This window comes from Lissotriton vulgaris, unplaced genomic scaffold (genome assembly GCF_964263255.1).
Source record: "Lissotriton vulgaris unplaced genomic scaffold, aLisVul1.2 SCAFFOLD_3613, whole genome shotgun sequence".
Lineage (NCBI taxonomy): Eukaryota > Metazoa > Chordata > Amphibia > Caudata > Salamandridae > Lissotriton > Lissotriton vulgaris.
Window position 1 is genome coordinate 82,776 of NW_028245015.1, and position 139,318 is coordinate 222,093.

A 139,318-nucleotide genomic window follows, 5' to 3' on the forward strand; every position below is an offset into this window, starting at 1 on the left:
AAACCATTGGTTTTAGGCCATGAATAACCCATATAGTTATTTATATAGCTACTGATCAACACATGCAGCAGTTTACAGAACAACAGATATAATGATACACAAATTAATACAGTTTAATCACTAACCTATGCACTCAGTGAGACACATTTAATCACTCACTCATACAGTCAGTCATGCACCTACTAAATCCTTCATCCAGACACTTATACATCCACTCATTCTTCAATATGTAAGACATATTTTAACTTTACAGAAACATACAGTCACTGGATGTTGTGATCAGTAATGTCATTTGAGTTGTCATCAGTGATGTCATCAGTGATGTCACTGACCATGTCATGAATGATGTAATATGTGACATCATCAGCAGTGGATTGCGGGTGCGCGATATATAGTTAGCGCATCTAACTATATATGGAATTTCAATGGTTTTATGCGAGTAAAATAAGGTTTTGTAAATGCAAATCCCTAACTATATATGGCCTAAAACCAATGGTTTTTTCATTGAATTTTCAAGGTTTTGTAAATGCAAATTCCTAACTATATATCCACTATAACCTATGGTTTTTTCTGTGAATGTCATTGGTTTTTTAATAGCAAATATGAAAAGCTTTAAAATGTCAAGTACGTGATAGATAAAAACATTTTCGTATTTATGCACGCTGATGTGCTTTGAACGCTGCACCCCCCCCTCCCCTCTTTTCTCTTAGTAGTACTCTCTCTTTGCAGATAGTGAACGGTAGTTAACGCAGGCCTTTGCCCCCGTTGTAATCCGTCGTGCCTGCTTGTCTCTCCATTTGATTGATTGTTATCCAAGCATTTACTGTTTTAGAATTGGTTCTCTTTGGATCATTCTCTATTTACAAACAAGCACAAAGTCGCAATACTCTGTTTAGTCTTTGCAGATAGTGAAAAATCGTGTAAAAAAATAAAAGTAATCGAGCAAAATCAGTAGGCCACTAATTGGATCTCTTTTTGACCTCGCTAAAATAGAAATATTAGGAACAACCCTTCATGAGAAATACGAAAATAGTGAGATGAACTGAGCTCCACACCATGAGGGCTGCAAGACAGCTCGACTCCGTCACCCACCCCGCCCAAAATAACGACAAACCCTAAGCAAATATTAAAAATATAGACAACACACCAGCAAAGAAACAGGGTAAAACATTTTATTAAATAACTATTTACATAACTATTTTATACTTTTTATTGCCCGATCCGGCTAGCTCAATCGATCGAGCATGAAACTCATGCACTCTGATAGCAAGCGTTGCTACTGATGCTATGCAGACCAAAACTGGTTTTCAGTTTGTACATTTTTCTAGATTTTTCAATCCAAGGTTGGTTCACTTTGTAGAACGATGGCTTCAGATTTTCAACATACGGTGTGGTGGCGCGGACTGGGAGGGGGCGCTTCGCTCCTGCCCCCTCCCCAAGTAAGATTTTCATACGTGAAAGTACGTTAATGGTTTTGGTCCCTGAGTTGCTTCAATGTCACTGCCATTCTCAAATGGCATAAGTTCTGGATGTTGGGTGCCATAGTTAAGAGTTCTGAGCAGTGCTTCTAACACTGTCTGAAGCTTATTTCCACCTACTGCAGCTTCACTATTCTCAAAGTAAGTGAGTGTCGTTTGTGGACCTGACTGCATTAGAAAACAATGTGATATGTTACCTTCCTAAAAAGCTTGACGGAGGCCCCTGAGGGGCGGTGTGATGGCCATGGACTCGGAGAAGACGCTTGGCTCCGACACCCTCCCCAAGTCTTATAGCACTGGTGTAGCCTGAGATCGCCCCCGACATAGGCGGCCGGCTCCCGGGGTCCGGCGGAACTTTTTGCCTTTTGATGACTCTTCAATTCTGGACCTTGTCCCACAATCCGTTTGACCTGAAGACACGCTGTAGTGGGGCGCCCCTTTACCCTTTCAGTTGCCATTCCGCCCGCTTTTGCTACACTGTGCCTCTTCCGCCATTCAGCTGTTTACCGCCCGCTCTTACGACTACAGCGTCTCGCTCATCATGTAGTTGAGTTGCTCCCGCTCTTGCGGTGCAGCGATAGGCGGCTGCCACAGGACTCTTCGGTTTTGGGCCTGGTCCACTAAAATGGCCCTGGGACACCTTTGAACTCGGACGCTTCCCTGATAGGGCTTGGGTCCCATTCTCGAAAGCGTCCCCTCAGCCGTGAAGATTCTACAAAAGTCTTGGGGGCCTCCGACTCCCGCAGGCTTCTGGTGGGGAGCGGCTGCCATGATTGCTCGTGGAATGTGAGAGTCATGTGGCAGGCGCCTATCGCTGCACTGCAAGAGTGGGAGCAACTCAACAACATGGTGAGCGAGACGCTGTAGCCGCAAGAGCGGGCGCAACTCAGCTGGATGGCCGCCACCTGGGGAGGCCCGTTCACGCTGCCTCCCCCACGCCCCCCCCCCCCCCGGGGCCGCCGCACGCAAATTTTCGGAGCAGCATTGTAGGATACCAAAACCAGTGCGGCAGTTTACTGGACATCACCTGGGTGCCATCAACATCTCAGCGCGTTCTGCTGCCTTGGGACTATTCGCACAACAGACCGCTACTGACGAGGCCTCCCCCCGCCCCACCCGGGACGCCCCACGCCAATTTTCGGAGCAGCATTGTAGGATCCCAAAACCAGTGCGGCACCCAGGCGACATCACCTGGGTGCCGTCCAGAACTCTGCACGTTGTGCTGCCTTGGGACTATTCGCACAAAAGACAGCTTCTGACCATTGTTGCTTTTTTGGGTGAAAAATGTTTAAATGTTTTTACAGTTTTTGTTCCGTTCATTATAGTTAAATGTTAATAAAGTTTTAAAATCTAACTTTGTTGGAGTGCTATATATGTTTAAAAAATCGGGTGAATGGGGCCTTGAATCGGGTTATTGTCATGTGTGGGCTTTGCAAGTGTACTGCTACAAGATCGGACATTTCAAACTCAAATGCACGTTCTTTTTCTTACCTTTCCGAAGCATGGAGCGCAATAGCAGGCAGAGAAAGGGTGATGCACGTGTTGAACACTGCCTGGCCTGGCAAGTTGCTGGCAGTGCCCCCCCCGCCCGCTCCTGAAAGAGGGCACACACACACCGCCGCCCCGAGTACTTCACAAATCTTTAAAAGACCATGCGCTTGTTCATGAGGCTTAAATGGTTTATCACCCCTTCTAGAACCCCTGCATCGACCCTCTGACGTTTCCTGGAAAAATTAGCACGTAACACAATACCAAGCCCTGTCAGCTGAAACCCCCGAGAAATCATGGGGCATATTATCAAGGGGGTTTATTTCCGCTTTTTGGGCTTTAAAAGCCCAAAAAAAGAGAGATAAAATGATCTCCCTATTACCAAGCTGTCGCTAACACCAGTTAGTGACAGCTAAAAGGAGATAGCGACCATCTTGGGCCCCGCTTTGCATATCAGTGATATTTATCACTAATGACATGCAAAGTGGGCGTGCCAAGATTTTAGCGACTGGAAACAGTCCCTAACCATCGCTATCTCCTATTACCAACTTTTGGAGATATTCGCGCTAAGCGCGAATATCTCCAAAACCTAACACCTGCCCTAAGCAGTTTTAGCCATGTTATCCAATGGGAAGTGGATAACATGGCTAAGAGCATTTGCTGGATAATGCATAAATATCGCTGACTTTTCAACGATATTCATGCATTGCGGACGTTTTTTATCGCATTTGCGATAAACCTTGCTAATAGCAAGGTTTATGTGCGATAAAATTCGCCGATGTGCGGCGATAATTTTTGTCTCTAAACAAGTTAGAGACAAAAATTATCGCTAGTTGTTGGTAATATGCCCCCGGGTTTTTGCTTGCAGGAATCGGGAGGCGGGAGACTAGCACTGAAATCAGTAGTCTCACGCCTGAATCGGGAGGGTTGGCATGTCTGGATACTCTACAGCTGGGGCCATAAACTACATCCGCAGGGCTAGGTGATAGCCTAGGTCCGGCCTGGACAATCGGACACAGAGGAAGAGGAGTGTCAGAGGGTGCGGTAGTGAATAGGGTGAAAGGGAGGTGTCGGGCGGGCACAGGGTGTGATTCTCAGAGAAGAGCAGCGCAGATGGGGGGAAGTATATAGCCATGTTATCCAATGGGAAGTGGATAACATGGCTAAGAGCATTTGCTGGATAATGCATGAATATCGCTGACTTTTCAACGATATTCATGCATTGCGACCGTTTTTTATCGCATTTGCGATAAACCTTGCTAATAGCAAAGTTTATGTGCGATAAAATTCGCCGATGTGCGGCGATAATTTTTGTCTCTAAACAAGTTAGAGACAAAAATTATCGCTAGTTGTTGGTAATATGCCCCCGGGTTTTTGCTTGCAGGAATCGGAAGGCGGGAGACTAGCACTGAAATCAGTAGTCTCACGCCTGAATCGGGAGGGTTGGCATGTCTGGATACTCTACAGCTGGGGCCATAAACTACATCCGCAGGGCTAGGTGATAGCCTAGGTCCGGCCTGGACAATCGGACACAGAGGAAGAGGAGTGTCAGAGGGTGCGGTAGTGAATAGGGTGAAAGGGAGGTGTCGGGCGGGCACAGGGTGTGATTCTCAGAGAAGAGCAGCGCAGATGGGGGGAAGTATATGGCCCATGCATGAGAGAAAGAGCGGGGGTGACCAGTGCGTGGGGGAGATGCTTGCGAGGGTGGGGAGCCATGCTGAGGATCGGCAGCGTGCAGAGAGTGGCCCTGGTCAAGGCATCTAAAATGGCTGCCGTGCACGACAAAATTGTGGCATTGGACAAAAACGCAAGATGTTTATCAATAAGGATTCATTTATAACAAAATATTTACTCGCAGTGACAAAATGGTGGTCAACACTTCCTGATTTCCATCGAATCGAACGTTAACACACGTCACGCAGCAAAAAAAAAAAAAAAAAAAGCTCACGCACAGAGCAGTTTTTAGCCATGTTATCCAATGGAAGGTGGATAACATGGCTAAGAGCATTTGCTGGATAATGCATGAATATCGCTGACTTTTCAGCGATATTCATGCATTGTGGCCGATGTGCAGCGATCATTTTTGTCTCTAAACAATTAAAACGAAGCACAAAATGGCGAATTCTCGTTTCGCTACCAGTTTGCAGCCCAGTTCGCGGCCCGTGAAGCGCTTCTACCGTGAAAAATCATTTTTTTTTTATTTTCCCCACGGGACCCTTTAATAACCCCAACAACATTCCTAGGGGGTCAAGAGGGGTATACCTTGCCCCCTTTCAATAAATTCCCCCTTCGTTTTTCACCTCTTCTTCTCTCTCGATCCTACCGAGAGATAAGATGGCGGCCGCTCCGGACTGTTTAGAATGTTGACAGACACCGGAGAGCCAATCAGCTTTCTGCGCGCAAAGTTCCGTTTCGCGAAAAGTAAGCGGACCGGATCGCTGCCCGGAGCGCTGTTACAGATATATATCTTGTTTTGAACGTTAATTTCTCAAAAACTACTGGAGCACATATATTGAGACCTAGCAAAGGCACATCGGGCTAACAGTCCATACAATTTTGCCAAGTTTCGTGCAAATCCATTCAGCCGTTCGAGCTAAAAGTGAGTCCAACCGCCCTATGGAAAAATGAATGGGAAAAACGCGTTTTGGGACCCCCCTTTTTTCTCGGCCCCCCCTTGACGAAACCCCACCAAATTTTTAGGGGCTGCTCAGAAACAAAATGTGCCATTTTCCTGAAAATTTCAGCCGATTCCGTCCACAAACGCCAAAGTTATTAGACATAGAATTTTCAAAAATCCCATAGGGAAAAAATCCTAACTATATATACCTACTGGCGAACGCCAGTAGGTAATATATATATATTACCTACTGGCAGTCGCCAGTAGGTAGTTATAGTTAGGACCTAGTTTCCATAGGAAATCTGCAAAATTCTTTTGGGAATAACTCTGGCGCCGGTTGAGGAATTTGTGTGTAATTTTCCTTAAATTTTCATTTTTGCGCTCCGCTCCTTCCCTGGAAGTTTCAGGGGAAATCGTGAAGTGGTGGCTGAGAAAAAAGGAGGTCCCAAAACGTGTTTTCCCCATGTTAATTTCCATAGGACGGTCTGACAAGTCTACAGCCCGAACCGCTGAATGGAATTACGCCAAACTTGGCAAAATTGCGACTGCCAGTAGGTAATATATATATATATATATATATATATATATATATATATATATATATATATATATATATATTACCTACTGGCGGTCGCCAGTAGGTATATATAGTTAGGATTTTTTCTCTATGGGATTTTTGAAAATTCTATGTCTAATAACTTTGGCGTTTGTGGACGGAATTGGCTGAAATTTTCAGGAAAATGGCACATTTTGTTTCTGAGCAGCCCCTAAAAATTTGGGGGGGGGGTTTGTCAAGGGGGGGCCGAGAAAAAAGGGGGGTCCCAAAACTCGTTTTTCCCATGTTAATTTCCGTAGGGCGGTTGGCCTCACTTTTAGCTCGAACGGCTGAATGGATTTGCACGAAACTTGTTAGCCCGATGTGCCTTTGCTAGGTCTCAATATATGTGCTCCAGTGGATTTTGATAAATTAACGTTCAAAAAAATATATATATCTGTGACAGCGCTCAGGGTAGCGCTCCGGTTCGGTACCTGACGCGTAAGGAACTTCGCGAAGCGATGCTGATTGGCTCTCCGGTGTCTGTCAACATTCTAAACAGTCCGGAGCGGCTGCCATATTGTCTCTCGGTAGGATCGAGAGACAAGAGGAGGCCAAAACAAAGGGGGAAATTACCATAAGGGGGCATAGTAGATCCTCCCTGACCCACTAGGTTTAATGTGGAGGCTTTAAAAGGGCCCGCCGGCCAAACAAAAAAAAAAAAAATGTTTTTTTTGCGTGGGGTGCGCCCGGTACGCGCACCGGAAAGCGGTCCGGGGAGCGTACTATGAGGAATCAAGAATGATAGACTTTTTAAATATTGTATGTTTATAGATTGTTCGTTTTGTTGTTTTTTTTGTTTTTTTTATTTAAGTAGCAATATGTAGGTACCAATGCAGAGTCAAAAAATTAATATGCACCGTCTCCTTTGTAGATATCTTGCATGTTGTTTCAGAAGTTATTGTGGAATATGGAATTCATACCATAGTGTGTCAGGAAAGTAGAACAATATGGAGGCAGGAGATGATAAAGAGATGTTAAATACACATTGGAGATAATGTAGTTGGAGAAAGGAAGTAACTATGAGCAAAATTATTGTGTAACATAAAAAAGTTGCACAGTATACTATAAGTCTGACTTTACATTATAATCAATTTGGTACTAGTTTATGAATTACATATAAAAATTATTATTATTATTATTATTATTATTATTATAATTATAATATTATTATTATTATTAACAATTTTTGATTATTAAATATAAATTTATTTTTCTGATTCTTTTTCAAAATTTAATATACTGTCTATCATTTGACTGTCCGAAATGTCCTCTTGTTGAGTGAACATAACTTCCCACATTTTATCGTCCTCATAATGAAGTAACAAATCCACTGATTCTACACATTGTAGAAGTTCTTGGTATTGTGATTCGTCCATGAATTCCAAGTCAATGCGTTCAATGATTTCCTCATTGTTCATCTCTAGGGCAATTTCAAAGGAAACGTTCTGTTCTCCTTCCATTTTTGTGCTGAAATTTGCATAAAAAATAAATATATCAGTAGAGATAGGGCAATGTTGGGTTTAAGTTCAGACAGGTACTTGTGAGTTCATAACAGAGAAGTTATCTATGGGCACTGTATGGTTTCAGGCGTGAAGTAGTACTATTAAAAAGTGCCTGCGAAAAAGCCTAAGTAAATTCATAATTATAATACAGAAACGTAAATCAATCCATAAATATAATAAACAAGCCTTTCTCAATGTCTAACTCTTACAGAGGGATCGTATATAACTATCTGAAAATGTTATCCAAATTAATTTAAATTGCATAACATAGTTCTCCGGTCAAATTTATAAAATAGCATCTTACCTTTTAAAAACAAGTTTTAGTTGTCAGTGAAAATGTTCTTGCAATGTACTTCAGGAAGTAGGAGTCAAAATGGCTGTGTTTTTCTCTCTTTCTTCATATATATTCAGGTACATAATCAATCAAATGTCAGGTAAAAAAAGTAGAAAATGAAAGTAACATTTTAATTGGTTGTCAATTCCAACACTTCAGATGTGTTTTGTGAAGTAATTTACCTCAGGGAAATTAGAGAGGTCTACATGCTAAATGGCTAAATGGAATTCCTACCAAATTTGTGAAAATGGTAGGATTGGTATGTAGTATGAGCTAATGTATATTTGGTGAAAGTGTCTCAAGTGGTTTTTCTGTAAATATTCTACAAGATGTTAGAATTGGAAAAGTGACCGAGCATGGGGAAGAAGCTTTACATGCACGATTACTGTCAAATCTGTATCCAGAAGAAGACGTTGTACCTGAGAACATTTTTCGGAAAATTACTGAGAAGAAATCTGGAATATGTTTGATGCCAACTCTTGCAGAATGTGCCATCTTCAACAACAAAATGTTGCATTTCGAAAACCAAGAGATTGTGAAACTGGAAGCTATTGATAGAGTAGAGCATATGGGAGCAACAATTATTTTGTCTGAGAATTTGAAATCTAAATTGGATCCATTAGAGAAGACTATATCTAAAACTGCAGGTTTTGAAATTGTCGTATAATTTTAAGAAGGAATTTACTTGTTGAAAGAGGTCTGGTAAATGGATCAATGGGTAATGTTGTTGATTTTGAGAAATACAGAAATAGAGATGGAATTGAATTTTTAAAAATTAAATTTGATGGCATTGAGGAAGTACAGCTAATTGGTCGCTGCTCTGCTAGGTTTTTGCTTGTAAAAGACTTATATGTTCGCCGTAAGCAATTTCCTGTTTGCTTGGCATATGCGGTGACAATCCATAAATCGCAAGGTTTAAGTGTAGACAGTGCATTGGTGAATATTGGCAGTTCTGTGTTCAAGGAGGGTATGGCATATGTGGCATTGTCACGAGTTAGAACTTTATCGGGATTGTACTTGATTGAGTGTGATGTCACAAACATTGTTAAGGAATACAATAGGTTAAGAAAAGAGTATGCGCCACATTTGCCTCAATATCCTTTGTTTGAGAAACGTGTGGTAGGCCGGAAAAGAAGAAATGTGACCAATAGTCGGGAGGTTGTAGCAAAAAGACAAAAAGTCAATGAACCTGAAATTATAAGCAGAAAGAAAAAGGATTCTGTTGAAGATGTTGTTGGTTTTCAATTTGAAAACAGTTCTGGTGTCAACTGCTATGCTAATGTAGTGGTTAATGTTGTCTTTTCTCTAGAAACTTTAAAAGAACAGATTGTGATCAATTCGGATCAAAGTTTTTGCTGCTTGCTGAATTCTGTGTTAGAGAAATGTAGCACTGATAGAACAAAAATAGAAAGTGTGTCTGAAATTCGAAATCTGTTAGACAAATGTTCAGGTCAAACGCAATTCTCTCAAAATATTCAGCAAGATTGTCAAGAGTTTTTAATGTATATGCTTGATGTATTACAAGATGAAGGTGTAGATGTAGATCACCTGTTTGGCCTTTCTTATTAATGGCAGCATGACTGTGAGAACTGTATGGTATCAAGTACTAGTAGTGTAGACTCAGAAAGATTTATATATTTAACTTTGCCAGACAGTAAATCAGTGTCCTTTAATAAGCTAGTAAAATCAGCCAATCACAACATGGAGTGTAGCCAATGTAAGTCAGCAATGCTGTCCACATTATTTATATGAACATATGGCCTGTATGTCATTTTAATGTTCCAACGATGTAGGCCTGATGGAACAAAATTGACAACTTTAATTAAAAATGTTGTGGCTTCGCAGTTGTCAATATCAGGAAGGACTTTTGTAACTGCAGCAATTATATATCATGACGGTCCTTCAACAACATCAGGACATTACACAGCTTATTTAAAGTCTAGAAACGGCTGGTCATTCTGCAATGATTATGTTTTAATTTTCACAAAAAAATTGCCTTTTGACCTTAAAAATTCTTACCTGGTGTTTTTAAAACCAATATTTTAGGGAAAGAATCTCGGGATATGTTCTGAGGAATTTCAAGAGGTTCTAATGGCTCCTACACTATATAGCCTTGTGGATAAGTGGAGTATAGAGTCAAAAGTTAAATGTGGAAATGTGGAACATGAGTGAGCAAGAAGGGTGAGATATTACTAGTACAGGATTGTGAAAGTGATCTTGAACGTTTTGTTTCTAAAAGTTGCGGAAAAAGAAAATGACGGGATTTGCTTAGAAGAATTCCAAGAGTTATAAATGGCTCTTTCACGATTTGGCCTTGAGGAAATTTGCGGTAGAGAGCGAGAAGTCATTTATTGTATGTAACATATTTCTCAAAACGATGGAGCTTTTCTTTCAGAAAGTGGCGGGCTGAAAATAATAGCAGCACAACAGAGTATAAGCTGTTCATAGGACATCCTTTGACATCATGGAAAGTAAGTTACTTTTAAGGAGTACAGATTTCTGATTGGTTATGCTATATGGGTTTTTTAAACACAATCATTTTGATTGTGGTTTTTTTTCCCCGCTGTTATATGATGAATACCTTCAATTCACTGTTTTTAGTGAAATTTGATACATTCTGAGAACAGCAAAAATAAACCATTTAACAAGTATAATTATTTCTGTACTTTTTGTATTTATGATATACATTGAGAACTGTGTAGAAGGCATGGGAAAATGAGGTTTCTGTAAGTGTCAAGGGAGGTGAGTAATGTACATTGCTCTGTTGCATACAGTCCTCACCTTCTCCGTACTCTTGGATATGCTAGACTATATCTGCACAATGAGATACCTAAGCAAAGGAAAAACACAAGTGATGTGATTGTGGAATGAGCAAAAAAATTGCACGTTTTTCAATAACATTACCTGTGTTTCATAACATTATGAATCACATTGTGTAGATGAGATTTAGGCCTGTTCAAGGAGATAGAGGAGGTCTGACATTTGTTCAAGAGTGCAGTGGACATGACTCACTTCGTTGGTAGGCCTGATCATGTATTATCTCCTCTGTACTCTTCAATAACTTAAATTTCATCTGTAACTCTGAGTTGGACTCACCTGAAACAAATCTGTGGATAGGCCACACCTTATCAGCATCTAGAAACAATCATTAAAAATGTTAGGGGTAGATTTATGATGGCCGTGCGCCTCTTTTGCGCCGCTGTTCCGTCACTTTTGTGACGCAGCAGCAGTGCAAAAGATGCACCATGTTGCAAGATAGGCCTCACTTCATCTTCAACAAGATACCGTCAGTTTAAAATATATATATTTAGGACTGTGTAGGGGGCATGGAGAAGTGGAGGCCTCTAAATTTATTTTTTTGTAAAATTGGATGATTGTCAATCTTTTCCCTTGTCTTTTCTAATTTTAAAATACATGTTTTAATATTTTTCAAATGTTTGTTCTTTCTTTCACAGATTGAAAAATAACAAGTAACTAAGTTAACGACAATTATAAGGTAAATGTTTTGTACTCTTTTCGTTACGTTTCTATCACATTTAACTTCTATTAGTTCCACTGCTTCATTTGTTTAGCTCTCAGTTTTCTGCCTTTGCTACTTACTTCATTCATTTCTCTATTACTTACTTACTCTACTCCTTCCACTCATTTTCTCAGTCCCTCTTTAAACAGTATCTTTGTGTTACTCCCTCTAACTGTCTTTCTTTTAACATTACTCTCAATTTATTTTCTCTTTTTTTTTAAAAAAATATTTTTTTTGAGTTTGCTTCCGGTTCCGGTTTTTTGTTTTATATTTTTTTAATTATTTTTCTGAACATTTTTTTTTTGTATTTTTTGAACGGTTTTATATTTTTTTTGTTTTTTTGGGGGGGAATGAAAATGATTCGTTATGAAGGGCTCAACAGGAGCAACAAAAGAAAAAGATAATTTATTTTCGGGGGCGTTTGGGACATTGATGATTATCAATAGCTACATTTTTTTTTATTATTTAAAATTTATTTTTATTGCAAAATCATATAGTGTTATCATCAACATACACATATACGCCTACAACCCTGAGGCTGGCTTACAGTATGAAGCATGTATAGGCAATACGAAGACTTTGAAGCCTCGTCCGGTTGCAGGAATAGCATCAATTATCAAGATGATCATAAACGTATAACAAATGAATTCACAGTAAAAATACAATTTGCTTTTTGTGTTTTTTTTGTGATTACATTAAACGTAAACTAAAATAACTGCACACATGAATCACACGACCATAAGTTATTCGTACATGTTACCTAGCATCGTAGTAGTCCTTTGAGGGACCAGCTGTATACTTCTCACAAGTCCACATCCCGCCCACACCCCCCCCATCAAATCCCATTGTCACGGGACCAACCCTGTTCCCCCATGCAAGTAGCCCTCCCTTGGCCTCGGCCCCTATTCAGTGTATTCTTCATCGTCTGAACCTTCAAGGTCTTTTACCGTCAATGGTTCACAAATATCCCCCCTATAGGAGTTCCACGGTTGCCAGACCCCATTCCATTTGCGTGGGTTATCTCTTAATTTGTAGACTGCTCTCTCTGTTAACATAAGCATATCCATGTTCCTGATCAACAGCGCCAGTGTGGGGAGGTCTGCCGATCCCCATTTTTGTGCTATATCTCGTTTGGCTGTTACAAGCCCTATCGTGGTCCATACCCTTTCATAGAAAGTAAGGTCTGTAGGCCCCCACACATTCAGTAAACAAACCCGTTGGTCTAATGTGAGTGAGGTGTGGAGTGTCTGTGCAATGGTGCGTAGAACCCGCTGCCAATAACTAACAATACATGGGCATTCCCACAGCGTGTGTATAAATGTGCCCTCTGCCCCGCAGCCCCTGAGACAATACGGGTGCTCCGCTCTCTGCAGTTTGTGTAGCATCGTATGGGTATAATAAATTCTATGTAAAATTTTTAACTGCACCAAACGGAATTTAGAGGATATACCCGCCTCACGTGGAGACGCCATGGCTGCGTTCCAGTCAGATTCATCTAGGTCTCCGACGTCAGTCATCCACTTGCCTTTTAGCTTCTCCAGTGGGTCAGGTAAATTGTTAATGAGTTTTCGGTATGTTAATGAGGTAGCGCCTTCCTGCATGAAGTCTGTGAGCAGACGATCCTCCAGCGGGGAGGATTCCGGTGGGGACGTGTCCGGTGGAATTGCCGCCTGTAGGGCATGTCTAATCTGTATATATCTGTACAGCTCACTAGCCCCCAATTCGTACTGTTCTTGAAGGGTCGCGAACGAAACCACTCCCTCCCTGGTCCACATGTCTCCCACGGTTGAGATCCCAATGTTGTCCCATTGAGTGAAGCCCTTAGTGCGTCGTAGGTGACCCAGTGGCTTGGCGTCCCACAAAGGCGTAAGTTTTGTGATGGTCCCATCCCAGTGTAACTTTGCTTGTGCCTTGTATCACAATTGAACGGTGTGTTTAGTGGGCCCTATGGGTTTTGCTGCTGTACCTCGATGATACAGAGGTGCCAGTAAGCTATTCGTGCCCAGTTGTGTCCTGTCCGCTTTAAAGGCTGGGTAGTCCTGCGGGGCGTGCACCCATTGATTAAGAATCTTAAGTTGGGCCGCTCAATAGTACAGTTGAATATTGGGCAGTGCAATGCCTCCATCGTACCAGCTCCTATTTAGCTTTATGTGCGAAATCCGAGCTGGCCGGGTCCCCCAGAGCAGACTTGTGGTCTGTGACGTTACTCTCTGCAAGAAGCTGGCTGGTATCAAGAGTGGGGCGTTCTCAAGAACGTAGAGAAAACGCGGCTGGGCCATCATTTTAAATAACGCTGCCCTGCCCAGCAATGTCAGTGGAAGTTCCTTCCAGTGTTGCACATCATTACGGAGTCGGAGCAGGGGAGGCTGCAAGTTGAGCCGCGCGAACTCCGCCTCATCTCGAGTGATGTGAATTCCCAGATACTTAAAAGAAGAGGGAGCTATCTCCAGCGGACAGGAATCAGGCAGTGGTGGGAGTGGCCCCTTGAGCTCAAAAAGTTTCAATTTCGCCCAATTGATGGTATAACCTGATACTCTACCATGTGAGTTACAAAGTGCTAGGAGATTGGGAAGGCTGTTTTCTAGGTCGGTAAGGTATATTAACATATCGTCCGCGTAAAGGGACACTCTGTCTTCCCACTGTGGATCCCATCGGATCCCTTTCAGGAGCTGCGTCGTACGGATAGTGACTGCTAGCGGTTCCAGAACCAAAGCAAAGAGGAGGGGCGAGAGTGGGCATCCCTGTCGCGTGCCACGTCCTAAGCGTATGGCCCGAGATACGTGGCCATTTGCAACTACCCTGGCCATGGGATCTTTATAAAGCATCCGTATCCAGGAAATAAAGACTGGACCAAAGCCCATATGTGTGAGCACTGCGAAAAGGTAGTTCCACTCTACCAAATCGAACGCCATCTTAGCGTCTAGTGATAGTATCGCTGCCGGTTCCTGCAACATTGAGAGTCTTGCCACAACTCCGTGTACCCTGCGAAGATTTAAGGCCGTACTTCGATGCGGCATGAAGCCGGACTGGTCCGGGTGAATCAGTTGGCTTAAGCATGGCATAAGTCTGTTTGCCAGCACTTTTGCTATTATTTTGGCCTCCGGGTTTAGGAGGGAAATAGGCCTGTACGATTTGCAGTCGCTGGACGGTTTACCCGGTTTCGGGATGGCAACGATAGTCACCATCCGTTGATCCGGTGGCAATGTCCCCTTCAACCTACTCTCCTCATACATCTGAAGAAGGGGCAGACTTAGAGGGTCGGACATGGTTTTAAACCACTCAATGGGCACCCCATTGGGGCCCAGAGCCTTACCCGAGTGGAGGGAGATAATGGCCAATTGAATTTCGTCTACGGTTAAGGGGGCATCGATATTCTTCAAAGTACGCCATACATCCACTAACCCCTGTGCGTTCAAAAAGGCCTGCAGTCTGCTGGTGCCATCTGTGTGTGTTTGTGTAGGGAATCTGTCGAGGGTATCCGTGAGAGTCATATTGAAGTCTCCTCCTATAAGCAAATCCCCTTCAGGGAGTTCCAGCAGGAATTTACCGAGGTCCGGCAGAGCTATTGATTGTAATGCCGGCTGAATATATACGGAGACCACATTTAGCAGTTTACCCTCCCATTGGCCATGCACTGCCGCAAAGCGGCCTTGGTCATCTATTATCGTAGATTTCACTATACACTGGGAGGACTTTCTTAGCAGAATACCCGTGCCACGTGACCCTGAGGTAAACTCCGCGTGTGCTATCATATGGTACGCCCTCCTGTCCAGAGGCCTTGTGGCCGCCCCCATTAAGTGTGTCTCCTGCAGAAGGACTAGGGCGGTTCCCTGTCTCTTATTGCCCTGCAACACCAGGCCCCTCTTGATCTTGTCTCCTAGTCCCCTAACGTTCCACGTCATGACGTGCAACGGGGCCGGTATAATGTGGTTATCTATCCTAGCCATAGGAAAAACTGGTGGGCGGTCGTGAGGCCTTCATGCCATGAGTGAGATGATGTACGGAGACGAGTGCAGGGCAGATGTGATTTCTTCCAACCACCGGTCACCTGGTTGACCCCAGGAAGAACGATGCTTCTCAAACACTGAATCATACTAATATACATGTGTGTGTGCAAAACAAAAACTCGCAGGACCAAGTGGCCCTGAATTTCAAACATTCCAGTACCCCTGCCCATCCCCCTCCCTGCCCCCCTGCTGCACGGACTCCAAACTGCCCGCCCCCCCAACTGAGCAGAGTGCATACCCCATCCCCAAAACAGTGTACTTGCGCGTTGGGGTGAGGGACTCTCCGCCGCCAGCAGTCTCTCATTCACACCCTCGGAGGTCCATCACCCAGTGTCCAATGGCGGGAAGTGCGTGTACAGCACTATAGGTCTAAGAAAGCATAAAAGCCTGGAGATTACTGTTCCTCATTGTCTTCTTGGCCTCCTTCCGCACCCAAGGACTCGCCGCTCTCTGGGCCCCCTCTCGAAGCCTGGGAGTCCGGATGCTGTTCCGCATTTCGGCCCTTTTTGGGTCGGTTTGTTCGCTGTGGGTGGTGTCCCGGTCTCCATCTCTCCAGCCAGTCCTGCACTGCCTCTGCATTGTCAAAGAACCAAGTTTTGTTTTCCGCTACTACCCTAAGCCTCGCAGGAAAGAGCATGGAGTACGGTAGTTCTCGTGTCCTCAGTTCCTTTTTAACCTCGAAGAAGGTTCTTCGCCTACTTGCGACGTCCGCCGTATAATCGGGGAAGAAGGCAATGGTGGAGTTTTGAAGCTTGATAGGAGGAGATGTCCTGGCCGCCTGCAAGATGGCGTCCCGGTCGCGGAAGTTGAACAAGCGGGATACTATGGGCCGTGGAGTCGCCCCTGGTTTCGGCTGGCCTCCCGGCACGCGGTGGGCTCTTTCAATGGAGAAAAAAGTGGACAGGCCCTTCGGTTTAAGTTCATCCGTGATTAAGCTTTCCACAAACAAGTCCATGGCTCTTATTCCTTCCGACTCCGGCACCCCAATAATACGGATGTTGTTACGCCTAGAACGCCCTTCTTGCTCGTCAAGCTTCTCACGCAGCATTTTATTGTCCTGCGCCATCTTCCCCATAGCCTTTTGGAGTTCGGAGACATCCTCAACTAGGGATTTTGTAACCACCTCCATGCCTTTAACCTTCTCCGACTTTTTGTGGAGGTCGGCCCTAAGCAGGGTGACATCCGTGGAGATCGAACCCACCGCCGTCTGTAGTTGAGCCAAAGCATGCATCACATCATCCAACGTCGCCTTCTTTCCTCCCGGGGTATCTGCAGTCTTACCCCCCGTATCTTTCCCCGTCACTGGGGAGGCAGTTGGTTTGTCGGAGGTATAGCATTCAATGCGGGTCTGTGTGGCGCCGCCCTTGGGACCTTTCCCCGCCATGGTCTTAGGCTTCGTACTCTTCGGGCCTCTCCGCTCCAGGTTGTCCGGAGAGGCGCACCCACTCCCCTGAACCAGGTGTAGTCGTGTGCTATGTTCAGGCCCTTCAATCGGGCACTGGTAGGGTGTTCCGCAGGGCGAGGAGTGCCAGCAGTTGAGAAGTGCGCAGTGATTTCCTCGGCCTAGAAAATGGCGGCCGTCCTCTACCTACTCTGGATCCCTCGCTCCTATGGGCGCCGATCCGCCTTCAGGCAGGGTTTGGGCACCGGTGAGAGTGCTATATTCCGTCACACTTCTTTGAATCGTAGTCGGCGCCCAGTCTGGAGTCGCGGAGTTCGTATGTTCGGCCGGCCTATGCGGCTTGCGGTCACTTCCGGTCCTGGTCCCCCGGATCAACCACACTTCCTGCTGGGCCACTCGGTCAGGGAAGACCCCGGTTCAAGAGGTTGAAGTAGGCCAAACCGCAGCCACATCGTAACTCGGTCTCCAGACGTCGGATTTGAACGCCGTTTCTCGCTGCTCACACCGCCCGGTCCTGGGCTCCGGTACCCACCTATAGGGCTTGGAAATTGTGACGGATTATGAGTCGGATAGACGAAGAGGCCGCTTCAGCTGCGGAGCTCGTCCCTTATGCTGCCGCCATGATCGGCTGCTAGCCACGCCCCCATCAATAGCTAAATTGATTAAATTTATGCTACTCTCTCTGTAGCAAATGAGTTGTCCACAATGAATACAGACATGTTTTATGCTCCCAAATTTCATTTGAATATTTGGGGCCATGTCGCTCGCCTCTGGTCCCGTCACTGCCTCTCCATTGGTGGATGTACTGGCCACAGGTCGGGGGTTATCCACCAGATCACATACTTGAGCAGCACTGTAGTTGATAGGGTGCCACCTTTCCATATGGCGATGCATGGTATAATTACCATAACGGTTTTTTTTTTCTGTTCCTCTGGACAGTTCATTTTTACAAATCAGGCAGGTAACATACCGGGCATTAACCTTTTTTTGTCCCTGGGGAAAAGAAAAAAATTGCCATATATAATTTGGTTTGACATGGGACCTCCTTGGCTGTTCAGATAAAAACATCCCAGTCCCTTGCTCCTCTTCCTCTTCTTCCTCTTCTTCCCCCTCTTGTTGGAGGATGACCTGAGAAGGTGGTCCTCTCTTCCTAGGAGGTGGTGGTGGTGTTGGGGGTCCACCAGCTGCAGCAATCATTGAAGCCATTTGTAAGGTAGTCAATGTAGGTCTTTCTCTCATAAAAATGAAAGTCAGAGTGAGGAAAAAAGGTGGGACTTTCATCATTTGGGAAAAAAATGTTCTAAACCAATGAAAAGTGTTATTTTAAGGTCATATGACCAAGCCTTCCATCATTAGGAAACTAAAAGTAAAATGAACCAATGAAAAGTTTTATAAACAAGTCACATGACCTGTTATGCTTACGTTACGCGCTGTCACATATTACATCATTGATGACATGGTCAGTAACATCACTGATGACATCACTGATGACATCTCAAATGACATCACTGATGACATCTCTAATGACATCACTGATGACATCTCATTTGACATTACTCATCACATCACTGATGATATAATTTATGTGATAATACAATGAACCTCTTCAGATTCTAATATAACCTTAGATACAATCAGTGTAAACAGACACTCACAGACTGTCTCTCATCCATGGAGTTACTCACACACATAGTCAGTCATGCAAAAACACAATCACACCTCCATTTCCTCAACTATACAGTTATACACACCTTACTTATTCAAACATATACTAACAAATATTTACTCTCTTATACAATCCCTGATACAAGTTTACAATGATCCATACAGCCACTCACACATTCACTGGCTCTTATGCACAGTTATTTATATATGTCAACTCTCACATGTACTGTGTTTTACATATGTACTTACTTTGACATGTAGCACTGAGATATCCATTCACTCACCAATACATTCATGCACACAGTCAACCGCCCATACAGCTGATTCCACATGCACTTTTGAACCCATACATCTAGTGAATCAACTGCTCACACATCTATCATACACCTCCCAGCCACCCACACACACACACTCACTCTCCCATACAAACACTTGGCCAACCAATCAATAACCTATATAGTTACTCATATAGCTACTGATCAACACATGCAGCAGGTTACAGAACAACAGATATAATGATGCACAAATTAAGACAGTTTAGTCACTAACCCATGCACTGAGTGAGACACATTTAATTACTCTCTCATACAGTCAGTCAGGCACCTACTAAATCCTTCATCCACACACTTATACATCCACTCATTCTTCAATATGTAAGACATATTTTAATTTTACAGAAACACACAGTCACTGGGTGATGTCATCAGTGATGTCATCAGTGATGTCACTGACCATGTCATGAATGATGTAATATGTGACATCATCAGCAGTGGATTGCGGGTGCGCGATATATAGTTAGTGCAACTAACTATATATGTAATTTCAATGGTTTTGTGTGAGTAAAATAAGGTTTTGTAAATGCTAATTCCAAACTATATATGGTCTATAACCTATGGTTTTTTCAGTGAATTTTCAAGGTTTTGTAACTGCTAATTCCTAACTATATATGGTCTATAACCTATGTTTTTTTTCAGTGAATATATATATATATATATATATATATATATATATATATATGTAATGAAGTGTTGTGGTGCCCATGTTAATCTGAAAAAATTCCTTTATCAGTACTTTAAGCATTTATCAGCCATTCCTGGTTGGATAAAAGAAATCAATCCATCTGCCACCCGGCCCTTTTTTCATTATTTTGTAATCTTGGAAATATGCACATATATTTTTAACCGCATCGCTGCTGCGGCTATTTTTGCGCTGTGCGGCAATTTTAAAATTACTGCGATACATGACGAGCTCAGCTCGTCATCAGCATCGAAGGGGTTAAGAAAGGACTTTGTCCTTTTACCAGTAGTACTTTTTTCTTTCACAACATTTTCTTCATTTTACCCCATTTGTGTCTCAGTTCTACATTGATACTGTAGTTGCTTCTGTTACTTTTCATCTTAGATTTTGTAGGCATTCTGTGTGTACTTATGCTAATATTCTTCAGTAGAAAATTAATAAGTATATTTGAATTGTTATTCTATCCAATGGTCTAACTACTTTACTATTGGTGTACCCATAATACAAACAATGTTTTTGTATGTTGCAATTTAAATCTACAGATGATCTTAGTTACATACCTACAAGCACCCAATTCATTGTACCAAACCCAAACAAAAACAGAAAACTGAATTTATTATTTACCAATGAATATGATAGCAATCTCTCCTACAAAACAGCTGCACCACACCTGAAGTTCTCACGTATGCACAACAAAAAAATACTTTATCCCTATTGTAGTACATTTTTTAAGTATACATCAACCAAAGTGTAAAAGTACATACAATGTCTCAAAAATGTAAATCCAAAAAAACAGCATAAGAGCTATTTATGTGCCTCTCTACCACTGTGTCACTGGTAGATTTAGTGTTTCAGTACTTTTCTACTTAGATGTGCCAGATTTAAATTTTGAGAAACACTTCATATAAAACTCTGCACATTAATCTGTATCACAGCATGTAGCTGATTAATTCTTCTGAGTACATGCAAACAGTGTGTGACAGGTTACATATATAATCCACCAGATGGTTCTAAAACAGTGCATATTCCTTATTTGTAAATACATGTGTTTGTGGTTAAGTATAACAATATTCCCTGGGTGAATGGATTATTGCATGGATAGTGCTTATGTGATTCCCTCAGAACATAGGTAGTGCCTGGATGATTCCCTGAGTTTGTAGGAACTACATCAGTGGTTCCATATCTGCAAAGTTAGTAACCTGTGTATTTGCATGACTATATTGCTAGTATCAGGGTGTTTGGATGAGTGCACACGTACTGCCTGAATGATTCAATAAGTGCTTTACTAATGCTTCAATGATTCAATTTATGCACAGATAGTGGTTTGATGAATAAATTAATGCTACCCTAGTCCCTCGGTGAGAGCAGGACTTTATGCATAGTATAGATGTGAGTTTTTTCAGTGCATGCATAGTGCGTACATCGTTGTTTGGGTGCATACATAGCACTTGGCAGATTGCATGAATGCATGAGTAGTGTTTCAGTGATTGATTGAGTACATGTCTGATACCCATTGTTTCTTTGGTTCATTGAATAGGTAGTACCTGGGTGATTACAAAACTCCATGTGCATTGTCTGGATAATTAAATGGCTGCATCAGAAGTGCCTGGCTGATTACATGAGTGCATGACTAATGTCTGAATAATTGTTTAAGTCCATTGTTAAAGCTTGAGTGACTGGATACAAGCCAGTGTGCTGCTGTGGTGATTATATTAGTACAAGAGTATTGCCTCAGTAATTGGATGAGAGCATAGATACTGGATGCGTGATAGGCTCACTGCAATGGTACTTCCTGCATGATTGGATGAGTGGATAACTAGTACCTGAGTGTTTGGATGAGTACATGTTGTCCCTCAATATTTAGATGAGTGCATGGGTTGTAAGTGAGTGTTTGGATTAGTGCATGTGTTGTGCATGAATGTTTGAATAACTATAGAGGTACAACTTTAGTGACTGTATATGTGAATGTTTAGTGCCTGAGTGATTGGATGAATGCATGGGTGTGGCCTCTGTTGTTCAATGAGTAAATGCTTCTTACCTCCATTTTTGGAAGAGTGCATGTGCAGTACCTGGGTGATAGAATAAGTGCGTTGATAGTGCATGTGTGAGTCGATGGGTGAGTGATTGAATGAGTGCCTGAGTAATGCTTGGGTAACTGTAAAATATCTTGATTGCTCTAACATGCATAACATTTGTGATTGTATCTGTAACTCATTTTTTAACTCCTTCTGTCTGTATCAAACTATCTGTTTTAGTGTATCTATCCTTTTCTAATGACCTATGTGTCAGAAAAGTCTAGATATCACAGGAACTGTAACTGATAGATAAAATTATAGCTGCAACTTTCTGTTCAGGTAGCGTTCAGCCAATCACATCATTCCTTTTAGTGCATGTAGTCATGATTAATCGCAAAATTGTCACAAAATATCTGCAGCCAGAGATATCACTATCATTTATGGCTATCATTTCTGCAAAACTATTTGCAAAATATCTAACTTTCTGCCAAATGTTGTGTTTTTCTATTCAGCGGTTTGGCCTGTAAATTTGCCAGCACGATCCTATGGGAACTAACATTACAAACGCACCCTTATTTTGCACCCTTATTTCTTGGTCACCATAGCACAGATCACCGCCAAACTCTTCACAACACAGAGAACCTACTTTGAAACTTTTTTTTAGAGGATTTAATGCAGGTTGGTCACACAGTGCCAAAGTAATAGGCAAGGCAAAACATATTTTTCCTATTGGGACCAGATCTTAACTACAGCTACCTACTGGCAAACGCTAGTATGTAATTTAACTCTATATATCAATATATAAAATCAAGCATTGCCAATCAAGGCATTCCATGGATCCCTATTCATAGACTAATATCATTATTTCATTTCATCCAACACAATGCATATATGATTGTTTTACAAAGCACAAAGCAAAGGGCCCTTCATTTGGATCTGGGTCCCCAGAATCAAGGGTTTGAAAGAGGAGCCATTAAGCTCAAGGACTAATTCACCCCTGCACCATTTTAGTTAGTTCAAAATAATAACTCTAGAGTGTGTCTCCTGCATCTATATTAGATTGCCTTATTATCTTCGCTCTAATGCTCCAACTCCATTGGAAATACTTTGCAACTGCCTGTTCGCTCACTTGCAGGTTATAGATGAGTGTGTGTCTATAATATATTTGGGAGATTTTCAAGCTCAGTCGGGAGATGGGTGGTCGGACTCTCTCTCTGTGGGGTCCTGTGAGCAACTTGTGTTGGTTCCGTCTTCCGTGCCCCTCAAGTGTGCAAACAGGCGCACTTAAGAAGTAGGGTAAGTGCCCAACTTACCCCTGTATGTTACTACCTTATAGCGTGCACGCTCTTGGTCCTGAAGAAAGCCCGCTGACCTGATTGGACACAAATGGGCTGAAACATGTCGACCAGCCACGATTTTGAGGAGGTGTGTTAGAACAGTAGCTCTTCTATTTCCACACTGCCCTTTTGATTTTACCTTTACCCCATCCTCAACATAATAAATTCAAGATTGATAGATGGAGGTCATTTTAATGGCACCATTCTTTCACCCTCACTTTTTCTACGCACTCCTGTAAAAACCAGTCAGTCCACGTGGAGGAAAGCAGAACAAAGACCCAATGATGATGGTTTTTACGTAACCTAACAAGCGTAGAACCAAGATATATCACTGCATGATTAATATGTGAATGAGGGTCTTTAAGATGACCAGACCCCACATCCTGGTAACTCACAGGAGTAGTGATTCATTCCCCTTTGAATACACCTCTATTGGATGGAAGCAGAATGAATTACATGACTATAGTCTTTAAACATCAGGATTTTTCAGAGCATCACTATCAGAATTTGTCAAATAGGTAGGCCTGGGCAGCAAATTCCGTTCTGCTCACGGAATTTGGGTAATTTTGTGTTCCGCGGAGAACGCAAATTGTCCAAAATGCTGCATTCTGTGACTTTGCGTAATTATTTGCTTGTTCGCGTTCTCAAAATGCATGTTCGCGCAGAGTTTTTCCCCCGAGCAAGCAAACAGCGATTGTGAACAGTAAAAAAGCATTGTGACTGAAGAACCCTCCAGGCAAGCCCGGCAACAGTAAAACAACATGGTTCACCGACGACCTCAAAGAATCGAAGAAATCCTACTGAACCCTCGAGAAAACCTGGGACCGTGAACAGACGACAGAAAACATGACAACCCTCAAGAACGCCACCCGCAAACACCACCAGCTGATCCGCACCACTAAAAATACATCGTTCAAAGAACGTCAGGACAACAACACACACAACAGCAAGGAACTCTTCAACATCGTGAAAGAGCTCTCCAATCCCAACACCAACAGCAACGATATCACACGGTCGCAAGACCTCTGCAACTCCCTCGCCACGTTCTTTCACCACAAGATCGCCGATATCCACAACAGCTTCGGTGGCCAGACTCCGCCCCCAGCCACCGAACCAACACCCCCTACAACCACCCTCAGCACTTGGACTCCCATCAGCACCGAAAACACCGCCCACGCTATGAACACCATCCACTCTGACTTTCCTTCTGACCCATGCCCTCACCACATATTCAACAACGCTGACACCATCATCGTTCCCCACCTACGGAACATCATAAACAACTCCCTCATGTCCGCCACCTTCCCAGAGAGCTGGAAGCATGCAGAGATCAACGCCCTACTGAAGAAACCACAGCGGACCCAAAAGACCTAAAAAACTTCCACTCCATCTCTCTTCTTCCCTTCCTGGTGAAAGTGATCGAGAAGATCGTCAAAAACAGCTGACCACATTCCTCGAGGCCAATGGATCCCTCGACACATCCTAGTCCAGATTTTGAGCCAACCACAGCACCAAGACCACCCTCATCGCAGCCGCTGCCGACATCAGGACCCTATTCGACACCGGGGAAACTACCGCCCTCATCCTCCTAGACCTCTCAGCTGCCTTTGATACAGTCTGCCATCGCACCCTAATAACCCGCCTCCACAACGCCGGGATCCAAGGTAACGCCCTGGACTGGATCACCTCGTTCCTCTCCGACAGAACCCAGAGAGTCCACCTCCCTCCCTTCTGCTCCACGGCCACCATGATTATCTGCGCGAACCCTAAGGCTCATCGCTCAGCCCAACCCTCTTCAATATCTACATGAGCCCCCTCACCACCATTGCACACAAACACAACCTCAACATCATCACATACGCCGACAACAACAGGCTGATACTCTCCCTCACCAAAGACCCAGCCATCGCCAAACTCAATCTCAGGAAGGAATGAAAAATGTCGCTGAATGGATGAAACTCAGCCGTCTGAAACTGAACTCAGACAAGACGGAGGTCCTTATCCTTGGACCATCCCCATCCACCTGGGATGACTCCTGGTGGCCTAGAGAAGTGGGTACCGCACCAACACCCACTGACCAAGCACGCAACCTGGGATTCATCCTGGACTCCTCTCTCATGATGACCAAGCAAGTCAACGCCATCTCATCTTCATGATTCAACACCCTGCGCATGCTCCGTAAGATCTTCCGGTGGATCCCTACCGGAACTAGAAAGAAGGTCACCCAGGCCCTCATCACCAGCCGACTAGACTACAGGAACGCCCTACATGCAGGAACCACAGTGAAACTTCAGAAAAGACTCCAACGCATACAGAACGTATCCGCACGACTCATCCTCGACATCCCCGCCACAGCCACATATCAGCCCACCTGAGAGACCTGCACTGGCTCCCCGTCAACAAAAGGATCACGTTCAGGCTCCTCACCCACGCACACAAAGCGATCCATGACATAGGTCCCGAATACCTCAACAATGCCTCACGTTCTACACTCCAACATGCAAACTCTGCTCCGCCAGCCTCGCCCTCGACAACGTCCCATGGATCCCAGAACCACAGCCTGAGGAAGATCATTCTCCTACTGGGCGGCCAAGACATGGGACTCCCTCCCGGCCCACCTACGACTGACCCAGGACCACCTCACTTTCAGGAAACACCTCAAGACCTGGCTCTTCGAGCAGTAGCAGCACTCCCCCCCCCCCCCAAAGTCTTGAGACCCTCACGGGTGAGTAGTGCACTCTACAAATGTATTGAATGATTGATTGATGTGTGTTGTACTGTAAACCATCCCACAGTGCTCATCTTTCCCTAAAACAAACATAACAAAACATTATTTTCCCGGGTCAAAGCTCCATGTACCCATCCACAGGTATGGCTATGGAAATGGGTAAAACCCTCATCTGTGGTCCCCCTAAACCAGTTCTGGGGCAGCTCCTCCTCCCACTGGGGTTAGACCAAAACTGACTAGAAAGACAAAAAGGGAGGCATTCCTAGGTGTAAACTTAATCTGCCAATGACAGTTTTCCTTCTTGAAGTTCAGGAAGGGCTTGTGGAAGAGGTTGGCTGACCATGCTCAGAACCATTCAGTCTCACAACAGGGGTGGCATCAGGGTTCAGGTGACAACTGAACACTGATAGGAAAGTCCTTTTGTGTTTCTAAAAGTGCAATTTTCTAAATAGTAATCCAATACCTGAATGGAGCAGTCAGCTGGAATTTTGAGATGAGTTTTAAATTGCTATCAAAATGAGTCCTTTAACTGCTTTTCTCAGTCTGAATTTAGCACTTATTGAGTGTCATACTCTAAACCACTGCTAACCTATTGCAGAGCCTGCCTTACCACAGAGAAACATGACTTTGGAGGTCTTTCACGGCTAGGACATGTAAAACATTGAGGACCTATTTACGATGTTGGTAGGAAAGCCTCCAACCACTTGTGGGACGCTTTCCGACTGATATGTTAGATTTAAACTCTTAATACCACTTTAGGATGGCCGTGATTGGAGTTTAAAATGGATGGGTAATCCGACATGGTTCTGATGGGTTCTAGGTGCCCGTTGGCCATTCAGAACTGCACCATAATCCCTTGAGGGCAGCATTTCCACCGTCGAGATTATGATGACACTTTCCGACAGCCTTTTCTTATCAGGCTTTCTAACGTGAAATGCCTATTGGAAAGTGTATTTAGGATACCCTAGCAGTGCCCCCCTCGGTTCTCCGCAATATGTAGGGATGTATACAAACTTCCATTGAAAACTGGAAGGTTGCGACTGCACCAGGTGCAGTTGCATCCTAATGGGAAATATGGAACCGCCAACCCATGGACTGGTGGTTCCTTTACTGCTTCCACCCAACATTGTAATTAGGACCTAAATATACATACCCTAAATATTAAATATCATGCAATCTGCACTATTGGTATTTAGGGTCTGCTTAGGGTAAGACATATCTGTATTAAAGAGGAAGGATAAGTTCTGGAAAAACATGTATATTCCGTGTTGAAGTGGCAGTTTAGAATCAGTGGTAGGCCTGGAAAAAGGCTTTACAATCTACTTTTGTTTATCAATAGGTTAATATTGGGTTGACTTATTACACTAAATAAGTGCTAAGTTTTGATGGTAAACAGGTGGAGATTTCAAGCTTGGTGTCTAAGAAATTATTCGTTAAAATCCACTTTAATGGTAAAGTCAGATTTGAAGTTACAATTTGATAATGTCACTTTTAGAACACTGTCTGGCCTGGCAATTCGGGCTGGACTTTTCCCATTGGGCGCTGGATCGAGACTGATTTGCATATGGCTGGGTTCAATTTGGAATGGCATGGGGAGCAAAACACAAGGGATTTAGGCCCAGATCTCTGAACTGGGGTGAATGCATGACATGGTTCTGCAATCTGTCCATAACATGTTCTTTTTGAATTTGTCACATTGATTGGGACGGGTATGCCTAGATGTGGGCCCCATGATCTCTATGCCACTGGAGTTAAGCTATCCTGGCTGATGAGGTTTGAAACCCTAAAACCGGTCCTAGGATGCTTGTTTTTAGTCCAGGGAGGACCTGGCCTGACACTTCAGGCTGGACTGGTCCCTTTGGGGGCAGGGTCAGGACTGATTTGCATATGGCTGGGTTCAAGCTGAAATGGCATATGGAACAAAAATGGTTGGATTTAGGCCTAGATCTCTGTACTGGGGTCGATGTATGACATTTTTCTACATTCTGTCCATCAATTGTTCTTTTTCCTAGAACATGTTCTTTGTTCACATAACTAGGTGTAATTGTCAAATGGACTTTCCTCCTAGAGAGCCACACAATAGAGGGACTAGGTGTGCCTGGATTCACCCTCACTTACAGAATGTGCACTGCCTCACTTAAAAGTCAATAATCTGTGCTGTACCTTCACATAAGGGACTTCACACTATCTCATTTTTCATGCAGACAGCCTGGAGCCAGAGCGGGGAAGGCCCTACAAATGGAATTCTCTGGAAACTTTTCCTGCTTCAAAAGAAATATTAGGATCCTCAGACTCTTCAGTTCACTTTCTGGAACTGCTATATACTCCACAAGTCTGCTTTGCTGCACCTAGAAGGACTGCTCCGCTGTCTGAAGCCTGCCTTGAACCCCAAGAGGACTGCCATGGTGCTTGAGCCCTGTTCCACTCCTTAACCAAGCACTAACAGAGTGACTATAAAGGCTAGTTGGCTGGCTTCCTGATCATTGTCTCAGGAACAGAAAAAGATTAAACTATCACCAACCCACACCTGGATACAGCGTGATATAATACTAACCCTCCAAATGGTAACTCTCTAGTCCTGGAACCTTGGAAGTGGTGCTAACTGTACTCGGGTAGTCAAAATCCAAAACTTTGGACTTGGGACATGTTTGCCTAAACACTGCTCTCAGAACGAAGAGTAAAAACAAGGGGCACCTGCTTATCTATCCATCTAACTTGCATCGCAGGTAATTTTGACATCGCAGCAATTCTTGCTATGTTATTCTCTGCCGCAGGAGATCCTTTTCAGTGGTCCTTAGCAGAAGGAGCATCCAATCTCATGAGGCCCTCGTTGGCTACAGACTTTAACCTATTTCCACTGGCGATTTTCAACTTCCAAAAAAGAGACAAAGTCCAATAGTGGAAATGTTCACTGCTACTTCATTAAGCAACTCCCCAACAACACCACCTCCTCCTTCAACACCACCTGTAGCCTTGCCTTCTCAAGACATATTTTTGCTCATCATCATAAACTTTATTTCGGTCCTCAGATCATAAAAGTGTAATTGCATATAATTCATACAAGTATTTTAGATACGTGTGGGGTGCTAGAGAGCGCACACGCACACGAAGAATGGCCGCACCTCGGTGAGGCTCCTGCATCCTGCGATCAAATCCGACTATTATCCTTGGTAGATAAACCCAAAACTACGCTAAAGGCAAGGTGAAAGCATGGGGAGATATTCCTCAACATCCGGAGTAACAGTTGTGCTGCTTGGGCCCTTTGCAGACGTGTGAGCGGCATCGGTAATCGTGACCACACTGGCCTCGGAGGGGGAGAAGTGCTTAGTGCCAGTGGACAGCCTCAGGACACGCCGAGGCTGTACATGAGGCCACCAGGCCACCTAGCATACACGCGTTGACTTGGGAACCAGAGGACGGAGCCCGGTATGTGGCGGCACAAAATCACCGTGGACATTCAGCGGAGGTGAGATAACCCCCCACGGGGACAGGGAGCGAGCCTGATTAGATCCCAGTGCTTCTCACTGGCGGACAGCAATTAGTGATGCACAGGACTCCTTTGAATTGATACACTGAATCTGCCGCACACGGCGGGGGGGGCATGGATGCCTTTATTATTCTGAACTGCCTAGCTGCAACAGCTCTATTGGCCTGGTGTCACCCGGGTGAACTCACTGATGCAGCGCCGTACAAACTGGCTACTCCGGCCTGGGAGCATTAGATCCTCTCCTTGTCATTATGTGGCACCCCCCCAGCGCTGTGCTAACTGGAGATAAGGGCCCCCGCTTTAGCAGTCATGCCGCCCCGGGGGGCGAAGATATGAGCCTCAAGCCCAGTGGAGACAGGGCCTCTGGAATTATTATAGTGCTGCCAGGAACATTTTTATTACACTACGAGGGCAATAAACACGTCTACGCCCTCCTTCCCATGTGATACTACCTGAAGTGGTGCAGCTGAGACATCTTGGGCCAGGTGGGAGGCACTGGGGCGCCCCCTCCCCTACCCCCCTCATTGTGATTGTCGCATATAACACAAGGCCTGGGCATGTGACTAATGAGTCAATGATGGAAGATAACTACGCAGGAGCTGGGCCAGTGTCACTGATGCCGTCAATGCGTGGGGTGTTGAGGGTCTACATACGGATTGGGCAACCGAAACAGTGACAGGATTGAGCAGAGGGGCAAGGTGTGACGTCCCCCTCCCACTACGCAACAGCACGCATGTATAGGAACCGTGAGAGGCGCGCAAGACACGGGTACAGGCAGATTTAAGTAGGCGGAGCCACGCACTGCAGCGATGTAGGTTTGGTGGGTTGCCAGTGGTGTGCCCCACAAAGAATCGCTCGTAATGGTCCGCCCTGACGCCAAGCAGCTTAAATTGAACTTTGATGCAGGTAAAAAAGGAACTAAGCAAGTGCAAGAGGATAAAGATCAAGAACAGGTTGCACAAATAAGCGGTGGCGCTGGTGTGCAGACGTCGGACATCAACAATATCCTGCAAGAGATCCATCAGGGATTCGCAACGGTGGTGGACAAGGTGGACCGAATGTCTTCCAGGATGGATGCCATTGCGCACAAATTAGATGGCCACAAGGAGCGCGTTACTAAAACGGAATGCCAGATATCAGAGGCCGATGACACCACTGCCCAGCACTCATCTCAGCTTACAAGAATGGAGAAGATTCTGCGTACAATTGCTGCCAAGAATGAGGATCTGGAAGCACGCAGTAGGCGCAATAACATTTGCGTTATTGTTATACCGGAATCAACAAACACTGGGCGTATGGAAGAATATATTAAGAAGCTGCTGTTGGCGGCTATTGGCCAGGATGCCTTTTCTTCACAGTTCATTGTCGAAAGGGCACACAGATCACTTGGACCAAGACCTGCACCCGGAACCTCACCGCGGCCAATTATTGCAAGATTGCTGAACTATCAAGATGGGGATGTGGCCCTCAAAGCAGCAAGAATCAAGCAATCGCTGACATATGAAGGAAATACCTTCTCCATATACCCAGACTTCACACCTATGGTGCAGGAGGAGAGAAGAAAATTCTTTGATGTGAAGAGAAAATTGCGAACTGCACAAATTTACTATGCACTGTTATATCCTGCAAGACTTACAGTGACACACCAAGGCAAACAACACTTTTATATGAATCCACAGCAAGTTGAAAATTTTGTGAGATTGGTGAAGCAGGCGAATAAAGGAGGAGGTGGACAGGAGGCACAACAGCGATGAGACCACGATGAAGATGAAGAGCCTATGGAATAGTAGAACTTCATAGATGGGTCTTGTCCTTAGAAATTGGACACCAGTGACCTGTTGTATGTTGCTGCCTGCACTTTCTAACAAAAGGTGAGATCCTTCCAAATGGTTTATCTACATGTGAGTTATTCTATCCTGGGAGCCTCTCCCCCAAGCCCGGACCTGCTACAAAATCGCGAGAGGGCTATAGGGGAGTGGAGGTCCTGCGTAACTGTCTAGGCATGTCCCCATTAGGTATTCCCCCAAGATGACTCATGATACAGAAGATGAAGGGGAGCGGACTAAGTGGTTTTTGTTGAGGGGTGGAGGGGGGGTGGGTACGGGATTCTGGCAAATTTGCATTACTTCAGTGGGTGGGAGGAGGGAGGGCTACAAGTTTGATTGGGTGGTTGTGCGAGTGGGAGGGGAGGGGGTAGACAGTGGTAGGGAGGTGCACGTGAATGTCATGCATTTTGCCTGTGCTGCAACGATAGTACTGTATTAAGTTTGGAATGGCACAAGTTTACATGTTACATGTCAATTGACAATGGGTATGTGTCACAGAATGGTATTGGACAAATTTCAGGTTAGACTACACTGCAAAGAATTTTCCGGCTTTGACTCATGCAATCTACGACTGTTAGGGATCTAAATATCATAACATGGAACGTGAGGGGACTGGGAGATCCGCGGAAGAGACGTCAGGTACTATCCTATCTGAATAGACACCAGGTCTGAGTGGCTCTCTTACAAGAAACGCATTTTGAACACCAACTTAACAACCCCTTTGCTAGTAGGTGGGCGGAGCACAGGGTATTCTATTCGTATTCATCATATGCGAGAGGCACGGCGATTCTTATAAAAAAGGGCACCCTGTTCACCTTAGCAGAGGAGAGATGTGATGCACAAGGTAGATACTGTGTGGTCTGGGGAAGACTGGGGCATGATTTGATTACTTTAGCATGTTGTTATGGTTCGAATATAAATGACCCTCAGTTCTTTACCGAGCTGTAGGCCGTTATAGTGGACCACGGATCCAACCACATGGTGTGTGGTGGGGATTTCAACGTGACACAAAACCCGGACGTGGACAGGTCACATCCGGCTTCCCATCATTATACGAAGGCACGTGCGGAGTTGCACAAAACACTTATGGAATATAATTTGATTGATACCTGGAGACACTTTCACCCTACACTACGTGAAGGCACACATTTCACTGCACACGCGGCGTCCTGGCCGCGAGGAGATTACATCTTTCTTTCAGTGGGGCTATGTCCTGCGGTCACGGGAGTACTGCACTTGTCTAGGACTTACTCAGACCATGTGCCGGTGCGGCTCACCTTGTCTGCGGAGGAGTTCGGTCCTCTGCGATCTTACTGGCGATTACACCCTACAATGCTGCTTGGTACTGTTTTTCAAGAGGAGCTCAGGGAGGAAGTACAAGACTTCTTTGAGCGTAACAAGGATTTCCGTTGACAACGTTGAGACCATATCGGAGGCATTTAAGGTTACTTTGAAGGGATTTTGTATGGAGAAGGGATCTGGTGTGTTTAAAGACATATTGAATAAACTGACCCCCCTGGAGACTGAGCTCAGGGCACTGGAGGAGTCCCTTACCCTCCGCCCGGATACGGCTCTTCAATCGAAATTTAGGGAGATACTCACAGAATATAAGGAAGAAGCCCGTAAAGAATCCAGATTTCGGGGGCGGTACTGGACTGCTCGATGTTATTGCGAGGGAGAGTGGCCGGGTAAGGCACTAGCGGCAATGATTAGAATGGCACGAAGCACGAATGTGGTGCTAGAAATAGAGGGGTTAGATGGGTTGGAATATAGGGATACAGCAAACATATTAAACGCCTTCACTGCACATTACACCCTACTGTACACTACCATGTGGACGGACAAGCTCTATTTAAATGAATATATGGAGAATGTGTCACTGGGGTGGTTGAGCGATACACAGCATCAATTCCTGAGCACCCCGTTTGAATTGGATGAAGTGCGAGACGCCATAATGCACATGCAATCCGGAAAGGCCACAGTAATGGATGGCATCCCGATTGAATTTTATAAAACTGACATCGATTTGATGGCTCCAATCTTGCGAGAAGTATATGAGGATGCGCTAGAGGTGGGACATCTTCCCCCTCTATGAGAGCAGCCCTCATCACATCGCCAGGGAAGCTGCCACGGCATTGTGACTCTTATAGACCTCTGTCCTTGCTTAGCTGTGATGTAAAAATACTAGCTAAACTTATAGCCATGTGCCTTTGTCTCCTTATGAAAACGTAATCTTACCTGATCAATCAGGCTTTGTTCCTGGTAGGGCAACATCTCATAACTTGAGGACCTTCTTTACAGTTATGAATAATTTCTCTGATGACTTACCTATGGCAGCAATTTTTTTTTAGATGCTACAAAAGCATTCAATTCCATAGAATGGGATTATGTGCTTGGCGTAATGCAGCGCATGGGGTTCCCTCCTATTTTTCTATCCTGGATTAAGTTACTATATTACTCACCAACGGCTAAAATAACCATTAATGGGAAAATGTCTCAGGAATTTCCCATTACAAGAGGCACAAGACAGGGTTGCCCTCTGTCGCCCTTACTTTTCGCGATTGCAGTGGAAACCCTGGCAGCAAAGTTGAGGCAACGTTATAGGGATAAAACGCTGAAGTGCAATATCCGTGACCCCCAGCAAAACATGAACCCCATTCTTAGGGAGTTTATAACGTTTGGCAGACTTTCTGGTGTTTCAATAAACTGGAGCTAATCGTGCCTTTTTCCCCTTACTGCTGCAACAACTAAATTTCCCATGGATTACCCTATAACATGGTGTGAGGACGAGTTTAAATATCTAGGGATTAGTATATCAAGAGATAGGGACGAATTAATGCGCCTTTACTACGGGACAAGTATGGTTCGCATCTCAGACAACATAACGCGTTGGATCACCCTGCCCTTGTTTTTATTGCTGTCCAGCACAGCAGGGGAAACTTTCAAGCAGCGATGAGGTTAAGATGGTGATACTGCCACAGTTACTTTATTTATTCTTGAATATTCGTTCTATCCAGGAAATCATTTCTTTAAACAGTTGTGATCTGAGCTAACCCGCCAGTTGTGGGGGGGTAAGAACCTGAGGCTCAAGTGGGAGATTCTTACTAGGCCTTATACACAAGGGGGATTTGGGATTCCCAATTTTGAATTGTATTATTATAGTGCGCAGGCACATTGCACTTTCTTTTGGGTGCATCAACCTCGATATATGCCTCAGATAGCGGCAGAGCATTGGCTTGCCCTTCCGGTTCCTATTGAGGGTGCATTATATATCCCACCCCCTGGCAGAGATAGGACGCCGACGAAAGTGATGAGCACGGTAAACGCTTGGTCCCAAATGGGCAGACTGTTGGATGCACCTATGCTTTACTCGCCGCTTCTACCATTAGTGTACCACCCAGACATGCCCCTTCTACAGGAGAATGTTTTTCACAAGTTGGCAGAACGCGCACACGTTATAACTTGGGGGGACCTCTATCATGGGGGAACATTTCGAACATTGGAGCACATGTTTACAGGTATTCAACGGTCACCTCTCGTTACTTTTTTGTACATCAGCCTCAGACAGGGACTTCGGGCTATTACACCAGACTTCCCTAACGAACCCCCAATCCTTGTGCCACTACAGCGGATTCTTCAGGGTGCTACGGCTAAAAACCTAGTTTCTGTCATTTATAAAACGGTGCATGCACTGAGGGAACAGCCAGTTGCGATGACGAAAAAAAAGTGGGAACAGTACCTAGGTACAGAGCTATTGGATAGGCAATGGGAATTCTGCTCGCAGTAAACTGAGCGGATCTCGGCGAGCAGTAGACTTAGAATAATTCATTATAAATTCCTACACTGGTTATATTATACACCTGCACGCATACATAGGTACAAGCTACGCGACTCAGATACTTGCGATAGATGCCATGCCCCAGGTGCCGATTTCTTGCACCTTGCATGGGCTTGTGATGGAGTGCAAGCATACTGGCTACAGATTTTTACTGCCCTATCAAAGATGATAAATATAACTGTGGAACCGTCCCCAGTGTTAGCGCTCTTGGGATACGTGGAACCACTGCATGCAGCGCACCGTAAATTTGCTGCGCTGGCACTACTCCTGGCTAAAAGGAGAGTGGCATGCCGATGGGGCATAGGGAGAGCGCCTAAATTCAAGGATTGGATAGATGATCTCATTTATAGTCAAGAACAACTTGAGGTATATGCTGAGTTATTACCAGTGACTTCCAGACCCAGTGGCATTTGGGCCCCATTGAAATGCTATTTAATGGCGCGTGATGACTCCAGCCCCCAGAGGGGAGCCAGACCTGCACACGTGGACTACTCATAGTGGTTATGATTGTCCAACCTCCGGAAGTGTGGATTGTGGTGCGGGATATGAAATAAGTTTAGAAGGGGAATAATTGATGGGTTACCGATATCATATGGAAGAGGCCTACCTGAGCTTAGTGGGGTGAGGGGATCAGAGACTTACTAGTTACTGTCAATAAGGAATTTTTTGTTGACCTCTGCCTAATGTATATTAATCCGAGAAACCTGATTTACCAAAGTAAGGTGCGGGGCATTATATGATTTGATTGTCACCCTACAATGTATAAATGTATGATTTTGTATTTCTCAGATGTTGCCGTATACTGAATACTATATTGAATATTACAATATGCAAACTGTGTATGACTGCCTGTGCACCTGTCCAGTTTGAGAAAATCAATAAAAAGAGTTAAAAAAAGTCTTTTAAATACGTACTTTGTAATCAACTAGAAATATGATTCCATTGCTTGAAAGTTAGACAAGAAAATAAAATAGGACAGAGGCGCTTGGAATCAAGGTCAGCCAGAGCCTATCCCTAAGTAGACTTAAATGGCATGGCCCGCCATGCTGGCTATGTGATGAAAATAGTGCTAAAAACAGGAACAAATAAAATCACGAATTTCACAGATGCACAACAAGTAAATAAACAATTAAATAAACAGTTAAAACATGATAAAAGTTACTTAGAAGTGCTATACATTACCAAGTATGATCATGCTACAGTTTCTACACAGACCTTCTAATTTCCCACATATTAGCGAGAAACTTATACAGCGCACACTACCTGAAATCCATAATCAGATTTGAAGATGCGCAGAGCCTCACGATGGTATCGAATGCCAAATCTTTTGCAAATGGGAACCAGCTATTTGGCACTCGGCCGCTGGTACAGTGGGAAGGCAAATAATATGTGTCCAATTGACTCAATGGCAAGGGGACAGCCTTGGCAAACCTGAGATAGAATTGAGTGAGCAAGTTCACAGGAAGTGAGCCGAATCTAAATTTCACGTAAAGCTTCCTATTTTGAGGAATCGTGATATCCTCCAAATATTGTTCGAATGAGCCAGACAGTTTGAAATCCATGGTTAGGAGACACCAGGACGGATACCATTGAGAGGACTGAGCCTCCAAATTCCAATATTGTTTCTTGAGCAACTCCTTACTGGGCAGCCGTTCTGGATCCTTAGCTTTCCACAGCACCTCTAGTCCTCAGCAAAATATTAGGGGGCTTTACTTGGCCCTCTCTATAATGGTGGCTTGTCTCATATCCAGCCTTAGAGAATGAAAAGGGGTGCTCTGCGGGGAGTAAAACAAAGGCCTTCAAGAATGTGTTCTCAGTAATAAGGAGGCCCTCCACTTTTCGAATCCCCAGAGTTCCACAACATACAATACAGAATCTATGGCCTTGCAGTCATATATATGCAGTGGGGCTGCTACTGGTTTGCTGGGGGAGGTCCTGTACTCTTTGATCAGAGGCCCTGTTATCTATTTATGATAGAGAGTATGCTTTGATACTTGAGGCTTCTAGGACATATCGCTTGAGAGAGTGATCCCCAGATTGTCAAAAGTACTCACTCTCTCCAAGGGAACCCAACCCAGTGTTGTATGTTTTATGAGGGTTCAACATTAAAAGCTTGCCGCCCGATTCATGAACCTAAATTGCGCTCGCAAGGGGCCGGATTCTGAGAATTCGGCCCTTTGCGAGAGCGATTTTTGCATTTGGGATTCAGCATCCCAAATGCAAAAATCGCTAATTGGGATGTCGCAAATGTGCGATGAATTACATTTAAGGAATCTCTATTAGAGATTCCTTAAATGCAATTCAACATCTAATTTAAATTTGCGAATTCGCAATTTCTTGCCGCAATTTACCGCGAGGTCAGACCTCGCGGTAAATTGCGAAAACTCAGAAAAATGCATTTAAATGCATTTTTCTGAGTTGCATGTTACACACACACATGTCCTTTGGACATGTGTGTGTGCAACACCTGTGTGAAATTTCATTTGAGGGTGCTACAGGGTGTCCTGTGGACACCCCTGGCACCCTTCAAATCGCAATCTTATTTGCGATTAGCTAATTGCTAATCGCAAATAAGGAATACTCCATATTCATTCCTATGGGCCTTTTGGCCCATAGGAATGAATGGCGAGTTATTCCTTATTTGCGATTAGCAATTTGCTAATCGCAAATAAGGAATCAGTAGGAATCGCATTTTATTATGCGATTCCTACATGATTACCGTTTTGCGAGTCCTTAATAGCGAATCGCTATGATTCGCTATTAGGGGCTCGCAAAACGGCCCGTTGATGAATCAGGCTGTTGGTCTTCGAGGTATTGATCTTTAGGCCACAAAAGTAATTGAAACCCTCTAGGAGTTTTAGAGACTAACAACAGGTCGTCAGCGAACAACAACATTATCACTTTGTCGCCTCCTAGGATGGGGCATCTGCAGGGACCTCAGAAATGAGCTGGACTACTCCATTTACAACTAACAAGAAAACCGTAGGTGCAGGTACACAGCCCTGTCAGACCCCCATGTGAACTTGGATTGAGACATTGTGCTGTCCTTGATTGTTCCAACAAACCCTTACAAAGTTAGCCTCATGGAAATGGATAACAAGTGCTACAACCATGGCAGGGAGGCCCATCTCTTTGAGAACGGTCCAGGGCTTATTTCTTGGAACTAGGTTGAAAGTGGACCTAAAATCCATAAAAGCTACATAAAGACTTCCCTGGCAATAACCACTGTCTTCCAGGTCAATAGAAGAAATTTAACACCTGCTTGATGGTGCCTATTTTTTATCTGAATCCAGCTTGATACATTGGGGACAAGATATTGTGGTTGCTGATTCAAACCTTTATCTGCGAAAGGAGTACGCGAGCGAACACCGTTTGAACACAATGAGACTAATAGGCCTATATTTGGAAGGTATGGACCTGTCACCCTTCTTGTATACTGGTATTACCTCTTCTCCCTTCAATGAGGATGGTATTTAGGCCCCTGCTGTGATCCCATTCGCTAGGGCCAAGATGTAGGTTGTCTAGTTCTCTGGAACGGTCACAAAAACGTCTCCTAGAATGCCATCCGAGGCCTGGGCCTTTAGCCCTTACAATGGAATTAATACTAGACCTGATTTCTTATCTGGAGAAGAAATCAATAGCAATAAGATAAGCATATCCAAGGGTGGGGTATTCAATGTCTATGAGACAAGGTCCAGAGTAGAGTGACGAATAGTGATCAAACAAAGCTGCTGTTGGAATATTGTTAGCGGATGGCAGGGATCTATTAGTATCTCTCCTAATGACTAAAACCCAAAATTGCTGGGAATCATTTCTGGCACAGGCCTCTCTAATTTGCTCCAATCTATTCTTGATCCCATCCTTTTCACTCTAGTCTGGGCTAACTTATAGGATCTCCTCACTTTCTGTATTTGCTTCACATTATTTGTGCTAATAACGTGGGCTCGTTGATGTCGGAGGCTGATACACTCTTTGTTGAACCAGACAAACTGCAGACTGATCTTCTTCACAGTGACCTTGGGGCATCTTGGTTCGCTAAAACAAGTAGCCAGTTGTTCAAATATATGGCCATGGCAAGCCAGGATCTCATCCAGCCCTCCCTCCATCCATCAATCAATCAGAGGAATTGTAAGCGCGATACTCACCCGTGAGGGTCTCAAGGCACAGAGGGGGGGAGCAGGACTGTTTAGCCGAAGAGCCAGGTCTTGAGGGTCTTCCTGAAGGTTTAATAATACTACTATACCTCAGCACTCTGAAAGTTTATTTTGTAAACACTATTTTACAAACTATAATCAATTTATGGACAGTAGACAGCAGTGTAAGTTGAGAGGATCAATACTTAAGCTGGATGCCAGTAGGAGTAGGGGAGTTTGATCTAGGTTCTAAGGCTATAAGATTGTAGGTCACCTTTCCAGCTGCCAGGAGCAATACTATACAGTCTGTCAAGGTGTATGAGTGGGTTAGTCTTTTAGCTTGCAAGATGTTCTCCTGTATGACTGAGTGACAACCCCTTACATCGCAGATCCAGTTGATAGCTTTGTTGGTTAGGGAGTCTTCACCATGTTATTTAATAATGGAGGAAGCTTTGGGCTCATTAGTCATATAAATACAATTATCACGTAACCAAGTGTGTTTCCGCCAACCAGTAAAATTGCTTGGGGGGGGTTTGTAGGCACTAAAGAATTACAATGGGTGGTTAGGGGTAGAAACAATACTCTGGTGACCAGGTCTGCCTTCATTAGCTTGTGTCTATCCATTTTATATCTCTCCAGGAACTACATGAGTGACAGGTAGTACAGGGGTACACTTGGTGGTTACGCATGTAGAATGCTGGTAAGGTTCTGATATGGGAGGATATGAATAATTAATAAGCAGAGAGCAGACTCTGTTTGCTGGGTAAGAATCTGCTTCGGAAATTGAGCTTTGCAGTCACCTCTGGCTAGAAGGAATTTACCTGCTTAGTAAGATCTTGAAAAGCAGAGTTCACCAAGTTGACTTTTGACCTCAGATCAGCTATAATTCTGAATGTTGGAAAGTCATTTCTAGCTAGCCTGTTTGAGGAGACCTCATCCCCTAGTCCTTCACTACTCCCTTCAAGTATCCCCTCTACTACCCTAATTCCCATAGCACCTACACACTTCTCCAAATCCTTTCCTCCCATTTGCATGCAGCTTAGATTCAAAAGCGGTCAAAATTGGTTAGTTAGAATAAGTTCAGAGTCTAGAGTGCCTGGGGCTGGGTCAGTAGATAAAGGTGCAAGGGTCCTTGATTCAGCCTCGTCTATACTTGAGGGCAGTAGTGCATAGCTAGTAGGGGAATTATTTGTACTAGGTGTGGTGGGTTTATTGAATATTTGAGGAATGCATTTCTGCAGCTTTAAATTTCAATGAAGTTGAAGTTGAAGTTGGGGGAATTATTTGAGCGTAGGTACACCAAAAAAGTTTCATGGCGCTAGTTTCAATTGCTTGGGGGATCGATCAGGTTAGTGGGGCAAAAGGTTCAATTAGGTCCAACCGGGCTGGTGGAACGAGAATTTCATCAGATTCAACTAAAGGATCGTCAATCTGATTTAGCAAAAACAGGTGCTTCCTTCAGATTTACAAACCTTTTGGCTTTATTGTTTTTGGACCGAGTCTCCCCACTCCCACAACCAGTTGACTTTCTTTTCCCCATATTTAGATTTGGATGCAAATTTGCAAGTACAATAGGATAAAATGATGAAGTAACTAAGGACAGGGTCACCGCGATTACGTGCAGCCAGACTGCCACTCTACAGGCCCAAAAATCGACAGTCTCCATTGCACCAGAACCCACCAAGGCCCAAACCCCCCACCAATAGGCACAAACATTGGCCCTTAAGCTGATAACAAATACTAAGTACAGATATGTGTGCAGTATCATATTGGAACAACATCCAGTTAGGTGTATGTGGGACTTGAGTTCAACAAAGAATGGCCAGATGAACAAGGCATGAACAATAGAAATAGGGCACCCCAGTCAAATGGAATACAAGAAATTCTTTCACTAACTCATAGTTTCTTGGCTTGAGAACAGTCAGTCCTAAGTTTTACTGAGATCAAAGAACCAAGAGGGCTGGCCCTGCCCTGTCTCTTCCTGTTATTGATGGGCACAGACAGACCTGCCCATGACTCCAACTTTGCCCATGTGTGAGGTATAAAGGGGTTGGCCCTAAAAACTCATGGACCTGGGTCAATAGGTAAGTACAAAGTAGGGGGGGTCCGAGGTTATTTACAAGTTGCTCTGTATTACTCCATACAGATAATCACCACATATACCTAACCTATGTGTGATGTGATTTGGGAACATTTATACTACCTTGATTGTAAAGGCGTATTTGATTTTAATGTGATGTTATGAATGTCACACCACCTTTACCCAGTCCCTCACAAACTCTTCACTTCCCTTCCCTTTCTCACTGAGAGCACTTTTTATGTAATGACTTCAAAATTACATTGAACAAATGTTGATGATTCAAAAGGAATTCTAGAAAAAATTTACAAGAGTAAACAATTGCAAAAAATAAATGCAATTTGCCTTTGAATATTGCATACTTTATTTTTCATTTTGTTCAGTTATATTTAGCGAAATGTATATGTGGTGATTATCTGTATGGAGTGATACAGAGTAACTTGTAAATTAATTATCTAAACTCGGACCACCCCTTCTTTGTACTTCCAACTTTGCCCAGGCGTGGTTCATGCACGTCCAGCGCCGCGGATAAACAATGGTGTTTAAGAGCACATAGACAGCCCCTCCTTCCTGGCAGCAATGGGTTCTGGGGCTTGAAGTCCCCCACAAGCCCAGCAGCAGCAAAATCAGCAACATGTTTTTGCTAAAATTTCTAGGTTCAAAGGTAAGGTCCCAATTTGCTTCTTGTATCTCACCCATGCTCTATTGCTGTTGACCATATTTTTCAACTTTTACCTCATCTCAAGCAACCAGATGTCCATGGTGAACACTTTATCTTTTAGGCACTGTTTTTTACCTTAAACTTCGAAAATGCTTAACTCTGCAACCACTGATTAGGTTTTTGTCATTTTGGTGTTAAATAATTCATTAAAATGTTCTCCATTTTCTAAATTGGTGTGGTGCTTTTTATGTTGTGTTTTTACTTTATTGCTGTTTGTGTGCTGCACAAATACTTTGCCTCTATGTTCAGCCTCACTGATTTTTTGTCAAGGTACCAGAGGATTTTGCTTACATTCATTTAGTACCTTCTTGTTGCTTCACTGTGACAAGATTGAGGTAGTTGCTTGAGCAGGACTGAGCCCTCAACCAACAACCCGATTTCTCATAGCATGTCATTGACAGGCTCTGTGCACATTTAGTAGCATATACTAAGGATGAAGAATAAAGAAATGTGCCAATGAAGTGTATACCAATTTTTCTATGTTTGAAAGGGAAAACACATGCACTTTAACACTGGTTAGTAGGGGTTAAGTGTGCAGAGTCATAATGGCCAACAAAAATGAGCTAAGTAAAAGAAGGCAACAAACTTGGTGAACCAAGAGAAATATGGTCATTTCCAACACTATCATCTTCGCACATGTTTATGTGCTCTTCCTCTCAGTCATCAAACTGTCACCCTCCCACATGACTGCTAACTTTAAAAACATTCTAGTTTTCAGATCCGGTACTACAGGGACGTGCTGGGATTACTCTTTGCTGTCACTGAGGTGAATGAGAACCCCTATCTGCTGCCAAACATCACCCTGGCTTTGAGGGTCTATGACTCCTGTCTGTCGGAGAAGAGAGCTGTGGAAGGGGTTCTTGCCATCCTCACTGGAATGGAGAAGCCAGTCCCAAACTTTGTATGTCAGTCTTTTCCCATCATGCTTGGCTTTGTTGGTGGTGGTACATCTTCTAATTCCATTGCAATGGCTTCGATACTAGACCGCTACAGCATGCCTGAGGTACGGATTTTAGAGATATTGGAAGTGTGTAAATTGTTTTGGTTTTCTTTTCAATGTTTTTTGGTGGTCTTTTGTTGCATTTATATTTTGCCTGTGTAGCATGATCTTTACATTTCATAAACAAGAAGAGAACGGTGGCATAAATCCCTGCATACCAGATTAATACATAGATTAATGGCACTATTTAAAGCCAAAGGAATGGTGTTCCATTGTTGTTAACATTTGCTTAAAATTCTACATATCTTTGCTGCTTCCTTCTGTGAGTTATTATATCACAGCAGATATAAATGTTTTTGCAGCTCATGAGTAGGTTAAAGACTCACCCTAAAGGCCAGGGCTGACTGCATGGTTGGACATGCCTGCTCTTTGAGCTTTCAAGGCTGCCAGGCTCTTATAGGGGGTAAGGTATCCCTGAGGGAGTACAATTGCTCCTCAGCCTGTCATTTATTCATGAGTTCTGCAAAATGTCCTTGCAATAGAAGAGGCATCTGAAGCTCTCATTCAATCCTACTCCAAGCAAGGCCACACTATCTGAACAGCGTTTACAACACATGCATTATCATGCAATGCCTTTATGATGCATGCCTTTACCACACATGCACTTAACACATTACAACAATATGCCTTTACCACACAGGTCTTTAACAAACAAGGTACATATATTTATGGTAAGTGTGTCTTTACCTATTGCTTTGTATAAATTGGTGGACGATGCAAAGTTTTGAGGGTGATTTGTCAAGGGGGTGCAAACAAAAAGTAAGGCCCCAAAGGGTATTTTTTCCACTATTATATGATCCATAGTCTTTGTATTTGGTCACAGCAGAAAAATGGACAGGTGCTTAGTGTGTAGAATATCCTTTTTGCTAGATGAGGTAAGTAGGGTATGTAGTAGTAGAAGGGCCATATTATCAAGAAAGGGTGATAGATTATCACCGCTTTTATCGACAGGAAACTGCCGCTAAAGCAATGATAATGGGCTTGATAATATGCACTTGTGAATTCCCATAGAAGCCCAGGTCTGGACTTTCTATGGGAATTCACAAGGTCATATTATCAAGCCCATTATCGCAGCTTTAGTGGCAGTTTCCTGCCGATAAAAGCGGTGATAATGTATCCCCCTTTCTTGATAATATGGCCCGAAATTCTTATTTTGGGATGATACCCTATAAAATATAATGTACAATTTGTATTATTAAAAGGTACATCATAATAGGTAAAATAATTTTCAAAACACAGGAGCATATTTATCATGGTGTTACCGCAGTTACAACAAGTTTCCAGAGGTAACCTTAGTCTTTTTTACGTTGAAACAGAAAGTAAGAATTTGCTTATTTTGGAATTAATGAAAGCACTTGTATCAGACCTCAAAACAATGAGGGCTGGCTGGAACTGTCCAAAACCCAGATAATGACAGAGATGACAAATCCATTTCCTGCTTGTGGAACAATGGCTAGGGCAGACAAATAAAAAAGAAAAATGTAAATAAATCTCCATATCTGAAAACATACTCTTTTCCTACAGATAAGGCCATAACCCAGAACACAGCCAAAGTGTGTTGAAAACAACAGTACTGCCTATTAGTAATTGGGTTTCAGAGTTGGCAGAGGTATGTACCCTAAGCAAGCAGGAACCACAATATTAGTTAGGGTAAGTGTAACTTGGGGGCAGGGAAAGGCAGGAGACGTGTTTTTGTTATAGCACTGCCAGGTTTTATTTGGTAGTAAAGTAGGTCAGTACAGGTTTTCTGGGTAGCAGTTCTCCTTGGAGATCGGCTCCTTTCTAGGCGACTCTTTCTTAAGACCCCTTCCTCCCTTCGCCTCGTCTGATTCCTCCTTCGTGTTCCTTCGTCTGGCTCCGTCTTGCCCTCCTCTCCGCCGGTGGGGAAAAACAAGAGAGGGATGTTTCAGGATAAGTGCTATATGAACAGTGTTGGGGAGGGGGTAGTGAGGACAACCCGGTGCTCGATAGATACTAGGGAGAGTGAGTGTTGTGGAAACCGTCAATTACCAAAGGGGCTCAGGGAAGGTTTTTGCCCTTTACTTTCCTGCCAACCCAACCCGCTATACGTGCACACACCTCGGTTAGCCACACCCCTCCAGGGGAGCGGCTGGGCGATTCGCAGTGTCGTTGGCCTCCTGGCTTCTGTCTTTCCTCTGAGCTCCGTCTGTTCGCTGTCTCAGCGTGCTCTCGTCTCTTCTCCTCCACGACTCCGGGTCCTCGCCTCTCCTCCTCCATTACAAAGGGTTCTTGATTCTCCTCTTCTGATGCCGATGCTTCCCGCACCTCCTCTTCCAACATTCCGTCTCTTTCTTCACTCTTGCTCCACGCCGCACCTACCTTCCACTGACCGCTCCTCCGGTGTAAAGACACACCTGTGCTGTCTCTCCTATATCATTTAAGGTGGCGTCGGACTCCTCCCCCTCTCCACTCCCGCCAGACCAGTTAAAGGGCCCGATACCTGCCTCCTCCTCATCACAGCTGTACCGCTCCTCGTACCTGTTCCACGTAGGAGTAGGTGGGGGCTGTGAAAACAAGAGGGAGGGGTCACAAGTTACAGGCTCGCACGGGGGGCGGAGGCCACCCATCTCCATTACACACCATCCCCCCTGGACACTTCCGTTCGGGAAGTGGATGTCTAGACAGATAGTCAGCCCCCGTATTGTCAATGCCCTTTGTGTGACGGACTGTGAAGGCATAGGGTTGCGGGCCATCCATTGGAGGGGTGTATGGTCAGTATAAAGGGTAAACGGTCGCCCCTCCAGATAATGCGCCAACTTATCCACAGGCCACCGTATAGCCAGGCACTCTTTTTCCACAGTAGGGTACTTTAGTTCCCTCGGGAATAACTTCCTACTGATGTAGAGAATAGGATGGTCCGCCCCCTCCTCCCCTACCTGTGACAACACTGCCCCAATCCCACAGTCTGAGGCGTCTGTGTGAAGGGAGAAATGACAGGAAAAGTCTGGTGATGTCAGAATCGGGGTGGAGGTGATCAAACGTTTCAGGGTGGTGAAGGCATTGAGCATCTCCGTTGTGGGAGACAGGAGATCCCTTTCCTTAACCCTGCTTTGTAACAAGTCTGTGAGGGGGCAGCTAGCTGTGCGAACCGAGGGATAAAGCGTCTGTAGTAGCCTATCAGCCCCAGGAACGCTCGCATCTCCTCCTTCGAGCCGGGGAACTGAGTGCCGGCTATAGCGCGGTCTTTCTCGATTTGTGGCTCGATCAGGCATTGTCCGAGTACATACCCCAGATATTTTACCCTCTGGAACGCCATACGCGATTTCTTTGCGTTTATCTTCAGTCCCGCTTTTTCTAGGGTATAAAACACACGGTGTGTAGCGTTCTAATCTAGGACCCTGATCGATACTGTGACCTTATGCCCCTATTCGGCTATAAATCCATTTATTCCCTATATTGGCATAACCGTTCAAGTGCAATATTCAGAAACTCGTCTCTGGCCTCACACGAACAGAGCCACATTCCAGAATAGCTTTCTCTGCCACTTCCTTTGCAACCAATTAGTGCAATGACATAGCAGAAGTTACTATCTGAGATTCCTAGATTAACACTCCGAGTTCTTCAACAAGATAAAAACTCAGCAAACCTGGAAATCCCCGCTTGCTGTGTTTTGATTAGTAATAGAACTCTAATGAGCACTGATCGACGATCACTTCCTAGTGACATCTTTATTGACGTCTTATGTCCAAAAACTTAGGTCAAACAAGGCACCTTTCAGGTATAAATATTACCAACGTTGCCTTAAGCAAACGCTGTCTCGTTGCTGTTGGTGAAGCTGATGCTGCCAGCTATCTCGCCGCTGCTGAAGAAGCTGTCATGCTGATGACACCATAGCTGCTATCGCTACTGCTATCGCTGCCAACTAGCGAACGATGGTGTGGTGAACTTAGGAGCTGAACAGCCGTCCCCTGCAAAGAGCCCAGCAGATGCAAGCTGCCCGCACACGCTGCCCCTCCTCCTCCTCCTCCTCGACGCGCTGAAGAAGAGACGCTGTTTTTCTCCTGCAGAGAAATCCAGCTCCGGCGTTTCTGGTCTACCCTTGCGGGTGACTGGGATATCGAGTCCTGAGGGAGATACCAGACCTCCATCATTCTATTCCAGAGGTATGGTGTTGACTAAACCCTTGAGAGAGAATTCTTGAAGCAAACCTTGGCAAAACCAACTTAAACTAAAGCTACTTACTTACTCCCCTCCCAAATATTAGGCTTAGGTCAGGTACACTGGGGTAGGCGTAGTTAGAAGCACCAGTTGAGTATTTTGGCCTAATGTATATATGAATGTATATATGTTGTATTCCTTTTAAACCATTGTATGGCTAAGAAACCATATCAATGCTTTTACAGTATTATTTCACAATACTTATCTTACTGTACGTACTTTTTATAATAACAAGTCTTGCAATTGTGGCAATTCATTTCTCTTGTATGAGAAGAAAGACTGTTCAATAAATGTTAACTTTTATTGACAAACGCCCGTCTCTCTATTCTCTACATATTGTGAAATAAAATAACTGTCTATTGTTTCACACAACCCTAGAGATTGACTCTTGATCTGAGGAGCAAAGTTGTCATGTTGCACGGTTGTTGGAAAACTGAATCCCTTCTTGTCTGTGCCAGGGAAGCTGATCACTTAGCTTAGCACGGTACTCCTCTTGGGGAGATTTCTCTAGCAGGGGGAGTTTAGTATCAGTCTCTGTAAGTGGGCAGTCCTTAATCGGCAAGTCTGGACACAGTCCGTGAATTTTTTTCACCTGGCTCGAATGCAGCCATCCCTTTCTCCCCTCTAATTTAACTGCAGTTCTTGTAGATAATAAAACCAATTTGGGCTGCTTCCATCTGGGTTCCAGCGGACTCTTCCGGTCGAAGTTCCTTACGATGAACAAATCACCCGGGCGGACTTCATGCGGTTTTACTTGGGTGTTGTCCGGAAAGGCAGCCGCGACATGTGAACGACAAGATTGTAGTGCAGACATCAAGGAAGCCAGGTAACCTGTCAGCATACAACTGTCAACATCAGTGATTCTACGGGGCATAGGCATCCCCCACATATTCGGAGGCCTACCGAAGACCACCTCATACGGGGATAGCCCTGTCCTAGAATGAGCTACCATTCGCATGTAAAAGAGTGCAACTGGCAAGGCAACTATCCAATCTACACCTTTCTCGGCACAGATTTTAGCTAGGTGTGTTTTCAGGGTCTGATTGTGTCTCTCTACGAGACCTGCGGCTTCAGGATGTCGGACACAGTGGAACTTCCATTGGTAACCTAACAGGAGTGAAACCTGCTTCATAAGCTCGGACGAGAATGGCTGTCCATTATCAGAGTACACGACACGGGGCAAGCCGTACCGCGGGAAAAATTCACGAACCAGCTGCTTAGCAGTGGTCGGGGCAGTGTAATCTGGGACCGGATATGCTTCTGTCCATCGGGAAAGAGCACATACAACTACGAGGACATACTTGAATCCTCGACATTGGTCCATCTGGATATAATCCATCTGGAGGACTTCAAAAGGATGATCAGGAGGATGAAATCCACCCTGTTCCACGGGGACACCTTTTCCGGGATTGAACTGACAACAGATCATGCAAGTACGCACTTTCTGTTTTGCGGCTGCTCGTAAATGTTTGTTGTACCAGAGATTCTGTAAACTGTCTAACATGGCTTTCTCTCCTAAGTGTGCGGGACTATGTGCTGTGTTGATTATGATTTGAACCATAGAGTCGGGGAGGAACCATGTGGCCCTTCCCTTCGTCATCCATCCCTGATCTGTCTGGATCCCTCCTTGTTCAGTCCATTTCTTGATTTCATCTGGTGTTGCATGTGTCTGTATATCGAGTACATCTAGAATGGGAACCTTAACTGTCAGGCAATGTGTCAGTGTAGTCGGATCAGTCTTCGTCATGTCAGTCGGGATGACTGTCTGGGCTGTGAGTTTGGCTGTACGATCTGCCAGGTCGTTACCCTGGGAAATTCTGTCAGTGACTTTGGTATGTGCTTTGCATTTCATAATGGCTATGGCTGTAGGCAAGTGTATTGCTTCTAACAGGGCTTGAATGAGGGGACCATGCTGGATCTTGGTACCGTGAGAAGTTAAGAAACCTCTCTCTTCCCAGAGGACTCCGAAGTCGTGAACGACTCCGAATGCATACTGTGAATCTGTGTATATGTTTACTTTCTTGTTCTTGGCTAATATACAGGCTTGGGTCAAAGCTATGAGCTCTGCTGCCTGAGCAGACAGTGTGTCAATGCGATGTGTATCTAAAACTTCAGTTTCAGTGGTCACTGCATAGGCGGCCACTAGCTCTCCTGTGTTTGTTCTCATACATGAACCATCCACGTAAAGTGTCAGGTCTGGATCGGGTAATGCAATGTCTGTCAAGTCTTGTCGGGGCTTTGTCACTGTATTAATGACTTCTACACAGTCATGTGGTGCTGGATCTGTTGTACTCGAGGGTAACAATGTGGCAGGATTAAGTATGTTGCAGCGTCTGATTTCTATGTGTGGCTGGAACAGTGTCAGTTCATAACCCGTCAGTCGTGCTATGGTCAGGTGTTGAGTCTGGGTTCGGTTTAGAAGTACTTCCACGGAATGTGGAACCTGTACTGTCAAGGGATGTCCTAACACTATTGAGTCGCTTTGTCTGATAGCTAGAGCTGTTGCTGCAACTGATTTTAAGCACACAGGCAGAGCCTGGTCTACTGGATCCAATGTACTGGAAAAATAAGCACAAGGCTTATGGTGTCCTGCTTGATCTTGTGTGAGAACGGACAACGCTGTGCCATTGCGTTCTGTGACAAAAAGTGTAAAAGGTTTACTGTAACATGGTGTCGCCAAAACTGGTGCTTGACATAAAGCTTTCTTCAAGTCATTAAAAACTTGTGTATGTTCCTGAGTCCAAGGGAGGACAGTCGAAGTCGCTGCCTCCTGTGTAGTCAACTGTATAAGTGGCTTGGCTAGAAATGCATACTGGGGAATCCATTGTCTGCAGTACGAAGTGAGGCCAATAAAGGCCCGTACTTCCTTTTGAGTCTTGGGTTGTGGCAGATGTGCTATTAACTGGATACGATCTGGTGTCAACTGTCTACCCCTCTTGGACAGCAAGTGCCCAAGGTATACCACTCGCTGGGCACAGAATTGGAGCTTCGAAGGGGACACCTTGTGCCCCTTTTCGGCAAGAAAAAACAAAGACTGTCAGTGACGCGCGCTCGCAATCAAGTTCGGTCCGTGCTGTGATTAGTAGATCATCAACATACTGTAGTAGAGCAGTGTCAGTAGGCATGTGAATACTGTCTAGTTGTCGTTTCAGGGCTTGGCTGTAAATACTAGGACTTTCCGTGAACCCTTGAGGTGCACATGCAAATTTGAAGCTTCGGCCATTTAATGAGAATCCGAACAAAAATTGGCTATCCGGATGAATGGGAACACTAAAGAAAGCGTTCTTAAGATCAATTACAGTGAAGAACGCAGCTTCAGAATCAATGGCAGTCAGTAGTGACGAAATATCTGGGACCACTGGGTACTGTGGTACTATGCATTTGTTGAGTTCTCGAAGATCGATCACCAGCCGATAGACTGGAGGTGCATTTGGGTCAGTTCGTTCGTTCGTTTAAGAATCGGAATGATTGGAGAATTACATATATTGGAGTCAGTTTCTACGACTACTCCTTGGGCAATGAGACGTCAATAATTTTCAATAAGGCTCGGGGGGCAATTTGTATTGTCGGATACGGGGCAGTACAACACCTTGCTTGAGTGTGACACGATAGGGAGTGATGTGCATACAACCTACATCAGTTGGACCTTGCGCCCATAAATGCTGTGGAACATTTCTCAATCTGACATCAAAATCTCTCAACACATAATGGCCCTTGAAATCACGAAGGAACAGTCTCACTCCTTCTGGAGAACAACATATAACAGCTCCTAGAGCTTTCAGTGTTTTAATACCAAGCAGGTTTTCAGGACATGATTTCGTAAGTAACAAATCTGTAGTACGGGACAATGGACCAACTGCAAGGGGAACTGGCTGTGATACTTCGTTAACAATAGGTTTTCCTGAAAATCCAAGGGAAACATTCTGTGAGCCTGAGAGGGGTGCCCCTGGAACCTCGTCATGACTAATGGTAGTTCTGCTCGCCCCCGTGTCAATCAAAAATTTTCTGTCTTTCCCTAATACCTGACTATGTACATAGGGACCATCTTGATCTACAGGAACCTCGATAAGGGGCAAGCCAACCTCCCTCTCCAGGCTGTTTCATGTGTACTGCTGATAATCGGGGTAATCTGACTGTGCATACTGGTACATTTGCTGAGTGACGTGTTGTGTTGCGGCAATGGGTTGGGGTTGGGGTACAGCTACTGTCTGTTGCTGTACATTCTGTGGAGGTTGCGGATTCTGTGGAATATTCTGTTGAACGTGTTCTAGTCTAGGCGGACGTGGTCTTTCTTTCGTTTTGCCTGTAGCAATATTGTGTCTGAGAACGGCACAATCACTTATAAAGTGACCTGGCTGCTTGCAATAATTGCAATTTCCTTTAACAGGACCTGTAGAATGACTAGTCTGTGTGTTCTGCGTGTTACCCCTCTTCTGACCATCTGCTGGAACAGACTGGGCAACTAGTACTTTCATTTTCGTATCTTTCATGCGTCTCTGTTCATGATCATGTTCCTCTCTAATTCTGTTCTGGTGGTACTGTAACATCTGTAACATTTGGGAAGGCGTATTAGCTTGCCATGTACTTTCGACTTTCAATACTCTGTTTTTAACCTGGGGTAAGGAATTCTCGACTAGTTTGGTCACAAAAAGATGTGGGAATGACTCGCTACTTGTTTTCAGGCCACTATTAATAATGAAACATTTCTCGAATCTCGAATAAAAATCACTAGTGTCTTCGTCTTGTTTCTGTTTGCAGGCTGAGATCGCATCCCAGTCTTCCTTTTTAACTGTCAATAATCTAGGCAAAACCTGTACTAATAATCCTGGTAATGCTTTAGTTTTGTCCCCAAGACCTACACCTGGGGTGCGTCTATTTTCCTCGTTTTCTAATTCAGTCCAAATAATCTTTTTATCTCCCACCTCCCATTCTTTTTCTTTCAGTTTCTCGTAAATCCCTGCTGGCAACAATACTTTTAGCATTTTAAGAATGTCGGAATATGTGTAATCTCCCATAAGTAACATGTCTTTTAATTCACGGTGGAAGCCTGCAGGATCTTTATCATGACAAGGTACAATTTTCTTCATTTCCAATAATTCCATTTTAGTCAAAGGAGTGTATACGAATACACGTTCAAGTGTATTATCTGGCTTCCGGATTGGATGTACTTCTCGTAAGGGGTTCTGTCTATCTAGGTGATATGGCTGTCTTACTGGGGGTGGAACGGAAACAAGACGTGGTGTCAGGAAAGTTCTGTATTTATGACGTTGTTCTAGAATAATATCAATTAAATCAGTACCTAGGCCTCTCCATCTTCTCAGGAGTAAGTCTTGCAATAAATTATACAATGGACCTGGATCGGATTGCTGATTTTCATATAGTGTAATGAGATGTTGGGTCATGTATATACCAGCTAGTCGCTGTTCTTCTGGAGTAAGGCTTAAAAATGTTTGCGCTACTAAATCATCTTTATATATACTGTCATCCCCGGCCCATTGGACTGCTGACCGGGCTAGTTCCTGATCACGTAAGGTATTGAGTTCATGATAACCTATTCTTTCTTTCAGTATTTTATCAGTAACTTGAAAAACATGTTCAAGAGAACATTGCTCTGGTATCGGGGAAAGGAAACGTTTTTTGTTTTCTGGTCGAATGGGTCTGTCAAAAGTTCTATCAGAAGAATACTGTTTAGGGAGTTTCACTCTACCTACATACGCTATCCTGTTTGGATTCTCCTCTGGAGTCTCTATTTCTTCCTCCTCCGAGGATTCATTCTTGTCTGACTCGGCTTCCTTTTCAGCCTTCTGTCTGGTATGTATTGCTACTATTTCTTTACGAATCTTTCTGGACATGGCATCTATACAGGTTTGTTTATCATGTTTACAATCTGCAATATTTTGACTCCATTTTGTCAGTACATCCATCTCTTCTTGAACAACACCTGTCTGATCTTGTTCCCTTATCAAACAATTAATCAAGAATCGTAATAGTAAACCTTGTGTCTCAACTTTCTGATATGCCATGGCTTCACAAATACATTCTGGCCTCTCCCCCGTTCTAATAAAATGATATATGTTGTCTAGATGTTCTGGCATTTCTGGTAATAACATCAGATAATCTGTAACACGTCGTAGTCGTAACGAGGCTAACATCATATCTCCTGTCTTGCCAGTTACTGGATCATATCTACAATCCGTAAGATACTGTTTAAGTTTTTCATGTGGCATCGCTTTCAGAGTACGCTGTGTTGCTAAATCTCTCATTGTCACTCGATGTAACTGTGGCGGGGTGTGAAGGTGGCCTCCTACGGCACCTCCTGAAGCAGAACCATGAGCATGACTTGACGTCATGGCGTGTGGGAAAGGTACATGTACAGGGGACTGACTCTGGGTCGCATCTGTCGCAAAAGGATTGTGAGGACCAATAGTAGGAGGACCAGTAGCAGCAGCAGTAGAAGGGGAAGTGACAGCAGGTGCGGGAAGTGAATCTTGGCGTGGAGGGGTCGATGCTTGATCAGCCGGAACATGTTGCGGAACATTATTAGCGGGTTGTACGGGTATATTGGTATATGCTGGAGCTACATCATCTAAATAGGAAGAAAGGAAAATGTCTGCTGCGGTCTTTTTGTGACGGAGTTGGGTCGGGACCAATGGTGGTGGCAAGTTACAGGGTACTTCCGGGGTCACCTTGGGCCATGTGACCCACCTGTACATGTCAGAGAAACGTCACAAGATACGTCACATGTGGGTGGATGCATAGAGAAAAGTTGCAGAATCAGCAGAAACCCTTCACCTGTATGCGCGCGCAACTAGTATGACGTGAAACTGGGGGCTTTGACTTTAGCACTAGTGGAGGTGACTGGTGTCTGGAGTGTCAGGGCAACCTGTACCTATAGCATATCTGGTATCTGTTGTTTGGAGGATGTAGTGTCTGAAGTAAAAGGTCTCTCGGGCAGGGGCCGTTCAATACCGAATGCTAGTGCATGCATACGTGTCTTGGTGCAATGCGCGGAGCCATGGGCCTACCATGGTAACAGGTTCAGTAAATCACTTGCAAGGAGGACAGGAAGGCCGGGCCCTTTGCTCTGCAGCCGGGAATATGTTTACCCATTTCACTAGACTGGAATGTGTTTTCGAGGAGGCTGAGCAGATACCTGTAGACAAAACATGAATTTGGCAGGCAGTCCAGGCCGAGCCGGGCACCGCTGCGCTGGCAGGAAGTAAGGCAGGGGTCAGGGATGCGTACAGCTTTTGGAGACAGGAGAGATGAGGCAGAGAGGCCTCGTTAAGGGCCTAGCTCGACTGGGCCAGGAAACATGGAGAAAACGTGTGCGAATTCCAGAAGTGCACCATATAAAGACGGTGGCACCGTATGCCTAGGAAGATAATTAACGGGATTTCTTGGTATGGTTGGATAGCTAACATGTTAAGGATGGACGCAAATGTATTTGCGTCTTTCTAGCATGAACAGAACAGAAGTTACACGACATACAAGGAACATGGGTGCATGGATAGGGTGCGAGTTGGGGGACACTTTGGCTACCTGAAAATTTCTATTACCTCATTATGCGAACAAACAGTTGCGTACTAATGGCTGTTTACTATTTAACTAGGCCCCATTGGTCCATCTCAACGATCATGCCTTTCAGAGTAGCATGTAATAAGTTGAGTTCCAACATGTTGATACCTCCTGGATGAGTGTTTTAACTGGCATTCTATGTTCACATTGAATGATCCTCAGCTGCTTCCTGGCTTTAAAAGAATGACTGAAATGTGTGCAGATTCTTCTGCGGGTGGCCAGTAAGTTGCTGACGCAGTGTTCTTTTTTCGGAAAGTCTTGAACAATGATGTTAATGCAGTGCACCAAACACAGGACCATAAAATAACCACTATTGGTAATGGCCTTAACTATCTTTCTACCATTGTTCGTGGCAACGAAAACATTTTTAAGACCTCTTGGTCTTGGTAAGGTAGGAGGCATAGCGCTAATATTTTAGCCGGCTTTGCATTGTACAAAGGTGCAGTTGGGTGATTAAGCCATTCAAAGACCTTGCTGTCAAAGTCTTCCAAAATATTTGCAGCAGTATGGGATTGCTTCATGGCGAACATGGCTAAAGTTGCATGTTTTCGAGTGCCATTAAAAATCTCAGCAATGTCAACAACACCTGCTGCAGATGTCTTTTCTCTAACCCCCACAAATGAGATCCAGTGTGCAGTGATGCACATGTAATCAGTGGCTTGGCAACTGGTCCACATGTCTGTTGTCAAGTGGATAGTGTGAACAGTACTCTGCTGCAAAGCTTGTCTAAGCAAATCCAGCACATCGTGATGTAGTGCTGGAACAGCAACTCTGGCGAAATGGGACCGGCTGGGAACCTTCCATTTTGGCTGTCACAAATTCAAGATAATCCACTACTTCTACAAAAGAATAAGGTAGGAGGCATAGCGCTAATATTTTAGCCAGCTTTGCATTGTACAAAGGTGCAGTTGGGTGATTAAGTTCATACTGCCCCTCCGACGTAAACATGCTGAGAATGGTAGCTTGTTTTTTTTTCTTTTATGGTGTCATTGATGCAATTGAATTTTTATTGCCATATGTTTTTTGATGCACTATTCTCTTGCCCGGGACCCCTTGGTGTCTCAGCCAGACTCCTACTCTTGTGCCACTGAGATGTTGCTGATGAGGATGTGGGTGGTACCACTACACTGCTAGGGACAGGGTTACTTTGAGTTCCAGAGAAAATGTTCACCTTCCACCGCAATCGGATCTTCTACTTCTTTATCCCCACCAACAATGGGTGCAGTTTTGGCTGCTAAGGTGCTCCTCCCATTTGATCAAGTGGTGTTTTTTCAGATGGGTTGTTTGGACATCCAGTACCATATTTTGTACTAAGCTTACCCCGACTAACACTTTGTTCACAAATGGAGCATATAGCAATGTTCACCTCCTTCCTGCTTACCGAAAAGAAGTCCTAAACTGGGGAGGTCAAATTTCTGTTGCTGCTGGTGCCACTTGCAATGCCAGATGAACTGGTAGGTGAGTGTGTAGTTTGACTCTCTGTTGTACCTACTTCAACTGAGGTGGTTGTGGTGGATATAGGTGGCTGCTGGGTAAATATGGAAGCTGGAGGTGGTGTTGGTGGTATGATCTGTGCTGGTAGTATCCATGCCACATCCCTCACAGCAATTTGGGATGGCGTAATGTCAGTCTCAACTGGGGCAAGGCTAATGTCCATGATGACTACCTCAATATCATCCTCTTCTCCTACATCTACCTCCATAACTCTAAGGCTTTTTGGAACCTTCCTTTACCCTATCCATGTCTCTTGGCGTGTCTCACTCTCAGACTGAGTTGGTTTCTAAGTGGCGTCTAGATCATCAGAAGGGGGGCTTGCAGAAGAAGTTAATAGACTAACACTCCTTATCCTTGCTGGAGATCTGGAAGACAATGGATCTTCTGGAAGAGTGGCTTACTCTTCTTCTTCCTCTGCTGTAACCTCATTATATTATTTTTAAATGTATTACCTCATTTATTTAAAAAAAAACATAACAATACAGTGTAGACATTTGTGAGACTCACAAAAAATAAAATATTGGTTGGTGTACTAGTGTAAAGTACACTGAGGAAGGATAGGATAGAAGAAGAGCAGCAACAAAAAAACAATTGTAACGGACCCCGATTTGCATTCTGCATCACGTGGGATTCAGCATCCAGGGAGCTACAGGTGAAAATGGATAGAAGCAATAAGCCAAGAGGAACAAAGGAAAGAGAAAGACATGCAGGCCTAATGCAGAAGCAGACTGGCAGCCTTCACAAAATGGCAGCCAGCCACACGGCCAGGCAACCACAACAAAAAGCATTAACCCAAGAGGAACAAACGAAAAAGATATGTCGACCTATGGCAAAAGCAAGCACTTTAACTACCACCACCACAAAATGGCCACCATAAGCAACAATAACAAGCAGGAGTCCTGAAAAACAATGAACTGAAGTAGGCCCATTATTTACACAGACTTTACAAAATGGCCTCTGGCCACACAGGGAGGCTCATCCAAGGCAAATGGTGGCCCACTATTACAAACAAACACACTCAAACACTGGCCAGACAAAGGAGGCATGCTGGACAGCACACCTTTAATACAACAATACCAAAGATGAATATCCGTAGGGCTAAAAAATGTTTGCAATTTACACAACAACCACACACATCCAACAAAAGCATTTATTTAACAAACATGCAAAAAGTGAAACCCCCCCAAAAAACAGATTTTGCATTTCAATCCAATGCCATCCATGCCCTAAATGATGTTTGAATTCAACCGATGCCACAGAAACAGTTGTTTCATGCACCCATATGTAGCTCTGGCCTGGACCTATTGGTTGGAAAACCCATTGGCATACTAGGTCACATAGTGAATCAAATCAATTCAAATCAATAATATTGCAAATGTATTAAAAAATGTAGTGAACTGTTTTACATTTTTTGCTGGATAAAAGAAGAAAAAAAATACATGCAAAACAATAACCAGCAAGAAGTCATGGCCACCACAAAGAAGACTTGAAGGACTAATGTAGAGGCACACTGGCTGCCTCTTCACAAAATTGCCGCCAGCCACACACCCAGGCCACAACAACAAGAAAGGGAAGACAGACAATGCAGGCATATGCAAAAGCACACGGGCTTCCTTAACAAAATGGTCACCAGCCACATGACCAGGCCACAACAACAAGAAAGGAAAGAAAAAAAATGCAGGCGTATGGCCGGGCAGGCCACAACACGAAAGGGAAAACCGACAATATAGGCCTATGGCAAAATCATACTGGTTGTCCCTTCACAAAATGGCCACCAGCCACATGGCCAGGCCACAACACCAAGAAAGTGAAGACCGACAATGCAGTTCTATAGCCAAAGCACACTGGCTACCTTCATAAAATGGCTTCCACACACATGGCCAGGCAGGCCACAACAACAAGAAAGGGAAGACAGACAATACAGGCCTATGGCAAAAGCCTACTAGTTGCCCCTTCACAAAATGACCGCCAGACACATGGCCAGGCCACAACAGCAAAAAAGTAAAGACAGACAATGCAGTCCTATGACAAGAGTACACTGGCTGCCTTCTCAACTTAGCTGCCAGCAAAATGGCCATGCAGGCCTCAACAAGAAGCAATAAGCCAAGAGGAAGAAAGGAAAGAAGACATGCAGGTCTATGGCAAAAGCACTACCGCCACCACAAAATGGCCACCAGCCACATGGTCACTCATAACAACAACAAGAAAGAGACCTGGAAAACAATGAACTCAAGCAGGACTTTATAAAATGGCCCCTGGCCACACAGGGAGGCTCAGCCAAGGCAAATGCTGGCCCACTATTACAAACACACTGAAACACTGGCCAGAGAAAGGAGACATGCTAAACAGCACTGCTTTAATGCAACAATGTCAACAATGAAAATCAACAGGGCTAACAAAGTTGCAAGTTACACCACCACATCCAACAAATGCATTCATTTAACACACATAAAAAAGTCAAATAACCAAAAAAACACATTTTGCAATTCAGTTCAATCCCATCCATGCCCTGAATGATATTTAAATTCAACAGACACCACAGAAACATGCACTCATGAGTAGCTTTGGGCCTGGTGCTGAAAGACTGTTTGCCAGACTACTGGGCTAGTAAATTAAAGAAATATTACAAATTGATTTCAAAAGTTAGATAAAATGTATTGAACTTTGCAACATGTTTCCTTTATAAAAGAAAACTAGAAGAGAAATTACATACAAAGAAACAACTGGGCCCCTACTGGAACTACAGGCCACACACCACAATCCATTTTAAAAAACCGATGAAAAGTACAAACAAATGGAGGTGCTAAGACCCAATCAACAAACAACACCAATTTTCCAACTTACTTGTGAAATATCAAATCGAAAAGTCCTCAAATCTAATGATATATGATGCTGCAGACACAATGAGGGATCCTTCCAGCTCCAAATCCAAATGAAAAGTGAACAGGAGATGTACAAAGCACCGGGAGGAGACTGCTGGACAGTTACAGGAAGTTGGAGACACTGGGGCACTTCTTTCCTGTTAAAATAAAAGTTAAAGAACAAGAACTCCTTGCACAAAAAAGTGCAGCCAAATGTCAATCTGAGGAGTGTTTTTAATCCAAATCATCATTTCAAGAAGGTTTTTATGTTACTCGAGAAAGATTCTTCTCCAGATTGCAAATTCTACATGTTCGGGATCGCGATCTTCACAAAATCTCAGCCAGAAGTCTGATGGCGTGCCTGACTGTCGTGTTGCCGATCTCACACTCTTGCAGACCATGCGTCCGGCTACCAAATCTTGAAGCGCTAGCGAACAGATGGGAAATCTCGTCGGCGATCGCAGGCATCCCAGTAAGTTGAAAATTAAATAAACAAATTAAATTCACCCACAAGAGATTTGCGATAGAAGATGGATGATCTTGGGTTACATGTGTTTCCTACATGGGTGGTAAGTACATTGTGTTTCTGAAATACCCCTCACACACTAAAAGGGTCCTTGGTGTCATGCTTTATCATAGCCGTCTTCGTGCGCCTCCACAGAACGCGGCGTGCTACTAACCAGCGGATACACAGGAGCGCTGATGTTACCACCATGTGTAGTTAGGGCTAATCTTATCATTTCTAGCCCACCAGGACCTGAATTTTAGCTTAAACTGGTGAACCGCCCATACCATAGGTTTCTTTTAACACGCTTTCGCTTTAACATGATTCATCTGAACCTTGGTTACTTTCCTAACTAGAGTACCCCTGAAAATGCTATGCCGTGTTCATGTGACAACTTTTCTACCCAGAACACCAAGCATTTTTTGATGTTCTGTGGTCACTACATGGAAATAATGTTGAAATACTTGGTTCCAATTTTAAAGGAGGCGGGGTTCTTGCAGGTAAAGCCTGCCCTCCTGTACTTGCAATTACTAGAGACCCCGAGGATTATCTTTCATGTTGCTAGCTTTTTGGTGGGTGCTATTAGGATTAGAAACAGGAAAGTGAATGACTGATTGATTATAGATGAATTTGGATGTAACTCTGTATAATGTTTGCACAGTGAAAATTGGCAACTAGGGTAACTAAATTGATTCATGTTTTTATCTTTTTAATCATCAATTTACTAGATGAATTATAACGGAACATTTTTAAAGGGTCAATACTCTGTTCTTATTGTGTACAACAAATGTATTTTATTCTTTTTTATTGTGTATAATGAATGTATTTTATGCATGTTTTGTATAGTACTATTGTCTTTTTATGATATTGATTTATCGAAATAAAGTATTCTGACTGACTGGCTAGTGTGAGAGGGGGTGAGTGGTAGAGTCAGTAGTGGATAGTGAGTGAGTGTTTAAAAATACCTAGCATCTGAGGAGTAAAAGGAATTTTAATAGGCCTCAGTGCCAGCATTGTTAAAAAAATGTGAGGTGGAGGTGTGTTGTATTAATGTACAAAACCTCCTCCTTGTGTCAACATGTTTCGAAGCGTGCTGCTTCTTCTTCTGGATGGGGACACAGATCCCTACCCTGCTCACATGGACAGTGTGATACCGTCTGTACACAAGAAATATTATGTGTAGGATTAATGAATACATGTTGAAAAATATGCCATTTGTTGTCAAATCGTTCAGAGAAAAGGTAATACCTTTGTAACAATCTGAAAAAGAAACAAAAATGTACAGAAAAAACATCAAATAAGCAGATTTACTCAACGTGAAATTTGTGACCTGTAAAAGTGATGTACACAGTGTTTATTGATAGCCTTTAGAAAAAAAGTGCTGGTGCAGTGTCCTGCAAAAAAGGGGACACATACTAGACACACAAACATCTAATATAAAACACACACTCGAGAGGGGTCAATTCCTAGTTGTGACTGCATTTTTCATTTAAATGGGAAAAAGATTGTCAACACAAGAAACTGATTTGAAATACTTGCTGTCCAGGAGCCAATGTCGTCATGAGCCTTTAGAACGGTGGGGCTTTGTGCTAATTGCACTCAGCAAGGAGAAATGCTGCATTGGGGGTGCATAAGGAAGCTATGCCGTACTTACATCAGTCAGGATCCTACCTTACTTGATCGTCCCCTCCGTGGTTAGTGTTAAGCCTGGAGGTATCGTGAGGTACCGCGCAGTTCCATACAGTGAAATAGTGATCGATCTAGTCCCACCGCTACGAGTCTCCTTTCAGTTCCGGGTTAAACAAACTGGAGCCTCATCAGGGCTTTAACTGGAAGCTGCCGATGGTGACGCTCCTGTTACACACGTGCACCAAATGAATGGTTGGGAACATTAAGGCAATTAACTGTGAAGCCGGAAGGTATCGTAGAGCTAGTGGGCTACCAATAACTGTTTGAAAATTAATTATTAGCCCAACCCTGTCCCTTCTCGGCATTAAATGGTCAAGTGTTTCCTCCCTAGTTGGACCAATGCAGACCAGTGCCCCCACTTTGCTCCCCCTCCTGCGCGCTGCACTGCCGCAATGCCAGTCCGTTGACTCAGGAAGCAATCAGTGTCACACGCAGCAGCCGACCTATAATCAAAACCAAAAGGCAATGAGTAAGTAATGATTTCATTTTCGTAACATGCGCTAGAAACGCGAAGCAAATATGTCTTGTTTAATGGCTGGAGCACGTGCCCTCAAAAATGCAACCTCTCAATTCTTACTCGTGTTTATATGTAAAAGTATCATACGTTTGTTTGCAATGTCCACTGTGGATGACCTGCCATACAATACTGATTGTCAGGACACCCGAGTGATGTTACATAATGTGGTTTTGTGTTATTACTCCAGCTGTCTGCTCTTTTTCACTGCTTGACCCACACCGTGCTGTGTTCTTTCGTATGGTATTTTGCCGACATCTGAAAACAGCACACCAAGCAGGAAGCGAGACCTTTATCAATAGAAATAGAAAGTGAAACCAATGCTAATAGGGAACGAGGATGAGTTAGCTTGAAACGCGGATTACAGTGGTTGTGACACAAGGATGTAAATTGCTAAACAATGAACCATGTCATAATTGCATTTAACATTTAAACTATGTCCATAAAAAAATTACATTTCATTGCAATAAGCAATGCACCTATTTGCTAGACTTGAGGGCAATTGGGTATGTCAAAATGTGCCTTGGAATCGATTTTATGAAACCACAACATTATTACAATACAAATGTAATACATTCTACACAAAATACGTCAACTCTGGGATCAGAATGAAAGAACTCTGGCTTTACACTGTCAGGTGTAGAGTAGTTATCAAGACTGTGGTTTCCCCACCAACGGTCACAGCGTTCCATGAATGAATCAATCGATTGGCTTGTAAAGCTCGACTACTCTCCCATAAGGGCCGCTGGATGGGGGAGTCCGAGCTGCGGGTCCATCGAGGGCGCTGTGGTTCAATCAAAGAGCCCGGTCTTGAGGTCCTTCCTGAACTGAGGCCGTGACAGTGGACAGCCAGAGTACTCCAGGTCTTTCCTGCTAGGTCGGAGAAGGCTCTTCCTCCTTCAGCAGTCTTGCGTGAGATGGTGACCAGGGCCAGACGGGAGGAACATAGGTTCTTGGTGGGTACATAGAATGAAAGGTGGTGGTTAAGGTACTCAGGTTCCATGTCAGGTAGTGCTTTGTAGGTGTGTGTGAGGAGCTTGAAGGTGATTCTTTTGCTGACTGGGAGCCAGTGGAGGTCTCTCAGGTGGCTGGTGATGTGGTGGGGGGATGTTGAGGATGGTGTTCTGAATGTTCTGCAGTTTCTTGAGGAGTTTCTGGGTTGCTGTAGTCAATTCTGCTGCTGATGAGTGCATGACTGACCATCTGTCTGGACTCTGTGAGGATCCCCTTCATGGTCATTTGGCTCAGGCTTAGCGTGTGGAAGCAGGATGATGACACAGCTTTGATCTGGTGGTCCATGGTGAGTTAAAATGTTCCAAAACTATTCTCATGGTTCATTCCAAAAAAAGCTCTGAATTTCGGAAAGGAGGGCAGCTGGGTTGATCGCTAATATCTGATCATAAGAACCTGTGTTCTTTCACAATGCCCACCACCCATGGTGCTCAGAGGCATGGCAGAGGTGTTAATACAGGTCAATACGTGGTCCCTTTTTAGGGGGCTTTGATGATTTCTGTTAACTTGTGAGACAGGACCATTCATAGCTCTCACTCTCTTGTCACCCATCTCATTACCTCAATTTCTTTCTCTGCTTCAAGATGTTCTTTCTCTCTCAGACTCTGTCTCCTTCTCTCTCTCTCTTGTTCTTTATCTGAATTTGCATTTCCTGCTTCCACCTTCTTCACCTCCAATCATTTTCTTCTTTATTTATTCCATTCCTTTCTGACCCCCTTTAATTCAGGGTCCCTCCCTCCATTTGGATTCTTTTTTTTTTGTTTTGCAGTACAGCTCTTTGCATCCTCTTACATTAGTAGTATTTTCAGGTTGCCTTTCTGGTGCATCTGCTGTTAAAGATCGTTCAGCATTACTGCACCTACAGAAACATTTGGCCTACCCAGCAGCAGAGGCATTTTAAGGCATGGGCAAAGCTGGCAATATTTCCAAAAAAGGGGGACTATGGGCCAATTAATCTAGGTCCACTGTACAGGCCCGAAACCAAATACAACCCAAAGTGGTAATTCGCTCCTATAGTGTGTTGCAGATAATTGTATATGTGGAGAGAACACACAGGGGCGCTCAATTAGGGCAGGAGAAAAGTTTCCTCCTTTCAGAAAAAGACCCTCACACACCCTGCCAGCTAGGTGTCTTGCTTCATCATCGGGTCTGCTCCTTATCAGGTTGGCGTTGCAATACCCACTAGGCACCCGTGATGGGGCCTTCTTGGTGGAGATTTTTATTCCTTTTGCTGTAGGGTGCAGTGCGTGTGAGGGCCCTTACTGAGTATAGATGTATTAATGTGAAAGAGGTGTAAGATTAAAACAGGAATTAGTGGTCCACTCAAAACAACATTAAAGACATGTGGTGACTAACCTGATTAAAAGCAAGGAGGCGTGCACACCTGCTCTAAGGTTACAGGATTATGCTCTTGGCATTTAGGTTGGGAGTTAGGTCTACAAGTTTCTTGCCTTATGTCAAGTAGACTGCAATTCTTCAGGGCCGGAGAAAGATCTATCTACACCTTTTGATGGTGGTCTGAATTGGTGAAAATAGTCATGACCACCCATACAGCACCCTAAATAGTGGTACCTGTAGATCTACAACATAGACCTATTTGGGTCAATAATGCGTATCAACGTGTACCAGCAGGTGCAGACACTATAAGTTGTATTTTTGGCGCAAATTTAGTTGTTTAGCAGTCATCCTACCTCTCACTCTGCAAGCCCAGGTGGGACACACTATATGAATGGCATACCACTTTGGGTTGCAATGGGCAAAGATGGCCCTGGTCTCGTGCATCAGCCTTTCAGGGCCCCCCCCCGTTTAAAGCCAGCTCTGTTCTGCCGAGCGTCTTGCCCTGATTACCTTGACTATAACACATTTTTTTAAATTGTTTTCCTTTTTAACGTGGGTGATATGTGAGAGTCTAATACAAACATTTTGCAGAGAAATGATGTGTTTATGTTTCATGTACCATCCATAAAAAAGTTTCTTTTAGGTCAAGACAGGACCTCACATATGACAAATTGGAGGGTTTGCAGAGCTTTATTGCAATAATGTTAGTGCTCTGCTGTGCTGTTAAAAAGTAAAAACACACCTCACAATTCCTGACTAATAGATGTAAACACATTTACAATTTGGACTAGTTTTCCATGGTCACCTAATGTACATATGTCTGAAACCTGCATTACTGGGCACTCATTGTCCACGTAAAATACAATTGACAAAGGTTTGAAACAGTGGATTAATATCAGCTGGCCCACACCATTGTATTGTATTGTAATTGTATTGTAATTGCATTTATATAGCACTTACTACCCCTGACGCTGCCTCAAAGCGCTCTTTCGGCGAGTAGCACGCTACTTCGGAACCCATAAATTATTAGTGTTGAATTAGTATAGTGAAATATGAAAGTAATTTGAGTGGTGAATAGTTTAGTCAATTATTTGGATTCAGAAGGATAGCGAAAGGATAGAAGAGGGACAAAGGTTTGCATATACATAGTGCTTGTTACCCCTGATGGGGTGTTGAAGCTCTTTTTCGGCTAGTAGCACGCTACTCTGGAACTCATAAAATATTAGTGTTGAATTAGAATAGTGAAAAATGAAAGTAATAGAGGAGTGAAGAATTTCAACTTGGGGGTGGGGGGTCATGGCAGTAGTGGGAGGCTTGGGATGAGTAAAAAGGGATGTGGAAGGGAAGAGTCAGAGAGAAGAGTTTAGAAAGGCTTGTTTTGGGGGATCAGTATAGTAAAAGAGGTGTAAGATGGTGCAAGGAGGGATAGAATAGGGGAGTCTAGAAAGGGCTATTTGGGATTATATTAGTGGTTTGGGGTTTGAGATGAATGAGAGAATGGCTGTAGAGGATATATTGATTGACGTATAGGGTGAGAAATAGAGTAATGCAATAAATATGCTTTTTGTGGTGGAGGACAGTAATAAATACATAGATCCAAGTACATGGAAGGTATATAGATGCATAAAGGAAGTAAGTATATGTAGATTAAAGATGTATTTGATAAACTCTGGTTTTCAAGTGTTGTACTTAAAAAATGTTTTTTATTTAACCATCATTATTCTGCATAGTTATACAAAGCAATACACATATATAGGTACATATCTTTAGTACAAATGTATGCTTATATACAGAGGGATATGCTGTATATTTCTGTTTGTGTACGGTGCTTATGTGGGGACGAGCCAATACTTGAGTAGATAAGGTGGGTGTCGCTGGATCTGATGTCAGGGGTAAAGAGTTCCATGTTTTGGATGCATGAACCGAGAATGATGTGCCACCCATGGTTTTTTACTTGTATCTTGGGATTTTGAGGTGAGGTGCCACTCTAGAGCAGAGGTTCCTATGTTGAATGAGTTTGGAGATTTTTCTCCTGATGAAGAGCCGTCCTATTCCATGTATTGCTTTGTTAGTGATACAAAGCAGCTTGAACATGTTCTTCTGGCAACTGGTAACCAATGCAGGGCTTTAGAGGCAGGGGAAATGTGGTCTTGCAGTTTTATATGTAAGTGTAGTCTGGGAGCCGAGGTCTGAATCGGTTATAGTCTTTTCATAGTTGTTAGAGGTGATCCGTGGTAGAGGTAATTAGTGTAATTGAGTTTGGACAGAACAAGGGAGATGGTAAGGTAGCTTGGACCCTGTGTGGAAATTCAAAATGGGGGAAGATTCATCACAGAGATTTTATAACAACAAAGCTTGATCTTACTAGTTGGTCCACTTGGGCATTCATCAATATCTTGGAGTCATTCCAAGGTTTCTTCATTTGATACTTCAGGTTGTGATCCCAGCTCATCAGGCCAGGTGGCAAGTGGGTAATAATGTGTCCAATTGCCACAAATAAGTATTTCCGTTTTGGAAGCATTCAATTTCAGATGGCTTCAAGTCAGCCATTGATCCACGGCTCTGAGACATCTGGAAACTGGTGATTTCCCAATGTCTTGGGGCATTCCAGTTAAAAGAGTATTTGTATGTCATCTGCATAGTTATTGTGTAACTGCCACAAATGATGGACGGAATTCTGCATGATTCAAACATTCTCCCTTAGTCAAGCGATTTGGGTTAAATCGGTTGTTCTTTTTGCCCACTATGCCACCCCAGTTTGGACACAGCCATATGCAAATCAGTCTTGACCCTGTGCGTCATGGGAACAGTCCAGACCGAACTGCAAAGCCAGGTCCTCCCTGGACTGGAAACAAGCATCCTGGGACTGGTTTTAGTGTATGACACCCTTCATCAGCCAGGCTAGCATGAATCGAGTGGCACAGTGAGCAAGGTATCCACGTCTGGGCATACCCATCCCACTTAGGGTGAAAAGTGTTACAGCAAACAAGTGATGGATGGAATGTTGACAATGCAAACATTCTCCCCCAGTCAAAAGATCTTGGTTAAATCCATTGTTCTTTTGCCCCCTACGCCACCCCAGTTTGGACCCATCCATATGCAAATCAGTCTTGACCCTGTGCGTCATGGAAACAGTACAGACCGAACTTCCAAGCCAGGTCTTCCCTGGACCGGAAACAAGCATCCTGGGACCGGGTATGGGGTCTGTTACTCTTCATCAGCCAGGCTTGCTTAAATGCAGTGGGGCAGTGAGCAAGTCCCACGTCTGGGCATATCCATGCTGCTTAGGGCAAAAAGTATGACTGAAACAAATGATGGACGGAATGCTGAATGATTGGCAAACAAACAATAGATTTAAACAAGATCTCTTCACTGGGGAGAATGTTTGAAATTTTCAGCATCCCATCCATCATTTGTTACCGTTACACATCTGCATAGTTATAGCATGTCAAGTGAAATCGATTCATCAGTACTGGTAATGACTTCATGTAGATTTTGAAAAGCATGGGTGAGGTGATGGAGTCTTAAGGGACCCCTTCTTTTGTGGAGTATGCTTTGGATAAGAAAGGTGGGGTATGGATGACATTAGTTCTGTTTTAAAGGTAGGACGTGATCCAGTCTAAAGTGGTCCCTTCTATGCCGGCTTCGTAGAGTCTTTGTATCATGGTGTCAACGTGGTCAACATGTCAAAGAGCGTGGAACTGCAGTAATGTCCCCAAATCGACACATAGGGCACTGGAATATGGCATGTTTCCCTTTTCAATGTACTTTTTAGCCAATGTATCCTGAAGTTGTGCTTTAAATGCACATTTGATTTCATTTTTTTAAAGTGTTCTTGGGCGGGTAGAACTTTCTATCAAAACCTTACTTGAGGAAGGCTCCCTTGCTGAAGTTCAGATCAGGCATTACATCTGGCTTTCAGGAGTGCCCGTTGAGGATGAGGGTGGAGCCAATAGACTAAGTGGATGGAGCCTGTAAAGGAAGTGGTTGGAGCCCAGGGAAGTGGGTATGGCCTCCTACACAAATGTTAGCACCCGTACTGAACATTTTACAAATTAAGCACTGCTGAAAAACATTTATTAATGTCAGCATTATGGCAACATTTGGGGACAGTCTCTTTGGGGACTTTAGGGTCAAAAGATACCTCTTTCCCCCAATTTACATTGCTGCCACCATTAGCTTTAAGCTTCAAACATATATTTGCCATTCTTTCTACAAGGGCTAGTCTCATTTACTTACATTCGATATTTTTCTACTCTAGTGAGAGGAGATCAAGCTCTTCCTCAAGCCTTATTACCACCTTACCAGTACAAGGTCTGCTAGAGTGATCCGTATCACTTCCCAATGGTGAAGGGGGTCTTGGAAAGGGTGGCGCGTTTTGGTCTTCACCTTCTATACCATCATCTTCAGTTTGGGCTAGGGTATCATGCTCACCTTCTTCAGGATTTTTCCTGCGGGATTACCTTTCCTCTCTAATTTGTCTTTCTCAGGGCGTTTTCAGTTTCTTGCTTTTTATCTGTAACTCTATGGCTAATGTGCCTTGCTACGTACAAACCTTCTGTTCTCTGATCTTCAGTGCGAGGATACCAGAGAGGTCAAGATGCTTACCATCCTCCATTGTGCCCAACCTTTTACGTGGAAGTTGGGACCTATTAAAAAATCTATAGGGCCTTTTCACAAAGTACATTGTGTGGTACATTTAGTAGTACAACAGTAGTACTACTCATTTTTTAAAATATGTTTTTATTAGCATTTAAATTTACAAGTGCTCAGATGACCTGGTAAAAGTTATCTCATAAACATTTCTATTTCTCCAGGGTATATCGTTCTATTAACTCTTAATCTTGTGGTATTGGCGTGTTATTGAGGTATTCAATGACTTTCCACCTACTGGTTTTTCCATGTTTTCTTCCTTCATGATTTTTGTTTTCCCCGTCTGTATCACAATATCATGCACTCGCGGAGTAACACTTGTTCGTACATCTGCTAAATATGAAACACCTTATAGTGCTCAACTTGTCCCTTTAATTCGGAAACTCGAAAACTGTGTGTCATCTGGCAGTACTTCCATCAGCATCTGTTGTCTGTTATAGATGGTTAATATTAGGGGCTGGGGGAAAGCCTGTATGCATCGGTTGAGTTTGTTCTGTGTGATTCTCTTGCTATCTATGTTCACCTACAGTTCTATAGATGTGTCACTGTCCTGTACTACACTACTTTCTGTATTTGCATGCTCTTCTTGTCTCTTTTTTCTTCTCTATGTATGGCCCATTCTGGCTTCGCCCAGCATTCTATGTCCTGTTCCCAGAGTGTCACTGCGGGGCCCTTCGGGCCCTCTAGGTCATACCCACCCATCTAAGTGCCAGAACTAAAACCAGATGTACAAATCGAGAGCCCACTTTTTTAGACTTCGGTCTAGGGAATAGTCCCAGGAGACATACCTCGAAAGAGTTTGGTAGGCTCCTGGCCAATGTCTCATTGAGTTAAGTTAGAACTAAGAGCCAGAATTCTTGCAGCGTTGTGCACCCCCAGGTCTTATGAACAAACCCACATCCCGATGCCCGCTACTGGGACACCCCCAAGTCTCCCTTTATGCATCACATTTAGTCGGTGGGGCGTGAGGTAAACCATGTGTATGTAGATGAATTGAATAAGTTTCACTGCAGCGTTTCTGGAGATTTTCTTGGGGCTCCATAATACCTGGGTCCATTCACTGTCTTCTAGATCCCTCCCCAATGCTTCTTCAATTTGACTCTAACCCTCTTTAGTGGTATTTTCACCATTTCTTCCTGGACTCTATAATCCAAATGTATTAAATCGTGGACCCCAATGTGATCAAGACTTGTAAAGTGTCATGCATTTGTGGTTTTCTTCGGGCAGTTCCCCATAATTCCTTAATCAACTTCACTACTGAGTGGTAACTAAGGAGTTAAACCTGATAGGTCGTTCTGGGACATAAATTCCTCAAGTAGGATTATTAAATCATATTGGTATAGATCCCCCACTGTCGTAATAGCGACCTCAGTCCATCTGGAGAACTCCAAACTTGGGAAGGAGTGGGTGGTGTCTCATGCAGAAGCCCAATTAATGGTAGGCTTGAGCCATACCATGGTATTCCTGTGGTATTGGGTTCCCAAGGCCTACACGCTCCGCAGAAATACCCACTTTCACAAAAGAACTGTTGGCACGGAAACTGAAACGTACAAAAGACAGGTTTATTAAGACCCCATGGGGTGGTGGTACATTCCTACAGCACCCTTCGGCAATGCAAGAAGTATCACCCCGAACGTTGGTGCGAGTCCTTCTTTTATACAATTTACAGGTAATAAAAAGGTAGGCGGTACAAGGTTTACAGAGTTTAGGTACATATATGGTCATTTTTGGAGCACAGCCAACTCATGGGAGGGGTTACAACTCCACTAGTCAGTTTTGGCGGAACATTCCTGAGGGGTGACTGGTCAGTGAGAACTGCGCATGTACAGGCTTGACCGTTACTAAAAATAGCCTGTTGCTGGGCAACTCGAGTGGTCAGTGGCACGGACAAAGGACTAAAAGGGCATGCTGACCACGAGGCCGCTCATTCCCTAAAATGGCCGCCGTAACATACAAAATGGCGTTTTCGAATAAGGCCAAGTTTAAGGGAAATAACGTGTAGCAAAGCTAAGCGCTAACCCAGCCATTGTCAAATTATGACAGACGACCCTTTTAGCGTTTAGCTGAAGCTACCTCATAGTGGACATAGTCGGGATACTCATCTTCGATATTAATTGACATAATTTGAGCTACTTCTTTATGAAGCATCAATTCTTTTTGGGCAAGAGCTCGTCTAGATGGAATACAAGCTGATAAACACATAGAACATAATGCAGGGCCACATTGTATACATAAACACACGAAAAATAATATCCCAACTATGATACAAAAAATCGTCAGTAGCTTCCAGCCCCAAGTACTAAGCATTGACCAGAACCACCCCGAAAGGGTCCATGTACCATTGTCCGGGTGTATTTCAGCAGCAATTTTGTGGAGTTTGGATATAGCATCATATACAGATGGTGAGTTATCAGGCACGTAAACACAGCAGCTACTTCCGATAATTCTATATGCCCCCCCTCGATCGGCTAGAACCACATCAAGAACCATTCGGTTCTGGAGCGTAACAATTCTGGATATTTGAAGCTCTTCCGTCATATTTCCCAATGCAAAAGCGGTATCATTAGCCACAGCCTCAACAACACGGGTCAGTCGTCGTATTTTCCGACTATTCAGAGCAGCCCCCACAAAGGAAAACAATCCCAAATTGAAATCTACATATTGTTGTAAGGCAGTATCGGTTTGGTCAATATCATCCAAGACTACAGCACGTTTGACTCGATTTAACACAAAATCATGGTATAACACGTAATCATTATGGTACATTGGTGGAGCAATGAATACAGGAGGCAATACAAAAGAGATATAACATGTACCTAGCCATCCTAATGGGAGCTGATGATAGCCTTTATTACCACAAATGAAGTATGTATTTCGGGATGCCACAAATGATATGCCATTCGGACTGTCAAATGTAAGTGTAGTGTTACATTCACTTTTTCCAACTGGGATAGTACCTTTATTTTGTATACACAGATCCGCCTTAGTATCAATGACATTTATGACATGCGAACTGGACATATTAATGTTCCTTTGGTTGCTGTAAACCCGTGGTGCAGATATATTATCGGGCGGTACTCCTCCCTTTCGAACCGAGTACCTTCAGCCTGTGGATAACCATCCCGGTCATGGTAGCATATTTTATTTAAACGGAACAGCACCCCCCCTTTTGTTGGCCATCGCAAAGTGAATAGAAGAGTATACCAAGCATTGCAGGAACCGTTATGGGAAAACGGGAGTGGGATGAGCGGTGTGCCCCCTTTCTTCTGATGCCCAGGCAACATCCCACACACCCAACAGTTAGAAGTGTTCGTCATATTATGAGTATGATGCAAAATTTGAATTAAGCTATTGTTCAAGTAAGTCTGTCGGTGCCGTTCTTCATGGTAGGGTAAGGTGAAATGAAAATGCTCAGATGGAGCCGGGGTAGTCGGCAGCAAATGTTATCGTACAGGCACCACAAGTTCGACTACCCAGGCTATCACTGCTATCACCACAATTGTCAGTACGAACAAGATAGCACCAAGAATTCTCTTGTCTCGTGATGCAGAAGACGCCATAGTTCAAAGAGTTCACAATGTCTCAAGTACACAACTACAAAAAAAAAAACGTTAGTGCTGAGCTCCGAGGTAGCCGTTGTTTTCTTCTCCGGGGTCAAGACGGGTGTCGCTACTCTTGGCAGAACTGATCCCCCCCCCCTTGAGATTCCCGGCTTCCGTTTCCTTGTCGGTAGAAACCCACACTGATATCAATGGATACGTTTTGTCATATGGGGCAATATTCTCAATGCATAGACATTACTCAGAATTTTAAAGTCTGTATTGAGTATAGATAGTGGTTTTTGGGAGGGGGATCACTAAGGCATCTCTGGTAGAGGCCGGCAATATACCCCTTTGCCAGGCCTCGGTGTTCAGCACTTCTAATTTTGAGGCTAAGTATGCGGTAACACCAAGTAAAATTCTACCGGGAGACCATCTGGCCCCAGCATCTTCCCTGCTGCCATTTCTCGGGGAGGAGGGTCCTGTATGTCATGGGCTTTCACTGGCCCCTCCAGTCCCATCCTTAAGGATGGGTCCAGAGCCCACAGTGGTAAAGGTGACAGGAATTCCATCTAGCCCTCTACTGGTTTTGAGGACTCATATAGTTTCTGATAATACGTGCTGAAGTCATCATCTATACTTTGGGGTGGTATATTAATGCTTCCTCTGCATTAATAATGTGTGTGATTGGTGCTCTTCTAGTCTCGGACTTTATTAGCCATGCTAATACCTTACCTGCTTTGTTTCCCTCTTCGTGTATTTTATATTTGCATGTCTCGTTTTTGCAGCCTTTCAAGCGCTTCATTGTATTTCCATCTAGTGTTTTCTAACTACTCATGTGTATTCACAGTTTTCAACAGTTTATGCCCCTGCTCGTATAAGACAGACTCCAGTTGGGTAATTTACTGCAACATCTTTCTTCGCAATCCCCTGTTGAGCCTTGGCAGTGTCCCCGTACTACCACTTTAAATTATTTCCATTCGATAGCCCTAGGGGTTGGTCGAACCTGAATTATGTAGGAAGTCGTCCACGACCATCTCCTCCAGAGATTGTTTAATATGGTAGTCAGACAATAGAGCAGGATTTATTGGCCAGTGGTCTGAAACTGAGCAGGAGGAGGTTGTGGTCAGAAAAGGTTCGGCCCGAATATTCTGTGTGTGTTGCTAGGGACATCAGTCTATTTGAGCAGACAAGCAGATCTATGTGTGTATTTAGGTTACATAGGTGGGAATAATAAGAATAATCATGTGCCCGTTCAAGTTGCACTCTCAAATATCATCATATTTCCACTGTGTCAGCCACAGCCTCAAACCCTGTGCTATTTTAGAAGCCATCTCACCTCATAGCGGGGGGGGGGGGTTGAGCAATCTAGGTAACGCAATTAAAAGATTTTCCATTGACACCTCAGTTCAATGTAGTGGGGATAGGGATGCGGACAACCGCTCCAAGAAGCCTGTTTGGTCATGGTTGGGGTGTACATACTGCCCAGTACTATATCTCTTTTTAGCAGTCTACCCTGTGCTAGCGTAAATATGCCTTCTGGGTCTATGTGTGTGTGTTGCATCAGGAATGGAGTGCTGGCTCAGATCCATATTAGTACATCCCCAGAGAAATCTTAATAAGAAGTTGGATAGAGTAGCCCCACCATCTCGGCCATAGCCTGATGCCTTTCTCTGCAGTCAGGTACAAGGGAAAAGGCTCCCAGACAAAGAACAAGTAATTACAATGTGATGCATTTATTTAAAAAAGACAAATTATTAAATGCAACAAGATTTATTTCAGTATTACATATATTACCTTTCATTGGTTAGATTTCATCAAAAATGTTTCAACAAACTTTATGTATATGTGCCCACATACACAACGGGGAAGGGAGGTGAAGTGAGGGAGAGTGTCAGGGATAAAGTGGGATTAAGGGGAATAGTCAGAATCATTCGTGACATGTATTCATCATAATTTTAAAAAAAAGATGTTCATGTGGTTCCTTGAACCAAGGGCCACAGCATTACGCTCGTATAGAGTCCAGAAATCAAATGATGTAGACCACCTAACTCGCCTTCAGCTGCTTTGGTCTAGCTTGGGGGTAGGAGTTGGTGATGGTTATATGGTCTACGTATCGACCCAAGAGACGCGTAGGATGATAGTCCTTACAAAGAGGGTCTTCTTCAGGACAGAATGGTTGTGGGTGGGCAACCTCCTATCATACAGGAAGAGGAGAACCAGGATAGATTGTAGATCCTGAATTTTCACGGAACTTGTAATTTGTTCCTCACAGGCACTTGTGTGTGTTATTGGAACACGATTCAATCTCATGCGGCAAAGGCTTTGTCGTATTTCTGCTGTAACATGTGCTTCTACAAGCTCGAGAATCGCGTATATTCCGTGTGTTATATAAACCTGAATGCCGCTGTTCTTGGACCTCTGACTTGACTCGTAAGGTCCGCTTGTGTGGCTGAATAGAATGCCTTGGACCTGTAACTTGACTCCTAATGTCCGCTTGTGTGGCTGGATAAATTGCCTCTAAAGGGTTCTAGAGGCGTCAGGCGCAAGGAAAGGTCGATAATCTTGCTCACAGGGTCACTTGCCTTCACAAAAGTGATGGGGCAGTAAAAAATGAATCCAAGTTGCCTCTGTCGCCTGTGTCGAAATGAACACACAGGAGAATCTTCATCAAAACCTCTGCAGTCAAGTGGGTCTCCTGCATCAAGACAATATTTTCACCCCTCCTAGTGATGTAACTATGTATCTTGTGATGTTTAGTAGGTTCCGATAATGGATTAGACGCAATCACATGCAAAAACAGCCTCTTCCCTGTTTTTTTCAGGATTTTGGGCTCGGGCTATTTTGGAGCTCCTCACCAAGCATCTGCTTTGGTCGCCTTCTGGGCCACGCCCCAACAGTAGTACTGTTCATGTAGTACAAAATGCTATTCACAAACCTCTGTTAGATGACTGCAAAGTTAACATGTTTCAGGAGTAAATATGGGAGGGACACATGGAGTGGCTGGAAAATGGTTACTACTAACCACTGAATGGGAGTCATCAAGGGAGGAGCAAGGATGGATTAAGGGAGTGCTAAGGAGGAGTTTGATGAGGGATATGCACCGACCTGCAAAAAATTAAGGCCGTTTCTATTCCCAAACTGCACTTCAAAATTAAGAATTAGACCCAAAAAGGACCAATAGTAAATATATTCCAGCATAGAAAAGGATTAAATCTATCGCCTCACATGCCCTTATATGGCTAGTAACTGGTACCGCAAGACCGTTGAATTAATTTCTTTTTACTGTTCACATTACCTAATAAAAATATAACTTTTTTAATTTAAACGTCTGAAAAATAATTTTGTTTTAATTTAATATAGTCAGAATAATTCATTATTTCATTTTCTACTTTCAAAAGAAATAAATACAATTAATGAACATTAATATTTATTATAAAATATGGTTGCAATTTTTTTTTAAAGGTTAATAAACTTTAAAACTCTTTCCTGATTCTTCACCAAAGGGAGTGCTCCACCCTGATTGCGGACGTCTCTGCTTAGTGTGTGTAATGTCAAATAGGGTCATAATGTCCCTACTAGTATAGATTTATGGCAGTATTTGGAGCTTTTCTTGATTCCATCCCTTTTTCAAGAGGTGGGCACATATACGCCTACGCTTTTGAGTAACTTAACACTAGTTAATGGTGTAAAGCTAAAGGTAGTAAAGTTACTCTAAAGTATAAGAGTACATTTACTTGCAGCAAATCTACATGTGTAGATTTACCTTTGTTAATAGGGTTCTATGTTCTTGAGATCCTGTTCCACACAAACCATAGCCCAGGGCGCTTCTATGTGTACCATTCCAGAATGGAACATTTTCTATTAGAATGTAGTGACCTTGCCCTCTCAAACATTTTATATCTGGATGATCCGGTACTAAACAGTCACACTCCAATCAGCTTCCAACACTTCCTGTGCCCAGCGGGCCTTTGTTATATCTTAATAAATGTAACATTAATCCTTTCTTTGTGGCTGTTCATCTGTCCACACTACAAACACCTACTAGACACAACACAAAGATACTCGGAAGAAAATTGCCTGAGTAGAAATCAGGACAAATAACAAATCATGCAGTTGAACCATAGGAAGGCTAAGGGAGACAACTGCTTCCACTTGGCTATACAACAGTTGGAAATTGTCCAAGAATATAAATATCTGGGAGTAATTATAGACAGCAAAGGAACTTTTGTTTTTATCAAAGGAAGCAGTAAAGAATTAATACATAGCAATATCAGTGGCACTTACAAACCTAAAGACAAACAAACTGGCACAAGCTATTCTTCATTGGTCCAAGGTGAGCATGTTTACCAACAATCACTTACGGAAGCAATGCCATGAGAGGGAGAGATGCAGTCACATTAGATGGTTTATTAATGGGAGCTTTTCGATTGGTCTTCAGTCAACAAGGGCACACGTCACCAGCCCAAATAAGACTCGAATTTGGTATGCAGAGGCAAGGGCTGACTCATAAATGAGCGTACATCAAATGTTGGCGTAAGATCAGTAGAGGAGAGCCAGGGTCACTAAATGCCCATCTATGGTCCGAACTGTCAATTAAAGAGAAATGGCGCTGCAAGGGCATACATGGATGGCTCTGTAGAGCAGCTTAGCCTGCGGGGTCTATGGGAGACCCCTTGAACTCACAACAGATTCAAAAAACTTGTCAACAAGTCTAATAAAAGGGTCTCCTTACTGGAGGACAAAGCAACACTAGCAGCAAGGTCACATGGCTGGGTTATCTTGCACAGTTACACAAAGGCAGACCCTCAAACCTAACTAGGCGGCTTCACCAAAACTTCTAGGGAGACATTTCTATGAAATTGTCTAGGCATTTTACCCTCTAGACTCCTCCTACCACCATGGAAGCATGACACATCACCATCTTGTTGTCAGCTGTGTGGTGAAGAGAGAGATGATCTCCTCCACTTTCTAAGCAAAGAACTTTCGAGCAAATGCAGAGCACTGCTGAGACCACTCTTCAACCTCAAAAGGACATGCAGGCAGGTGGGAAAACCAATGTTCTAAGGTGAAGACATACAATTAAGCTGGCCCCTAGTAACATTCATGACCATAGCCAAACCAGAGATACATCTCAAGGAATCAATGACCTCCAGGTGGAATCAGTGATTATTACTTAAAAATAAAGACATCCCACCAGCTCCCTGATAAGGATGGGCCATAAATCTCTAGCGCAAATGAAATAGTTTTAGGAATAATGTAATTACAATTATAATTGTGGCCCAGTTAGCACATAAACTGCCTAATTTGTACAGATGTAATGTAACTTACAAGTCTAATTTGTGCTTACCTCTTCTTGTGGCCCTATAAGCACACACACTACCTAATTTGCACAGACATGTTTTACTTATAACCCTACCTATTCCTTACTTTGCACATAACTGCACACTTTGCACATTGTCATTGAAATAAATTGACAACAGGTCAAGAGACTAACTTAGCTTGTCGGTTCATGACATATATATTTTATAACGGTTTAAAACATTGGGTGAAATCCCTAGGTTTGCCCATAGAGGAACTGTATGAGCAATGCGTTAACCTTGGCTTGTCTAATTATCTAGCGGTGTGACGCCTTGAAATGTGAAATACTAAAGGAAACTTTGATCATTTGTCAATCTTGGGTTAAACAACATGCGTTTAACGTTTAACGATATGAGCGCAGGAAGCCCTCCTTAACACTCCGCAAAGAACCTTTTCAGGCATTACTTGAACGCTTGCGAGGCACAATGTATTTGGAATTTGGTAACGTAATCACACATCGGAGTGTTGGGGATCGGTGTAAGCAAGGTTATTTCTGAACAATCTACTTAATGGAGTATTTGAGCCACAATTGTTTTCTTTGTTTTAATTTTACAAAAACGACTCATTTTCTAGAGCGGTGCTCCATATACCTGAGCCGCAGCCAGGTGGGGTGAAGCCTCTCAACCACTACTTTTGGGTGAGTGTCCTGATAAGTGTGAATGTGTATTCATCGCACTTTGGTACTAATTGACATAGACCATGTGAATATGATACTTTCATGTTCCTTTTTCTTTCTTGTTTGTTTGTCTTTCTGTTTGGATCCAATGCCATGTGGTATGATGCGGTAACAGTATATGGTTGAACACATTACCTGGAACATTCAGGTGATATCATTTTATTCTTTCATATAAAGCAGTAGTTTTAACACCATAAGGTCCTGAAGAATGAACTTGAAACTTTTTTCTAAAGATGCAGAAATATGTTGACCACTATTAAGTACGGTTATTATTTCAAACCCGCACTTACACTTGTTTTTTAACCTTAGGGATTGGGAGATATTAATAAAATTTGTTTTTCTACCCGATTCACCTAATTTTAGTATAACCCTTCACTATCTCACTCCTATCATTTCACACTGCTTTTTTTTCAGCAGCCATTTTTTGTAACAACTTATACCACCCACCTGTCACATCTATCGGTCACGGTAACATCAGACCGGCCGTTTTGTCTCCTGGGTAAGGAGAACCCAAATGATGAAAAAGAGGGCGGTATAGTGTGGCTTCTGATGGGAATACTTTTCTCCATATGCTCTTGAGCTCTAACTTGGCCAGCATAAACTAGTGTGCATGGTGTTCTCTCACTGGTGTTATTTGCATGATATTGGTTTTGTGATCCATTTTGAACGACTAATTTTCTTTGACCCCCAGGTATAATTTAGTGTTTTGAGTTCACACACTCTGTCAGTTAATGAACAAAAAAATGTTAACCTTTTATTATTACAAAACAACGCATGTTGGGTAACATGTTTTGATGGGCCACTGTTTACTTTTCCATTCTTAACCTTGTTTTTCTCACTTTTTATCATGTGTGTTGTAGCAACGGTTTTAGTTTATTATGCATACAAACGTACTCACCTTACCTTCCTTACTGGAATATCTGATCATATTTCAGTGATCAAAAATCACAAAAAGAGACTAGGAAATGAGTCTTCTCTGACTCCCCTTTCAATATCTTAAAATCACAAAAAGAGAGAAGGACTCATAAAAACAGGGCCAGGGATGATAACCCTATTTAAATTACAAAGTTCCTGTCCCCTCCAGTACATGGGAATAGTTAAATTGAGAGAACCAGATGAAGAAGGAAAATCAAAAGATTTTATAATACTGCCCTTACCAACTATGCAGTGGCATGCTTCATCATAGGGCCGCTGCAGACGTCCAGGCAAAGACTAACACACTGGACGGAGCGCTGTTTTTTAGGGGTGTGGGAGAAAAAAAAAAAAACGAAGTTTGTGACAGGGAAGAATGTTCCCTAAAGGAGGGATCTTTAGTGCAGAAAAGTAATAAAAAAAAACTGTATAAGGAGATACCTTTGAAATACCTTTATTCTTGGTTTCCCTTGACAGGGTTAAAAATAATGCGATCTGGGGATATACAGGAGGGATAACTGCCCCTAAATCCCCACTGCAAGAACCAACATGTTTCAGCCTTACCTCTAGCTCCCATGGGTCAAAAAGGCATTCTTCAGCATATATTTCCCTTGGATTGTATGGTATTGACACAGAATTTGATATTTGGGAAAAATATATATTTTGTATTTAAACAATATATATGATGCTCCTTCTACTTTATCCATAGAGTATTCATTTTCTGAGTTTATGAGTTATTCTATGAACCCAGATCTGTCGTGGGAAAGCTGTCTTATTGTCACACTTTCATCAAAGACCGGCGTTCGTCCTCTTTCCCCCGCCTAGGTTCTCCGATGATCAATATTGCAGTGATACCATGAATGCTTAGTAATGAGTAAAATTACCCCTGTGGCCAAACCCAGGATTGTGAGAATAGGATGTATGTAGATTTTCAACTTAAGGTCACCGTGAAGAATGAACAAACCACCTTTTGCTGGCTATGAATAATTTGTTGGTTTACCTGCAGCACATTGTAGGGTTATAGATTTACATAGCTATGCTTGGATAAGGTGTGTTTTGTAAATCAATTCGCAGAGGGAGACAAGTGATTCCCTTATCTGATAATTAATGGTGCTATTATTACCCACATCTGTGTGTCAAGTACACCATGTGTATGCGTGATAATGTCAATGGTGCCACATATTCACTAGTGACAAAGACACTGGTGAGCTAATGATATGAAGCCTATGACTAGCGTGCATGTCTGACAATGCCACAAATGAATCAGCTGCTTCTCTCAGTTCATCAACATCTAAATAAAACTGAGTATAAGTGTGTGGGGGGTGCAGTGTGTGGGGTCGAGTGGCATGTGGCTGTGACTGTTCTAGGTGTCAAAAACATTAGGTTTGCTCAGGCAACTTCACCTTTCACCATATTGTTTGATCCCCCTCCCTTTTCCTAAATAATTACATGTTTTTTATTTCAGCATTGAATTAAAATGTGAGAACATCTGATTTGTTTGCAGATTGCCTCTCTGATTCATAGGTATATTAATTTGTACCTTGTGATACCTCATTAAATCTTTTAAATTAAAATGTGACCATTTGCTTTGAATGGAGTAAAATTAAAGCTCTGAGAATTTTTCATTGGATACAAAGTATTGTTCTGTTCACTGTGCTTCCCTTTTAGATCAGCTATGCAGCAGCACATGATGTGCTGAGCGACAAAGCTCAGTTCCCATCTTTTCTTCGCACCGTTCCACCCATGAGACCTCAGTCTACAGCATTTGCACTGTTAGTGAAGCACTTTGGTTGGACTTGGATAGGAATTTTGTTTGAAGACAATGACACCTGCTACATGAGGAGCAAATATCTGGGGGAAGATTTGAAGAGTGTTGGAGTCTGTGTCTCATTCTGGGAGAAAATCCATAACAACTACCCAAAAGAGAAGATTAAGAGCATCGCTGAGAGGATAAGGAGCTCTTCTGCAAGGGTTATCATCTGCGATTGTTATGAGATGGAACTCAAACCACTTCTGAAGGAGCTGAATGAATTGAACATTACTGATAGAATGTGGATATTTTCAACTAGTTTAACAATATCCCCAGATTATTTTCCAAGGTCCTCTTTGAGACTATTAAATGGTTCCCTGGTCATGGTGCTCCATGCCCCAGATATGCCCAAACTCAAGCGATTCTTAGAGAGCCTTCACCCAAACAGGTTTCCTGAAGATATTTTTATTCATTCCTTCTGGGAAGCAGCCTTTGGGTGTACGTGGTCAAGCAATGCCAGCTCTTCAGGATCAGGGCCACTGGAAGCTAAGGAAGGGGAACTGCAGTGCACTGGCACAGAGGTGCTTGACGATGTGGAGTCAATGTTTGTATTGTCTGATATGAGTTATACTTATCACACCGACCTGGCAGTGTATGCCCTGGCACACGCTCTGCAGGACCTGATCTCATGCACACCTGGGATGGGACCCTTCCAGAACAGCAGCTGTGCTGAGGTGGAACATCCAAAACCTTGGCAGGTAAGGGTTTACTGATTTGTTGATTGTTGAGTCTTTAGTTAAACCTCTCTCTGGTTTTATCTCAGTGGCAAATCCTGAAATGATACATGGACTTGGCTGCCTAAACTGGGCTGTGACATGATCCATTGTTTCACTGCTAGAGTTTCACAATACAGAGTATTCTTTCACCTAAAAGGTTTTCACAGAAAGCAGAGGAGGACAAGGGAAGTGTGAGACAGCACAATGTGTAATTGCAGCTTTCACAGTATGAAATCAGACAAACAGGGGAGCCCTACCAAGCATTAGGGCACTGCAAACATCCTAGAGGAAGAGGCTTACCTGTCTGAACTAAGAGTAGGGACAGAAACAACACTTGAACTGCTCGGTGGGGCTAGACAAGATGGAAAACAAATCAGTGGAAACTTACAAGACCCCTGCACTATTCACTTCCAAGGTCTGAAGTCAGTTTCAGATCACTGGTGGCAGAGTCCTATGTAATACCTTTGCCCAGAAACAAATCTTTATTTGTATTGGCTCTTTTTATGCTTACTTAGCACTTGTAGTTCCTTCCATCATTTATGTTGGTTTCCTCCCATTCAGTTCCTCAGTTCCCAGTCCCTGGCCTCTTGTTAGTTTCTGGGCTAGAAATGAAGTGCCTTGTGGGGTAATGCAGGCTCAATTAGGAGCCCGTTCAATGTGATTTGTTTATGACCTTTGATAACAAACTGTCTTGTCTGATAATATTTCATGAGTGTGCAAAATAGCTTGTTCATTCACAAGGGAAGTTAAATCAACAACCTGCTGTGGGCTGGCTGCTAAAACCACCCACCACCCAATCCTGATGGCAGCCTCTGGATGCAGTCTGACCCTACATGGCTGACACTACTCTGCATAAAATCAGAGCACCTTGTGAATTTATAACATTTCATGCTGGAAGGTTTATCACTATTATACTAATGTTGTTGTGGTTGATCTTCTCTGACTTCAGTATTGTCACTTCATGCATTAGATTGACTTGAAGGAAAGAACTTTTTAAATAGAATATTATGTCCCTTTAATTTAGCCGTTAAGGCGCAAGAAAAGTCTTTGTTACAGCTCTGACAGATCTTTTTCAGGATAAACCTTGGTCGGGGTATGTATTGTGACAAGTGAGCATAGGCCTTGCCATCCAAGGACAATCTGTAGGCAAATTTACTCCACTAGCAGTAGGTATCAATCAGCGTGGAGGTACCCCATTGCATGTCGGGTACATGAGGTATTGCACCACAGTTCTCATGTGTGCAAAGTGGAATAATTCCTTTACATCTGAAACACAAGAAATGCACACTTGGATCTTGTTAGTATTATAGAAGTGGTTGCTGAAGAGATGGTAGGCCGCTGTAAGGACGGGGCACTTTAGTGGCTAGATTGTAAACCTGTTGGATAAGAGCTGGTGCATGTTGGTTAAGTTCAGAAAACATTTGCATCCTTCAGCATCCTCATTAGTCATTCTTGGGCATTCCTGTGCCTTTCCTTTTTTAGGGGTGTGACTTTTACTTCGTATGTGCTATTTTAGTGGTTCACCGGAAAGTGGCCCCAATCATGGTGTCTGATCTTTCTACTTTTTTACAGCTCAGATAATTTATTTGTTGGGTTGCCTTAATTCTTACATACTGGTCATTAGTTCCTTAACAAACGTTTTGTCGCTAGACTTCCAATATCCTACCTTCCCTACTGAGTGTATGCTGGGTGTGTCTTTTAACCTACACTCAAATCTATCAATAAGGGAATTGTAAAGCACGCTACTCACCCATGAGGGTCTCAATGTGCTGGGGAGGAGGGAGTAAGCAGCTTCATTCAGTCAAAGAGCGAGGTATTTATGAAGATGTTCAGAGAGGGGGCGCCTCTGATGTCGATCGGGTGCTCATTCCAGGTCTTGGCCGCAATGTAGGAGAAGGCTCTTCCACCCTTTCTGGCTCTGTGGATGCGCAGGGTTTATGCAAGGGCGAGGTCAACAAATCAAAGGTTAATCCTGGGTATTTTGAAGGAGATTCTCTTGTTGAGGCATTGGGGCCCTGAGCCATTTGAAGGTGTGGGTGAGAATCTTGAATGTTACTTGCTTCTCGACGGGGGAGCCAGTGGAGATCTCGCAGGTGTTGGGTGATGTCTTCTTGTCGAGGGATACGGAAGACAAGTCTAGCTGCGGTGCTCTGTATGGTCTGAAGTCTGCAGAGCAGAGACTTGTTGATTCTGGTGTAGAGTGTGTTTCCGTAGTCTAGTCGGCTGGTTATAAGTACGTGGGTGATGGTTTTTCTTGATTCAGAGGGATCCATTTGAGGTCTTGCAAATATTGCAGAGGGTGTTGAAGCAGGTGGAGGCGACAGTGTTGGGTCATGAAGAGCGAGGAGTTGAGTATGATGCTGAGGTTCTTGGTGTTGTCTATGGGGCTGGGCAGGCTGCTGAAGGGACAAGGACTTCTGTCTTATCCGAATTGAGGTTCAGGCTGCTCATCCAGGATGCAATGTCCTTTATTCCTTCCTGGAAGCTGAGTCTGGTGGTGACAGGATCCTTGGTGAGGGAGAGGATGAGCTGGATGTCATCGGTGTAGGAGACTTTGTTGAGTCTGTGCTATCTGACGATGGTGGCGAAGGGGTCACGTAGATGTTCAAGAACTAATGGCTGAGTGACGATCCTTGAGGTACTTTGCAGTTGATCTCTGTGGGTTCAAAGAAGAAGGGTGGCAGTTTGATTCTTTGGGCCCAGCCGGTGAGGAAGGAACAGAGCCATTCGAGGGAAGTTCCCCGTATGTCGGCCTCATGGATTCTGGCAGGGAGTGTGCAGTAGGAGATAGTGTTAAAGGCTGCGGAGAGGTCGAGTAGAGTCAGGGTCACAGTATGGCCTTGGTCGAGGAGGGCGCAAATGTCATCTGTGGTGGAAAGAAGGGTGGTCTCGGTGCTGTGGTTGCTGCAGAATACAGATTGGGAGGCGTCGAGGATAGTGTTCTCTTCGATGAATGTCATTGGTTGGGCTTTGACTGTCCTCTTGATGACTTTGGCTGTGAAGGAGAGGAGGGAGATGTGTTGGTAGTTTTTGAGGTCTGAAGGGTCTGCCAAGGAGTGCTTGAGCAGGTGCTTGACTTCTGCATGTTTGCAATTGTCAGAGAAGGTGAAGGTTTCAAAGGTGGTGTTGATAGTGCATCATAGTTCCGGTGCAATGGCAGCGTTGGCTCTGTGGTAGATGTGCAAAGGGCAGGGGTCCATGGGTGCTCCTGAGTAGACACCTTTCATGTTCGATTCGGTGTCTTTGGTGGTGGCGGGGGTCTAGGTGGAGATGGTGGGTTGGCTGATGTGGTTGGCCGGGGAGTGGTTTTAGAGTCCAGTGTCCATTCATTGTAGTTGTCATAAATTGACTTGATTTTTAGATAGAAGTAGGAGCTGAGCTTGTTGCAGAGGTCCTGGAAAGGTGTGATGACTGTGGCCTCGCTTAGGGGTTTGGTGAGTTCTTGGATGATGCTGAAGAGTTCCTTTGAGTTTCTGGCATTGGCAGTGATCTTGATCTGGATGAAGATGGTGGTATTCTATCATGACATTCTTATGTGTGGTGCGGTCTTCTAATGTTTTGCTGTTTCGCCTTCCTCTCAGGACGTTAGCAAGTGCACCTGGATTCTTGGAGATCGGGGGTGAAGCAGGTGAAATTCTTGTGTCATTGTCTGTTGGGGTTGTGAATGGGTTCGAGTTTGTCAGCGCAGTTGGGGATCCATCATTGTAGTTCTTGGCTGCAAGGTTGGTGTTGGTTGACATGGAGGGGGCGTCACATTTGAAGTTTCAGGTTTGGGGGCAGTGGGTACATCAACGTGGAAGTGTACGCAGTGGTGGTCCATCCAGAGGAGTTGCGTGGTATGGCTGAAGTAGATGTTGTTACCTCCTATGAAGATGGGGTTGAGGGTGTGTCCTGCCTTGTGGCTGTTTTAGTCAAAGGTTGGCAAGGTTGTCAGGAGGGTGGAGGAGTTGGGGTTGATGATGTTGTCTAGGTAGAAGTTGAGGTCTCCGATGAGAATGTAGTCCATAGAGGCGATGGCCTGTGGTATGAAGAGGATGGTGATGGTAGTGGTGACAGCAGTTTGAGGTCCTGGGGGCATGTAGGGGAGAGTGCAGATTAAGGTGGTTCTGGGGCTGATTTGTACATGGAAATAGAGGTGTTCCAGGTGTCCGTGAACAAGGCGACGTCAGGAGAGGTGGTGTCAAGGAGGTCCCAGATCTCTACAGTGTGTCTGTGCAGGGTGCACATGTTGAGAAGGATGCACCTCAGGGCGTTGGGGTGCTGGTGTTTGGCATGATTGTGTTGGTTGTGGGGTTGAAGAGGGTGGTGAAGGTTAGGCTGCAGTGTCGGCAGGACAACTGGCTGTGGGTGGATTTAGGTAGGTGTAGATAGATGGTAGTTGTTATTTCTTCTGGATATGAGTGCATGGAGGGCAGTAGAGTCCTAGTGGTTTGTGGTCAGAGATCCAAGGTCTCTGGCACTGGTTGTGGTCGGGTTGAGTACGGGGCAGACCGGCTTTCCTTAGGCGTACCAGCTGCACACCCACTGCATACATCCCAAGCGCTGCTGCCATTAAATAGGGGAGGGGAGAGGGAAGCTCGGCTGTGAGGCGCGACTGGGGACGGGATGGGGAGGGGCCACGGCAGAGTGGCGTCAGGAAAAGGGCAGCGAGAAAACAGGCAGAGAGGAGAAAAACAAAGGGAAAGGCGCAAAACAAAGAGTCACAGACAGACAAGCAAAGAAATTACCATACAAATACACTGAATACAGACACAAGACACAAAGATAAAAAGGGGCATAACAAGGCAGACAGACAGCAGTGGAAACAGCAGAAGAGCAAGGCTTCCCCACTGGAGTACCAGGGATGAAGCACAGACAGGACAGAGCACCTACAAGATACCTCTCAGCTGCAGAGGCACCACAGCGGAGCTGTTGGCGAGAGAGCAGGCCTTCGACCATGTGGTCAGAGGTCTTGCTGGCTCACCCTCACAGCTGCTGCCAATAAATTGTAGAGGGGAGGCGAGGGGAGCTCAGCTGGGAGGCTGGAGCGGGAATGGCAGGGGGAGGGGCTGCAGGGGAGCAGAAGTAGAAAAAGGGTGGTGAGAAAACAGGCATGGAGGAGAAAAAGGGCACAGACACAAAACAAAGAAGGGCAGAAAAACAGAGTCACAGAAAGACAGACACAGCAATTACCGTAAAAATACACTGAAGACAGATAAAAGGCACAAAGACAAAATTGGCACAACAAGGCAGATAGATAACAGTGGAAACAGCAGAAGAGCAAGGCTCTCCCACTGGACCACCAGGGATGAGGTGCAGGCAGGAGCCTGCAGGTGGAGGAGGCCCTCAAACACATACCAGACACCTCTCAGCAGCAGCGGCACAATATCAGAGCTGCTAGGGGAGACAGCAGGTCTGCGACCAGCAGGTCGGAGGTCTTGTGTGGGACGCTATGTGAAGAGGGGGTGGGCCATAATTTGGTGATTTTGGTGATTGCAATGCACACGAGGTTTACATGTATACCCCTACATTCCTAGCATGTGATGTGCAGTAGGACCCTCCATAATGGTGCTAGGTGTCTTGAGAATGTCCTTTTTCTAGAAAATTCTTTGTGGGCTCACTTTAGGATTCTTTTTACTGGTCTTTTGGCCGTTTCCCTGGATTTTCATTTGATTTCTTTATTTCTACTGTCACACGCCCTCCTTGTGTATCTGATGTGGCGGTGTCTGAGATTGGATTATTTACACACTTAGGCAGTGTGTGGAAGGCCTTGTGTGTGTGTGTAACATGTTTTCTTTTACATATCGCAGATTAAACGTCACTAAAATTCTACCCAGGAAATTCAACACAAAGATTTACATACACAACAACAATAAATTCAACATTATAAAAAATATATCACAAAGTAAGTATATGACTTAACCAACAAACTTTTTAAAAGTAATACATTTAATAACAAAATAGCTAACAGATGCTTTTTTCTTAACAGCTGCTTCAGAAATAAAAACAAAACACATCAACTAAAGACACTTCATCAACTAAAAAGAGTAGGTGTATTTGTTTATTTACAAATAAACAAACAATATAGACTTGGGGGCTCATTGCGATGGCATAATGATCCCCACACCCGAGCCGGCGGTGGTGACCGTTACGCCATCGTAACGAAAAATACCCCCGCCATATTATGATGGAGGTGGGTATCGTGGTGGACGCAAAGTCTGTCTTCTGCTTTTTCGCCGGTTGGCTACAGTTACGATTGCTGGCCAGGCGGAGCTTGGCCAGTAGTATGGAGGCAGTACTTAGCAGGCACCGACAGCCATATTATGATGTGGGTGGGTAAAAGGCTTTTCCATGGTGCCGATGCTGCCATGGGAAGACTGGTAGGGATTAACTTTGGGCGCCCGTTGCGGACTCCCAACAAACCAGTACCCAAATACTCAAATTTATGTTAACTAGGGTACCTGAACATGTCACAGTACTACTACCTTCTATCCCCACTCTTAAAAGATTAATTGCCAGAACAAAAAGAGCTACAGCTCAATCACCACCCACCCTCCAAACATTTGCAGAAATAGAAATTTTACCAGAATACACCATCACCCACCAAGATGTCAAAATTCCCTCTTCATGACAATAACAGTCATGAAAACAACTTACAAAAACTTAAAAACGTGGATAAAAAGGGGGTGGGGTCGCACACTACTCACACACCGGCGGAAGTTGCCCCTAAGGACTCTGGTCATTGTAGTAGAGTGTTCGCGATGCATCATCTTTCGATCTTGCTATCTTCGCTGTCTTCGCCATCCCTGGACACGTGTTTCGGGTTTTCAACCCTCGTCAGCAGGGATAGGCAGTGTTCTGGGGTCGCCGATGGCTGCCAATATCTGCCAGGTATAGTACCACTCCGGCGCGTAGGTGCGGGATCCCAGGCTCGTCAGCCCACTGCTCAAGGGAGCTTAAAGTTACAAAAAGGGGGTGGGGTCGCACACTACTCACACACCGGCGGAAGTTGCCCCTAAGGACTCTGGTCATTGTAGTAGAGTGTTCGCGATGCATCATCTTTCGATCTTGCTATCTTCGCTGTCTTCGCCATCCCTGGACACGTGTTTCGGGTTTTCAACCCTCGTCAGCAGGGATAGGCAGTGTTCTGGGGTCGCCGATGGCTGCCAATATCTGCCAGGTATAGTACCACTCCGGCGCGTAAGTGCGGGATCCCAGGTTTGTCAGCCCACTGTTCAAGGGAGCTTAAAGTTACAAAAAGGGGGTGGGGTCGCACACTACTCACACACCGGCGGAAGTTGCCCCATAGGACTCTGGTCATTGTAGTAGAGTGTTCGTGGTGCATCATCTTTCGATCTTGCTATCTTCGCTGTCTTCGCCATCCCTGGACACGTGTTTCGGGTTTTCAACCCTCGTCAGCAGGGATAGGCAGTGTTCTGGGGTCGCCGATGGCTGCCAATATCTGCCAGGTATAGTACCACTCCGGCGCGTAGGTGCGGGATCCCAGGCTCGTCAGCCCACTGCTCAAGGGAGCTTAAAGTTACAAAAAGGGGGTGGGGTCGCACACTACTCACACACCGGCAGAAGTTGCCCCTAAGGACTCTGGTCATTGTAGTAGAGTGTTTGCGATGCATCATCTTTCAATCTTGCTATCTTCGCTGTCTTTGCCATCCCTGGACACGTGTTTCGGGTTTTCAACCCTCGTCAGCAGGGATAGGCAGTGTTCTGGGGTCGCTGATGGCTGCCAATATCTGCCAGGTATAGTACCACTCCGGCGCGTAGGTGCGGGATCCCAGGCTCGTCAGCCCACTGCTCAAGGGAGCTTAAAGTTCCAAAAAGGGGGTGGGGTTGCACACTACTCACACACCGGCGGAAGTTGCCCCTAAGGACTCTGGTCATTGTAGTAGAGTGTTCGCGATGCATCATCTTTCGATCTTGCTATCTTCGCTGTCTTCGCCATCCCTGGACACGTGTTTCGGGTTTTCAACCCTCGTCAGCAGGGATAGGCAGTGTTCTGGGGTCGCCGATGGCTGCCAATATCTGCCAGGTATAGTACCACTCCGGCGCGTAGGTGCGGGATCCCAGGCTCGTCAGCCCACTGCTCAAGGGAGCTTAAAGTTACAAAAAGGGGGTGGGGTCGCACACTACTCACACACTGGCGGAAGTTGCCCCTAAGGACTCTGGTCATTGTAGTAGAGTGTTCGCGATGCATCATCTTTCGATCTTGCTATCTTCGCTGTCTTCGCCATCCCTGGACACGTGTTTCCGGTTTTCAACCCTCGTCAGCAGGGATAGGCAGTGTTCTGGGGTCGCCGATGGCTGCCAATATCTGCCAGGTATAGTACCACTCTGGCGCGTAGGTGCAGGATCCCAGGCTCGTCAGCCCACTGCTCAAGGGAGCTTAAAGTTACAAAAAGGGGGTGGGGTCGCACACTACTCACACACCGGCGGAAGTTGCCCCTAAGGACTCTGGTCATTGTAGTAGAGTGTTCGCGATGCATCATCTTTCGATCTTGCTATCTTCGCTGTCTTCGCCATCCCTGGACACGTATTTCGGGTTTTCAACCCTCGTCAGCAGGGATAGGCAGTGTTCTGGGGTCGCCAATGGCTGCCAATATCTGCCAGGTATAGTACCACTCCGGCGCGTACGTGCGGGATCCCAGGCTCGTCAGCCCACTGCTCAAGGGAGCTTAAAGTTACAAAAAGGGGGTGGGGTCGCACACTACTCACACACCGGCGGAAGTTGCCCCTAAGGACTCTGGTCATTGTAGTAGAGTGTTCGCGATGCATCATCTTTCGATCTTGCTATCTTCGCTGTCTTCGCCATCCCTGGACATGTGTTTCGGGTTTTCAACCCTCGTCAGCAGGGATAGGCAGTGTTCTGGGGTCGCCGATGGCTGCCAATATCTGCCAGGTATAGTACCACTCCGGCGCGTAGGTGCGGGATCCCAGGCTCGTCAGCCCACTGCTCAAGGGAGCTTAAAGTTCCAAAAAGGGGGTGGGGTCGCACACTACTCACACACCGGTGGAAGTTGCCCCTAAGGACTCTGGTCATTGTAGTAGAGTGTTCGCGATGCATCATCTTTCGATCTTGCTATCTTCGCTGTCTTCGCCATCCCTGGACACGTGTTTCGGGTTTTCAACCCTCGTCAGCAGGGATAGGCAGTGTTCTGGGGTCGCCGATGGCTGCCAATATCTGCCAGGTATAGTACCACTCCGGCGCGTACGTGCGGGATCCCAGGCTCGTCAGCCCACTGCTCAAGGGAGCTTAAAGTTACAAAAAGGGGGTGGGGTCGCACACTACTCACACACCGGCAGAAGTTGCCCCTAAGGACTCTGGTCATTGTAGTAGAGTGTTCGCGATGCATCATCTTTCGATCTTGCTATCTTCGCTGTCTTCGCCATCCCTGGACACGTGTTTCCGGTTTTCAACCCTCGTCAGCAGGGATAGGCAGTGTTCTGGGGTCGCCGATGGCTGCCAATATCTGCCAGGTATAGTACCACTCCGGCGCGTAGGTGCAGGATCCCAGGCTCGTCAGCCCACTGCTCAAGGGAGCTTAAAGTTACAAAAAGGGGGTGGGGTCGCACACTACTCACACACCGGCGGAAGTTGCCCCTAAGGACTCTGGTCATTGTAGTAGAGTGTTCGCGATGCATCATCTTTCGATCTTGCTATCTTCGCTGTCTTCGCCATCCCTGGACACGTATTTCGGGTTTTCAACCCTCGTCAGCAGGGATAGGCAGTGTTCTGGGGTCGCCAATGGCTGCCAATATCTGCCAGGTATAGTACCACTCCGGCGCGTACGTGCGGGATCCCAGGCTCGTCAGCCCACTGCTCAAGGGAGCTTAAAGTTACAAAAAGGGGGTGGGGTCGCACACTACTCACACACCGGCGGAAGTTGCCCCTAAGGACTCTGGTCATTGTAGTAGAGTGTTCGCGATGCATCATCTTTCGATCTTGCTATCTTCGCTGTCTTCGCCATCCCTGGACATGTGTTTCGGGTTTTCAACCCTCGTCAGCAGGGATAGGCAGTGTTCTGGGGTCGCCGATGGCTGCCAATATCTGCCAGGTATAGTACCACTCCGGCGCGTAGGTGCGGGATCCCAGGCTCGTCAGCCCACTGCTCAAGGGAGCTTAAAGTTCCAAAAAGGGGGTGGGGTCGCACACTACTCACACACCGGCGGAAGTTGCCCCTAAGGACTCTGGTCATTGTAGTAGAGTGTTCGGGATGCATCATCTTTCGATCTTGCTATCTTCGCTGTCTTCGCCATCCCTGGACACGTGTTTCGGGTTTTCAACCCTCGTCAGCAGGGATAGGCAGTGTTCTGGGGTCGCCGATGGCTGCCAATATCTGCCAGGTATAGTACCACTCCGGCGCGTACGTGCGGGATCCCAGGCTCGTCAGCCCACTGCTCAAGGGAGCTTAAAGTTACAAAAAGGGGGTGGGGTCGCACACTACTCACACACCGGCGGAAGTTGCCCCTAAGGACTCTGGTCATTGTAGTAGAGTGTTCGCGATGCATCCTCTTTCGATCTTGCTATCTTCGCTGTCTTTGCCATCCCTGGACACGTGTTTCGGGTTTTCAACCCTCGTCAGCAGGGATAGGCAGTGTTCTGGGGTCGCTGATGGCTGCCAATATCTGCCAGGTATAGTACCACTCCGGCGCGTAGGTGCGGGATCCCAGGCTCGTCAGCCCACTGCTCAAGGGAGCTTAAAGTTACAAAAAGGGGGTGGGGTCGCACACTACTCACACACCGGCGGAAGTTGCCCCTAAGGACTCTGGTCATTGTAGTAGAGTGTTCGCGATGCATCATCTTTCGATCTTGCTATCTTCGCTGTCTTCGCCATCCCTGGACACGTGTTTCGGGTTTTCAACCCTCGTCAGCAGGGATAGGCAGTGTTCTGGGGTCGCCGATGGCTGCCAATATCTGCCAGGTATAGTACCACTCCGGCGCGTAGGTGCGGGATCCCAGGCTCGTCAGCCCACTGCTCAAGGGAGCTTAAAGTTACAAAAAGGGGGTGGGGTCGCACACTACTCACACACCGGCGGAAGTTGCCCCTAAGGACTCTGGTCATTGTAGTAGAGTGTTCGCGATGCATCATCTTTCGATCTTGCTATCTTCGCTGTCTTCGCCATCCCTGGACACGTGTTTCGGGTTTTCAACCCTCGTCAGCAGGGATAGGCAGTGTTCTGGGGTCGCCGATGGCTGCCAATGTCTGCCAGGTATAGTACCACTCCGGCGCGTAGGTGCGGGATCCCAGGCTCGTCAGCCCACTGCTCAAGGGAGCTTAAAGTTACAAAAAGGGGGTGGGGTCGCACACTACTCACACACCGGCGGAAGTTGCCCCTAAGGACTCTGGTCATTGTAGTAGAGTGTTCGCGATGCATCATCTTTCGATCTTGCTATCTTCGCTGTCTTCGCCATCCCTGGACGCGTGTTTCGGGTTTAACGTGGATGATGGATGGCACATTAAAAGTTTGCCCCAAGCCTTTTTGATCAACTATGTCCTATCCACAGCAAATATGAAGACGCTAACTTCCCCTTCATATATGCACTACTCCCTAATAAACAAAACACCACCTACATAGAGTGCCTAATATTAATAAAACAATACACCAACAACTACTTTCAACAAAAAATTATCATTGACTTTGAACAAGCAATGATTCAATCAATTTCAAAAATATACCCACACATCGCTACACAAGGTTGCTACTACTATTTAACCAAAGTATCTGGGGAAACGTACTTTAAGTATAGATTACGTCACCAATAGCAACTTGCCTACCAAATAAAAAAATTAATAGCCCTTGCATATGTACCAACAATTGAAGTAGTCAACCATTTTAACATACTTCTTGAAAGTCCTTTCTATCAAGCAAATTAAACTAATTGAATTCCCTTCCTAGACTACTTTGAAGAAACTTGGGTGGAAAGGCTACATTGATTAGGACATCCAAGTTCCAAATCCCCTGTTGGAATGTCTACAACAGCAAGCTAGCTCAAAAAGCTAAAACCAACGACGCCGTGGAAAGATGGCATAATGCCTTTAAAGTCACAATAGGAAGTGGACAGCCAACCCTACATAAACTTATAGAAGCTATCAAACAAGAACAGAGAAATAAAGAGATATGACTAGAGTAATCCCTAACTAAAATTGGCCCTAAACTCAGTAAACAAACTAAAAGAATGTGTGAATATCTACAACACCAAACTCAGCTATTTCCAAACACCATAGGGCTAGAATACCTATACATAAAAAAAAACAATGCTAAACATAATAAACAATTAAAATGTACAAAAAATGTAAACAACATAATTCCACTCTTTTTTAAATTGATAATTATATTTATATTTTTTTATTAAAAAACAAACACAAAAATATATGACATAATACAATATAAAAATATAATTATTAAAAGAAAAAAGAAACAAACAAATCAATGTAACACAAACATCTCCCAACCATAATAATAAAAAATATATTACAATTCTGTAGCAGTATACGGTCCTGGAAAACCAATAATTCCATAGTAGATAAATTGAAAGACGAATCCATTTGAAAATAATATTCAAATAAACTGCAAAAATGCAACTTTAGAAAAAGGCTACAACGACACAATCCTCTCAAAAACAAAACCTTTAAAAACCTGAAACTAAGTTTTTATAAAACTGTAAAAATAGAACTGTTAAAAAAAAGGCTCCAACAACGCAATCCTCTCAATAACAAAGCCCTCAAAAATCCAAAAAAGTAAGTTTAAAAAATCTCAAAAAATAAAAAATTATGTAAAGTATCTTGAATTAAAAAAACAAATTACATTTTCCTTTTTTTTTAAATGAACGCGTCGTCACCACCTTCCATTCATGAAACAGAAAACGTGTAAAGAAAAAAAAGAACACCCACCCACAATAACATACAAACCCACAAACAATAATATTAAGATTAAATACAAGATAATATAATTCTATGTAACAATCTATTTCTATTCAAAACTTCGTCAAACGCATAAAACACTGATGGCCTGATTATGATAGCTGTGAACCTTCCACCTTTATCAAAACATGTCTTGTTTGGTGCAAAACACTTTGGAATACTACCCCCATGCCAGTGTTGGCGAAGGGGGTAGCATTCCACCCTTCCAGAGGGAGAAGACATGTACACACTGGTATACCCGGTCAAAGTTTAAAAGAGCCTCAACATCACAAAATGGATGCTGCTGCCACAGACATGAGTCTGACCTTCTGCTGCTGGATGAAACTCCGGCAGGGGAGGCCTGGACAATAGGTTTCCTGTCCAGGGAGGTGTCAGAACCTCCCCAGACAGACTTTAGTGTATTGGGGCAGGGTGGGTTGCATTCAGTGAATGCTTTTCAGAAACTACCTAGGGCACACAAGGTGCTCTGTGCATTTTACAGTTTAAACTGGTTGCTGGGACACTCAGCCCCAGCTCTGGTGTGAAACTGGATAAAGGGGAAGGGGTGTAACCACCCCCTCCCCAGGGCCTCCCATAGGTGGGACCTTAGAGTTAGTCCATCCCCTAAACTTAGTATAAGTATAGGACCCCAGTCCCTAGGACTTTATTACCCTGGATGAAACTCTGAAATGGAAATCTTGGACCTTTGACATTCCATATCGACAGAAAGACATAAGAAATCTCCCTTGGGGTCAAGTATTGACACCTGTTCAAACAGACACCTAAGAACATCTTGCCGTTCTGCATTTTTGAGGCTCACGCCGGATCCTGGTGAATCTGTGACACAGGACACAGACTTCCAGACATCTCTGAGGCCGACACGAGAACCCAGCAAAGCTGAGACCCACAATAATCACAAGAGACGCGTGACCGGAACTCCTGGATATCCTGCAATTTTGCAACTGCACCTACTTCCCGACTTTTCCTGAAACTGTGCATTGGGAAATGTGTTGCCCTTGCCCATAGCACCTTTTGCACTGAAGCTGAGAGGCCAGCACTCCACGAGTGTCCTGTGAGTCCCCTTTCTTCACCGCAGCACGAGGCTCCTTTGCGATCTCTAGTCCATAGGCTAGTGGAACCCCATTAAAGATAATCATTTGTTTCTTGGGCTCTCCTGATGGTTCCAGATGTGCTCTGACTCCACTCCAAAGGGTGAGTCCCTCAGATCTTGCTGGTCTGTACCGCAGCCAATCTTGTCTTCTTGCGTGGGTTGCTGTTGTCAAGGCTTGTTGGGTCCAATCCGGATTCTCATTCTGCAGCACTCGATATCCTTTGTGGGAAAGCTCAAATCCAGATCCTGGTCATTTTTGGCACCTGCTGGTCCTCGTGGCTGAAGAGTCAAGCTTCACCTACTTCAATTGAAAGTACCCGACATCGGCTGGCATCTTCCTGTCACCATCCTGGTCACTGGCTAGTGACCCAGACTTTGCCCCCTCTGCTTTCAGGAACGTCAGATCTCCAATCCACCCTTGGATCCACCAGGACACTTTTCCTCTGGTCACCTGCAGCACTTCTTCGCACCTCTCCATTGGAATCGATGACGAAACCTGACACCAAAAGACACCTGTGCACCCGGCTTCCTTGGGTGAGGTAACATGAGTACTTCAGTGCTCCTGTGGGTCTTGATTCTTGAAGTGTCTAAGTCTAAAAAGGTTCCATCGTAGTTCACCCCGAAGTGTCCTTAATCTTTAAAATTGTATCTTGCTTTTCCTCCATAGAAGTCAATAGTGATTCGCGGCTGTGTTTAGACACTGCACGCGTCCCCCGTGGGTCTCCTGTGTCCCTACCTTTTGTGGTTCCTCGTTGCCCCAGCAGTTCTACAGGCCCTAGGCCTCACTTCTATCCCTCACATGGTTCTTATACCACTATTTTAGTATATGGTTTGTGAGGCCCCTAGGGCAAAACGAATACTGTGCTAGTTTACTGTGTGCTATTGAAGTCCTTGTATTGTACTTTTGCCTCTAGCCTCATAAAGAGGCTAGAGGGGTTGTGTTTAGAATAAATACTTGGATATTTGATATATACCTTGTGTGGTGTACTTTCATTTGATCATTCAAGAGATTATAGACAGGTAAAACAAGCTGCTTTACATTCCTTCAAGACTTAGCCTGAAGGCTGCTCTCCACAGCTACCACTAGGATACCTTTCTATAAAGGTTGTCTGAACCTACCATCAATGAGGGTCGTTTGGACTGGTGCAAGGTACCCACTAGAATAGTGGACATCATATGCCAGGCCAACTTCTCACAAGCGCATCTTCCACTATATTCGTGGTGGCCGTTTCAGTGCTGTGGCCGGCACGGAAGCCCGATTGGAATTGGTCAAGAAGTTGGAATTGCTCAATGTGTTTGCGCAGTTGTTCATGGACACATTTCTCAAGGAGTTTTGCCATGGTAGGGATGTTTGTGATTGGGCGATAGTTATTCAGGTCTTCAGGGTCTGTTGTGGGTTTTTTGGAAATGGGGAGAACTAGGCCCGAATTTAGGCAGTCAGGGATCTTACCTTGAAGAAGGGAAGCATTGATGTTCTTGGACCATAGTGGGACTAATGATCCTATCATTTCTTTAAAGAAATTGGGGGGTAGGGGATCATAGACGTGATTTGAAGGTTTCAGGGTTGAGGGTATGCTGGAGATGGCACTGTCATTGAGGAGTGGGAATTAACTCCAGGAGGCATTATTTTTAGGGGAGGGACAGGGTGGTGTAGGAGGTGGCGAGGGTAAGGAGTCAGGAGAGGGTGAGAGATCGATCAAGGCAAATTATAGATCTGATTTGATCTTACTTGACTTTTCAGGGAAAATTTCGGTAAAAGCATTGCAGTTTGCCTGAGGGCAGGAGTTGAGAGTATATTGGATAGTAGTGTGATGGGATTGTAACTTAATCAGCTCAAACTACCTTTTCAGGCGATTTTTGGCTTTTCAAGTTGGGATTGGAAGAAGGTTGCTTTGGACGACCTGATGAGTTTGTTGTATCTACTCGTTTTTAGTCTTAGGACCTTTAGTAGACTAGTGGATAGAATGGATCTCCAGGCGGGTTCAGCTAATCTCATGTTGCATCCGTCTGCATTTAGGCTGTGAACCAAGGAAGGAGTCTTTGATGGATTTTATTTTCTGTTGACGTGGGGCAGTTGCATTCAGGGCAGATAACATGGAGTTGGTATAGTGCTCTGCGAGGGTGTGAACGACAGCCATGTTAGCAGGCGTTTGTAGGGAGTTATTGCAGAGGGATATGAGCTCACTAACGTTTGTATTTTGGAGCATTCTTTTCCAATGTTTTTGTTTGAATGGTTGTGATCTTTTGGAGTTACAACTTTCTCGGACTGAAGGAGATATAGTAATGGTCCGACCAGTCACAGGGGAGAATCGATTGGAGCTGAATGGGATTGGAAATGATTAAATCAAGTGGTAAGCCTAAGTGGTGTGTAGGACTGTCACAGAATTGATTTAGGCCAAGGTTAGTTAGGAAGTTTTTGAGATTGTTAACTGCCTGATCCTGTGGGTCTTTTCAATGGAGATTGAAGTCAACAAGGAAGACCTGAGGGCAGTGTCTCCCCTGCTTGGGGGAGATGTTTTTCATAGTTTATTCAATTAGAGTGAGGTTGTCTCCTGCTGTTGGTAGAAGATGTGCAGGCTGCATAAGGGTCTTTGTTAGTAATGTCTATGGATAATTATTCACTGGATGAGAGATTAGCTGAAGGGGACTGTTTTGCTAAGAGAGGGTTGTGGTAGATACAGGCTAGGCCACCACCCATTCTCTTGACTCGATCGAGTCTGATAATGTTGTGGCTTGGAGGTATTAGAATGTCAAGGATGGGACCTGAGGAATTTGTAAGCCAAATTTCGGTGAGGATATGGAGGTCTAATTCAGTTGCTGAGGAAGAGCATCCAGTGATTACTGTTGTCCAGCATATTATGGAGTGGATTTGTAAACAAAAGTTAATATATGTTGCACTTGTGAATTTGCTGCTAATAATATTGTGTGGTGTATCACAGGTTTTAGAAAGTGACTAAAGTGTACCCTTGAGTAGTAAGGTTAAGGTTATCTCCCCAGTAAGAGACAGAAGATCGGCCCGAGCAATCTATTCTTAGAGAAACTTAAGAGGTTCTTTGGAGAATGGGCGGCTTGTGATCCCACTCAATCTGTCACTAGCCTATGGAACGCACGCCTTTTATCACTTCTGAATTATACGGATACTCCAACTGATTTTGTAGAAGTGAAACAAGTGTTTGGGTTTGGTTACTCAGGGACATGCCGTTATTATAGAAAACCATTGGTGGAGGGTTATCCCGATTGCAATAATCATACATACTGTGATAATATTAATATGGATAAACAGAATATAACTTTGGTGGGGTGGCATTACAAGGAATTGACAGTTCCTCGACAGGCTGGTTATTATCCTGCTTGTTGCCCGATTATCAACCGTACTGATATTTCATTGTATATAAATTGGACAGGGATAGTCTTGTATAAGCAGACGTTCCCTTTGGTAAATTCATATGACCCCGTACCTTTGGGTGGAATTCTCAGTATTCTGCAGTGGATTATGATCGACCGATTTATGCACACCCAGGGTTTTTCTTTTTGTCTAATGGGACTTATTCTAATGTCCATAATGGTACGGACGATGTGGCACTTGACATGGTACTGCTTTTGGGTGTACCGTGTAAAAGTACGAAGCCTAAAGTGAGATGGATTAAGAGAACTTTGACCAAATAAGTCAATAATTATAGTAATGGCATCACTTTTGGATTCATCCTTTCTTCTATTTTCATTTTGGGTGGTACTTCTATGGTCTGAGGTGAGAAAGACAGAGAATGTGTTGGTGCAAGTTCTAAATTTTATCTAATTCCACAGTAGCAGCTTTACGCAACAAGAGTTGTGGTGTATGCTCGGTAGGGTGTGACCAGCATGTTATCGGGATAACAAATAATAACAAGAATATTACTCAACACATTTTGGACATTCTGGAAATGAATCATGTTCAAAACTAATCCTTTGCTATTTCTGAGAAAAGGTCTTCACTGAGTTTCATTTCTCCAAGGTTGGGGTTTGTTTCTCTAATGAATACACAGTTCTTATTAGCGCATACCTTTCTTACTCGATAGAGGCCTTCTCCCACTTGTCTAGTGGCGGGTACAGGTAGAACGACCTTGAATAGTAGATAACGTGTTCCCCGCCTCAGAATTTAAACGTACACTTTGTATTTCACAGTTTAGCTGCATCTGCTTGGAAACTTCCTTTGAGGGCATGCCTTTATTGGTTCTGAAATGTACATTAGTTATCTTTATGCTTGCTGATGTCAGTCCCTCTGCAGCACTCCTCGCAACTGGGCAGACTGGTCTCCGCTCTGAGTGTACCGGAATAAACAGATATTGGTTTGTATTCTCTACTGTCTGACCGACTCTTCATTTGGAATGGAAGGCTGAGAGGTGGTCATTAGTGACCCAGGTGACCCTAAACGGGTATCTTCCTTCAGTTCCATTGTTAGTTTTAGAGTGCTCGGTACTAGTTACATTGCTGATAACCGAGGCCTCAAATGATGGTTTGCTTTTTACTTTCAGAGTGTTCCAGTGATTGTTAGATTGTTAATTTCAGGGAACCTCAATGACAGTGCTTCAGAGTGATCCAGTGCTTGTTTGATGGTCAATTTCGAATTGATCTTGTTTAGGGCAGGGTACCCCAGTGGAGCAAGCTATTCCACCCACTCACAGGAACTTTGCAGTAAATAATGGAATTCTTATGAAACTCCATGGAATTCCATTTAGTGCAACTCCGCAAGATCAGCCCCCCCATACTCTGAACTTTATATACATACTGCCTGGGTGGTCTGTGAGGGGTGGGTGACTGCAAACATTTGAGCTTGCTGCAGACAATGTTTCTTGGAACATTAGGAAAATGCAGCATTGAAATTCATGTTGTTCCTCCCATATCAAAGAGATGAAAACACAATGGCATGTTTCTGATTTTCTACACATAAAGTGGTATTGGTCTGTTGATGCAGCCTGATGAGATACTAGCAATCTTTTCCAACTTCTTTCCTCTTTCCTAGTCCCACTTCAGCACTTCTACAGTGCCTTACATGGTTATGCTATCTCTTTTATACTAAACAGGCACAATAACCCTCAAGGAAGTTTTACAATTAATCAAACTTGTGATTTGCAGATCACATGCAAATCTCTTTAATGAGAGCAATAACAACTGGAGCAATATATTGGAATCAATATAATAAGCAACATTATCAGACTCGATTGAGTCAAGAGAATGGGTGGTGGCCTAGCCTGTATCTACCACAACGCTCTCCCAACCATTATAATAAGAGGAGCTAGATGCACACCCAGCATCTCTGCAGTGGGTGTTCTTAAATCTCGAAATCAACGGTACACACAGTAGATACTAGTAAATACAGTTTTCGGGCAGATATAGCTGGCAAGATTCATTGGTGGTCAATTTTCCTATTGTGGTTAAATGAGGGGAACTGAGGACGAGTAGGAGATAACAGATTCAAATCTTATTGCTCCAAACTCAGCTTTTGAGTCATCAGGGTGGATACAAAAGCACCAATGAGTTGTGAACTGGAAAACTCCTTTTGGCTACAAATGGCCATGACTGTTAACAAATATTTTGTTTCTGTATTTGTCAATTTGTTTAAATTGTTCATTACATTGGCGCATGTCACTTTTAAGTGGTCAGACCTAAAACTCTGGATTTCACTTGTAGGAAAAGGTGAAACATATAGCTAGCAAATCAGACAACAGCCTGGACATATTTCCAAAGTTTAGATGTCTGGTACATGGACCACAATTTTATTCTATCTCGTGTGTTAGAATTGGGGGTTTTGTTTGCAGAGGTATGCACGAACAAGCAAGCAGGAACCATAATCCTAGTCAGGGTTAGTTCAAGTTCAAGTTCAAGTTCCAATATTTATATAGCGCACTACTCACCCAGAGGGTCTCAAGGCGCTTGGGGGAGGGTGAAGGACTGGGTTCTGCTAAGACCCAGCGGTGCCAGGGATAACACCTAAAACCTTCGTGGGTAACCTGTTCCGGCGTACAAATGACAGAGACACGGGACACTTCCTTCGGCGTCAAAGATTCGAGGTTTATTACTGCAGGGAACACAGAAGTCACAAGAAGTACAACATGTGTAAGTCGTGGAGTCTGATTCGAATTGCTACTGTGGGTCGCTCCTTCTTATACAGTTTTTCCTCATAGGTTAACATGGTACACAAAGGTTTACAACTTGGTTCCCATCATAAAACAGTAAGGGGTTGCTTTCATGTATTCAAGGCCCGGAACATAAGTACGGAAACGCTTGGTGGTTCCAAACTGTAAAAACCCATCTTCCCACCATTAGTATATTCCAATCAGCAGTAAACAGATCGAAGAAGGAACAGAAACAGGTGCAGAGGAAGACAGAAACAGTGGGGAGATTGGAAAGGGTGTAAAAGGGGTGGTATCGGGAAACACGAGCTGCAGGCATCAAAGGGACGTGCCTAATGAGATGCACGACTGAGACAATAGATCGACACAGCAAGATGTGCCTCGAGCGGGGCCATCTGCCTTACAGTATCATCCCCCTCATCATAAAGACACTTTCAAAGGAAACGTGTCTTCCGCAAAAGTCTTGGGAATCCCAGGGTCGCAAAGCGGACAGCGTCCCTTTGCTGGCTACTTGAGGGCAAGAGACAAAATGGATGCCGCATCTAAGATGGAACCCGTGGGCTCGGATGTAGGAACCCACGAAACAAACGAACGGTTTAGGCTAGCACAGCGAAAACGCGTACACCCACTAAACTCGTCATTTGCGGTTCATAGATACCAGACTCGACCATATTCGTGCGAGTCGAAAACACCACTTACGATCGTCACGGAACCTCAGACGCTCCTTTTGCCCTCATGTAGGCAAGCACTAGTCGGAATCATACTCGATATTTATCAGACCATCCAGATGCTGCTGCAACATAATTCTATCCATCAGAGTTCCTTTGGTAACAGGTGGCTGTCTTATACACGTCGTAGCACAGAGGCCACATAAGGCAGGACCACACTGCACACAAAGACAACACGTGAACAGGAATGCTACAACAGCCCCGATGATCATCAGAATCTTCCAACCCCAAGTCGACATTAGGCCCCAAAACCACACAAGTAGCGTCCAATCCCCTACGTCCACGTGTATGGACTCGGAGCTCTTATGCAACTTTGAAATGGCTTGATAGACAGTCGGAGCGTTATCTGGAATGAAAATACAGCAGCTCGAATGGATCACCTTACATACTCCACCTCGATCTGCTAAGACAACATCTAAAACCATACGGTTTTGTAATGTCATAAGCATATCCGCCTGAAGTTCTGCGGTAATGTTACCAAGGGCACTGGCAGTGATATTAGCTGTCGATTCCACCACTCGGGTCAACTGTCTCAGGTTCCTACTATTGACCATAGGTCCCCAAAACGGAAAGAAACCCTTAAAAAAGTCTCCTGCCTCTTGACCGGCAGTGTCCTCTTCGCTAATCACGCCCCTCACAATTCGAGTCTTGTGGTAATCGGAGGTGACTGTAAAAGTCGGTGGCAACAAATTTGCAATGTAACATGTGCCCGCAAAGTCGGAGGGCAACCACGTATAGGCACGATCATGACAAACAAAGTACGTACCCTTGGCAGTCAGAAACACAGGGGAAGAGAGCATTGGCAAGACATACATCTCGGAGCAAGCACTCTCTCCAAGATGTGCTCTCGGGCTTCGGCCACGACCTTTCAGACAGAAATTTCCAAGGTGGGGTACGATCCATATTGGAGACGAGCTTCTAAGCTGTCTTTCACCCACGAGCACACTATACTCAGCCTCACTCAGATCCCTATAGGCTCGCACCTCTTCCTACGGGATGAGCGACGGCTCATAGATATCCCTATCTAAATCAGCGATCGCTATAGCCAAAGGCTTGTGGTACGGACCGGGACCAAAGTGCGGAGGACGTGGCTCTCGATTGGGGTAGGAATCTAGTGCACTTCGAAACATTGTTTGGAATGCTCGAGCTGAACCCTGGGAGCTATAAGGAAGGACCAAGTACGGAATTCCCTTATCGGTGGTATGTGGCATCAACCCACACACCCAACAATTGGTAGTGTTAACCACCAACTGATGTTGATGAAGGAGCTGAATGAAGGAATTGTTCATAAATTCCGCACGTCTAACCTGCTCGTGTTGGGGTAAGATGTGGAAGGAATGAGGAGAAACAGTGGAGGTCGTTTTAGGTTAAGGAGAAGGGGTAGGTGAGACAGAAGGCAAGAACGTCAATATCAGATAATACACCCCACCCACCAATAGCGAAGAAACAGTTAGGAACAGAAGGAACACTTGAAACATGAAGCATTTGGTACGGGTAATTTGCTGCAACTTGAATCTTTGCGCCTGAGCTTGTTCCAAATCCACTAGCTTAGAGAACGGCATCCTCTGAAACCGTCCGCAACGTTTCTTGACGCACTTCGTTCTGTGTAGCAGTAGTCAATCCCCAGGAGTTCCCAGGAACCGACGGCCTCCGACCTAGTGTCAAGACCTACTAACCAGAAGGAAGTACACACGCGGCCCTACGGTTCACCCGAATGCAAGGTATTTATTTACAAATATATACAAAATCTCCTAGCTGTGGAAGCAAAACACATATGTGGAAACAAACTCACAATATTTACAAAAACCAAAATCATACGAGTGTTTTCAGACTGAATGGTATCAACGGGGTAATGCGGATGTCGAAAGGGGAAAGCAAAAGCTTTCTTTTATTAGTCCTTGGGATTGGATCGCAAAAAGTATCGGCTTCTCCCGGGACGTGTCTGTTCATCAAACAACTGATCCGATTGTTGGGACAGAGTTCTGCTGATCAGTCAATTGTTCAGTTCTTGAGTTTCTCGGTGGTAAGGGTTCAACAATGTTGTTCTGCTGCACTGAAGGCTCTCAAACAGGCTGGGCGTCGCTAAAAGGGACAAGTGTCTGTGCCGTTTCTGTTTCCGATGAAGCAATGCCTTTCCTCACCCACGAGTCTGCTGCTAAAGGTAGAGGTACCTTTTTGGTGTGGGTGGCGTGCACCCAATGCTTGCGTCCTTCCAAACGAACAGCAGTCCTCGTGGCGAGTAACACCTGGCAGGGTCCAGTAAAGCGAGGTTCGAGATTTCGTTTTCTTTCGAAATTCCGAGTTACCACCCAGTCTCCGGGCTGGAGCTGGTGGCCTGGACCCTCCGTCTGCGTCGGCAGTGCTTCAAAGACCTGTTGATGAATTAACCTCAGTTTAGCAGTCAGATCATGAAGATAATCGATCAACATTGGGTACTCAAGATCTGAAAACACACTCGGTCTAGGGACCCCCCAAACATTTTCAGGACAACCGAACACTATTTCGTAGGGACTAAGCCCTACTCGGGAGTGTATGGTCGCCCTAGTTGACAGAAGAGCTAGAGGCAAAGCGTCAGGCCACGAAAGACCAGTCGTAGCCTGAATCTTCGCCAACTTTAATTTGAGCGTGCCATTATACCCCTCAACCAAACCCGCTGACAGAGGATGATTGGCGCTATGGAATTTTTGAATAATTCCAAGGCCCTTACACACACTCTTCATCACACTCCCCACAAACTCACTTCCATTATCAGACCATACAATCCATGGCATTCCATACCGAGGAAAGTATTCCTTCAGTAGGATTTTCGCAATGGATAAAGCAGTGTTATCTTTGAGAGGGTAGGCTTCAATCCATCGGGAGAATGCGCAAACCACAACTAAAACGTACTTCAGGTTATTGCATCGCTCCATATGGATGAAGTCTAGCTGAATTACTTCAAAGGGACATGAAGGGGGAGCAAAATGGCCAGGAGGTGTAGGGGTTCCTTTTCCAGGGTTGTACATCATACATATCATACAATTCTTGACCAATCTCTCAGCACATTTAGTAATACCATCATTCTTCCATACAGGGGATAACAACTTGCAGATACCTTTCGCACTGATATGTGCCAAGCCGTGTGCCATCGTCACAACAGCCAGCACATACGCATCCGGCAACATCTATCTCTTATGCTCCGACAAATCAATCCAACAACCATTCGCATCCAACTTTCCCGTACTCTCTTTCCACTTCGTCTTTTCAATCTCAGTGGCCTCGTTCTGTATCGCTCTCACACTCTCAATAGTGTCCTCACACATACCAGTTTCTGCAGGCCACCTTACCGAACTCGTCACATACATTCTCGTGCTAAGGTTCCGGGCAGTCTCCTTAGCAGTCTCATCCGCAAACGCATTCCCACGACCAACATCATCTATCACCTTTTGATGCGCACTACACTTAACAATCGCCACCTGCTCAGGCAAAGTAAGTGCATCCAAAGGATCATTCACAAGCTGTCCATGCTGAATCTTAGTGCCATGCGACGTCATAAAACCTCTCTCTCTCCACAATCGTCCAAAGCTATGGGCGACGCCAAAAGCATATTGGCTGTCGGTAAACACATTCACCCGTTTCCCTTTTGACAACACACACGCTCTAGTCAAGGCAATCCGTTCTGCCGCCTGGGCAGAATTCTGATTCAATCTCGCAGCTTCCACAACCGTACTCAATGTCACTAGAGCATACGCAGTCATTACATCACCATTCGGCAACTTAAAACACGACCCATCCACATACAGAGTCCCGTCGGGATTTTCTAAAGGAGTATTTTTCAGGTCCACACGACCCTTTGTTTCCTCCTCAGTTCGTAAGTAGCAGTCGTGAGGTGCTACTTCGTCTAACTCCATAGTAATCGGCAACAACGTCGCCGGATTCAGGACATTACAGCGCTTTATCTGAATGTGACTTGCCAGAAGCGTCAACTCGTACCCAGACAACCGTGCACTCGTCAGGTGCTGGGTTTTCGTATGATTCAAGAGAGTGTCAACTGCATGCGGAACCATCACCGTAAGCATATTATCCATGACCAATCCTGCAGATTGCCGGATGGACACCGCAGCTGCCGCTGTTGCCCTCAGACAACTCGGCAATGCTCTTGCTACCGGGTCCAAGGTCGAGGAAAAATATGCACATGGACGCTGCTTACCGCCGAATTGTTGCGTCAAAACACTCAACGCACAACCTTCCCTCTCGTGACGTATAGTGTAAACGGCTTACTGTAGTCAGGGGTACCTAACACAGGAGCCGAACACAACGCGTCACGCAGTTCAGAAAAACTTTTCTGACATTCTTCCGTCTATGGCAAAGGAGTTGGAACATCCTTGCATGTAAGAGCCACCAATGGTTTCGCTAGCAATGAAAAATTTGGAATCCATTGCCTGCAGTATGACGTGATACCTAAAAAGGCACGCACATCTCTCTGAGTTGTTGGCACAGTCATTCGGGCAATCGCTGCAATTCTCTCTGGGGTCAACCTTCTTCCCTCCTTTGACAATAAGTGACCTAGATAGGTTACTTCTTGACAACAATATTGAAGTTTAGAAGGAGACACCTTGTGATATAAGTCACAGAGATGTTGCAACAACGATACCGTAGCGATTCTGCAAATGTCCTGAGTGTCTGCAGCCACCAATAAGTCATCGACATATTGGATTAAGGCCGCACCAGCCGGCAACATAAACGCATCAAGTTGACTCTTCAAGGCTTGGCTGTATATCGATGGACTCTCACAGTAGCCCTGAGGAGCACGTTTAAACCTGAAACTGCGGCCACCAAGCGAGAAACCGAAAAGGTCCCTACTCTCTTCAGCAATCGGGATGCTGAAAAAACGCATTTTTCAGATCGATCACTGAGAACCAAGATGCAGAGGCTGGAATCAGAGTTAGTAGAGCCGTAATGTCAGGCACCACAGGGAACTGAGGAATCAAAATTGTATTCACCTCCCGTAAATCGATAACAAAACGATAAACAGGGGGTTTCGATGGATCAGTGCGTTTCAGAATGGGCAGCACAGGGCTATTGCACACATTTCCCCGAGTCTCTTCGATAACGTCTTTTTCGATCAAATCGTAGATGATAGCTAACAGTGCTCGCTCGCCATCAAGGGAGATACAATACTGGGGAATACGTGGCAAACGCACATTAGATTTCAGATGAACAACATAAGGGGAAATTTCGAGCAGGCCCACGTCATTGGGACCTGTTGCCCACAAAGATGCAGGAAGAGAACTCAATTCCGGTGGAAGCTTGTCGATGGATAAGTACATAGGAGAGATAACTCTCTCTCCCAATGTAAGCTTTACTCCCGCAGGAGAACAATACAAAGTTGCAATTAGACGTTTCAGCAAATCCAGGCCCAAAAGATTCTCACCACAACCAGTAGTCAAAATCAAAGGAGCTTTCAGCTCACGAGGCCCAATTGTAAGGGGCAAAGGGCGCGAAACTGGATTACTAACAGGGGCGCCAGAGAATCCAACGGAAACATTTGTTAAGCCAGACAAAGGTGCGCCAGGGAGTTTCGAATGCATGATGGAACTTTTCGCTGCACCAGTGTCCAACAGAAAAGGCTCAACGACGCCCGAGGTGGCAACTGCGACGTAAGGCCCACTCTGATCGACCGGAACTGATACTACTCCCTCTCTTTGTCCATGGCTGTCCTAGTAATTACCATCATCAGTGTTCTGATCAACGTAATAATCGTCTACATTATACTGAGCAGATCTGCTTTGTGATGATCCACGCTGATCAAAACAGTTGTTAGAATCGGAAGAATTATTGGACCGATCAGTCTGAACACCACGGCCTCTACCGCGTGATGCTTGTTGGGGGCCGCTGCGACCTCCTCTAGATGAATTACCGCTGTTTCGATTGCGCAAGACTGGACAATCGAATTTCAGATGACCCTCGTTCCTACAATAGGCACACTGATTGTACCCCAATGAAGATCTGTCAAAAGAGGAGTCATTTCGAGATTGCGATCTATTCGACTGAGACTGCGATCTATTCCGCTGTTGCGAATCGTTCTGATTCGAACGTGGTGGATACACTTGCTGTAACAGCACTTTCGTTTTGAGTTCTTTCGTTTTCTTATCAGCACGGTCATTCTCTTCTTTCTCTCGGTTCTCATAATATTGTGCTGTAGCCAATATTTGAGCAGAAGTAGAAACAGCCCACGCACTTTCTGAATTACGCAATTTGTTGCTTAAGTCAGGCAGCAAATTTGAGACAAACTTATCCACAAACAATCGCTGACCTCCCTCAGTACCCATATCTTGACCACTATGATCAATGAATGCCTCTTCAAATCTCGTAAAGAAATCAGAGACAGGTAGGGAGGGTGTGTAGAAGGATAGACGCGTGTTGAGGCATTCGGGTCCTAGGTCGTAGAGGGATTTGTGTGCGTCGGTGAGGAGACGGAACGTTATTCTCTTGTTGACAGGGAGCCAATGGAGGTCTTTCAGGTGGCCGGAAATGTGAGCTTGCCGAGGGATATCCAGAATGAGTCTGGCTGAGGCGTTTTGGATGTGTTGTAGTTTTTTCTGTAGTTTGGCTGTGGTTCCGGCGTAGAGGGTGTTTCCGTAATCCAGTCGGCTTGTGACCAGTGCGTGGGTGACCGTCTTTCTTGTTTCGGTGGGGATCCAACGGAAGATTTTTTTGAGCATTCATAGGATGTTGAAGCAGGATGATGAGATGGCGTTGACTTGTCTGGTCATCGAGAGGGAGGAGTCCAGGATGAAGCCCAGGTTATGTGCATGGTGAGTAGGTATGGGTGCGGTTCCGAGGGCTGGAGGCCACCATGGGTCGTCCCAGGCAGAGGGGGATGGCCCTAGGATGAGGACTTCTGTTTTGTCCGAATTTAGTTTTAAACGGCTGATCTTCATCCACTCGGCTACTTCTTTCATTCCTTCGTGTAAGTTGGTTTTGGCGGTGTTTGGGTCTTTGGTGAGGGAGAGGATTAGCTGGGTGTCGTCTGCGTATGAGATGATGTTGAGGTTGTGTTGGCATGCGATGAAGGCGAGGGGACTCACGTTGAAGAGGGTGGGACTGAGTGATGATTCTTGTGGTACGCCGCAGATGAGTTCGGTGGCCTCAAATTTGAAAGGGGGGAAGCGGACTCTCCGTGTTCTTCTGGTGAGAAACGAGATGATCCAGTGCAGTGCTTTTCCTTGTATTCCGATGTTGCTGAGGCATTGAATGAGGGTGCTATGACAGACTGTGTCGAAGGTTGCGGAGAGGTCAAGTAAGATGAGAGCGACTGTTTCTCCATTGTCCAGTAGTGTTCGGATGTCATCTGTTGCAGCGATGAGGGCGGTTTCGGTGCTGTGTTTGGCTCGGAAGCCGGACTGTGAAGGGTCGAGGGATTTGTTGGATTCGAGGAAGGTGGCGAGCTGACTGTTGACGGCTTTCTCGATGACTTTGGCAGGGAATGGGAGGAGCGAGATGGGGCGGTAGTTCTTAAGTTTGATTGGGTCTGCCATGGGTTTCTTCAGAAGGGTGCTGAGTTCGGCATGTTTCCAGTTTTCCGGGAAGGTAGCGGAGTTGAGGGAGCAGTTAATGACATCGCGGAGATGGGGTGTGATGATGGAGTCTGCTTTGTTGAAAATGTGGTGGGGAAATGTGTCGGTTAGTGATCCTGAGTGGATGGAGTTCATCAGGCGGATGGTGTCTTCGGTGGTGATAGGGCTCCAGGCGCAGAGGTTGTTAGAGTGCGGTTTTGGTTCAGAGGTGGGTGGAGTGGACTGGTCTTCGGACTGGTTTTCACAGCTGTTATGTATTTTGTCGATTTTGTTGTGGAAGAACGAGGCTAGAGAGTCGCATAGGTCTTGGGAGGGAGTGATGTCGTTAGTGCCGGTGGAGGGGCTAGTGAATTCTTTGATGATGTTGAATAGTTCCTTGCTATTTGGGCATTGTTGTCAACTCGATCCTTGAAAGCTGATTTCTTGGTGGATCCGATCAGTTGATGGTGTTTGCGGGTGGTGTTCTTGAAGGTGGCTAGGTTGTCAGTGGTTGGGTTTTTTCTTCAGGTTTTCTCGAGAGTACGACAGAACTTTTTGGATTTTTTAAGGTCATCGTTGAACCAGGGGGCTTTTTTGCTACCATGCTTGATTAGATGGTTTTTCAAGGGTGCTAGTTTGTCAGCGCTCTGAATGATCCACTGAGTGAGGTTTGTGGCTGCTTGGTTAGGGTCCACTGAAATGGCAGGGGGGTTTTGGTGAAGCGATGTGAAGAGTTGGTCGGTGGAGATTTTGTTCCAATTTCTTCGGGGAATAGGTTGTGGGGGGTTGTGGGTCGTGGACTTTATGTAGTTGAAGTGAACGCAGCTGTGGTCCGTCCAATGGAGAGCTGTGGTGTGACCGAAGGAGATGTGCTTGCTAGAGGTGTGTCCGGCAAGGTGGGTGGGGGTGTCAACAAGTTGTTTGAGTCCGAGATTGGCCAGGTTGTCCAGGAGGGTGGTGGTGTTGTTGTCGTTTTTCTTTTCCAGGTGAAAGTTGAGGTCTCCCAGTAGAATGTAGTTCTCGGATGGGAGGGCATGAGGGCTGATGAAGTCAGCGATGTCTTCGCTGAATTGTGTGCGGGGTCCTGGGGGTCTGTAGATGAGGGTGCCTCTGAGTGTGGTTTTGGGGTCGGTGTGAATCTGGAAGTGAAGGTGTTCGGCGGTAGCGAGGTTTTCGTCGGAACTAGTCGTGATGCGGATGGTGTTCTTGTGGACAATGGCGATGCCTCCTCCTGTTTGGTTGGTGCGATCTTTTTGGATGATCTTGTAGGTGTCCGGGATGGCTATGGCGATATCGGGGGCTGATGAGGCGTTCATCCATCTTTCTGTAAGGAAGGCGACGTCCGGCGATGTAGTGTCGAGTAGGTTCCAGAGTTCGATGGAGTGTCTGTGGACTGAGCGGGTGTTGAGCAGGATGCACTTTAGGTGGTTAGTGTCGGAGCTCTGTTTGGAGATTGTGGGTTTGGTGTGGGTCCTGATGCAGTCGAACTTGCAGGAGTGGCAGATGAAGGGTCCATGGGTGTGTCCTGGGGCGGCTTGGTAGCAGTTTGGGAGTCGGCCGGGGTAAAGTGCTGAGAGGGTTGCGGAGTCATAGGTAATGCGGGTGGAAAGGGAATTGCGGGGAACAGGGGGTATGGCGCTGGGCGCGGTCCAGGCGCGGACGGGCATAGACGGGCTTACCTTTGGCGCACCTTCGTCGCGCATTGGGCGCGATCGCTGCGCGCAAAAGCATCTGTCATAAATGGCTAGTGGAGGGGGGAGGGGCGAGGGAGGAGCAGCTGAGAGGCGGGAGTGGGGCGGAGAGGCGGGCAGGGAGGCACAACAACAAACACCAAAATGGCTGCAAGCCAAAATCGAAACTGGATTGGGGCACAACCTCGTAAGCGCTAAGTAGTGGGCAGTGGCACCGGCACAATCAGGCACAAAATATTAATACAGGCAAAGGCAGCAAAGTATCAATGAATGCTAGTCAAAGCGCGCTTTCGCAAATTAGCGCTACAATATGACAATTAGCAGCAAGCAGGCACTAATGGATGCAGGGGCAAATCGAACTATTACAGAGATCAATCAGAGCAATTCAAACTATAACAGAGATCAATCAGAGCAATGCGAGGCAGAGAAGCGCTACGATACCACCAGGAGCAAGGTGAGGAGCGGCCGTCTCTGAAGGCTTCAGGAAGGTCACAGACACACTATTAGACACTAGTCAGACAAATTTTAAAATAACTTGTGCTCTCCCTCTGGTAGCTTGGCAGAGAGCAGGAAGTCTTAACTTAAGAGATAATGTGTAAAGTATTTGTGCAACACAACACACAGTAACATATTGAAAACACCACAAAAAACTCCACACCAGTTTAGAAAGATAGATTATGATGTTATAAGCAAAAAAAAGGGAGAGTTTGTGGCCTTACGGCCAGATCTGCTGACTTTGGAGCTGGGAAACCAGGTTTGAGCCTTGGTTCGGCTCAGCTTCATGTGATTATTGCTAAATCAATTAATATCCCGGTGCCTAGCAAAAATGAATGTGTCCTTGTGTAATGTAACTGGTGCTCATTTATAGTGCTCCAATACCTTTGGGTCACGTTTGTGCTATATTAATATGCAAAACAACAAAAATCCAATAAGTTGAAGTCGAGATATGAATTTTTAAAGACTAAATGTAATGCTTTGAAGCAATAAGCGACTACAGGGAGGTTATCTTCCAGCACTGGACCAGAGCAAAGTCAAGAGTTCAGGCTGACTGTTATGAAGCTTGGGCCAGAAAATGGAGCCAATCAAGTCCCACTGAACAAACAACCTTGATCCTGGTCCCAACAGCATGTTGTGGGAAGCAGTCGATCCCTCAGTAGGGGTAATGTATTGTTTTACTTCATGCTGTGGTGGCGATGTTGCACCAAGTGGAGAGGCATTTACAGAGTGGTTTCTCTGCGCAGTTGAGGAGATGCAGCATTCTTCCCACACACAGGCGGTGTTGAGGCAGTTCTTTTGCATCAGTTATTTTGGCGTAGCTCTGGTTTCTGGTCCATTCACCAGTTGTGCTATACATAGACTGAAAATGTATCCATTTTAACCGACCAGCAAAGAAACAGGTGGTGCGACTCTGAAATCCCTGAGTGTCAGGAAGCAAGAGGCAAGAAAACAAGCCTCTGGAGACCACTCTGGGTACAAGGATGAATCAATCAATCAATTAAGTAATTTGTAAATCACGCTACCTACCCGCTAGGGTCTCAAGGTGCTGGGGGGGGGGGGTTGCAGTCAGTGTCTTGAGCAGTCTTCTGAATGCCAGGAGGTCTGTAGTCTGTCGTAGGTAGAGGGGATCATGAGTCTAGCTTTCCCTCAGCAGGCTCAGAAAGCATCAGGTAGCAGGGCAGCACAACAAAACAACAGTTATTCCAGAGCAGCAACCAGCAGAGTGACAGTCTTTGATCAGCACAGTAGTTCTTTTGACAGAGTTTCTTTACAGTCCACCAGTGTCTTGTGGGGGTAAAAGACCCAATACTTATATGCATTTGTGACCTGGAAGTGGTGGTGACTTCAAAGAATGTATGTATGTATGTATGTGTCTTGTAAAGCGCACTGCTGCCCTGAGGCGTCGTGGCGCTGTAGACCGCTGGGGAACCCGTCCTGGCTATCCCTGTGAGATGGTCCCTACTGGGTATCTCCAAGGTGAAACCAGGCATCCCCGGTGAATGTGGGGGGCCGTTGTAGAGATGAGGCAAGCTAATGCCCAGAGTGGCTGAGTGTGATCCTTTTTCTGAATTGTTTTTGGCCACAATAGGTGTGGCAGGGTATACTCAGACATGAGTCTCTTTCTCACTGCACCATCAGGATTCAAGCAAGCCGGGCCGAAGAAGGCTGAAATGCCAGAAACCGGTCCCCGGTAGCTTGTCTCCTTTCTGGCGAAGAATTGGCTTGGTAGTTTAGTCTGCCCTGTTCCCATGATGCACTGGGCCAGGGACAGACTGATTTGCATATAGCCAGGTTCTGAGCTGGGATGGTGCAGTGAGATAAATAACAGTGATGGATCAAGCCCTGATCTTTGGACTGGGTAAGAGAGGTCTGCTTAATTCAGACACTCTGTTCATCACCACCCCCTTTTCTGAATCGTCCTTGGTTAGAGTAGGCACCGAGGCGAGAATTATCGAGTCCGCTGACCCTGGTCCACGACCCTGCCGCGTCGAGAATTGAACCCTGGTCCCAGGCCGTTCTCTGCTTCCGGGTCTGCCGCCTCTAACCAGTGAGCCACACAGAGAGGTCCTTTCATTTCAGACCCTGGGCCAGTCTCACTACAGAGGAGTAATCAACCTTGTGTGTTATGGACAGGACACTTCCTATTAAGGTATGTTAGCTCCTTCCTCCCATCCTGCTAATGATGAGAAATCAGGATGCAGATGGGCACTACTAACATTCTTCTGTGTACAACGGTCTAGAGGGAATGCACTTCAGACATGTAAAGAAGACAGGCTGCAGGTCCACAGATCATTAATAGCAGATACACTTCAACCTTCTAAACTAGTAATGTTAAAATTAACTTTACCAGACGCTCCAGCAACCGGGCCACACAGGGTGAGAGAGCCGTACACAGCAGGTCCGATGGACTCCATTCCCCAGGCTCCTCCACTCCTTCCTCGTCATCACCAGCAGCTCCGGGAGGTGCTTTTAACCACCGGCGATCTCCCGCAGAACAGGAAGAGGAAGAGGCCGGGCTGTTTCATTTCAGATCCCTCTAATTATACATTGGATAATTGGAAGTTGGACGGAAACCAGTCAACAAAGCAAGGTAATTTTTAATCACCTTATTAGTCCTGACTATCCCAGTACTTTATTGTGACTTCATCCAGGGTCACCGGGTCTTTATGGTTTAGCGTCTGCAAATGGGCCAAAGGAAAACACCCACTCCACATGGGGGGACCTGGGGAGTCTACATGCCTGGCAAAATTGTCTCTTTTTTGACTAAAGCTGCGCTCGCAATCAGGCATGAGATAGCTCTTACCGAGTGAAGGTTATCATTAGAGGCTGGACAATGTTTTCAGAAGCATGCTGCTAGGGAGGAGGGGGAACAAGGAAAATCAGCAGCTGCTATGGGTCCTTTAGAAGGCTCATCAATCACAATTTCCTCTGCACCCTCATGTCAACTACTCACCCCTGATGAACTCAACATGTTATCTAACACTCTAGTTGATAAAATAAAAGTGAGAAACGATGTGGCCTCAGACTTACCCCCATCCAAGAGAAAACAAACTGCTTGTAATAAGTCATTCGAGGAAATCCCCACTGACACAAACAAGGACACAATCGTCTTTATAATCTGGTCTGAACCTAGAGCAGTTATTGGACTCTTTATTTACAAAGCTTGAGTCAATTACAAAGGCTCTCTTAGCACCATTAATGCTAACATTCGGAAAAGCTGAGAAACTAGTCAACAACTTGATTACCAATTTTAATAAATGTGCAAGGACACTTGTGCCAAAACCAATGGGGGTAGGGGCGGCAATTCAATCTCGGAATATGAATCAAATTCAACCCAACCCCTCTGGCCCATGTTTAAATGTTCTAGGGACTGAAGGAATACCTAGTGGATCAAGTCAGTCAATGAAAACCATGGTTATAGGATCTGTAGCCCAGAACTCCAAAGAAGCCCAGACGGGTAGACCCCTAAATACTGAGAGGGCCCATCAACCTACACGTATCCAACCTAATCATATTATACACAAAGTTATGAAGCAAAGCATTCTTGATTTACCTCCTGCATCTTCCCCTGTAGTAGCAGTCTTACTGGTGGCCCCTTCTCACTGTCAGGACTTCTGTCATCCGCGGATCGCTGTTACGAAACAGCGCTACTAAGGTGATCGCAGTGCAAGAAGAAAACTACATTTCCCAGCATTCCGTGGGATACGTTGCGTGCGTGACGCACCCCTCGCAATACCAGGAAATAAAGATCTTGCCGAAGACGCCGGCATTGCCGATTATTCCTGCCTGATGACGGTGAGGGTTGGTATGCTGAAATTCCGGTAAGACCCTTCTTGGTTCATATTTCTTCGGACCGATTGGTACCCCGCTCTGGGTTGGGTACACTACCTGAGATGCTCCAAGCTGAGACTTGCTGTTAGCGGGATATTGGAGCACAACTAAGTTCCCTTCTCCAAACAAACACTTTCTTCCTGTTGGAAGAGATGTGCGCTCGCTGTCTCATTGCAGGGAGAAAACAAAGACCCGGCTATATTTGATTTTGGGAAAGACCCATTTGTTCATGGGTCCTTGTGAAACACTACGCTGCCTTGAGAACGATAAAACAACAGTCTGGGCTCAGACTGTTTTCTGCTTTATTTGCTTTGAATCTGGATTACATAGTCGTCTAAGAGTCATTAGACGCCTGTGGAGCACAGGAGCTGTGCAAGTTCGGCAGACCACATTCAGAGGGTATTAATCATGCCTGCTGGACATTTATGAATTGTCTTCACAACAATTTGTCAATCTTTTCATCCCTACACAGGAGAAACAATTTAGGGATTGCATATCGGAGGGATTGGTACAACCACAGAAATGAAAACAGACATTGTTTGGGATGTTGAAGGATTGTTTGTAAATTAGTTCAGCTCACATAGGAATGAGAGTTACATTGTATGTTTTGTATCTCCCACTGCAGTTGGTTCAACATCCTGGTATCGCCCTGAATCTCTTCTCCTAGGTTTCAGGTCAACTGTATTTTCCCTTTCAGGTAGGGGTGACACCATAATACAAAATACATGATAAAGGAAAGAAAGTGGGTGGTTCTCATGTGGTGGTGTGGGGGGTGTATTCTAATTGTCTGTTATTCTCATTTCAGATCTCCCTCCCCGCTGTCCCCTTCCTTTCCTTCCCCTGTGGGACTATCCTAGTAGCCTGTGTTTACAACTTCAGGCTCTGGGGGAGTTGCGTAGGGGAAGTTATAGGTAATTCAGCACAGCCCCGAAGAGACCAGAAGAAGGAGCCTGACACTCTCTCTCTCAAAAAACTATGGAAACCACCAAGGACTTATTATATAAAGTGACTCATTGGTGTACTAAAAATGCTATAAATGACATGAGTATATCATCTGACATTATTATGGTCTGAAGAGTGGGGGTGGATAGGTCATTGAAAAAAAAGATTGGCGTTGGTGACTGCATAGTTGTCAACTTTCAGAGAAAGCCAAGATAATAATAGGCTGCTTATACCAGAGTAGTTCAAACTCCTTAATTAGAGTAGTCTTGCTACAACATTTTTACCCCCCTGGCCAGCGCAGATATCCTAAGCAATGGCAATGGCTAATATCCCGAAAACCAGGCAGGTCTGTCAACAAATGTTATATAGATAATAACTTACCAATGAGTAACCGTTTCCAACCCCTAGCTAGCCTTCAGAATCTGGATGAAAATGACTGACTAGAGCGTGAAGTAAAAACATATCAAGACACACCTCCAGTTAATATGATCCAAAACACACATAAGTTACCGGTCTTGGATCATGTTGCAATAACCACTGCAACCCCAGGAACTCCCCCTATTCTAACTCCGACTATGGCAGCGTCAAAATGAATGGGTTTTGCAGTAGAACACCCACCACAACACCCATTGCCCACCCCTTTTATGCTAAGGATAGCGTGAAAGGGTGCCTTATTTACAGGGAGGCGTTGAGCCATGGTGATTGGCTTAACGCTGCCTTGCAAATAAGGCAAAGCCCCTCTCGCCACAGGAACATCACTAAACCTGCACGTAAATATGCCCCTGAGTGTGGTTTCCACCCCTTGACAAACGAATCAAGAAGGAACTGAATGCATGTCACCTGTATAACCGCTTATCTCCAAAGACCACAGAGCATCCGCTAAGTAAGTCTGAACTTTCTAAATGAGCGCGAGAGAAAATTGCAGTTTATTTTCTTGGACCCTTAAACAATTGTCATCACCTCATGGTAGTTATTGGCGAGTACTCAAGTTTTCCCTTAATGGACAATTTATCATTGACTACCCATAACAAAGTCATTGAGAGACTGGATAATATTTTCGCAGTGTGGTGTGTTCCTCTGTTCTTAAGTCTGTTCTTTAACAGGAGAGAGCTCAAGGACTTTCTTAGTTGGTTGAATGTCAAGGATCAGCAAAGCACACCTCTCTGGCCACTGTTGAATGGTGTTGTTTAATGATTTATGAGCACCCTGAAGAAAGTGGTTCAATGCTTTGTGCTCAAAGGACTCAATCTCATATCAGGCTTTTGCCTGGCTCTACATGCCTATCAATCAACTCCCCATTCCATAACAGATGAAAGTTCTACCACCTTGATGTTTGGAAGAGCCGTTGGGACAAAGCTACCACAGTGGACCACAAGCCCAGTGATAGACATTGACGAGATTCAAGTCACAGACACTTCTCACAAAAGTAACATGACGATCTATGCAGATAAGGGCAGATGCATTCAGGCAAGGGTTTTAAGGACGGAGACTGGGTCCTAATTAATCAAAAACAGAAACAAAAGATTACTGGTTCATTGGATGCCGAAGCATTGAGAGTCGTGCAAAAACACAAGTCGTCACAAGTTGTTTGATGCTGAACCATTGAGAGTTGTGGTAAGTAATGAATATATGGCAAATGCTTAATGTCCCTAAAAGTCAATTATGAGAATTTCTTCACATTTCAATCATTTGTGTGAATGTTTGTTGGCTCCCGACCTTATAACTGAGACAAGTCCATCTGATTTCCCAAGTCACTCATCTGACTCCACATCTACGATGCCAGATAACAGTGTGACTCCCTGACCTCATACTACTCAATCTGGTACAAGCACATTGTCGGCTCATTGAGAAGCTGTAATGTACATATGTTGCTCGTATTTTTTATTTAACAAATGTGGAGTTGTAGTATCATGTGATTAAGTGCTATAGGACGCTTGTGGTCCTACGTGGACCCCTTACCAAGTTACCCAAGCAGTTAGGAGGAATTTGGGATGTGTATTGGCACGGTCAAAAAAGTCTATGAAAGTGTGTTCAGTTAATGGTCGCATGCTGAAGAATAAAGACACGTTTACCAGAGCTCTGTGTGTGGCATAGTCATTGGTATGCTCCAGAGTTGAGCTGAATGCTACAGCCTTGAAAGGGTTAAATTGCACATACATATATATTGGTGTCTTGCAGGCTTTTCTTACCCTAAAAGGGGCTGATTTTGATTAAACCTCTGCTCTGTCAGTCCCAGGGTGGGGTGGATGGAGATCAGTTGAAGTTGAATGACAAGATGTTGTGTGCATAGTGCTTATCAGTGTGGAAATAAAACAATAACTAGAAGGGGATCAATTTAATTCATGTCCGTGTAAGGAATATATCATGGTAACACGTATGGAGCGTGGGCCATAGGCGTCCTCACCACCAGGTATATGGCCTACTAAATTTGTCTGGATTTCTTTGCCTATTATATATTTCTCACAACAATCATCCAATGACCTTGCTACATACAAGAATCATCTTGATAGAGAAGATGAAATAAATTAGTGTGTTTAATGTTTTCACATAGTACTGTCGGTTATAATTTCAGATAGTGCACTATGTGAGGAGTGTGCGCTTTAACACCAGCTCCGGAGAGGAAATCTTCTTTGATGAAAATGGCGATGTGCCGGCAGTGTTTGATTTTATCAACATCCAGCTATCCTCTGAAGGTTCCATCAAACTGGTGAAGGTGGTGACATATGACTCCAGCGCCCCTGAAGGGAAGCAGATCAGGATAGAGGATGATGCCATGATGTGGAACACAGAGGACAACCAGGTGAGGATCTTTGAGGGATTTCTTAGTGGGAAGGGGCAGATAGTGCAACTGTTATCGGATTAATGCACAGCGGTATTTTATTGAGAGGTAAACGCTCATCTATTAAGTAGTGTTTATTGTTGTTTTTATGGTGCTCCCCAAGGTAACGTCGAGGGCCCAGCGATGTCGATCAAAATACTTTAGAACGTGAGGCTAGAGGATCTCTAGTCTCATCCCTTCGCTGGCACACACTTGGTTGTCTTTCCTTGGGTCAAAAAAGACTTTCATTCAATATTTCTTGTTGTGTATCTTTAATTTTACTTCATGATTGAATTCCTGATTTGCGACATTGATTCTTATGTCTTCAAAATCATTATCAACAATATTTAGTTCAGGCAATGTCTTTCAAACGTGTCCAATGCATTTCGGGCATTTTTAACATGCCCTTCATCAGGGAATTGACACTGAAAACAATAATGTAAATAAACATTAATATGGTTACTAAATATGTGCACAGATAAACAGTACACAAACATGTAAATGATTGCAATCATGTTAAACGTTTTCCAAAGTATTAAACTAGCTTCTCAAAGGGAAACGATAATACCAAGCTATAACTATTTACCCAACATGTGAGAAAATGTCGCAGCGTGTTTACATGCAAAGGTAAGAATAAATGGGTCGGCGTGTCACTTACATGCCTGTCAGGGAAAGCTGGTGTAAATCTAAAAAAGAATGGGAGGAATGCGGTTAGCGCATGTTGACAGAGTGCTTCGGTGGCGCACTCGAGAATTGGGTCTAGCGGGTAGTGAAAACTGACCTTAAGGTTGTTGGGAAAGTGTTCCGGTCCGATGCTCGTCTCCGAAAAACGCCGGCTCAGACGAATACTTGCCGCGTTTAGATATTTCAAAATGGGGTGATCACGTGATGGGTCACATGTTTAAGACATAATGGAAAGACTATAGGAGTTTAAGATTTCGTCGGGGGAGAATACGAGCTAAATTACGAAATTGTCAAGAGAGTGTGCTAAAATGAATTAAAGGGGTTAATGGGGATGCTAACGAGCTCATGGTAGTGAGAGATGCCAATTACAAATTAAAGTGGAGATGTATAAAAATCGAACCCTGGTGGTGGAGGTAAAAGGGAACTAGGTGCTAACCGTGTAGCTAATGCGGTTGTGACGAAAATTGAAAGGAAAACCGGGATATGAAATGTCAATGTCAGTGGTGATAGTGAACATACACAGTGACAACAAGTACAGTCTACGGAGCAATATTTCAAAGATAGCAAGACAGTTCAATTCTTTCATTTAAACCCATCGGTTTTTGGGTCGATAATTTGTGAATCCAGTAGTTCTCTCTTCTTAGGAGATATTTGTTGTTATCTCTCCCTTCCTTTTTAAGAACCGTTTCGAGAATGATAAATTTGATTTGAGAGACGTTGTGTTGTGTTTCAACAAAGTGTGCAGATAGTGCTGACTTCAAGTTTTTAAGTCGAATGTTAGACTTGTGTTCCGTAAGGCGCACCTTGATTCGTCGTTCGGTCTTGCCGACATACATCTTCCCGCAGGGGCATTTTATTCCATATATCAAGTTGCTGGTGTCACAGGTTGCATTCACCTTGAGTTTGATAGGATTACCTTGTCTCGGATGATGGATAATGTTTCCTCTGATAATGTTATTACAGTTGCCGCAGTTTAGACAAGGTTTGGTTCCAATATATACTGTGGTCTCTATGGGCTTGTACTGTAGGATTTCTCCCAAATTCTTTGCCCTAGTGAAGGCGAATAGTGGTGGTTGACTAAATGAGTTTTTGAAATCCGGTTCAATGTTTAAGATTGTCCAATGTTTCATTATGATTTGTTTACATTTTTTGCTGGCTGTAGAATATTTAGAAACCACCACTGTCCGTGATTGCTCTGGTTTTATTGTTGGAGTTAAAAGTTTGGTTCTATCCATGTTGTCAATCCTTGCTTTAGTTTCTTCAACTAGGGTTTGTGGGTAGCCTCTGTTGGTAAATTTGTTGGTCATCTCAGTGAGTCTTTTCTTGAGAGTGGTTGTGTCTGAGGTAATCCTTTTAACTCTGGCCATCTGTGAATGTGGTAAATTCCGTATCAAATTCGGTTCGTGAAAACTCGAGTGTAATAACATGTTGTTCCTGTCTGTGGGTTTGACATAAAGGTCAGTGATGAATCCATGTGGAGTTACGGATATTTTCACATCTAAGAAGTTAACAGAAGTATCTGATATGTCCCAAGTTAATTGGATCCGTTGGTCGATTGCATTGAACTTAGTAAGTTCCATCCTTAATGTCTCCTCTGTGCTGGTCCAGATAATGAAAAAATCATCAATGTATCGTATTATCATTTTCAAATGGTTGGTCCATGTTGTCTTCTTGAGGATATGTTGTGTTTCATACCATTGCATAAAGATGTTGGCATACACGGGTGCGGCCGAATTGCCCATAGCCATCCCAGTGAGTTGTTGTTACCATTCCTCTTTAACTCTGAAATAGCTGTGGTACAAAGTAAAATGCATTAGTTCCATTAGAAACAACTGTAGGTCTTGGTCCAGGTCCGTGTTCAAGAGTGCTGATTCCATAGCTTCAATCCCCATGTCATGGGGTATGCTCGTGTATAGACTGCATACATCTGCGGTGCATAGGATCACCTTTTCTGCTGGGTTCAATGATATTTGCTGTAGTTTTAGTAAAAATTGTGAGGTGTCTTTGATGTACGTTTGCATGGATTGTACTGTCGGTTGTAGGTATTTATCGATCAGCTGTCCGATCGGTTGATGTAGGCTTCCTCGTGTAGAGACAATAGGCCTCATTGGTGGGTTCATAATGTTCTTGTGAATTTTCGGCACCATTCTCAATGTCGGACTTCTGGGATTGGAGGTTATGAGAAAGTGTTTCGTCCTCTCAGTGATGGTTCCGCTTTTTTTGGCTCACCAGAAAGGGAGACTCTGGGATGCCATTTCACATACACACAAGCACAGATTTACAAAGAGTTTGTGCTACTTTTTAAAATCCGACCCAATGGAAAGTCTACTGGTGAGATGCAGAATACACCACAAGTCACACGTTGTACTGGTTTGTTACAGAAAATAACACAAAGCACTGCTTTCATTACTTTGCCTCTGGTATGCTTTCCTTGGGTGCTGCATGGGAGTTCCTTTGTTCCCACCAACAGACTTTGATGCAACTCCATACACAAAGAGAACAATTTATGGATGGAATGCTGAACAATGTCAACCATTTACCTCAGTACAGAGAGCAGGACTTCATCCATCTTTTTTTTGCTCACCATGCGATTCCAGTTTGATCCCAGTCATATGAAAATCAGTCTTGACCCTGCTCCCTATCGGAACAGTCCAGCCTGAATCACCAGACCAGGTCCTCCCAAGATCGTAAACAAGCATCCTGAAATGGGTTTTGGGGTATCACCCCTCCTCAGCTATGCTAACTTGACTCCTGTTGCATAGGGAACATGGGACCAATATCTGGGCATACCCGTTCCACTCAGGGTGATAAATGCAAAAAGAACAATTGATGGACAGAATGCTGAACAATGTCAAATATTCACCCCAGCCATAACTTGATTGTTAGTTTGTTCGTCTCCACTTGCAAGCGAAAGTTCAATTTAAGCACTGCTGCTCGTCATTCTACAGAATGACAGAATGCCTGAAAGCAATTCTCAAAGTGGCATTTGCACTGCCTGTGTATTTCAATTAATCAGTCCTTGCTCATTATAGAGCATCCAAACCTTCAGCCCTGGGGTTTCATAAATGCCCTTATGTTGTTGTTTTCTTAAGCTTTTTAAAATAGTGAGCAAATACTGCGGAATCTCTTGTACGTGTCATGGCACCTGTTAATAATGGCTGCAGAATTGTGTGCTGGGATAGCACACTGGCTGTGACATAAGGAGTGTGTTTCTCACTACAGTACTTACACTACTTGTTCTTGTTGTCTCTAATTATGCCTTCCCCCTGTGCCTGTGTCTTCAGCTCATGCTTGTATGGCTTTCTGGTGTTTTTGCTCCAGTTGTGTGGTGTGGTGCGGTGCGCTGTGCACGGTCCTTGATTGCTCTTCCAGTTGTCTTAGCCGTGACACTTTGGGCAGCTGTATTTGTTTGGAAACAGAGTAGTTATGGTAAGTGTACCCTTTTGTGCAAAATCACCTGGGAGGGTATCCTTGCACTGAGTAGATGGGTTATGCCTTGCCTAAGGCAAGAGGGGGAGCTACTGGAAAAGCCAGGTCTTCAATATCTTATGGAACTTGAGAAGTAACCATGAGGTTCTGATGTGTACTGGAAGGTAGTTTTATTTTTTTAGGAGAGATGTGGGGTAAGACTCGATATCAAGGTTTAGTTCTGTATAAGCATGGGATGTGTATAAATAGGAATCTGTCTCCGTCGATGTGTCTCATAGGTTACGTTTCTGAAAAAGGAGTGAAGTCTTAAAAGCCTTATTTTCATCAGTTGGTGTTCATAAGTTTAGAGGACAATCTCCTTCATATGTCCAGCAGAATCCTATTTGAACTTGTGAGTAGATGTATTGTGAAGGTAGAATCATTAAAAGCCATGTTGAATAATGGTTTGTATTTAGTGTGCAGATAATGGAGCACAGTGGAGTGTTGACATGGTAAAAACATACTTTTGGTCACCACATTAAGGAAGTGTGCATGATTTTTCCTAATGATCATAGGAGGTTCAGATGATTTTCTGACTCATGTTATAAAAGTGGAGAAGTGTGGCTCAATGGTTAGAGCAGCAGACCCTGATGCTGAGGTCTAGCCTGGGACCAGGGTTCAATTTCCCGCCTCGGCGGGTCTTGGGCTCAAAAATTCCACGGACCTGATAATTCTCGCCTCGGTGCCTATTCCAATCATGGAGTCCCACTCTGCAACTCTGGGCAATAGCTTGCTTAATCTCCACAACGCTAAGAATGCCTAGCCTCCACCTTGGGGGTGCCCAGGAGTGAACGCCTAACAGGGAAAGCCCGGATGGGTTCCACAGCGGTATTCGTACAAGTGCCTTGAGACCCTTGCGGGTGAGTAGTGCACTATACAAGTATCAATTTACATTTACAAAGGTAATGGAAGCATGGAACTATGTGGTTCCCTTTAGCGCTCTGTTGCCCTATACATATACTACCAAGATGTCTGGCACTGGGAAACTGCATAGGAAGTGGGCTAGGTTTTAATCAGCCAGCTTTAATCTGGCCCTCCAACAAGGCGGACAAACTGGTGACAAAGATATTGTCTCGGCCTGCAGCGCATTTGACAAGCGGATTACGGAGGCATTAGATAGAAAGGCTCCATGGTCCTCGAGTGCGCCTGGGAGACAAATAAAAACAGCACCATGGTTTAATGACAAACTCAGAATAGCTAAATCCGCTTGTAAGCACCTTGAAAGGACATGGAGGAAAGACTTCTCAGATCTCAAGAAGACTGAATACAAAATCCTATCAAACACTATCACTCCCTCATAAGGAAAGCTTGGACCACCTACTATAGTGATAGGATTGCGACAGCTGAAAATTCCTCAAAGGAACTCTTCACTATTTTTAAAGAGATTTAATCACTAGCAAGAACCAAAGCTCCTAACACCAGCTCTGTGGACTCTTGCAACTTGGTGGCAGACTTCTTTACGGAGAAGGTAGAAAGGATCTATTCTACCTTCTCAGATGAAGCACTTAATCAGTGCTCTGATAGCGATGGAACATCCAACATAGCGGAGGCGGAATGCCTTTGTGGTTTTGTTCTCCTCTCGTGTGACAACCTCAGAGGTATAGCCTCAAGCATCAAATCAGGCTCACCTAGGGACCCCACTACTCCTAAAGTGTTAAGATAGAGCCTAGAGGTCCGATCGCCCTACATCAGCCACCTCCTTGATCTCTCTTTTACTTAGGGAATGGTCCCAAAAAGGGGGAAAGAGGCGATTTTCCTCCCCATAAAAAAGAAGCTGAGTCAATTGGAGAACCTGCCTCCAATTTCACTTCTGCCTTACTTTGTCAAAATAGCAGAAAAAGTGGTCAACACTCAATTGATAGCCCATATCAATAAACACAACTTACATCACTCTACTCAAGCGGGTTTTTGAGCAACCTACTCTACTGAATCAGCACTGCTCCGATCCACAGAAACCATCCGCAATCATGTAGATGAGGGCCAGACACGCAACTGGAGGTTTCATTAGCACAAGCCAATGATGAGGCAGCCATCAACTTCTTGACTTGCCTACAAGAACTGACGTCTTGGATTTAGAACAACTGTTGGAAACTTAACGGCAATAAAACAGAAGTTCTAGTGGTAGGCTGAGCCCCCTCGATTTGGTCCTCATCATGGTGGCCTCTGACTTTGTGACCTACCCCATCCCCCAGCGAACAGGTTAAGAACCTAGGGATGTGGCTGGACACCAAATTATCTTTTGAGAGCCACACCAGACGTGTGGTATGGAAATTTTTCGGGGTAATGAGAGGACTCCGGAAGACCCTTGATGTACTTCCCATGACAGCTAGAAAAACCATGGTCCACGCTCTGGTAACCTAACACTTAAACTATGGTAACGTCCTCTATTTGGAGGCAAGTAATAAATGTATGCAAAGACTCCAATGCTTTCAGAATGCGGCAGCTTGCCTCATTCTAATGCTGCCCTGGAGAGTTTCCTCTAACCAGACCCTTGCATCCCATCACTGGATTCCAGTGAGGGAGAGAATTATCTTCAAAGCCCTGTGTGTTAGACATTGCATCTTACAGAGAAAAGGGCCTACCTATTTACATGATGTACACACGTCTTACACTCCGACATACCTTCTGATATCAAGTGGGACGGGAAAGGTTAGAATTACGGCCATCAAAAGAGCAAGAATGGGTGGCTGATCCTTCCATTTTCCTGGCGGCCAAACATCAGAATAACCTCCCCGGGATTCTCTGGATGGATCCTTCGGATTCACTCTTTTGTAAAAAACTCAAAACGTGGCTTTTTCCGTCCTTAGGCCTTCCCTTGTAACTGTCTCACAGCACTGCGTCCGAAGGAGTTCTTTGATGCCGCAGTGCGGGGACACACTAGTCCGTGTAGCCATGCGCTTTATAAATTTGTTTATCATTATTATTATTATTAACCCCGCTAAAAATAAAAATCCTGCTAAAAGAAAAGCAGCGTAGAGTGCAGCGGCCTCAGCAAGGACTGGCTCACACGGAGGACACATGGAGACAGGGCCCCTAACCCTGCCAACACCCATGAAAACGGAGCACACGTAAATCCATTAAGGGGCCAAGACCGCAAGCTAACTATCATCTCATGGAACATCGCTGGGCTATGTAATATTTTCAGGGACATGACCACTCTCGATTACCTTGCACAGGGGGACATATTGTGCATTCAGGAAACCTGGGCGAGGTCAACGACCCCAATAGCTGGCTTTTACGAACATTTTAAATCAGCAACCAAAAGGACGATCTTTGGTCGCCCGTCAGGGGGACTTTCCATCTTCGTAAGCCATGCCTGCAAAATTAATGTAATAGAACTAAATCTTGAGTCACCTGACCTGCAAGCCATCACAATAGAAGGGTTGAGAGCGGGTCAAAAACCCAGCCCCCTTTTATTAATCAATTGCTACCTCAACCCAGCAAAATATCAATCGCCTCAGGACTTGGAATCACTCACCATCTCTCTGGAAGACCTACTAATAAGCCGTTTGCACCATGATGTAATAATTGCGGGTGATTTCAACCTTAGAGGCCTGGACCTGATCCCTGTGGCACCCCCAAGTAAGAAGTCAGCCCCATTGATTGAACTTCTCGCAAATTTTAATCGCAATCGACCCACGGGACACAAAAAATGAGCCACCCCGCATGGACCGCTAATTCGACCTTTAGGAATGTCTCCACTATAGATTATATCTTCACCAACGAAGGAGTGGCTCACAAACTTTGCAATTTTACAGTGGACAACAGAGTCAAAAGCGCCCAAAGGCCCCTCCGTTCCATATTTAATCTGGCATGGGAACAGGTGGACTCCCATGAAGTAATTGGTATGACCACAGGCGGAGAACATCATGTAGTCCTCAAAAGAATGAAATGGTCGACCAATCTCAGCCATAGACTTTCGGTATATGTAGCCAACGGGGTGGCAGAACTAAGGCCACAAGACAGTGTGAATATCATACACCTATGGGAAACACCGACCACGGATATATTGAAGTGCCTGGGCATAACTCACCAATCAAGAAGCTGCCAAAAAAACACCAGGCCAAGCCACCTAAAATTGCGGAGCCTGATACAGATGAAGCATGCACTCAACAAGGCAAACAGGGCAAAATATAAAGTCACCCCCCTGCCAGGGGGGCCCCCATTGCCGTTTTGCGAGCCAACTACAAAAAGAAAATCTGGGAGCTGAAAAGACAGCGGACCGAACAGAATTGTCTGACAGTGTTTTCCTTAATCAAAGAAAAAGACAACAGCAAGCTTTGGCGCTACATCAACAACCAGACCCCTAGAGGCGCGCACAAGGAAAACAGTGTTGCAGGGAAAGTGTGGGAACAGTATGCAAAGGGGCTGTATACCAGTGAGCCAAACCGGCCGACTCCCCGCAAAACCGTGTGGTCCAAGGCGGCAGCTGCTACCATCAAAACTGAAAGCGCCCCGACAGAAGACCTAAGACCGACCAGACCAGGACAATTTTCAGAGGCGGAGGTATCAAAGCACATCAAGGCCATTAGAACCGACGGCGCCCCTGGCCCAAATGGGATCCCCGCCCTGGTTTTTAAGGCCGCCCCAGTCTTCTTTGCAACCATACTTACTCCTTTATACAACCACTCATTCGCAACCGCAATCTTGCCAACTTCCTGGAAAGGCTCAATCTTATTTCCCATTCATAAAAAAGGCGATCAATTGAACCCAGCTAATTATAGACTCCTAGCCCTTCTTGACATTGAAGCTAAGGTATATGCCCGCCTTCTCTTAAAGGACCTGGAGACCTGGGTGGATAAGAACGTCATTCTTCCGCCCTCACAGACTGGCTTTAGGGCTAACAGTTCCACTCTGGATAACATCATAGCGCTTACTTACCTCGCGAAGAAGGCTAATACGAGGAATAAGCTGCCCCTGTTCTGTTGCTTTATAGACTATTCTACGGCCTTTGACCGAGTGAACAGAAGCCGGCTTTGGGCAAAACTAGAGTCCTGGGGGCTCCCCAAAGCCCTGCTAAAAGCCATAAAAGCACTTTATGAGGGGACATGGGTCCAGGTGAAACTAAGCCCCACAATCGCAACAACAAGAATTGCCACCAACTCTGGTTTAAAGCAGGGGTGCGTCTTGGCCCCCCTACTTTTTAATCTTTATACAGCGGACATGGAGCAAGCCCTGAAAGATGCCAACCTAGCACCTCCAAGACCGGGGAAGCTAGTCTTGGGAACGCTCCAGTACGCAGACGATACAGTAGTCATGGACCACACCAGGGTAGGGCTTCAAAGAGCCTTAAATAGTCTTGCCACCTACAACAAGGAGAATGATCTATGGATCAATGTGAGCAGAACCAAGATAGTAATCTTTGGCAAATACCACCATAAAAAAAAGCTTCATGGTCCCTGGGGGAGCACCGAATCATCACGGCCCCATCCTATAACTATCTGGGCATATGGGTATCTGAGAGGGCCACCGCAGTTGAACATCTGAAGGAGCTAAAATTCAAGAATAGACAAAATAATACTGTCTTTAAGACGCTTAAGCCATCGCCTGGCCAGTTCCTCAGCAGAACCGATGCTGACAGTACTCAGGGCTAAAATGATCCCCGCCATCACGTACGGCCACATAGCCTACCCAGGGCCATTCGAGAAAGTGGTCCACGCGGCCCAGGCGAAAGCATACAAGATGGTGTCACGGGCCTCCAGACAGGCACGGAACAACACGCTAAGACTAGAAATAGGCCTGAAACAACCAGAGTTGGCACTACTGGGGGATTTGCTAAAATACTATATTAGAGTACTGCAATCGCCCGAAAACACCTTAAAGCACTTCCTAAAAACCATCTTCGGCAAAGCAGGCTCCCCATGGCACTCCAAGGTGGAACTAGCCATTGACGTTATGAAAATCGAGGGAAGGAGCCTGTACCTTCACGAAATTCCTTATTCTGCCAAGGCCCAAGCCGTTAAGCGCCAAGTCCAGTCCATCTCTTTCGGGCTTCACCTTTCTTCGCTCCTGCACAACCCACTAACTCTGGCCCTGGACAAGTCCTATATCCCTGGCAAACCCCAACCATACCTGCAAGATTAATTAGCAACCCATGCAAGACAGAAAATTCTGCGCCTCTTGGCCCTCAGGATCGCGGACTTCAACCCAAATTGGGCACGAACGGATGGAGCCATTGCTTGCCGACTATGCAACTATCGCAGAGAATCCTGGCTACACCTGCTATGTTGCTGCACAAAGTTGGCCAGCAATCGACAGCGAATGCTGCGTCCGGCATCACGGAACTTAGGCCATAGAACATGCAGAGAGGCCTCGGACTGGTGCTTCTCAGAAACTACGACCTGCTTGTTAGCCAGGGTTGGCAAGTTCATCCATCAAGTTAAAAATGTCACTCGATTCCCAACCAAAGGCTACAGATCCGGTGGGCCCTGACAGTGGGCTTAGCGCTTTCCCTGCCGCCCCAATGTTGTCAGCTTACAGTTAATTCAGGGAGACGTCACAAAGTAATTGGAACCATCGGACTGAGGTATTTAATCTGGGTCGGCTAAGGATCTGATGAAGAACCTACCCACTGTCAACTGGCTCCGCAGCGTGAGTGATGATGCCGAACTTCGACTCCTCTCTCAGACTCCAGTAGGCGTGGACTCATGGAGAAATCAAAACTCTTATTGTTTTAATGGAACTCTGATTGGACAAAAGTAGTCAAAACATTCAGTTTTGTAACTAAATAGTTGCACTCACGGTTTTACTTGGAGTAGGGCGGGTCGGGGGGGGATTTCATTGTATTTTACTGTAGTTCATTGTATTTTATACTGTAAAGATTTTAAGTAATCGCACAGTTTATTTATAAAAACAAGTCTGGGAAGCATGTTGAAAAAAAAAAAAAAAAAAAACATATTATTATTATTATTACTATTATAAGTATTATTATTATTATTATTGTTATTACCATTATTATTATTATTATTATTACTATTGGTATTATCATTGGAAAATTAAGGGCCCGGTGGATGAGTACGTGTGGAATAATGTGTCTTTTTTCACTTTAGATATGATAAGGTTAGAGAGAAAGCCGCCATTGGGCGTGATAGATGTATCATTGACGTGGAGTTTGTCTTTATTCTCATGGATGCCTTCCCTTTACTTCTTGTATTGGTAATTGAAGGGCCCATGGATGAATAAGTGTGGGATTGTGTGTGATTGTTTACTGTGGATAAGGTAAGGTTGGCCAGGAAGATAACAATATTATGCAATAGGGAACTCGTAGAGCGCATGTACACCATAAGGTCTCTTGGTTCTAAGGTAGTGGTGAAGCAGCAGCTAGCAGCCGAATTATCCGTAAGCTTGCCTAAACAGCCAGGTATTTAAGAATTTTCTTAATCCCACATAATTGCCTGATAATGTTATGTCGGGGGGTAGAATGTTCCATGTGTAAAGAGTCAATACAGTAAATCTGGTCCCTCCTAGCCCCTTTTTTTTACTTTTTCAGGCAGTGGGTAAATTCTGATGAGCTGATCTAAGATGGTGATTAAGGGTGCAGCGCTGAATTCTAGAGGGCAGGAAGGTTGGACTTTTGGCCTGAAGAGCTTTAAAAATAATGCAGGCTGTTTTGAAAATGGTCCTCTGAGGTACCAGAAGCCAGTGTAGCTTATTCAACAAAAGCTTAGTGTGACAGTGTCTATCCTGACAGGAGACCAGCCAGCCTGCCTGATTTTGAACTAATTGCAACATGGTATTCAGGTCAATAGGGAGTCCCAGATATGGCGCATAAGTATTATCAATCCAGGATATTAGTTAGGCTATTGGATGGCAGGTTCCACCATGAAGCATCTTCTAATTTTCCTTATTCTCCAAAGTTGAAGAAAACAGGAGGAAGGCACAGCTTGTAGCTGATGTTTCAGGGATAGATCCCCATAAACAAGAATCCCAAGACTTTAACCGCATGCGCGCTAGCGGTTTTCCCACTGCGCGCTGAGAATTCGAAATTTGCGCGTTACGTGACACAGCCAGCTCGTCATGCGCGCAGCGCAGGTAACGCCCGTGACGAGCTGGCTTTGTCATCAGCGCTGAAGGGGTTAAATGGCTTCCTTGGGTGTGGGTAGTAATCCCATCTCACGATGGCAAAGGTAGGGATTTAATTGATGCAGTGTACTACCTGTCTGCAAAATATAGACTTGTATGCGTCCTGAGAGAGGGAATATAAGGGGATGATTATGTCAGAATATGGATCTCTTAGAGGTTATATTAGTCTATTAGAGCATCTGTAACCTGAGACTTAAGATGTTTAAGATGTTATAACGCAAATCGCACAAACTAGGATGTATGAACACATTGACAAAAAGATGTGACCCTACTCATCTGCCCGCCCACTGTTCCATGCCCATTTTACATCACCATTAGCATGAGATGAATAAGCTTGTATATAAACATGAATGTTCACCTTGACCAATGGACATTTTGAGGTGTGAAATCTGCACCCTCTAGTCACCCCACACTGTACATGACATATTTGGCATATCGTATCAACTTTTTTGAGTAAAGTATGGATAATAACTATGCTCGTGACGCAGTTGTGATTCAAGAATTGGATATTTCTTTCACATGATGAAGTACAGTTATGCATGTCACCCTAATCCCACCACAATGTTTTGACACTTTGAGGCTGTTACAGTGCACCTTAGAAAGTCTTTGAAATTTTAAATCAGTTGGCATTCCATTGGGATTTGTCGAGTTTGGGCAGTCACAAAATATTCACTATTGGGTGAAATTGGTGTTCACCTATATAAAAATGGTGGATTGACTGATCCCTTGCATATGATTATTTTTTATAGCCCTGAAGAAGTCAAGTGGGTAATTCCCCATGACTAAACACATGTTTGCTGGGCAAAATCGTTAGAATTAAAGAACATCAGAAATGACTTTTGATTATTTGGAGAGGTCATAGAACTATGTTATTTTATTGTGTATGCTAACAAATTAATTTATACAAAAAATACATTGAAAGGTGAATAGCCCGTGTGTAGACCAGTGTGTAGTTTAGAAGTGTGGGCTTTAGGAGTCCACGTGGAGGGCTTAGGGTGTTTCCCCCTATCTACTGCACCGCTCTAAGAAGAGAGGCGACAGAACCCCACAGTTAAGAAGCACCCCACCTGTAGGTTTCGAACATAAATGGTTTGCCTATCTGTTGGAAAACATAAACAATTGGCTATTCCGTTTGGTGGGAATGTTTAATTTTGCTTCTTTTTAATATCCTATCTATTATTTTTAATTTGGCTTTATTCACAATTGTATTTTTTAGGATGGCTTTCTGTACAGTGGAAAAAATAAGAAAATGTTAAGACAGCAGGAGCAGGGATAACGGGCAGAGCATAATGAGCGGGCACAAGGCACACTTGGGCATCTTCAAACACCTACCAGGAGGAGGTGGCTGAAGTGTGCTCAGACAGCAGAGCTGCTGGGGAGAGTGCAGTTCTGAGATCAAGAGGTCAGAGGACTTTGTATATTCCCTCTAGACAGTTACAAAATAGAGGGAATGTGTGAGCCCAGAGGGGCCCTCTCTAGTCAGGATGGGAGGATGTAGCTGAGAACAGCCCCACTTACATCTTAATAGGAGGTGTTCTGCCTTCACAAAAAGAATGTAGCACCTCCATATTGTCACTGCAGTTAAGGAGAAGCCAGGGTGGGTGGGCTGTAAATTCCATGCACTTAAAAGAACCTTTCTAGAAGCATTTTCCACCTTCCAGAAGAAGGGAACTAGGGTATAGAAATATAATCTTCAAACCCACCCTTCAGCTCACTATGGAAAGACTCTAAGAGAACTGCTTACTGTTTTGACCTGTTGTGTACCATGCAAGATTATATCAATAATGACTGCTTTGTTGCCTGGAGTCTGCCTTGAACCCTCAGAGGCCAGCCTAGCTGTTGAACCATGCTTCCTCAGCATAACCCAGGAATACCAGAGTGAATCTAAGGTATAGCTTACTGGCCTACTGTCAGAGCCACATGGACACAAAAGGCTCCCATAATCTTGGCACTGTACATGGGCCCAGCCAGAGTAAGTCATGATCCCCCAAGTGGTGTACCACCAGTCCTCGACCCTTGATTGTGCTGCTAAATACACCCAGATGGCCACATCCCAAAATTAAGGACTTACATACTTCTTGGCCAAAAACTGCTCTATAAATCAGGAGGAAATCAGTACAAACTTGCTTGCCTATCCGCCCGAGGTTCATCGCTGGCCAGATTAACTTCAAGGCTTCTCATTCTTTCTCTGCAGCAGGAAATTCTGTTCAGCGGTCCTTGTCCAAAGGGGTTTCCAGCCTTGTAAAATTGCATTTGGTTCAAGCTCTCTGCCTCGAGCTGCTGGAGATTTTCAAACATTGAAATAAGATTTTTAAGTCCAAACCTAGAAATCTTCACTGCAGCTTTGATCCGAGGCTCCCCAAAGACAATGCTCCCTCTTTGGACACCACTCGCAGCCTTGCCCCACTGAACGTTTTCCTCTCAAAAGTTAAGTCTGAAGATTAGTGCTGACTGAGCCTAATCCACTTCTTGTATTTGAACCGTGCTCTATCAAGGTCAGCCATATTTTTTTTCACTGTGTCTCGGTCTGGCATGAGTAGATGTTGATGGTTGGCGCTTTGATCTTTTACTTAAAACTTTAACATTTTATAACTCTAGTTCTACTGATAGGATGTTTGTCATTTTGGTGCCAAATATTTATTTAAAATTGACTCAGTGGTTCTAAATTGGTGTGGGATTCTGCGTTGGGTTTTCAATTTAATACTGTTTGTGCGATGCATTAATACTTTGCACATTGTCATGGCCTGACTGCTTTTTCTGCCAAGTTACCCAGGGTTAAGCACAGATGTATTTAGTGGCTTTTTGTGGTTCACTCTGCAAGGGATCTTGACTCTTGCTTGCCCAGGGCTCACACCCCAGTCAACCAACAACCCAGTTTCTCACAAATCCTCAGTTACCAACCAACCTTCATATTACATTCTTTTTCAAGATTCTCTGAAGTCCCTAAAATATTTTACTGTGGCTAGGTATCATAAGATGACTAAATGTCTAAAATCTTTTGAAAATACTGTACCACCTGCTACTTTTCCTCTTCCCTGTCTCTCCTTTATCATCTAAACACCGATTGGGAAGGGAAACTAAACAGCCTACTACCAGGTTAAATCAAGGTTGTTAGGCCTATAACCTGCCTCTATGGTGAGGCAACTAAAATACGACCAAAATGTAATCGCATATCCGTCCCGGTAGCCTCCACTGCCACGTAATGTGGTCTCATTCTCTCAATCAATCAACAAGTTAACTTTAATCACACCAAAGCAAAAGCAAGCAAACTAACGCTGAAGGAAGTGACCCGCTTGGCCACCCGGGTCCCCTCAGACCACCTCTCAGACTCCAATAACAAATGAAGAGTCGGAGGAGCAGTGGATAATATACCAATATTTGTTTTATTCAGATTCACTCAGAGTGGAGCCCCGTCTGCACAGTCTCAAAGAGTGGTACAGAGGGTACTAAAGAACAGGAAGCAGTGAGATAAATCATGTACATTTCATAGCTGAGCAAAGAGATGCCCTAAGTGGAATTTTCCAGGCAGACGCAGCTGGACAGTGAAATACAAAAAAAGTTTTCAGTTCTTGTATCTTGCACAACCTAGCACAGTCCATGGTTGTTTTATCCTGGGCCTGCCATCAGACAAGTGGGAGAGGGCCTCTATTGGGTGGCAAAGCTATGCACTGGCACTAACAGTTCATTATTGCAGAAACAGCAAAGGATTAGTTTAGATCATATTTCAAAATGACATCTAAACAGAGAATGGTGCCGTAAATATGAACTTATATAAGGCACTGCGTAGGAATTCATAGGTCTATTTTAACAGTCCCTCCTTTTAGTATGAGCTAAAACATTTTTAACAAATGCAAAGAAGAACACAATTGCAAGTGATAATATCACATGAGGGTGGATTTATGAGCACTCCATACCATCACCATCAGAATGTAAAACAGCAAGGAGGGATGAATTCTCAAATATTCGCTCATTAACATAAATAAAATCATCAACATCTTTCTGAAACATTAGAGCAGCATGTGTGTCATGAATTGATATTTTCTTTTTAGGTGTGAAAACAGTGGTACAATAGGAACAACAAAAGAGAAGACACTGAACGATGACAAAACAAAGCATCGAGACAAATCGATTTTTCAAGAATCCAGCCCCAGCTCCCAAAAAGGGACCAACTCTAATTACCACTTTCCATTCTCTTGACATTTTGAAGAATATATAAAATGTGTTTGGTAAGATTATTTTCCATGTTCTTGATCCTGACCACACACTGATTACCAACTATAGCGTATACAACACCACTCTATTAGTTAGAATAAAATCCACTGCATATCTAGTCTGTTCCAAATATATCCACATATTCTCCAGCTGAGAGGTGATGTTGCGGAAAGCTGCCACTGTAATATTAGATAGAATTTGAAGCTACATCCAAAGTGTCCTCTAGCCTTCTCAATCCTGGCCAAGGAATTGCCACCCAATGTAAAAATAAAGGATGTATCCAAAGATGATGCCATTACTGTAATTATTGACCTCTATGTAAGTCACTCCCTCACAGAATTCTTTCGTTAGTGTCCTTTTAACCCATCTTATTTGAGGCTTGGCATATTTACAGGGAACACCCAAAGGCAATACCATTCCAAGGGCTACATCATCTTAACCATTATAGACATTGAAATAGGTCCCTTTGGGCAAGAAGATAAACCCTGGGTGTGCATAAATCGTCCCCTCATAATCCACTGCAGCCTACCTGGAGTTCATTCTGAAAGTACTTGGATCCTCTTTATTCACTAAGAGAACTATATGTTAGTGAAAATCTATTCCTAAACAATTGATATGCAATGAAATATCTGTCCTGTTCACAATGGAGCAACACGCAGGTTAATAACTGTCCTCTCTGGGGCTGTAAATTCCTTGTACTGCCAACCCACTAATCTTATGTTCTGTTTTTCCATATAAAAATGATCACAATATGTATTGTTATCACATCCTGGATAACCCACTCCCAGTGGCTTTCTATGGTATAGACAAGGCCCCGGATAACCAAATCCAAACACTCCTTACACTTCTGTAAACTGAGGTGGCCGAGTATATGTGTAATTTATGAGTGGCAATGGATATGCTGTCCACAGACTGGTGACAGATTGGTTGGGGAAACAGGCGGTCCCCTCACCAAAGGACCTCTTATATGTTTCCAAGAACACATTACTTGGGGCAGTTCCTTTAGTTCATCTAAGGAAAAGAACTTTAAACTTAATGAGTAAAGGCACGCTTTGAGCATTATCCAAAACCCATGACACCCCACACAGTATTATCACCAGTATCAAAAGGACAATGCATGTTATTTTACTTTTCCTTGACCACATCATATTACGTTGTACAGTAACCATTGGCTGTTGTACGTCAGCAGCCTTACTGCCAAAGGGATGCATAGTGAATTCAAAAGAAGGAAAATGCAAGAAAATATAAACGTTCCGAGTGTTCGTTAGAGCCTCACTGGCAGAGGCTGTTATTGTCCACCAATATTTTGGAGCTCTTGAGCACTGGCAATGGAGCTTACTATATCCTAAGCTCTTCTCCTAATCTATCCCATGTAGATAAAGGTGGTAACCTTTCATAGTATACTTTTTACCCCTGAGTAATGTTCAAACAACAAAGGCAAAGCGAGTACAGAATTTTCCCTTATTTCATGTATTTGTTGGTACTGTTGTTCTGTACTACCTCTCTTCAGTCCGTCCCTAATCGTTTTTCTCCTTTGATTCAGTAGCTCTCAGCTAAGGGCGCAATTTGTACCTGGCAGCCCCAGGCACTGTGTGATCAATGAGCAAAGTCTCCTGGATAGCTTGTATTTCTGTGGGACAGCGTCGTTCAAAACATCGTCATTCTCCTTGTCTGTTTGTGTCCAGGTTAGTTGAGCATATCAAAAATTCAATAGGGCGACCCAATATTCTCAAGAAACTGGGTATATTCAATAACAAAAAACAATATTCCTTAGGCAAATTATTTAAATTTTAACTTCACAGTTGAAGGTTTGTCACTAAAGTGAACATGAATTTCAATTCATCAAGAGAAAATACAAATAGTAAATCATTTGCTTTCATTCAATCTTCTTTGTTTTAATACAATATAATACAATCCACTTTCGGCAACAAAATGGTATACTGTTTCTTCAGTTGGTAAAAATATATACAGTATCAAACGCGTTTTTACCGACAAAGACTGCAACTAATGCGCTGTTTCATTCGCACTCTGATACGACGGAGCTAAATTAAATGCCCTTGGTGTTGTGTTATGTTCTACTCACCACTACTAAAGGATAAGAGTTTTTCCCATTGGTTCTCAGTCCATGGTGCAACCTATGTCCTGATGATGGTCTTGTTATATTATACTGTATGAGACCGAAACGTTGACGCAACGACACTTCTTTGTAAATAGTATCAACATTGATTAGGAAGTGTGTATATAGTTTGTGCAAGATTACTGTATATATATGGAAGATATGTAAATACTGTCCATATTCTCTACAAAAGTGTCTTTTGATACTGTATATATTTTGACCAACTGAAGAAACAGTATACCATTTTGTTGCCGAAAGTGGATTGTATTATATTGTATATACATATTCTTATGATTTAAAACGAAGAAGATTGAATAAAAGCAAATGATTTACTATTTGTATTTTCTCTTGATGAATTGAAATTCATGTTCACTTCAGTGACAACCCTTCAACTGTGAAGTTAAAATTTAAATAATTCGCCTAAGGAATATTGTTTTTTGTTACAGGTTAGTTGAGCATCGCTGAAGGGGACAAACCTGGGCACGTGCTCACATGTGGTGTCGAAAATACCCACTGGTCATATGACAACGGCAAAGCAATCCTCCAGCAGTTCTTTGGAGCAGCAACCATTACAGCCGTCAATGTCACCACCAGAACCTGCTCAGGACCTTTCCATCAGGGCTCCAGACTTTTTTTCCTCAGGAAGATCTTGACCAAAATATAATCGCCAGCCTGAATGTTGTGGCCGACCCCTCTGGTATAGGAGGTAGACATTCCCGTACCTGTTGGTAAATAGAATGTAAACTTTCTTTTAACTGGCCAAGATAATCAAGCAACACGTGATTTCAATATCGATTTACGAGGACATGGGACACCCCACTCATTTGCCAGACATCCAAACACAACTTCGTCAGGTGACAAGTGTGTTCTAGAATAGGCTGTAGTTCTTGTTGACAGAAGAGCTAACGGTAGATCATCTGGCCATTTCAACCCTGTCATCTTTTGGATTTTTGCCAATTTCAGTTTG

At 44.4% G+C, this 139,318-nt stretch overlaps 1 protein-coding gene across 1 annotated transcript; it reads left to right on the forward strand.

Moving 5' to 3' along the window:
• Positions 1–32,726: 32,726 nt before the first annotated feature.
• LOC147666665 (vomeronasal type-2 receptor 1-like) lies at positions 32,727–119,834 on the forward strand. Its single transcript, XM_086948985.1, has 4 exons — positions 32,727–33,092; positions 42,509–42,793; positions 80,769–81,608; positions 119,544–119,834. Exons 1-4 carry the CDS (start codon positions 32,727–32,729, stop codon positions 119,832–119,834), a joined length of 1,782 nt encoding a protein of 593 aa, XP_086805111.1.
• The last annotated feature ends 19,484 nt before the right edge of the window (positions 119,835–139,318 follow it).

Excerpts from the sequence above, each read along its gene's own strand:
- LOC147666665 (XM_086948985.1), top strand. The coding sequence starts at position 32,727 with ATGATTAGAATGGCACGAAGCACGAATGTGGTGCTAGAAATAGAGGGG. Across the intron at positions 33,093-42,508 it reads TATATGAGGATGCGCTAGAG|ATCCGGTACTACAGGGACGT; the intron begins GTGGGACATCTT and ends TCTAGTTTTCAG. Across the intron at positions 42,794-80,768 it reads ACCGCTACAGCATGCCTGAG|ATCAGCTATGCAGCAGCACA; the intron begins GTACGGATTTTA and ends CTTCCCTTTTAG.